Source organism: Cottoperca gobio, chromosome 24 (assembly GCF_900634415.1).
Source record: "Cottoperca gobio chromosome 24, fCotGob3.1, whole genome shotgun sequence".
NCBI lineage: Eukaryota > Metazoa > Chordata > Actinopteri > Perciformes > Bovichtidae > Cottoperca > Cottoperca gobio.
In genome coordinates, this window is record NC_041378.1 from 784,496 (window position 1) to 925,666 (window position 141,171).

Sequence of the window (141,171 nt, forward strand, 5' to 3'; positions counted from 1 at the left end):
TTAGCTTTTACTCGCATGCTTTTCCTTTTTAGTTTAATGAGCATTGTTGGAGGGAGCCTGAGATCCAAGACTTTCATAGCCAACGACTGCTTCTCTGTAATTATTCGCATATGATAATAAAGAACTTGAATAACTCTGAGATTTAGTGGAGTAGATGTATAAAGTAGCATACAATGGAAATCCTCAAAAGTGTATCTAAGTACAGCACTTGAGTAAATGTACTTGGTTACTTCCCACTAATGTTATCATCCATAATAAATAGGTATATATCAGTCAAATATAATGGAGGGTGTAGTTCTACTTGCAGACTGTGGGGGCAGCAGAGCGCGCAGCATGAACTCTGCCTTTAATCCCCGTGAAGAAGAAGAAGCTGAAAGCGGAAGTAGTTTTGTCGTGTCCTTGTGAGAGAGACTGAAGCCCGGACTGTAAAGATGAACAGACAAATATTTGTGAGTGTATTCTCTATTTGAAATATGCGTTGTATAAATATTGTTTTCTAATTAGGCAGTTATATGATCTGTAAGTTAGTGAAGAAAAGCTAAACGCAGCTTCAGACTGTTAGCTAGGGGTCAAAGTCAAGTAACGATAAGATGCCTCCGGAAGAGTTAGCATTAGCTTATCTTCCGTTGTAGTTTAACGAGCATTTCCTCGCATTCAGTTGGTTTTATTTACATTTAAGTGTGATATAACATTATTTTTGTTGAAAGCGGCTTCAGTGTTTGCACTCCGTCACCTACTGTGTGTGGTGACTTTGCCGGCTTGTGGCTGTTCCCAGGCGCTCCAGCAGGTGGCGCGGCGGACCATCTCCAGCTCCGCCCGCCGGCAGGTGGAGAACAAAGTCCCGCAGAAACAGAAGCACTTTCAGGTAAACTCACAATATCCTGCTTTAATCCACTATTACTGTGTAACTTCCTCCTGTTCTATGACCTCAGAGCGGACACACGTGTACATTCACTCTGTGCTAACTGGTGCTACTTCCCCCTCCACATCATTACTGTACTTTTTACTGCACTACATTTATTTTATGTTATACATTAAACTACCTGTTATTTAATGCAAGTACAGCTTAAAAGATACTATTTTGATGGTTTGTCATTTTTGTTCCAGCTTCACAAATATGACTATTTGCTGCTTTTCCTTTTTTAATTATTGTAATATTAATTTGTACAACAGTAATGTTGTAATTAATGCATCAATAATAATAATCTATTGGTATTCTATATAATAGTATAACATTTACAGGGGACTATTTAACCCTGATTATACTTCCATACTTTTGCTGTAATTAAATAAAACAATTAGAAGATGCAATATGTTATTGTTTTACACATCAGTGTCAGAAGAGATCCTCATTAATATAGTGACACAGATTTAAGACGTATTACTGGGTTTTTATCATTATTTATTTCTATAAACCTGGTTTCCAGCAGAGGGTGACATCTTCAGATGTATTTTGTGATCTCACAGTTGCTGCTGTTTGTCCAGGATGTAACTAATGTTAATTTGCACTGAGGCGGGCGGAGCTGGCAAAACATGTTAATGCTCATTCACAGAATAAGAAGAGACAAACGGCAGACGCCTGTGAAATCACAAAAATATATCTAAAGACTCAAAGTGCTGCTGGATAACATGTAAAAGGCTTTTGTAGAGGGAAGGCAGAGCAACAATATCACAACGTTATTGAGCCGGAGTCATGCGTGGGATTTTATATGTGGCTTTCACCAAATCATTTTTCAACATCAAACTTCAGAAACTGTTCGCTGCTTCCACAAAAGCCTCATGGATGAAAGAGTTATGGGAAATGTCTCCGCCTGTAGCCCCTAAAAATCCAAATAAAGGACTTCATAGTTGTCTTGAAAGTTCAAAGGAATAAATAAATAAGACGTGAGTTTTTCCTTTGACGAGGAATTCACGATTTATTGCTCACTTATTTTCTTTAGTTCTCGAGACAGGAAGTGGTGTGACGCTGCCGGGACAAAGTATAACTGCAGACTGTACTTGACTGTATGTTACACGTGTTGCATGTTTTCATTTCTTCAGCCGTGGTTCTTCTCATGAAGCCCTGAAATCATTGTAGCTCCAAAGATAAGTGTCCGGTGTGTGAGAACAACCTGAGTGGAGTACTAATGATGCATGTTGGACTGGATGAGCTGCAGTTCTTATTACGCTTTTTACACAGTTCTTAGTTCTTATTGCTTTGCAGTAGTTTCTGCTGCTGCTTTCACAGGCGAAGGTCGGCGCTGCTTGTTTACAATAAAGATCTGTACAGATGATTTAACCAGCTACCAAAGTGTCCTGTAGACTAAACAAAGTAGCTTCATGTCTGGTTTGTTCCCGGCGCTCCCGCTGACCGCAGGAAGAAGCTTTTTAAACCTGCAGTGATTGAATGCAGCATGATGAGCTGTTGACTTTATATCTGTAACTGTGACTAAACTCTAAAGGTCAGTCCGGTTGTGTGATGAAGTGCTTTAGCAGTTAGAATGAGTTTATGATAAATAAGACTTGACACTCACGGGTCACAAATATGTGCAAATTCTTTCTTTCTTGTCAATAACATTTAAATTCTGGGATTTACTTTCCCACGGTTTTAAACATGATGTCATTAAATATCCTGTTGACCACAGTTTCTTTAAAAGCTTTACTTCCGTTTGTGAGCTCTGATACAAAACAACATTCATACTGCAGAGAAATATCTTAAATAAATCCTGCACATGTAAACGTGATGTGATGAACCCTTTCTAAAAGAAGTGTAGGATTCAGTGTCAAGTTAACTTATTAAACATGTAACTGGTGTTTCTCCCCTGCAGGAGGATAACGGGATGCCCATCCATTTAAAAGGAGGCGGCAGCGACACCTTGTTGTACAGACTAACGATGGGTCTCACCGTCATGGGTGAGGAAACTAAACTTTCTCTGCTTAAAAACCTCCAGCGTCTCTTCCTGCACTTAGATCTGGACACCGCAGGTAGAAGGTGACCGTGCTGAGCTTAACGACTCATAACTTTAGATGCATCCTGTATGTGACTCCTCGTGTTGGACGAGTTGCTCAGGAGGCGACACGACAAACTCTGCAGTTAACAGTGCAGGACGTGTTTAGATGAGCACTGCTGGGGGGAGTTTCATTATGCAGCTGAGAATCTGACGCAGAAGATCCAACACTGCAATGTTTGTGTGTGTGTGCAGTTCTTTTAAAGTACGATGGATGCACCTCATCGAGGATCTTAAAGTCTCAGGGAGAGAAGTTAGTGTCTGATCAGACTTTATATTCATGTGTGACCTCCTGATCACGCAACAACAACAAGATGCCTCGTTATGCGTCAGTACAGCGATCTATAAACTTATTCAGATCCCCCAAAGTCCCACAATGTTTGATATATTGTTAATGAAACGCATGTTTTTATCTGACGCTGGGTGCTATTTAAATGTATATTTAAAGATGCAGACCTTCTAACCGACTGTCTTCCCTGCAGGAGCTGCGTACGCTGTGTTTGAGCTGGTGAAGGTCGCGCTCCCTCAGAAGAAATAGTAACGTTACAGCCATTTACCTCCTTAACAGAACGATCGGCAGCGCTGATAATCCTCCGTCTGTGTTTCCTGTTTCATGTTCATGGGATCAATATTTATTTCTGGCGCTCTGATGACCTGAGGATCAATAAAAAATGCCTCTCATGACTAAAACGTGCGGTCGCTTCTTTCTTCATCACTTTGTTTACACGCCAGGTTTTACATGTAGGTCGTAGCGTAAACACTGTTGCATGGAAAAAAACTTTATTGATTTTAATACATTTTTGAAGCGAAACTTGACAAATGTCCTGTTTTCATTAGAGCTCAAAAACTGTGCAGCGAATAGAAATATTACAGAATATGAACAACAGCGCTGATGTAATATGAATTTGTTTGTTGGTGACTATAAAGTTTGTTCTCACAGCTCTGAGAATTACTTTTAAACTTCGGTCATCATCAGAAGACTGGGTGGTGATGGCCTAGAGGTCTCGTGGTACACCTTCCAAACAAAACGCTAGAATGTCGGGAGTTCAACACCAGGCTGCCACCATTGTACCCCTGAGCAAGGCACTTAACCCTGAGTTGCTCCAGGGAGACTGTCCCTGTACTTAGTTCACTGTAAGTCGCTCTGGATAAGAGCGTCTGCTAAATGACCTGTAATGTAAAGACTCCCAACAGTTTTCACTGGAACTACTTTCCACTGAAGAAATAGTCCCTATGAAAACTGCTGGGGCAGATAAGCCACGAAGGAGGAAGATCATCCAGAGTTCACAAACTACACACATGTAGGTGTTACTTTGTCCAACTGTGTGTAGATGCATAACATTTAAGAAAACTTGTAATACAGAAAAATAATAGTTTTAATGTAAGTTAATGACCTGGGGACGCTTCATGGTGTCTCCCCTTAAAGCTAAAACAATTAACTTAAAACTAACAGTATCCACAATATTTATTAAATGTTGTATCGTGTACATTTTTCATAACTTTTGTACAGAAAAAAGGAAACCGCACACGTCCCAAAGCATCACTTCCTGTATAAATGTTCAGTTTCCGTCACTAGAGGGCGACGTTCACAAAGAAATGAGCTCTCAGTGAAATCATATTCAGTGTTGAGGATTTAAACCTGTCCATAAATCATCACGTTTATGAACCTTGTGCACAAACTCAACATAAAGCCTTCAGAATATAAACGTTGATTCAACAGATACCTGAAGTTCATGTGTGGTTCTGAGTGTTGGGCGGATTCTTCTCTGTTGTCTGTTTTAATTTACCTCAGTGCAGAAGCCCCCGGCTCTTCTGTCAGTCACACTCGTCACACATCATTTAACAATTCAACAGGCTCCGGCTGAGCCGCTGCTTCGACTTCACTTAAACTAAGACGCTTCTGATTGGACGCTGCTGAAAACCAGGAAGAGACGTCCAGATGCCAAACGAAGACGAGACCTTTAACAGTTCTGAGGGTCCTCGGCCCCCACCGATCACAACGTCTCAACTCACTTTTGAGAATTACACAATTTAACATTATGACAAAAAGCAATATTTTGGCGGCACTTTAATAAAGTTGATCACTAATGTTTGGAGCACTTTTGGATTCAACAACTAACAAATTCTGAGGTTTAAGTTTCAGACTCGTCACAGACTTCAGGGCTGTCAGCAGGTTTGAGATTATAACAATTAAAACGTGCTGAACTTATTACACAAGTTTTGCGATTCTGCCAAATACATGTTGGGTGTGCCGTAGTAATTTGGGAACACAATTACAAATATTCTGTTTGATTTATACCAGATTTTGGGGGAGGCTTCACCCAAATCTGCCATTTTGATGTGTTTTAAATTTGGTTTATGACAACGCTATAAGACGTCACAGCAATTTTCCCCCTTTAATTATGGGGTTTCTTTTAGGAAGTTTTTCCTTGTGCGGTGCGAGGGTCTAAAGATAGAGGGTCTAAGGACAGAGGGTCTGAGGACAGAGGATATAAGGACAGAGTCTAAGGACAGAGGGTCTAAGGACAGAGGGTATAAGGACAGAGGGTATAAGGACAGAGTCTAAGGACAGAGGGTCTAAGGACAGAGGGTCTGAGGACAGAGGATATAAGATCAGAGTCTAAGGACAGAGGGTCTAAAGACAGAGGGTCTGAGGACAGAGAGTCTAAGGACAGAGGGTATAAGGACAGAGTCTAAGGACAGAGAGTCTAAGGACAGAGGGTATAAGGACAGAGGGTCTAAAGACAGAGGGTCTGAGGACAGAGAGTCTAAGGACAGAGGGTATAAGGACAGAGTCTAAGGACAGAGAGTCTAAGGACAGAGGGTCTAAGGACAGAGGGTATAAGGACAGAGGGTCTAAGGACAGAGGGTCTAAGGACAGAGAGTCTAAGGACAGAGGGTATAAGGACAGAGGGTATAAGAACAGAGGGTCTAAAGACAGAGGGTCTAAGGACAGAGGGTGTAAGGACAAAGTCTGAGGACAGAGGGTCTAAGGACAGAGGGTCTAAGGACAGAGGGTGTAAGGACAAAGTCTGAGGACAGAGGGTCTGAGGACAGAGGGTCTAAGGACAGAGGGTGTAAGGACAAAGTCTGAGGACAGAGGGTCTGAGGACAGAGGGTCTAAAGACAGAGGGTCTAAGGACAGAGGGTCTAAGGACAGAGGGTGTAAGGACAAAGTCTGAGGACAGAGGGTCTAAGGACAGAGAGGTCTAAGGACAGAGGGTCTGAGGACAGAGAGTCTAAGGACAGAGGGTATAAGGACAGAGTCTAAGGACAGAGAGTCTAAGGACAGAGGGTCTAAGGACAGAGGGTATAAGGACAGAGGGTCTAAGGACAGAGTCTAAGGACAGAGGGTCTGAGGACAGAGGGTCTAAAGACAGAGGGTCTAAGGACAGAGGGTGTAAGGACAAAGTCTGAGGACAGAGGGTCTAAGGACAGAGGGTCTAAGGACAGAGGGTGTAAGGGCAAAGTCTGAGGACAGAGGGTCTGAGGACAGAGGGTCTAAAGACAGAGGGTCTAAGGACAGAGGGTCTAAGGACAGAGGGTGTAAGGGCAAAGTCTGAGGACAGAGGGTCTGAGGACAGAGGGTCTAAAGACAGAGGGTCTAAGGACAGAGGGTCTAAGGACAGAGGGTGTAAGGACAAAGTCTGAGGACAGAGGGTCTAAAGACAGAGGGTCTAAGGACAGAGAGTGTAAGGACAAAGTCTGAGGACAGAGGGTCTAAGGACAGAGAGTCTAAGGACAGAGGGTATAAGGACAGAGAGTCTAAAGACAGAGGGTCTGAGGACAGAGAGTCTAAGGACAGAGGGTATAAGGACAGAGTCTAAGGACAGAGAGTCTAAGGACAGAGGGTCTAAGGACAGAGGGTATAAGGACAGAGAGTCTAAGGACAGAGGGTATAAGGACAGAGTCTGAGGACAGAGGGTATAAGGACAGAGGGTCTGAGGACAGAGGGTCTGAGGACAGAGAGTCTAAGGACAGAGGGTGTAAGGACAGAGGGTGTAAGGACAGAGGGTCTAACGATACAGGGTCTAAGGACAGAGTCTGAGGACAGAGGGTCTAAGGACAGAGGGTCTAAGGACAGAGTCTGAGGACAGAGGGTCTAAGGACAGAGGGTCTAAGGACAGAGGGTCTGAGGACAGAGGGTCTAAGGACAGAGAGTCTAAGGACAGAGGGTCTGAGGACAGAAAGTCTAAGGACAGAGGGTATAAGGACAGAGAGTCTGAGGACAGAGGGTCTAAGGACAGAGAGTGTAAGGACAGAGGGTGTAAGGACAGAGTCTAAGGACAGAGGGTCTAAGGACAGAGGGTCTAAGGACAGAGGGTCTGAGGACAGAGGGTCTAAGGACAGAGAGTCTAAGGACAGAGGGTCTGAGGACAGAGAGTCTAAGGACAGAGGGTATAAGGACAGAGAGTCTGAGGACAGAGGGTCTAAGGACAGAGGGTGTAAGGACAGAGGGTGTAAGGACAGAGTCTGAGGACAGAGGGTGTAAGGACAGAGGGTGTAAGGACAGAGTCTAAGGACAGAGGGTCTAAGGACAGAGTCTAAGGACAGAGGGTCTAAGGACAGAGGGTGTAAGGACAGAGTCTAAGGACAGAGGGTGTAAGGACAGAGTCTAAGGACAGAGTCTAAGGACAGAGGGTCAAGAACAGAGTCTAAGGACAGAGGGTCTAAGGACAGAGGGTGTAAGGACAGAGGGTCTAAGGACAGAGGGTGTAAGGACAGAGTCTAAGGACAGAGGGTCTAAGGACAGAGGGTCTAAGGACAGAGGGTGTAAGGACAGAGGGTCTAAGGACAGAGGGTCTAAGGACAGAGGGTCTAAGGACAGAGGGTGTAAGGACAGAGTCTAAGGACAGAGTCTAAGGACAGAGGGTCTAAGGACAGAGTCTAAGGACAGAGGGTCTAAGGACAGAGGGTGTAAGGACAGAGGGTCTAAGGACAGAGGGTGTAAGGACAGAGTCTAAGGACAGAGGGTCTAAGGACAGAGGGTCTAAGGACAGAGGGTGTAAGGGACAGAGGGTCTAAGGACAGAGGGTGTAAGGACAGAGTCTAAGGACAGAGTCTAAGGACAGAGGGTGTAAGGACAGAGGGTCTAAGGGACAGAGGGTGTAAGGACAGAGTCTAAGGACAGAGTCTAAGGACAGAGGGTCTAAGGACAGAGGGTCTAAGGACAGAGGGTGTAAGGACAGAGTCTAAGGACAGAGTCTAAGGACAGAGGGTGTAAGGACAGAGTCTAAGGACAGAGGGTCTAAGGACAGAGTCTAAGGACAGAGGGTCTAAGGACAGAGGGTGTAAGGACAGAGTCTAAGGACAGAGGGTGTAAGGACAGAGTCTAAGGACAGAGTCTAAGGACAGAGGGTGTAAGGACAGAGTCTAAGGACAGAGGGTCTAAGGACAGAGTCTAAGGACAGAGGGTCTAAGGACAGAGGGTGTAAGGACAGAGTCTAAGGACAGAGGGTGTAAGGACAGAGTCTAAGGACAGAGTCTAAGGACAGAGGGTCTAAGGACAGAGTCTAAGGACAGAGGGTCTAAGGACAGAGGGTGTAAGGACAGAGGGTCTAAGGACAGAGGGTGTAAGGACAGAGTCTAAGGACAGAGGGTCTAAGGACAGAGGGTCTAAGGACAGAGGGTGTAAGGACAGAGGGTCTAAGGACAGAGGGTCTAAGGACAGAGGGTCTAAGGACAGAGGGTGTAAGGACAGAGGGTCTAAGGACAGAGGGTCTAAGGACAGAGGGTCTAAGGACAGAGGGTGTAAGGACAGAGTCTAAGGACAGAGTCTAAGGACAGAGGGTCTAAGGACAGAGTCTAAGGACAGAGGGTCTAAGGACAGAGGGTGTAAGGACAGAGGGTCTAAGGACAGAGGGTGTAAGGACAGAGTCTAAGGACAGAGGGTCTAAGGACAGAGGGTCTAAGGACAGAGGGTGTAAGGACAGAGGGTCTAAGGACAGAGGGTCTAAGGACAGAGGGTCTGAGGACAGAGGGTCTAAGGACAGAGGGTGTTGTAACCTGTACATTCTGTAAACACTGAGACAAATGAATAATTTGTGATGTTGGGCTGTATAAATACATTTGATGGATTTTCTTGTAGGAATTTTAATCGTCATGAATGAGAAGTTTGTGTTCCTCATGTGATCCCACTGAAGACCCCAGAAGCTTCTGTTCCGTCCCTGTAAACCCAGATGATTCATGGGGAAAGACTGACTTGGGGGTTTAGTTGACTGTAATGTTTTCCTTTGATTCACCAAATGAAAAAGGGGGTAAAAGCCTCAGTCAGTCAGTTCCCCCTCTTCCCAGAAAGTGGGATCTGCGGTGCTGTCTCCTTGTGGCCAAGACGCACAGAAGCCCTCCATCAGCGGAAAGGAATGCAGAGAACTATGTAAAAGTTTCCGAGTGTGTGTGTGTGTGTGTTCGTCCCTGCGTGTGTGTCTCCAAGCACTTTTAGAGGTTACACATCATTTTTTTTGGCCCGGCTGGATGTCGTAAGAGCTCGCGGCGGGGCAGGCAGAGCTGGGAGCAGCCCCCCTGTTAAGTACCAGATTGTGTGGAGAGTCTTCCCATTTGGAAAGAGCCTCGCCGACGCGTCTGGGAACCAAAACCCGCTGAGCTCTCTGACTTCAACAACGGATCACTTCTCTCTCCCGTCTCTCAGGTTGAGGGTCTACAACAGAGACTTACAGCTTTTACATTTTTCCTTTCTTGACACCAAAGATTCGACAGTCTTCTCTATAGGTCAGTCCTGCACGACTTCTTACTCTTTTTCAGGTCAATTATAATTCTAGGTGATTTTATTGACGCGTAGATTTAATTATTTCCTGCAATTTTAATGTGTTATGTCCAGACTTTACTATCTCTAATATTCCAATTTCAGTGGGAATATTTCGAGGAGCGCGTGGACTGTTTCTTGGCAGCGCGCTGCGTAATTGCGCACGGCGCTAGGATTTGATGCTCAATTATTCTGAACTGTGGAAAGACTCTCTGTTAAAGTGTGAATATCTCATCAGCAGAGATGTTAGATCCCAAATTGGATGCTTTGCACTATAAGATGCTTTTAGGAAACTCACGCCTTTATTCTAACGGGGTTTCCATGACATTAAATCGGCTTTATTGGTTGTTTAAAGCTGTTAAATTCTGGATGTTTGGACTTTATTCATTCATACATATAAAGTCTGTCATGTTATATATCTTGGTTGTCTGGCGGCAGTTTTTAGGAGCCCAAGGATCATGGAAATACGAGTTTGATCACTTCCTGCCCTGAACGCTGCATTTTCTAGTGGATTTTAGGCAACTGATGAATATTAAATGCTAATAGATTAACATGAGGCGGGCGATGGAGGTCTAACCTTCACATTCAGGTTGTTTAAAGGTTTTGTGAACTCCTGAGGCTACGTGGGGCCGATGTTAAAAGCTCTTCTTCCTCTCGCAGCTTCATTCATGTGTTGCTGAGCCAAAGGAGCTGAAGATGAAGAGCAGGCTGTTTGTGGTGGCGGCTGCCCTCCTGGCACTGCTGCTCTCCTCCTCTCACGCCCAGGATCAAGGTAAAGCCGCTCGTCCTCGTCCTCCTCCTCCTCCTCCTCCTCTATGTGATCCAACTCTTCTCACTTCTGCCTTTTCTCTGCAGCTGCATATTTAGTCTGAATTAAAGAAATCACACAGAGAAAGTAAATGTGTGTGTTTGTGGATTGATTTGTTTGAACTGATTTGCCTTTTCAGCCTCAGTTTAACCTTTGATTGATGTTTTTTCCCCCCCGACTCCAATAATTTCCATCAGGAATTTGCAAGATTTCCTCTTGAAGAGAAAAAAACAGTCTCAGCTTCAAATATCTGGTTTGAATTTATGGAGCGGAGCTTTTTATTTGTCAAAACCAGTAGCAGTTTGGAAGTGGTGTTCAGCCACGAGTGTAACTTGCTTAGAGCAGCGATGTATCTAAGGCTAATAGAATATAACTATATGTTGTTAGAAAAGCTTAAATATTATTATTTTCTACGTTAAAGCAGCCTGATGCTTCTGTAATGCCATCATATGACATGTAATAGAAAGACAGTAAAGTATCTTACTCAAGAGAGAAACAGCAGAACACTGTGTGTGCCGCCCCGGCTCCTGTGCGGCTCCAGAGCTGGACCTGTGGGTTAGATGGGGCTTCTTTCCATCCTCACACAGATGTAGTTCGATCTGTTTTACACCAGGAGGCGCCGTTGCTTAAAACCTACTATCTATAACAGAAGTCTCCATTTCTCCAGTTTCAAAAAAATAAAAAGTGGAGGAAAAACCCAGACGGCACGAGGCCAAGTTTCCTCCCTGCGTCCGGATGGAACCGAAGGACGAAATATGAGTTTCACATTATTTTCCAGAGGTTTTAGAGGTTAGGAGACGAGAAGCTCTGCTCCTCTACGCTTCTGCAGTAAAGACTCCTCAAATCACCAGAAGAATATTTCTTTCCTTTGTGACCTCCCGTGACCCTGCTGCCCCTCTAGAAGTCATAGCATCGTAATGGGGGTCATATATCTTGTACGCATGGAACACTTTGACGTGTTGGGGCCGGAGTTAAAGCTCAAACACCTCGAAGAGAAAAAAGTCTCCCCACAGGAAGTCCTCTGCTCTAAGAACTGTCACATTTCAGGTGAAACATTTCAAAATAAAAGCAGTCTCGAGCAGAGCCGCAAAGAGAAGCGTGTGTGTCCGTGTGGCGTAAGAGCTGGAGGGTTGTGGGTAGTTTTTGTCCATTTGGAAGCAGAAGCAGCAGCCGCGGGCCTTGAATTGAGACTCACCAGGTTGGTGGTTCCTCCATTTGTTAATGTCCTGCACCCCCCCCCCCCCCCCCCCCCACCCCGGTCAAGCCTCGACCGGGTCAGCTGACCCTGAGTCTTGGCTTTACGACAATATTTTATAATGATATTCTTCACTCTCACACTAACTGGTTGGCGGTCTAGAAAAAAAGCTTATTTACTGTGAATCTTGAACTTTAGCTAGATTATATATTGTTTACTCGTTAGATTAACGTTCCTCCTGCAGAAAGATTAAGAATTCCACTCAGTGTTTGTTACATGAAGTGAGCGTTTGGGAACTAAGTGTTTAATAAGTGAGTATCAATACTTCTAAATACTAAACCTTGTTCTGAGTATTGACATCAGTCGGGGTCACGTTGTAGATATTTTATTATGAAAATAAATAGAACTGTTATTTTTCCGATGTTTAAATCGTGTATTATTGATGCATTATTATTAATTCTATTAATTTTAAGCGCTTATCAAGATTAAAATTCAAGTGAAGGTCGAAGAATAACATCGATTATAGCGAGATAGATTTTCAGTTTCGTGACCTCGTTCTCAACCCCAACCTGAAGAAAATCATTTTAAAATATTTAAAATAATAACCTGTGGTCGCTCGTGTACATGGAAACCTTTTGTCCGTTACCCTTAAGTTGTTGTAAACAACTTTTCATGTACACGTGATGCATGATGTCTCCATGTCCCTGATCACAAGTCCAACTTTAATCTGTGTCACTTGTTTGTTGGTTAACGTCACAAACACCAGCGGTTCTTAAATCATCATAGTCCAGATCCTCAAAGGATTCTTAACTGTATAAACAAAAACAAAGTATATTCAGTTATTAAATCCTTTTAAAAGGTCTGAAGTAGTTTAAGAACCTCTGGTGCAGATTGTTTTGGGAAACAGAAAAAGACGTACACATGTCTTCACTGACATCGTGTATTCTTTTATGAGGTTTGCAATGGAGACAATAAGTATTCAATCAGATCTTTACCCATTGTACAATCAATACTGGAGCGTTTCGTCACATCTGTGTGTTTTTGTTGTCAATTCAACATCTTGAGTTGGATTGAGGTCATGGACAGTCTGCTGTCAGCCGGTCCATGTTGTAGTTTGTACTTTACTTTTCACTAAGTGGCTGGTGATCGGAATTAAAAAATAATTTTCTTTTGGATACAAACCACCAGAAACGTGTTGGTGTATGGAAGCAAAGAAAGGCCAAGATGATTTTTAGATTTTAATCAATTCAAAAACCTTTATTTCTTTTCCCGATCAAAATGTAAACAGAAAATTAAATCCTCCAGTATTTTTAAAAACATTATTAAGTTACACAGAGTGAACTAGTCACTCTTGGATCTTAAAAATGTAAGTAAAAAAATCAAGTTGTTATTTAGATGTGACTGACAGATTGTAACCTGATTGGCCAAAGGTCTAATTGATGCCATTAAGGCTTGATTGCTTCTTCTTCGTAGCCTGGATGAAGTTGGATTTTTCCATTAATTTTCTGACAAAAATCCAATATGAGCAACTTCTTATTATTCTTTTTTATATGAAAATGACCAGTTCAATCTGAGCATCTTGAAACCATCCAATGTTTTGAGATTGGACTGTTCCGTTTTCTTTGTGATGCCTAAAAAAGTTATTTGCTTCCGTAGACCCGGTCACAGCCATAAATCACCAAAGTTTGAATCTTCCCGTCCTGTTTGTGTTTCCTTCTTTAATGTTCTAAACTGTAGGAAGGTAATGTTGTGTTGTTGTGTTTGTTGTCTCAGTGTGCTTGAGTTGTTGACTGTGGCTGCTGGCCACACGAGCTCAAACGGAGGTCATTTTACTCTCCAAAATGGCTTCCTCTCACATCTGTAGTTTAGTTTGTCTTGTGTTGTTTGCTCCAACAGTGAACTTGTCAAACTTCACCCTGGAAGTGTTGACTGTTGGGAAAAGCCTTTTTATACTTCACATTATTATACAGCCACCTCCTAAAGCTGCAGGATTAACTGTATTTACTTTTTCTCTTCACAGTCTACCCTCCGTCAGATTTGAGGTTTAAGATTTTAAATGAGAACACTGTTCAAATGATCTGGAGCAAAACACAATCGAGGATAGAGGGCTACAGAATACAAGTGACTTCAGACACAGGTGGGTGCTCATTAAACCTGCGAGTTATGTCCTGCCGAGCCCATAACATTACAAGTGTCATAAACCTTCTTAGACATCAGTCTGCCCGGCAAGACTCGACACTCCCTGCAATTATCTGAAGATTTCTGCACACACATGTTTGGCTCCAGGAATTCTAATGATTAAAAAACAAAGTTGGAAAAAGAAAAACATTATCACTGCCATGGAAAATTGTCAGTTTTAGTTTAGCTCAGGAGTGAAGATGTCACGTCAGTCAGAGTTCATTAAACAACTGAGATGGTTTTTGGAAAAATAACAAGAAACAGCATTCCATATCAGCTAGCTCTACACTTAACTCAGCATGCGTATGAGGGACTCTTCAGGGTTTTCCTCTGGTTCAAATAAAGAAAAATCTAAATTCTGCAGTAGGCTATACAATAATACTTAAGACAATTAGTGTACTTCCAACTTTGTTGCACCAGTTTGGGAAAGGCCTTCTCTGTTAACATGACAATGCTAACTTGCACAAACACAGTAGGTGGCTGCACAAGCTTTTTATTAGTTCAAACGCAGGCTAGTTGTCACTAGGTATAAGTGTTTATTAAATGGAGATTTACATCACTAGTAGGCCTACCACCCAGAATAGTTCTTATATAGAAATTATTTGCTATTGAATATATAGCCTACATCCAGTAACTACTAGGTGTAACTGTTATGTGCTGTTAGCCAACTAAACTAGCTAATTGACAGAACTAACGTTAGCTTGTATATTTACATTCAATAATGTATCTCTTAGGCCTATGCATGGTTTGCTAACTTAACTAGCTAACTTATAAAACTAATGTTAGCTTACACATTTACTTTCAATACATTTCAGATGTAACTGTTACGTATTGTTAGCTAACTGAACTAGCTAACTGACTAAACTAATGTTAGCTTACACATTCAATACAGTTCAGATGTAACTGTTACGTATTGTTAGCTAACTTAACTAGCTAACTGACTAAACTAATGTTAGCTTACACATTCAATACAGTTCAGATGTAACTGTTACGTATTGTTAGCTAACTAAACTAGCTAACTGACAAAACTAATGTTAGCTTACACGTTCAATACAGTTCAGATGTAACTGTTACGTATTGTTAGCTAACTTAACTAGCTAACTGACTAAACTAATGTTAGCTTACACATTCAATACAGTTCAGATGTAACTGTTACGTATTGTTAGCTAACTTAACTAGCTAACTGACAAAACTAATGTTAGCTTACACATTCAATACAGTTCAGATGTAACTGTTACGTATTGTTAGCTAACTAAACTAGCTAACTGACAAAACTAATGTTAGCTTACACGTTCAATACAGTTCAGATGTAACTGTTACGTATTGTTAGCTAACTTAACTAGCTAACTGACTAAACTAATGTTAGCTTACACATTCAATACAGTTCAGATGTAACTGTTACGTATTGTTAGCTAACTTAACTAGCTAACTGACTAAACTAATGTTAGCTTACATGTTCAATAAAGTTCAGATGTAACTGTTACGTATTGTTAGCTAACTTAACTAGCTAACTGACAAAACTAATGTTAGCTTACACGTTCAATACAGTTCAGATGTAACTGTTACGTATTGTTAGCTAACTTAACTAGCTAACTGACAAAACTAATGTTAGCTTACATTCAATAACTGCCAGGTAGCCTATAATGTGTAGGCCCTATGTACTGTTAGCTAACTGACACAACTAGCATTAGTAGGCTAATGTAGGACCCATTTAGAAATTAGAGAGTAAAAAAAAACATGACACTTGATCAAAATTGTATTTAAAATAGTTTAAGTTACTGTTAAACAAGAAGTATTTTCGAATTGTCATACAAGTGAAGGCTTAGGGTGTTATTTAATGTAACTCATATTTTAAGATAAGGAATTGGGTATTTAAAGGTTAAAAGTATGTGTTTTGATTCATAGTAATGCGGAAAGTTTTCATTAAATTGAATCTTACTGTTGTTGTGTGTTTACACGGCTCTTCCAGTCCTGAGTTTAATAGTCGGAATCAGGTTTTTATGAAGCCCTGTTTTGACTCTTGGAGAAATGAAGTAATGCAATAGTTTCCTAATGGCTTCCCTCTGACTTTGTGCATTCTTGTAGGAGAACCAACAAAAGAATTTACTCTGCCTGCATCTGTGACCAAGACCTCCATCTCAGACCTGAGTCCAGATGTGGATTATGTCGTAACGATATCAACGTACGCTGGATCAGTGGAGAGCCTGCCCATCTCCGGACAGATTACACGTGAGTCACCGTGTCCCTGAGTGTGTGTTTGTGTCTGTAAAGTAGCACCAGACTTCCAACCAAATGCTTGAGAAGTTTGTCTGCAGCTGGCCAGTTTTGGCAAGTCACCCAACTGGCTAGTAAAACACCTAGACACCCCATATACTGAGTGGACAAATGAACAGGAACCACTGACGGTGTATTATAAACCAGAGTGTGCTCTACAGAAGCCTCTCATCTTGTTTTTAGATGTGTGTTTCTGACTTAAGAACAGATGAAAAAGGAAAGCCTTCCTAAGTTCCTTAAAGATCCTTTCCACTGAAAATATGTTTCTGTAATGTTCATTCCCCCAAGGGTCAGGAGATATGAAAAATGGGTTTCCATATGCATCTATTATTCTGCATAATTAGTTTAGCATTATTTCACTTTTACAGTATAGTACAGCTCTGGAGAAGAATGATGGAGACACCTAAAAAGCCAAAGAAGTTAAATATAGCCAATCGAATTCAGTCAAATAAAAGAAATTGTCATCAAACTTCTTTTACCAAAAAGTATGGCATGTAAAGCTTCAGAATAGCTACCAAGTGGACTGTGTGGTGAGATAGTTCTCACAACAGCTGGATAACTTTAAGATGACATTTTAAAGACAACATAAGATTAGTTGATAGTTAGATAATAAGTTCAGAGCTTTGTTGTGGGATAAGTCTTTGCATTAATGACTTTCATCATAAATTAGAAAGACAATAAGACAATTGGAAACAGACATGAGGAAGAAGACATTCATAGGGTGTCTTCATATAAAAAGATTAATGAAATACAGAAGGGATTGAGAGCACCATTTAGTTCCATGATTCCCAACCTGTAGGCTAGGAGCCCCCAAGGAGTCTCAAGATAAATACTAATGTTTGTTTCACTTTTTTGCTTTAATCTTCTATAAATCCTTTCTTTGATTGATCTATTTACAATTCATGTCGACATCAAGGTCTATGATGAAGGGTCATAAGTAGATATAGCTTCATATGAAAGGATCACACTGATTTAACTGTTCAAATAAAATAAGCCAGTTAAAAGACCTAATAGTCCAATAAAAGTCTGGCTTGACATATTGATCAGTGAATCAGATCTCCAGTGGTGAGTGAGATATTCACTCATGTCATGGCAGCAGTTTGGTGGGGACGCCTGTTTTGGCAAACTGAGAAACCTTCCGAGCTCGGGAGATTCCCTGGAAATCTGTCAGAAACGATGACGTCAACTTGTTAGTTTCGCCGTTTGTGAGCTCTTCATGCACGTTCGTTGTATCTCGGAGGAGGAAATGTTGCACAAGAAACCCTCAGATGAGAGAAAGAAATCTCATGTGCGGAAAGAAAAGACGAGTTTTGGTCCAGTTTGAGTGGTCTGCCATTTGTTGAAGAAAACAGTGACAGTTAATGACAGAAAACAGTTCACAACATGACATTAAAAGGAAGATTTTGGTTTTATTTTCAGTTGAATCAAGTGGCGGCACAAGAGGAACTTCCAGGAAACCAGACCCTTCAGATTCAGTCAGTAAGTCCTTTTGTTCTTTTACACTTTACACTCACTGCTAAGATAATGAGTCACAAACGTTCAACTCACCGCCCAACTTTTCCACTTTTGGTTCTCAAACTTTCTTCCTCACTGCTGGTCGGCGTCCATCAGCGTGAGCTCAGCAGCGATGGGTGGCTCCTTCCACACAACACCCCATTGTATAGCAAGAATCAAAATTAGGCCCCCATAAATCTCTGAAGTATTCGGTCATCGGTTTGGTCCCCTGCCGGCCAATTATGCCAATGTGAAGGAAGCTGCACATGCTCAGTGCGGGGGTCGTAGGTGGGGCGGGAGCTGCTGTAGGGAGCTGGGGGAGCGAGCTGAGAGGAGCCCAGCCCTGAAGTGCTGAGAGAAGTGGAAACCATTACAGATGCTGATTTACAAGAGTGCTGCTGCTGCTGCTGCTGCTGCTGCTGCACAAGATGACGAGCTTTTGCTGATTTTTCCTTCTTTTCATGAGAGGAAAGTCACAAGGAAACTCCCAGAAAGTAAAGTGAAGCAGAGAGTCCTGTAGTTCTACATACAACAGTACAATTTGAGCCAACAACCAGAAAATAATGAATAATGAGAAAAACAGTCAAACAGTCATCTTGAGCCATACCGAGCTTTTATGAATAGAAATCCCCATTAAATGGGATCAAAGTTATATCAATACTGAACTGGTACAGTAGACTGTATAAAACATGCAGCAGAGCAGACAGCTACAGTCGCAGCTAGTGACGGCACGCACCTGTCACTCAAAAGGGCCACGCCTTGAAATATGCATAACTTTAAGCCTTAACTTAATTTAAATAGGTGACTAATTTACATTTCCGGCCCACGTGCAGTCGTCATGAATAGAGGAATTAGCTATAGTGACCAAAAGCGTTTTTTGTACCACACTGCAAACGTGTCTATTCGGCTGCATAGCTTTAACATGGGGGTCTATGGTGATCGACTCGCTTTTGGAGCCTCAAGTGGTCATCCCAGGAACTGCAGCTCTTGCCACTGGACGTTGGCTCAATTTTTCCAAAACCCAATTTCTTTTCTGGGACATCGCTAAATGTTTTTATGTGACTTAAAGTTAGTTCTGCATTGCTTAATTTTTACATTTTCTTCTTCTTCTCTCGCTATTTATTGCCCTCTTCTCCGCTCCTTCTCCTTCCCCCAGAATGCTCTTTAAGTGCCATCGCTGACGTGGTGTTCTTGGTGGACGGCTCCTGGAGCGTGGGCAGGCCGAACTTTAAATACATCCGCAACTTTATCTCAGCGGCGGCTGGCGCCTTCCAGATCGCCGAGGACAAAACCCGGGTGGGCGTGATCCAGTACAGCAGCGACCCCCGAACAGAGTTCAACCTCAAACAACACTTGACCCGACCGGCGCTGCTCCGGGCCATCGGCTCGCTGCCATACAAAGGAGGAGACACCATGACAGGTAAATGTCCTTTAATGTTAGATTTTTACACTATTTTCTATTTTCACCTCAATTTAGTTTTAGCTATTTGTCTGTGGTTTTGAATTACTATTACTTTTATTATGAATACTTTTTTTTTTTTTACACTTCTATTTTACATTTTATTCAGTTTAAGAAAAATATTCTTTATATTCAAGATTCAGTACTTTTTATTCTTGTGTGTACAACAAACATATTTTATTTGATTTAATTTTTATTAGATGTGTGCTGGTCTCATAATGAAAAATGAAATGAAATGATCTGATATAATAATTCCAAAGTGTTTATTTATTTGTACTTATTACTCAGGTAAGAAGGGGGCTTGTCCCACACCAAAAGAACTTAAAGCATCTCTGTATCTATTAAACCTTTCACTTTATTAGCATTTAAATCAACACAGAAATAAACATTTACATGTAAAACACATTCCAAAAATCTGACGTTGGCCCTTAAAAGGAATCAAACTCTGTAAGGAGGTTTGTTGATTATAAAAGTACTGTAAAAAAATACCAAGAAGTTTAAAGTTGGTCCCGAGTATCTTAGTTCCCCTTCTTAATTTAAAATGTTCTCCTGATTTACATATTTTTACATGCAAGTTGTTTTGCATGTTAGATAAAGACAAAGTGATGGTTTCAGGCTACACACACGTTTTTCTGAATTAAAGAGTTGATATCTTTCATTATTCAGCGTTTGCATCAAATGAAGATCTGTGGAAGTTTCTAAATCTTAAAAAATGAAGAAGTTGGGTCGAGTTGTGAGAATCTTCTCTTAAAATAAAGAAGTGTTACATTTGCATTATGTCAGCAGACACTTTCTGTTAGAGCATCATTTAAAACCTAATTCCTGTCTGTCTCGTTGCTCCAGGCGATGCCCTCGAATACCTCCTGAAAAACTCTTTCACCGAGGAGGCCGGTGCCAGGAAGGGTTTTCCCAAAGTCCTGGTGATCATCACAGACGGCAAATCTGAGGATCCAGTGGAGAGCTATGCCAGGCAGCTGAAGAGCAGGGGGGTGGAGATCTTTGTCCTCGGTACGTAGCCAGAACAAGTTTATTACATTCCACATCTTACATTTTCCACTCGCTTTTAATGCTTTTAACCGTCGTTCGTAACAAAGGCAGCTTTCGATGACGTAATAACAGAAGAAATTCCTACATCATTAACATTACAAGCGAGTGATAGCAAGTTTTATGTATGTTTACTCTGGAGCTTCACTCTCAGACTTTCCACAAACTTGGGATGGAGGAACAGAAGTGTGCTGTCGCCATGGTGTTAAAGAGGGCTGCTGGTTAACTAATAAAAACAGATCTTCTACGCTCTCTGACAGCAGGCCACTGATAATTCATTCATTAGTGAGTGAGACATCAAATATACTCTCAGTGTTTGCAGGAGAAGCTGGTAACATGCAGGAGCAACAGTGTAAATCTTCACTTCTCCTAAATATATATAATAAATAAATACACTTGTACAGCTTGTTCACCATGTATCTGGAGGTTCTTTATTTTAAAAGGTTGAAGGTAGTGGTGCTTTCTCAAATAACATCGCTTCTTTCATACTGTCAGATATATGAGGAAGGAAAGAGGGGAAACAGGACAGAAGGAAACGAAAGAAAGAAAGAAAGGACAATATCAGCCATATTTTACGTTTACATCTGCATCTTCAAAGTAACCAGTAGAAAAATATAGAAAATGAAGAATATTTCCGTCTGCAATGTTACAAACTGTCCAACAATGCCAATAATCAAGTAAAGAACTGAAGTTCAGTATTTGAGTAAAAGTACCGTGTGATTTCCCCTTGTGTCCATCACAAAGTTCACTTTGATATTTCAGTGAGTCGAACTTTGAACAAACTATATGAGAAGTGTGTGAGAATATAGTATTGTAAAAACCCTACCAGTTTCATATTTACTGCCCATGCTGTCAGACTTTCCAGCAGAGGCTTTCGATTGGTTGTGAATCCAGCTGGAGAACTTTTAATATGTTTCACTTCTCGTCTTTATAGATCGTTTCATACAGTATGAACAGACCTGTTCACCCTCCGACACAGTGACTTCACAACCACTAGTTTGGAAATGACTGAATGTCCCTAAATCCAGCAGGAAGTGACAATCACAACGGAACAATTTAATAAATCATCATCATTTTCTTTGTCCCTTTCAGGCATCGAACAGGCAGATGAAGAGGAGATGAAGCTAATGGCCTCCACTCCTCACAGAAGTCACATCTATAATGTCGCCAACTTTAACTTGATCAAGAATGTGCAGAAGGAGCTCATCACTCAGGTGTGCGCTGGTGTTGACGATCAACTCAACTCAATCATCAGTGGAGAAGAAGGTGAGATATTTCTTTTTTCTTTTCTTTTTAAAGCAAACTCAATTAGGGCCCAAAGTACGAAGCCCTAAATATACTCCTGCTGTGCACCATCACCATCGAGACAAATTTGTGTAAATTTATTTCACAATGACATTCAGATAATTCAGATTCTCTGATTTTTGCAGCCGTTGAGCCGGCGTCCAACCTCCAAGTCCTGGAGGTGGCCTCAAAGTCCGTGCGGTTGACCTGGGATGCCTCTATTGGAGAGATTTCCGGATACAAGGTGCAGATGATCCCTATGATGACCGGCAGCAAGCGGCAGGAGTTGTTGGTGGGCCCGACCCAGACCTCGGTGGTGGTCAGAGACATTTCTCCGGAGACAGAGTACCAGATCCATCTGTTCGCCATGAACGGCCTGATGCCCAGCGAGCCCATCACGCTCATGCAGAAGACGCAGCCAATTAAAGTATCACTGGGTGAGTTCAAAATAGAGATGGTGCAATTTCCCATCTAGTCGATTTGGGCTTTTTAGTACCTGTCTTACACAATTGAGGTTCCTCCCTTACTACGGACATGAAGAGTTTCACAGCTTCAACTTGTAAATACCATTCACACCAAGTCTTAAAAGGCAAAGTTATTTTCAAAAGCTCCTCTAACTTGCAAGGCAGTTTGTTAGTTAGATAGTTACTAAGCAAACAAACATGGACGCCTGCCATATATAAGCCAAAGTCGGTCGTTCAAGGAACTTAAAGCAATTTTAATGGATGCAGTGCTGAATTGGCAAATAACAATATTCCCAGGAATCAGAGGACGTCTTATTGACTTCAGCTTTTGGTTTTCCAAGAAACAAGACGATGAAAAGTAAAGAATACAATATAAGTGAACAGCCTTAGATATATTTTAATGTGCTCTAAATGAAGCTGGTCAATTACAACTTTGTATTGTGGTTTTTGTTTTTCCGATCTAGAGTGTTCTCTTGGCGTGGATGTTCAAGCCGATGTCGTCCTCCTGGTTGACGGTTCCTACAGCATCGGTCTGGCTAACTTTGCTAAAGTAAGAGCTTTCCTGGAAGTGCTGGTGACCAGCTTTGACATCGGGCGAGATAAAGTCCAGATCAGCTTGGTCCAGTACAGCAGGGACCCCCACACTGAGTTCCACCTGAACACTCACCATGACCAGAGCGCCGTGGTCAAGGCTGTGAGGACTTTCCCGTACCGCGGCGGCTCCACTAACACCGGCAGGGCCATGACCTACGTGAGAGAGAAGATCTTCCAGGTCAACAAAGGGGCGCGCCCCAACGTTCCTCGTGTCAACATCCTCATCACTGACGGGAAGTCATCCGACGCCTTCCAGGAGCCGGCCACCAAGCTGAGGAATGCCGATGTGGAGATCTTTGCGGTGGGCGTTAAGGACGCTGTACGATCTGAGCTGGAGGCCATCGCCAATGACCCTGCAGACACCCATGTGTACACCGTAGAGGACTTTGATGCCTTCCAGAGAATTTCCAAAGAACTCACACAGTCCATCTGCCTGAGGATCGAGCAAGAGCTTCGCAAAATCCACCAAAGACGTAAGTTTGTTTCCTGTTTGTTTTCATCCTCTATGCTGACGATAGCGCACTTTACTCAACTTCTTTTGGGCAATCTGGTCTTCTTTTAGGGAATCTGTTTTATTTTTTTCAAATATTTTTCTTCTTACTGATTCCTTATGTGTTGCATCATGTTTTGGTTTGATTCTTGTCATATTGTTTGAGTCAGAGAAGAAACCAAATCATGTTAAAAGCGAAAAAAACGGCCTTTATTTTCAGCAGAATTAGGCTGAAATAGGTTCAAAAAGGGTATTTTGTTGGCACAAATGGAGTGTTGACTCTTTTCTACTGATTTTAACTCAGGTTGGATCCTATCTTTAGCTGTAGAGGTGGAACATATGAATGATTTATATCAGTATAATAATAACTTGTTCAGTTTTGTACAAAGGTTCTTTGTCTGTCTTTTGTCACACTGAGCGAGGCGGTTGTGACTCAGTCAGACTGTGTAATCGATTGTTTGTAAGAAGATTGGGAGTTGTTTCACCTGTGTTTATATATTGTTCAGTAGTGGGGATAGTTTCGTAAGATTGCATGCTTATACTTAGTATGCTGGCATTGTCTATTCAACCATGGAGCACCAAGCTGTCACTATATTCTCTTATTGTTAAAGCGATTACAGATTGTTTCTAAAAGTTTGCTAACTTAAGAATTAAAAAAGCAATGGGAAGAACTTTTCTTAAACAGAAATATGTGAAGTTATTTCTGTAGCTCTTTGAAATCCTCTTTATGTTTCTACAGTTTCTTCAGCATAATGTCATCAAACACTCAATGATGAATGCTTTTCATCAGTCTCTCCAAACAAAGTACATGTTTAATGAGAACTACCAGTCAGCTATTATGATTTAGAACATTTGCAGTGATCAAACCAACATTTAACAATTAGTTACTGCAGCAGTCAGATGCAACTCTGTGGAGCAGAATACGTCCATATGCACACAATTACTTTCAAGTCACTTTTCCAACAGTGTCTTTTTTCAACCGAGCCCTCCTCTTCGCCTCAATGTGTTAAACACATGTCCACCTTTTGATCTTCCAAGGGCAGAGAGAGTTCCTGTATGTGGAAATATCAGAACTGGGTCAAATAGTGTTTGCAGAGATTTCTTTGCATTAGTTTAAAGCTGGTTGGAGCACTAGATGACTGTCAGGTGTGTTGTCCGTCACGTAAACAAAACTTGACTATGAAATGCATCCATTGCGTTGAAATCATTAACCCACCCCCGAACATCTGCTAGTCAAGTTTAGACAAGCGAGAAGAGTTACTCGCAAATGCGGTTTCACCCACTTATGGGACAAATATTTATCACACTCTTATTTTGCCAACAGGAGCTTCCAGGTCTGCCAGCACAGAATGTGACTCACACCAGATTTGATTGCCTATTATATAATTTGTATATAATAATGACTTTATGTCAACAAAGTGTTCAGGAGCCTGAGCAGCGCAGTCACAGCCTCCATCCCACAGTGGGAGTTTCACAGCAGACGCCCTCCTCGTGGTGTTTGAGTGATGGAGCTGTCGGATGGGTTGTACATTATTGTACATCTTTATTAAATGTAGGTCAGCCCTCACAACTTACCTTTAATGCTCTGTGGATATCATCCTGGGACCACTGACAACAGCATTTTTGGAAATGTGAACAGCTACTACTTTACTTTTTCCATTAGCGGGTGAAGCTGATTGATGATCTGGTCTGATGTGGACCATAACATCTGTAACAACAGGACTCCCTAGAGAGCACTGGTGACACCCAAAGAGTTCAAATCAACATAGCAAAACGTTCTAGTAGCTGTGAATTTAGTTGAATGTATAGATAATATATAAGTATCCGTAATGTCTGGCTTTATACCCTTTATGGATTCAAAGATATGATTGTGTTGGTTGGTTATTTAAGATGTTGAATATTTGTCCTTTACTGATTGGTTTTGTCCAGTTGATTCCTGCTGAACCTCTAAAGTCTACTGAGCCAACTAATGGAGTGACAATAAATATATATATATATACACAAAAGTTAATGACAGTCTACATTTCCATCTGTATCTGCGTATCAGTCATGTTCTGTAAATACAAAATGGTTCTCTCAAGCCTTCAGAGATCCCACATGGCAGTGTTTCTGTTTCTGTTGATTAAAATCCTTTTTAAAGTGTGTTACCTTCCACCGTCTCCAGGACTGACCCAGCCGAGGGGCCTGTCCTTCTCAGAGGTCGGCTCCAGAAGCTTCCGGGCCGCCTGGGAGATCGACGCCACCAACGTGGAGTCCTACCTGGTTCGGTTCAAGCCAGAATATGGCGACAACGGGCAATATGTGTCCATGTCTGTGCCCGGGGACACGCTCGCCACAATCCTCCCCCACCTCACCCCACTCACCCGCTATGAAGTCAACATTCATGCTCAGTATGACAAAGGAGACAGCTTGCCTGTGACCGGCTATGAGACCACTTTAGAAGGTACGTAGACTCGAGACATCTTCTTTGAATCTGGGGAATCGGAGCCGCTTACTAACTCGTTCACATTCTGCAGAACGAGGCTCCGTGCAGAACCTCAGAGTATCTGAAGAGACCGCAGACAGCTTCAGGGTGTCATGGCAGCCGGCTCCAGGAGACGTCACTCGCTACAAATTGACCTACGAACCTGCAGGAGACGAGAGCTCGAGGCTGGAGACGACCACCGTCGGCACCGAGATGACGATTGCGCTGCAGGAGCTTCAGCCTAAAACCACATACCGCGTCATCGTCACGCCGGACTACTCCTCGGGCTCCGGAGTGCCGATGGAGACTGACGGCACCACTAAAGAAGGTGACTGCAGCTTTAAGACGCTGATTGTTGACACTAGTTGACTCATTATGCATAAAATATTGCACAACTTTTTCTTAACTTCATAACTCAACACGTCATTCAAACATTACTGTCAGTGCAAGTTACTGTTTCTAGTGATGGAAGTTTCTCCATCGAGCGTGGATGAAAGGCTCCTTATAAGTCTAGATCAGTGCACACAGCAACAGCTTCACATGGTGCAGAATATTCTAAACATAAACAATATCAGCAGGAACAATAAACAGGGCTCAGAGTCAGTGTTGGGCAATACCAGCAATGTGACCGTTGGCACCATTACATCACCTGTTTGCATCAACCAGAGCATGATGCATGATGGGAAATGCAGTGCCAACACTAAATATATAAATGCTAAATGAAACAATATGTGATATAACCATCAACATTTAGTACTTTTTTGGCATCAACAAGGTTCTTGTATGACTGGAACTTACAAAAAACCTTTTCAAAATGTCTATAATTGTTTTTTAAATAACATATAGCCTAATTTATCTTTACATTACAGGTCATTTAGCAGACGCTCTTATCCAGAGCGACTTACATTGAACTCAGGGTTAAGTACCTTGCTCAGGGGTACACTGGTGGCAACCTGGTGTTGAACTCCCGACCTTCTAGTGTTTTGTTCGGAAGGCGTACCACTAGGCCATCACCACCACATCTTAAACTTACATTACATGGTTTGACTACACAAGCTCCAATAGGTCCAGTCTTTGTTCCATAATAGATTTCGGGCCAGAAGTCTGAAATGTGAGCAGCTGTTAAGTAATGGTTGAGTCACTGGTTCTGATCCACAGCAGGTGCCTGCAGATGTCTTATAATCATTCTGTTTGTGCTACGGGACACTTAAAACTATTTATTTTTTAAAGCGAACTGCACCTTTAAAGTGATGAAAACATTCTGTGTGTCTCTCTATCTGCGTCATTTAAAGGCCTCAGTGGAAATAAGTTTGGACTTTATTCTGACATCCTGAGTGACTCTATTTGTCCACAGTGGGTTTTTTTAAAAGTCGTCATCTGCCATTTGGCGTTTGCCTTCATTCCATCGCTGCCTGGGAGTCCACACATATCTGACCCCGGTGGAACTCCTCACTGTGTTAGTACAACCTGCCACCCATCGAGCGCTCGTCAGATCTGCCCGGCCTTACAGGGGAAGGAATGAAAAACAGACAGAAGCACAGAAAGCTGGGAAGTCGAAGCGAGCCAAGATGTTGCTTGTGGTGATAAACAAACGGAGAAGGAAAGTGGAGGAGGTTCTTCTCAACAACCCTCCAGACTCTGGACAGTGACGCTGATCTTTGGTAGATTCCTGAAGGGAGATTATCTCATGAAGAAGCTTGTTAGCGTCAGCGCCGTCAGGGAGGTTAGCACGTATCTTCCGAAGGCACTTGAGATTACAGAGCTCGAGCCAAAACACTGGAAACAAACAGAATGTATTCCCGTCTGCCGTGGAAACAGCGGCTTCACCTCCTGGTGCTTCAGCAGCTGCTTGTCGTCTCAGTTGAATTTGTATTTCTGACGGTTTATTAAAAGAGGCAGGATTACTCCCAGTTTGCACCTCTTTGACATGAAACAGCCAGCTGGCTCTCAGATGGATAATATATTGTTCCCATTACAATGTTTGTTCTGCTATGACTTTATCTCAAAACTATGAATTAATGCCTCGAGGTTTTGATCTTTTCCACCAAGTCTTGTGTTGGCACACAAGCACAGAGCTCACAGCAGCAACTGGGAATTCATTTTCTCCTTTTCCCATTTTTTTCCAGTTCATTTCACTTAAAATCAAAGACATTTTTATCTCTAAGTAAGCAGATGTAACTAATAAACACCAGGGCACATGAGTCACCGCTTTATTTGAACAATTATTTAAGTGCTGCGTACACTCATTCACATCCTGGTAGCTGCCCAGCACAAACTGGTTTTCTACTGGGAGTTCAGTGTTCGGTCAAATACATTTCAGACGTTGGCTGCGCTCGAATACTCAAACAAATACGTCCCATCTTTCCCTTTATTTATTTATAACACTGTAAGGCCACATGCCTGCTTGTCCAACGCTTGCTCAGTGGAACATGAACAGTATTATTAATTTGCTCATCAACATCTGACATACGATGAATTCTTTCCTTATTGAAATCATCACTTTTAATTCACACAGAGAACTCAGGTTCATTCCTCAATACTAAGACCAACAAGGTTCAATGACCTGCAAGCAGCTTTGTATCGTGTACAGCTATCAATATAATGACATCATCTTACATTTTCTGCTTTTTGTTGACATTTTCCAGATTAAACAATTAATAAAAAACTAAAGGATTTCCAGATTAATATATTTTTTTAAATAATAAATCATGTTTGTTTAAATTTTTTAGAAATACTTATTGGCAGCCATAATAGTTCTAAAATAATAATAATAGTAATGATAATAATAATAATAATAATAATAGTAATAATAATAATAATAATAATAATAATAATAATAATAATAATATTAGTAATAATAATAATAATAATAATAATAATAGCTGTGTAGAGTCTCCAGGCTTCCACATAAATAATTGTATCTTACTTAATATTTTGGATGTTTTCTTCTTCTGCAATCATTAAATAGTTGTTATCTGAACATGAACAATGCTGTTGGCAACTTGTAATGTCAGAATTACATTTCTCAAGAAAGATAAATGGTTCTTCATTCCCTGACCGTGCTCCCCTCCTCCGCTCCTCAGCCAGGGGTTCTCCCCGCGACCTGAGGGTGTTCAACGAGACCGCGTCCTCCATGAAGGTCTCGTGGGAGCCGGCACCGGGGAGCGTGCTGCAGTACCGCGTGGCGTACCAACCCTCCGCCGGTGGGCCCAGGAAGGAAGTGTCGGTGAAGGGCGACAACAGGGCCGCCCTCCTGAAGAACCTGCAGCCGGGCACCCGGTACAACATCTCTGTCAGCGCACGATACCCCTCCGGTCCGGGGGACGCCCTGGAGGGCCAAGGCGCCACGCTAGAAGGTAAACAGTCTGTTAAATAATCGTGACCTGATGAACTCTCTTGCTCTGCTCAGGTCCCCCAACTCCTGAGGGAAGTATCTGTGTCTTTATCTGCTAGATGCTCCTCGCTCTTCACCAGCTCTGTCTGCCTTTAGTGAGCTCATCGCAGCTCGTCTGGTGCTGCTGGAAACTCTTGAGACTGGACCGTAAATGTGCTGCAAAACCAAAACTAGGAGCTAAAAGAGGCTTTAAAGCTCTTTAAAAACTTCCAAAATTGGTCGCTAATCCTTCTTCAGCAACAATTTCACTTCGCACGGAGTCAGTATTTATATCAAACATTGATTAATTCAAGTTTAAAGATTAAAATTCTCTTTAGTTTAGGAAAATAATAATAATTTCTTTCTAAATTAAGGTCCAGCTCCTCGTAAAGTGCGAGTGTGAGTCCAAGAAAGCACAGTAACTCTTGTCAACACATGTGGAGACATCTTAATATGTGTCAAGATAAAGTCTGCTCATTGAAAGGCTGTTCTGGCACGCAGCTGTGACCCGCTGATCTTCCCAGATTAAGGGATTATTACATCGTTATTATGACCGTGTGGCTCAACAACCACAGCTAATGTTTGAGCTTTACTGTAATTGCTATGAATAAGTCCGGGAAGAAGCAAATCAACCAAATGGGCTCGTAAAAAACAAACATGGCAGACGTTGACACAGGTCTGTGTTTGAACGTGGACTTTCTTTATGCTCCGCAGTTAGAGGTGATCCTGCTTTCAACAAGGAGGAAGGGGGGGAGGAGAAGGAGACGGATGAGAGGAGGGCCGAGGAGAAGAGAAGGAGAAGGAGGGGAGAGGAGGAGAAGAGAAGAGAGGAGAGGAGGGGGGGGAGGAGAAGGAGGAGAAGGAGAGGAGGAGAAGGAGGAGGAGGAGAGGAGGAGAGGAGAAGGAGGAGAGAAGAGGAGGGGTAGAAGGCGGCGAAGAGGAGCAATGAGGCGAAGGCGGAGGGAATGAGGATGCGAGGCGGTCTGTATGGCTTATTCTCCTTCTTTTTTTGTCTACTTCGGCTGATTTTCTGGGCCTCTTACTCCGTTTAGGCTGGCTTAGTTTCTTCTTCTGTGCTATGAGAAGTCGAAGCTTATTCTTCGTATTCTTCTCCTTCTTCTCCTTCTTCTCCTTCTCCTCTTCTCCTTCTTCTTCTTCTTCTTGTTTTTCTTCTCCTTCTTGTTCTCCTCCTTCTTCTTCTTCTTCTTCTCCTCCTCCTCCTCCTCCTCCTTCTTCACCCTCAGATGTTTGTTTTCTTCTGGTGTCATGCTGTGATAGAAACAACTCTCCTCATGGTCCCCCGGCTGTATTCACACATGTGCTCCATCGGTCATGACACAGACTTTACCCGGTTCACTAAAGTCTGTGTCACTTGTGTATGTCACGTGTGTATGTCACGTGTATGTCACGTGTGTATGTCACGTGTGTATGTCACGTGTATGTCATATGTGCATGTCATGTGTGTATGTCACGTGTGTATGTCACGTGTGTATGTCACGTGTGTATGTCACGTGTATGTCACGTGTATGTCACGTGTGTATGTCACGTGTGTATGTCACGTGTATGTCATATGTGCATGTCATGTGTGTATGTCATGTGTGTATGTCACGTGTATGTCACGTGTGTATGTCACGTGTATGTCACATGTGTATGTCACGTGTATGTCACGTGTATGTCATGTGTGCATGTCACGTGTGTATGTCACATGTGCATGTCACATGTGTATGTCACATGTGTATGTCACGTGTGTATGTCACATGTATGTCACGTGTGTATGTCACGTGTGTATGTCACGTGTGTATGTCACATGTATGTCATGTGTGTATGTCACGTGTGTATGTCACGTATATGTCACGTGTGTATGTCACGTGTGTATGTCACATGTATGTCACGTGTGTATGTCACGTGTGTATGTCATGTGTGTATGTCACGTGTGTATGCACGATTATTTTTAAAAACATTTGTAAAAGAAGCATGTGAACTTGGAGGTATTGCATCAGGGAACTGGTTGTGAAGGAGTTCTTCAGTGTTGAGTTGTTGTCTGAAAGCCACAGACAGAGTACGAGTGGACACAGCAGCCACACAGAGGTAAAGATGAGAAACAGCAAGACCGCACAGGAATGTAACGCAGCGGAGAGCAGGGAGGTGAGGAGGAGCAGGACGACTGACTCATCCCTGTCTCTGTTTATGTCTCGTCTCCATGTGTCTCAGTGTCTCACCTGTCTTTCCCGTCTCACCTCCTATTTGTTCTATTCTTTAGTTTCTCTCTTTGCCTTTCCATCTCTTTCTTTGTCTGTTCATGTTACTCTCTTACTCTTTCTTTCTTCCCACCTTGTAAAGGCTTGCCTGGAATTTCATATTGTTGTCCACAGAGTGTTTCGTCCTGCACAGCCTCCCCGGTCGTCATGCAATCAATACAGCTCTTCTGCTTCGGGTTGTCCCGTACTGGCACAGCGTAGTGCGTTTTGTTCCGCCGTGTTGCATTCACAGTCTTGTTCTGCAGTGCGTTGCTAAGGCCCCCAGACATCCGCGGAGCTGGCAGCAGCTTCCTTTATTTCCCTCACATGCCGTGTTAAACCTGCTCAGATCTACAGAGCTAAACCTGCTCAGATCTACAGAGCTAAACCTGCTCAGATCTACAGAGCTAAACCTGCTCAGATCTACAGAGCTAAACCTGCTCAGATCTACAGAGCTAAACCTGCTCAGATCTACAGAGCTAAACCTGCTCAGATCTACAGAGCTAAACCTGCTCAGATCTACAGAGCTAAACCTGCTCAGATCTACAGAGCTAAACCTGCTCAGATCTACAGAGCTAAACCTGCTCAGATCTACAGAGCTAAACCTGCTCAGATCTACAGAGCTAAACCTGCTCAGATCTACAGAGCTAAACCTGCTCAGATCTACAGAGCTAAACCTGCTCAGATCTACAGAGCTAAACCTGCTCAGATCTACAGAGCTAAACCTGCTCAGATCTACAGAGCTAAACCTGCTCAGATCTACAGAGCTAAACCTGCTCAGATCTACAGAGCTAAACCTGCTCAGATCTACAGAGCTAAACCTGCTCAGATCTACAGAGCTAAACCTGCTCAGATCTACAGAGCTAAACCTGCTCAGATCTACAGAGCTAAACCTGCTCAGATCTACAGAGCTAAACCTGCTCAGATCTACAGAGCTAAACCTGCTCAGATCTACAGAGCTAAACCTGCTCAGATCTACAGAGCTAAACCTGCTCAGATCTACAGAGCTAAACCTGCTCAGATCTACAGAGCTAAACCTGCTCAGATCTACAGAGCTAAACCTGCTCAGATCTACAGAGCTAAACCTGCTCAGATCTACAGAGCTAAACCTGCTCAGATCTACAGAGCTAAACCTGCTCAGATCTACAGAGCTAAACCTGCTCAGATCTACAGAGCTAAACCTGCTCAGATCTACAGAGCTAAACCTGCTCAGATCTACAGAGCTAAACCTGCTCAGATCTACAGAGCTAAACCTGCTCAGATCTACAGAGCTAAACCTGCTCAGATCTACAGAGCTAAACCTGCTCAGATCAGCAGTGGAGAACTGTACAGATACTGTATCCGTATTAAAAACCAGTGAGCTCACTCTTTCTTATTGTACAGTAGGAGTGTACATTAAGCTTGGCTGGGCCTCGTCTGTGCACGAGAGATTTCTCTCTACGACCAAATGGAAAACTCTTCTTCGTGCCAAACTGCAGCAGGTTCCAATGCTTTCTGTGTGACACATCAAAGGTGATTCAGCTCGTTGCCCCAACTACTGTTTAAATGCTCCACAGCAGATCCCAGGATGAACCCTCACGTGTTGGTGTAAACCTGTCCACAGCTGATGTACTGCTGTGTAAAGGCTCTGCAGGCTCTGCAGGCTGCGCTTCTCCTTCACTGGATACAGAAACGTGACATTAAGCAGGACTTGGTTGTAGTACCAGGATGAAGTGACGCTGCTGATGGAACCTTTTAGTTTGTGTAGAGAAAAAGGGTTTTTAGTCTGTTCAGAAAAACACAGAAACAAGCTGCCGGTTACTTATTGAGTCATTCAAACCCGACTACAGAGACAAACCTTTACTTACAGTTCATTTTGTTTCCACAAGGACCTGAAGCTAATAAACTCTGATATGTACGAGATTTGTAAAGATGAGGTGTCTTCGTGACGCTTTTTTGTTTCCTGTTTTTCATGTTGATGAGATTTATGTCGCTCGTTATACTTTTACGACCGTTTAAACTGAAACCTCTAAAGTTCATGGCTGTCGACCTTAAAACCAGGCGTGTTGTTCTGCATCAGAAAAGCTTTGAAGCTTGTGTAAACTTCTTTTACTCTAAATGTCGTAGGTCTTAGACCCCGAGCTTGTTCCGACTTGTCAAACTGACAGTTCTCACCCGTTAGCTGCGCAGGCTTCAGGGAGGGCGGGCGCGGCTTCACACGCTTCAGCTCTTAGGTTAGAGTCAGGATGAAGGAGCGAGAACATCTTCAGGTGGGACATGTGAGCAGACACAACATCCTTTCACTTCTACGGATTAATGAAAGTTTAAGAACCACTGATGTAGAGAATCAATATGTTAAAGCTTCTGTGCAGACATTTATTTATTTTAGGGTTAAAAAAGTTCAAATAAAGAAAACATTAATATACTTTATCTTAAGAATATAAAACTTTGTTTATAATATGTTATAAATACTGCACAGTGATTTATGATATTACGAGAGAGGACTTTTCAAAATAGAGTTTTATCTTTGTGGCAATAACGAGGGCAACTTTCTGACCTTTGCATTTCTGTGTTGCCTCGACGGCGAGCCGATGCAGGTTCTCTGAGTGTTCAGCGAGCAGGACGAGGTTCTTGCACCAACATTCCCACAGTGATTGTTCTCGCCCCAGATCTGTGCGAGCCGTACAAAAAGGTCACTCTTTGAAACATCTGATGGAACATGTCGAGTGGCCAACAGACAGCAGGGAGTCCCAGACGGGTTGAGTAAATATTTAAGAAAGCTTAGGAGCTGCACTTCAGTCCCGTTGTACAGCTGTTTCTCAGAGGTGGAGCTTAATAATGCAACATCTGTACTCGTTGTGTCCTCGTGCTGCTGCACATGTACTCGCCGGAGATCAAAGTTTATCTTAACTGAACTTTTTAAGCCGTTCGCTGCTGTCGAGGTTTTGTTTGTTCTGCTGTGTTCGCTCATCAGAGACGCTTTATTCTTCTTAAGGTTGAGTTTCTCTCGTACTGTTTGTGTTTTGAATACATCAGTCAGATAACGTCTGACTCTAGATTATGTTATATATACTTTTGTACCCAAAGAATATAAAGTAATAAATAACTTTATTGCCATAACGGAGAAACACAATCAAACGTTTGGACTTGAATCTTCATGAAATGTGTTGACGTTGACTCTTCTGGAGCTTTCGACTTTATCACACACTCTTCCTCGGCGCGTGCAAATCTCCATTCAAGGTTCACCTGTCTTCACCTCTCAAACCTTCAGCAGTTACGAGCCGGTGATAACTTCACTAAACATTTGTTCCTCCCTCATAAGAGAGGTGGAGCATGTTGAAGATCCCAGACAGATATATTAGGAGACATGCAGAGCAGTGGAAATGTCTTCAGAAGAGCATTAAGTTTCCTGCGGTTCTGTTCACATTGGTCTCGTCACTGACTCTGGAAAAATGTGTCTGAGTGCTTTAGAGGCTTCGTCTGCAGAGCGCCAGTTATTCCAGACTCCATGTGACGTCTGTCTGTGGCTTCCTGCTCTGAGAGAAGCGCTGCTGCTGTCCCCTTCTCTAAACTGAGGACGATTATAACTTGATATTCACTCCCTCGTCCTCCTCCTCCTTCTTGTCCTCCTCCTCGTCCTCTCCCTCCTCCTTCTTGTCCTCCTCGTCCTCATCCTCTTCTCTTCCTTATCCTCGTCCTTCTTGTCCTCCTCTTCCTCGTCCTCCTCCTCATTCCACCTCCTCTTCCTCATCCTCGTTCCACCTCCTCGTTCCACCTCCTCGTTCCACCTCCTCCTCCTTGTCCTCCTCCTTGTTCTCCTTGTCCTCCTCGTCCTCGTCCTTCTTGTCCTCCTCGTCCTCGTCCTTCTTGTCCTCCTCTTCCTCGTCCTCCTCCTCGTTCCACCTCCTCCTCCTTCTTGTCCTTGTCCTCCTCCTCGTTCTTCTTTTCCTTGTCCCCCTCCTCGTCCTCTTCCTCGTCCTCCTCTTTCTTATCCTTGTCCTCCTTGTCCCCCTCCTCTTCCTCGTCCCCCTCGTCCTCCTCCATCATTCACAAATATTTCCATGTGTGTTTAGGAAAGTGACCACATGAGGATTAGATTTGTCAAATGAATCTTTAAGGTTTCTGTCTTGTGTTTGCTGCAGCGCTCAGAGTGTTGAGGTCATGAAATGTAACATTTACATTGAGATTATTCACTTTATCACAGTTTGGATTTCATTTCCATACTTTTGGCAATCGTTTCTCTTTGTAATAATAACTTTTCACTCAACGAGATCTTTGAATGCTACGACGTGGCTGAAGTCTGCCAAGAAACACGAGGAGAAGAAGAAGAGACTAAAATCTAAAGAGAAGTTAGACAAACTCAATTAGAAGAGAAAACGTAGAAGAACGTCATTTCAAGTTGAAGCCGGATGTTATAAAGTGAAAACATCCTTTAAGTCAGTGAACTAATAAAACGTTCAAAAGTAAAACTGTCTGCGAAACCCTGAATATCAACGTTTGCAGCTAGAAGCTGTGAAGAAACACTTTGAGTTCATGCGGTTCTTTCCTCTCCCGTGGCTCCTGTCTCGCTCTGCACTCACTAATGACGCTGAAATGTCTCAGATATATAAAAAGAATCGCTTGTTTCTCTAGTTGCCCTTTATAGCTGTGGTGCGTCGTTCAAACACAGCCAAATGGTTCCTTTGTTTAAAAAGGGAAGATGGATGTGCAAAGAAAACTGACAAATACTTGAAAGAACAAAAGAGCAAAGCAGTCAGACTTTGTAGAATTAGCTCACAGTTGAGTTTTAAAACGTCTGTTTTGTGTTTGCGAGCGACTGTACGGAGCTTGATGGCTCTGTTGTTCACAAAATCAGGGAGCGTATCTTTAAGAAAAGTTCATTTAAGGTCCAAAGTCTGAAAATACAGAGAAAAAAGACACAAAGTCTGAACTAACTGCATCATCACACTGCAGACACCTGTAACGATCCACACGCCTCTGCTTGTTGTTTTCAGAGATGGGTTCTCCTAAAAACCTCGTCACCAGCGATGTGACCGAATCCAGCTTCGCGGCGTCCTGGACGCCAGGCGCCTGGCAACGTGAAGATGTACCGCGTTCGATGGAAGTCACTGTTCTCGCAGGAGGCCGGAGATAAGACGGTGCCAGGAGACGTGACCGACACCGTGCTGGAAGCGCTGAGGCCGGAGACGCTCTACCAGGTGTCTGTGGTCGCCGCCTACGATCGGAAAGACAGCAACCCGCTCACCGGACAGGAAACCACTGACGGTGAGAACACAGACGGGAATTCACAAAGAATAGATCAAACACACCCTTTAGCAGCTGAGTGTAATTATCCAAGTGGCAAAGTATAAATGTTGCCTTTGGTACACGATCGGCCGAAAAAGAAGAACTTCAGCTGCAGGTCGTGACCGAACTTCAGGCGAGGAGTTTAAAGGTGACAGAGAGAGAGTGTTTGGGGTTTAATGTCCCAGTCTGTCCTGGTGGAGTTTTCAAACACACATCTTCAGACTGGGCGTAACTCCTCTGATCTATGTGCTTCATTTACAACCAACTCTGAAGATCATAATGTCACGTTAGCGCTGATCTTTGCTCATTTTGCAACAAGGCCCTTTGCAAAGAAAGGGGCCAATTTTCCCCCAAATGTAAGCATGCAGTATATAACCTCATATAAATACAAGTGGCACAGGAGCACCGGGATGCTCTTTGTTCAGTGAATTACACTTTTTGTTTTGTTTGCAGGTTTAGCGGCTGCAAAAGCCGAGCGATCCTTTTGTGAATTGGTTCCTGAATGTTCTCTGGAGACAAAAAATAAGTTTCCTAATTAGTAATAAATTAGACTTCATAGCACTTTTTAAAAACCTGGGTTACAAAGTGCTTCTCACTTACAAATAAAAGAAAATAAGCATACAAAACAACCTAAATAAATATATAAATTAAAGTCAAACAAGATTTATATGCAGGAAAGAGCAAACGGAGGTCAAAATGCTGCTCGAAGCTGCAGAGATTAGTTCCCTTTAAAGCCCCCGGAGGGTCATCGAGGTGTCATAAAGGTCATGAACCCAATTCTTTAACCCTCAGAGGGAAGTTCAGGAAGTCCTTGCGAAGTACTACAAGAATATGAGCCAAAGTACAATCAATCTTTCCTTTTGTCACAGAACAAAATGGATTTCAGAACTTGCATAATCAAATTTTTTGGCATTCTCCAAAATGTTTTCTGCTTTCTGGTCTCATTAAGATATTCATTTTAGATTATTTTCAAACTGTAATTGTGAGTGAAACATTAACGTGGTGACAGCTTTGCTGTGTTACGCTGATATAACGCAACTCATGGCTGAGGGGAATATTGGTTCAATGTGTGTCCTGAGAATGACGCACCGTGAATGGATACTGACAACGCACGCCCTAACAAATGTAACACATTCCTCCTTCTATATGCACACATGTGAATGATATGGTCCAAATCTGCACAAACAGGATCCCAAAACAAAGCAACACGTAGTAGGATGTATTGTTCCTCCATGCATCCGTCCAGCAGAACTACTTCATCCGTCCAGCTTCACACGTTTGTTGGATGGCATGTTTCTTTCCGCCAATAAAAATCATGCAGTCTGCAAAACTTTCCTCGGGATCATTAAATATACATATTATTCCCTTGCAATGTTTTCTTTGTAAATCACTTGCAGAATCATCGGAATAATATTATATGGCTTTTGGTTGTTTCGCAGGGAAAAGGAAAATGTGGTTAGCATTTCCTCTCCAGCTGATCACTTCTGGGTGAACGCCTAATTCAGAACCAATTAGTTTTGGCACGAAGCCGTTTTACTTGACATTTATTCCTGCAGTTATACATTTATAACGATGAGTGTAAGAATATAAAGGGAAACCGCACTGGAGAGGGAACAATGATTGTTTTCACCAGAAGAAAAGGTGTGTACGATTGTGCACATGCAGAACGATCTGTTAAAGGAGGTTTGATGTTAGATTGAGGAGATAACTTTTATATCGTCTTTTATACATTTAAGTCAAAATATGTTTGAAAACGTTTGACAATATTTTCCACTTACGTCCAAAAATATCTGAAAAGGTATGTCAAAGGAAACATATTAAATGCATGTTTTAGGCACTTTGGTATTTGAATCCGATTTTCTAAATAATAACATTAGTCTTTCTTAAAGAAGGACCGTGCATAAGAACATTAAGATGATTTATGCCAGATTTAGCTTTGAACTCATTTCCATGTGCAGCCACATAACAATCAACGGACACGGAAAACATCACATTATTATTATATAACTCGAACAAATGTCTTTTTGTTTTCAGCCTCTGCTGCTGGTAAAAAGTTGACCGTGTCGGACGAGACCGAGCGAACCATGAGAGTCACGTGGACGCCGGCGCCGGGCAAGGTGGCCCACTACAGGCTGAAGTACGTTCCCATTGGTGGAGGGAAAGAAGTGGCGCTCAGGATCCCTGGCACGACCACGTCCACCGTCATGAAGCGCCTGCAGCCCACGACCACTTACAACATCACCGTTCACCCCATCTACAAGCGCGGGGAAGGAAAAGCAAGGCAAGGAGTAGGAACGACACGTACGTTGGTCCATAATTCAACCCTCTGACAGACAGCGCATTGTAGAACACGTGTCCATCTGAACCAAGACGTTTAAACCTGAGTTCACTCTTCAAACATTCGCATTAATGGAATTAAATTAAACTAATCTGCAGCTGAGGTGATTTCAGCTTTTTATGGCTCCCATCAGAGTCGTGTCTCCTGACTGCAGGCTAACATTTAGCTATAACATTAAATGTGTTTGGCTTTTGGGCTACATGAACGTGTTTCTGTGGTCTCTGCGTCCAGCAGTTTAGCTGAGCGAGGTTAATCTCACTGCTCGACTTTATGACTCTCAGCTGGCATCACGGATGTTCTCTTAGTAAATGTCACTTATTGCGAAACTAATGGAGAAAACTGGCTTGTTTGACAATTCTTTCCGCTTGTTTCTAGAGAAACGTTAACACAAGTCATGCTGCCTTGGAAACAAACAGGGTTCTGTCGTCCAAGTTGCAGATTTCTTTCACCTTTTATTCCACCATAAGAGTTTATGACGTCACGTTTAAACGACTTGTTAAGATGAATATCTTCACACTACAGGTGCTGCGAAGAAGCAGCGTCTTTTCACCAGGACACTAAAATCACAGTTAATGCTGAATCACACGCTACCAATACTAACACACGGCATGACACTGGGCTTTCTTAACGGATGACACCGGGTTCAAGGTATTGTATTATGGACTAATGAGAAACTGGCTTGAGTGTGGTGTGGCTGACCTTCTAAACCTTTTGCCAATACTTGCAGTCGTGTTGAGTTTTTAGTCGGCACAAGTTTGTCCTGAAGTTCTGGCCGGGTTCTTCTATTTCAGTGTCGCCCTTCAAGGCTCCCAGGAACCTCCAGACCTCAGAACCCACCAAGACCAGTTTCAGAGTCTCCTGGGATCCAGCGCCCGGAGAGGTTCGGGGCTACAAAGTGACCTTTCACCCCGACGGGAATGATATTGACCTGGGGGAGCTCCTGGTTGGACCCTACGATAACACAGTCGTTCTAGAGGAACTCAGGTAAGCTCTCCTCACTATTATATTTTTAAATACTCTGAAGAATGTCAGGGTTCTCTGGGTGGTGATGGTCTAGTGGTACGCCTTCCAAACAAAACACTAGAAGGTCGGGAGTTCACCATCGTACCCCTGAGCAAGGCACTTAACCCTGAGCTGCTCCAGGGAGACTGTCCCTGTACTTAGTTCAATGTAAGTCGCTCTGGATAAGAGCGTCTGCTGAATGGCCTGTAATGTAATGTAATGTTCTCACGGATCCTTAAAAAGGCATTGCTCTCATTAATCTCAGATAACAAGGCTTTAATTAGTATTAAAAAGTCTTGAATCCAAACACTGAGACATGAGAAGTATGGATTTTATGAATCGTGTTCTTCTGATGTTTGTGATGTTTGATGATGATTGTCGCTCTCATTAACATCATGCACTGGTTGCTCTGGTTAGTGGATAAATCAGCCTTAGATGTCTTACAGTTGCATTAAAAATGTCTTAAAACATGTATTCTGCCTTAAGATGTAGGAACACTGTTCGATGCCGATACCAAGCAACTCCCTAGTACAGCCCGAGCAACCACCCGACAACACCCTCGTAAAAAACTTGTACAAACAGATTTCATTAAGACATTTACATTTTCTTCTTAGTTTTCACCAAAGATGAGTTACTCGCACGATTACGGCCGCTGGAGGTTTTATTGGAGCATTTCGCAACTTGCGAATATCCACCTTTAAACGCTAATGTTAGTGCTAACTGTGTTGGTTGTAAAGTACAACCGATAATATGTATTTTCCGATCTTACGATGTAGTGCTGTGGCTTTGCTCTTGGTTCTGTCTCTGTACAGTACTGATGTTGAGTCTCTAAAATAACGATACTTTGGACCAATTTCCGCAGCTGTTGTACATTAAACAAACATGTTTCACATGTTGTCCTCGTGCAGATTCCTGTCTGCTGTGAGTCATTTTGTAGGAACTTTTTTCAAACTGTAGACGTCTAATTCTGGAATGAAGGTCAAGGAAAATCATTACCTGCAGATTCATTAATGTTTGTTTTTGCTTTTATAAGTTAAGGATATTTGAAAGACACACCCTAACCCACACATCATGTTTGGACTGTGAAAGACTGATGTAAGTTTATGTTGTTTCCTTTCTCCCCTCAGGGAAGGAACTAAGTACTCTGTTGCCGTGTTTGGGATGTTTGATGAAGGGGAGAGTAACCCTCTGGCAGGAGTGGAGAACACGACCCTCATGGACGCTCCTGAGCCACCTACTGTCAATCCCTCTGGTAAAAGCTGATGACTCCACCACACTACAACTCGCACACCATTTGCAGCCCTAAAGAGCAGGCCTGCAGACCAGACGCTCTCTGATTCAAGTCGTTTCAGAACAGGAGTGGCCCGACTTCGAAGTGCCGCCCAAATTAGTGCCAGAACGTTGAATTATTCGTTGTCGAGGGGAATTAATATCACTGTCTCTTTGGAATCGAGGGCCGAATTTCGACGCAGATGATTGTGATTAGTGCAAATTATTTAGAGCTGCTTGGCCCGCGTTTACTCACCTACCTCATATCTCATTTAGAGTGTGGTCTGCAGCAAAATGCCATTCAACAGACGCGTGTCGACACTAACGTTTATAAATTGCCCAATTGGACTCGTTCCCTGACCAACTCACATTTTAGGTATTCGATGTTGTCGCTACAAACATATATCTTCGTTTACTACCCGATGACTGACTATTTAACTCAGTATCTGCAGCCCCAATCTTTCCAAAAGTATATATTTCCCATATTTTTGTTGTTGTGTCTGCTCGCAATTACAGATTTTCTTTTATGATCCAGAGCGTTAGCCGCCTGGATGTATGCATTTTGGAAAATGTTATGCTTCTCATAAGACCCAGAGGAGCTGCTGACCCGGCGCAGAATTTCCTGCTGTAATGGGGAGCAGACACGGTGACCTACTGCCCAACTCGCAGGCAACAGGCCAGGATGTTCCACTCAGAGATCCTCGTATATTAAAAGTGCAGCTCTCACATGGCAGGCTGCTTAGTGGAGGCTTTAATCCAGACTCTCTGACAGGTCCATATGGTCTGGCCAGCCGCATGACGTGTCCTTCACGCGCTGCAAAAACTTTATTTTTTACAGGTCATTAAATCCTTTGTTCCTTTTCAAATTCCTGAAACAAAGTGTGAAAACGCTGACAGTGAAGTGAAGTTCTACTTGTTTTCAGCAACAGTTTGTTGAAGCACTTGATACAATACAACACAGTAGTGTTTCCTGAGATCTTTAGCATAACATTTCAGCTCCCAACTCAAAGTCTACTTACGAGCTTTTTCCAGCATTCAACCGAATCCTGTGGTTTTCATCAACACGTGGATTTTGTTAAGTTGTTTCGGAGACATCTGTTGACATGTGAGCTCAGGAGCTCGTTTTGATTTCAAGGACAACTGGTCCGAGGCTAAAAATGGCCGCTCATCATGTTCACCGTGATGGGGATTCTTTTATCAAGCTATTATTTTCAAGGACAAGATGGAACTCGAGTGCTGAACCTCTAACACTTCTCCAAGATTGAAGGTCATTAGGTTGAAACAGAGAGATTATCAACACAATAGATGGCTCTAATAATGTCATATACACTATATACACTTACAGGGATAGTCTGGATGTTATTCTCCACAGTCAGTGTGTCACCTGCAGTAGATGCAGTTTCTAGAAACAGACAGGAAGCAGGAAGCTAAACAATGTTCTGCTGTGGACGTGTTTTACACACATAAACAATCAATATCAGTTTAAGATGTATATGCTATATTTAGAATATTTTCACTGCTTTACCTTGTTGTCCTTGCTGAAGCTGTTATCTTTGCTCTCTTCAAAGCCACCAGACTCCATTGACAAAAACAGTAATTTTACCTCTCAGAACACATGAGTTGCTGCTCTAACGCTGCCTCGATCGGTTAGTTAGTTTGTGTTATTGTGTGACTTTGGTGAATTCGAGCTCACCCTTTAAAACACCAAAGTCACACAATAACACAAAGAAACTGACAGATTGAGGCAGCGTTAGAGCAGCATCTCTCGTGTTCTGAGAGGTAAAACTACTAGTTTTGTCAATGGAGTCTGGTGGTTTGGAAGAGAGCGTAGATAACAGCTTCAGTTCCTGTCTGACAGAAAGGTAAAGCGGTGGAAATATTCTAAATATAGCGAACACTCAAACTGGATGACTTTCTTTAGGTGTGTAAAACACGTCTACAGCAGAACATTGTTTAGCTTCCTGCTTCCTGTCTGTTTATACAAACTGCATCTACTGACTGTGGAGAAGAACCTCACAAAACATCCATACTATCCCTGTAAGAGGGTCTCCTCCAAAATGATATAAAACACATTTTGAAAAACAAAAAGCTAACCTCATGCAGAAACTGTCTACATGAGACTGTCAGTAAACACATCAGACTTTTGATTTTAGAGTCTCTGGCCTCAACGCAAAAACAACCAAAGTCAGAATTTCTGCAGTTTATTTACATCCCACAGTCAGACTGAGCTGGATATTTATTTGCTGAGACTCTTGCTCGGAGACACTGGATCCAGCAGTCGTCTGCAGCACATTAGATGTCTCTTACAGCTGCCTCTGTTTATGACATCTGTTTTTATTAATGAATGTCGGAGGGACACATGAGCATATTGTTTACCGACGGTGGTATAACTCAAAGACACTGCGGCCAAGCATCCGCCTCGGTTCCCCTCAGCGTCAAGCATCTGTTTCTGCGGCCTGCTGAAAAACAACTCAAATGCATGATCTCCTAACCTGTTTTCAATTGCACACACAGGGGCCCGGCTTTTAAGCACTCGGCATCTGCCGGGTGTGTCACTGAAAAAAAAAGCAGCGGCCATTTTTCACCCCTTCAGGTGCCTGGAGCAGGAATGTGCAGTAACTTTTGGAAACAGGAGGCCTCGTATATCACAGTTTCAGAGAGGATAACTCCTGCTGTTGGAGGGACAAGCCTCAGTGTCAGCCAGGAAAGACCACAGGGCTGATTCTGCGCTGGATATAAAAATACAAACATCTCGCTGCACTGGAAGAAGGAGAGAGAGAAGGCCCAGAAGAGAGAGCCGTTAATCAGAGAGGACAGCTGTTTTACAATGTGTTACGAGTGTGAACTATTTGTGTTACATAATGCTGTGTAAAACATCCTGCTGTGTAAACATCTTCCACTTGTGTGATGCACTTCTTCTCCTTCCTCTCACTCTTTCACACTTTCCCACACACATCCATGTCTAACGCTTCATGTAAATCTGAGCGGACACTCGCGGTGGGTGTCTGTGGTGTGCACCAAGGGTCTCGCTCACTGTCCCCCCCCCCCACTGTCTCTCTGCAGAGACTAAGTGTAAGACCGCAGCAAAGGCCGACCTCGTGCTGCTGATCGACGGCTCCTGGAGCATCGGTCGCATCAACTTCAGAACCATCCGCAACTTCATCGCTCGCATGGTCAGCGTGTTCGACATCCGCCCTGAGAGAGTCCAGATTGGTAATGTTTTCACTGTTACTATTCATACTACAACTAGTACTATCACTGCTTTAATTACTACCTGCACTACTACTTCCAATACGCCCCATTATTATAATTAGCAATTCAGATGAATGTCCTACTGTAGGGATGACGTTTTCTTTTTACTTTGATTCGAGGGAACCCTCAGTGCTGCAGTTTGTTGTTGGTGAACCTGTTTAACTGACTAACAGACTTGTTGTCCTGTTTCCTGCAGGTCTGGCACAGTACAGTGGAGACCCAAAGACCGAGTGGCACCTGAACTCCCACGCGACCAAGGCCTCGCTGCTGAAAGCCATCGACAACCTGCCGTACAAAGGAGGCAACACCATGACAGGTAATTCAATCCACTCTGGGTTCAAACTCATGTCGGCCCCAATTCAGGATCCAAATGTATTTACTCTCCTTAGGTAAAGAAAACTGAAGCTGTTATTGATTATTCTTGTGAGAGTTTAAAGTTACTTACTGTGATTGACAGATTGTGTTGGTAATAGTACAACAAATGGAAATCATGTTGGATTTGTTATACAGATTTGAAACAGAATTGTCTGAATGTTTTTTTTTATATTGTCAAACTCCTTCCTGTCACACAGGCATGGCTCTGAACTACATCCTTCAGAACAACTTCAAAGCCAACGTGGGGATGCGTCCCGATGCTCGCAAAATTGGTATCCTGGTCACTGACGGAAAGTCTCAGGACGAAATCGTCTTCAACTCGCAGAACCTGAGAGACAGTGGCATCGAGCTCTACGCAGTCGGTGCGTGATTATTGTTCAATTTCATGACTAACAGAAATGAGGCAAATATTAACATAGTTTTTCACATGGAAATAGATAGTTTTCCATGATTCAGCATTTTATTACAAAATATTTTATACTTTAGATTTCCTACCTTTAGGCGATTTAGGGGAATTTCAATGAATTCATGAAAATCCAATCAGTTAAGTTTCAAGTTTGGAAATAAAGTAAACAGTCTTAAGTCTGAGGATGAGCTTTATATTTGTATGTAAAGGAATTTGTAGTACATGGGATTAGTTTGCAAAACATTTGAGTACTTTCTGTCATGATTTATTTTGTGTAATCGTTCTTTTGTTCTCTCAGGTGTGAAAAACGCCGACGAGGGCGAGTTGAGGACCATCGCCTCCGACCCCGACGACATTCACATGTACAACGTCAACGACTTCAAGTTCCTGGTTGACATCGTTGACGACCTCACCATCAACCTGTGTAACAGCATCAAGGGCCCAGGTGGGAACAGAGGCACATCATCGGCATAGTGTTGGATAGTATTCTGACAGCAGGATATCTTGGCTGGTTCATTTAGTCGATTGTTCATATCAAAGTGTGCTTTTATTCATCAAAGTTCAATGTTTGTGAAACAGAAATTACCTTTGAGAAATATCAAGCATTTAGTTTGAAAGTTGAGATTTTGGCTTATTTTTAACTTTTAACAGCACAATTAATAGAAAGAAGGCAATGCTGGATTCTGTACACTTACGACAGCGACACAATTGCAAAGTGAAGCCATGTGGTTCCTTGAATTTCTGACTTTTTTCTTGTAAATTTGTGATTTATTTTCTTTAATTTTTGACATTTTTGGGGAGTTTCTTTTCTCAAAATATTCCCCCCCTCCAACGTCTCCGTCATTTAAAAATATATAGATATTTTTTACCTACATTGGCCCTCATACGGCGTCATAGCATACCTGATTTATGTGACAAGTTGTTTTTTCAATTTAATCTTTGACAACATGTTTGCCTTTATCAGGAGGCGCACAGTAAACTGTTGCAGATGCTGTTCAAACCAATTTAAAAAGTACCTGCACACTGCTATCTTGTTTCTAGTTCTTCTTTAATTAATCAACCACGTGTCTCCTTACCATGAAGTAAAATGCACCAAACTTGGCACAATGTCTCACTTGATGGTGGAACTATGAGATATAGAATCCTTTAATGTAAGGTTGAATCCTTTCATATTTTACTCTCTTACTTTGGTTTTTAAATTTGTAATGACTACATTACTCAAATGGAGTAATGTAGCTGGACTCTTCTTCTTTGAAAACCGCTGAGTCAGATTTACACCTTTCAGTGGTTACCTGTGCTGGAGGTCAGGTGGAAACTTTGTAGCTTCAGAAAATTATACTTTTTCCAGACTTTACAAAACCACAGTGTTAAAGACTGACAACCATAAATTTAGATTTTTTTTACAACAGGCTTTCATTTGGTTTTGCAGGTGTTCCAGGGCGTGAAAGTTGCTCTGCTTATAAAGCATGACATTTACCTTTAGTCCTAGTAAAGACATGAATGTACTTCTGGGCAGCTGCTCTTACGACTCTAATGTTGACTAATAGAAAGTACACATCGTGCAGTCATTGTAATGAAAACAAAGTGTTTTATTAAATCAATTCTACTTTTTTAAAACAGAAAAACAGTCGATCAGATCGGCTTGACAACCTCGATTATCTCAGACGATCCAAAGATGTTGCAGCACAGATCCAAGCATCTGATGGAAACTTTCACATTGGACGTACTTGTTGTCTGTAAAACAGTTTTAAGTGGAAACAGTAACATTGATTTACAGCCGGAGAAAGTCAGAAGAGCTGAAATACAGAGAAGTTCAGAGGCTTCCCTGTCGAACGTGATGCGCTGCAGATTTGTGGCAGCAGAGTTCACGGTGTGAAATACTTTTACATGTCCGATCATATTCCGGCTTCTTGTTCATTCCTTCTCAGGAGGTGAACTGGAGGCGCCCACCAACCTCATGACCTCGGAGGTGACCCACAGCTCCTTCCGGGCCACCTGGACGGCCTCCGACGGCCCTGTCGACAACTATCGTGTCACCTATATGAAGGTGGCTGGAGGACCCACCCAGCAGGTGAGAGAAGGCTTCTGCTGTCAGTGCTTTTAACCTTTCATCGAATGGAAATAAAACACACGCTGCTACAGAGTTTCTCCCTCTTCACATGTAAAGATCTGACATCATTGTTGTCCGTAGTCGGTTTGTTCCTGTATAAATGGTCAAAAGAACCCTTCACATAATTGATCTGTTTCATAGACTTCATTAGAGGAGTCTGCTCAGTGTGCTTCCTGGCTCGGAAACTTTATGTCTACCATGTGTTGGTCCTGAATATCAAATAGCATATTTGCTTATTAATTCCTTCTGGCTCCCATTAGACCTGGCTTAAACTCTAACAGATAACTCTTTTGTTTTGTTTATATCCCTGAACCGTACGTCAGGTGAGATTTGATACTTCCTGTGGATTTAGATAACGACAGGTTGTCAGTCTTAACTCTCCTCCTGATGTTTGATGTTCTGTCCTATGTGACAAAGTGTTTCCCCCCAGGGTCTGAAACCTGGATCCCAGTTGCTTTGGTGAACCTGCATTTAGTTTACACTTAACCTCCCGTCAGTCTCGTCTTTGAAAACGAAGCACTGGGTCTTTTCCATCCTTTGTGCTTTTATTGGCTCATGTCAGATGTCAGATGGAGCCTGTGTGATTAAAATCGCTCTCGTCTCAAATCCAGCAGTTTCCACTGGATCCGCTTAGTTTAACGCTTCAGACCTCACACTGTCCAGGACGCCTCGCCGCACAGCTTCTCCTCTCTGTTTACATCGGACCTATAGCGCACGTATGAGATGTACGCTGTTTACATCCTGGGATTTTCCGCCCAGCGCAACAAGAGAGGGAATTCCTAAATTACAAGCAACCAGTAACAAGGAATCAAATCAAATCAAATTTATTTATACAGCCCAATATCACAAATTATACATTTGTCTCAGTGTGCTTTAGAGACTGTACAGGTTACGACACCCTCTGTCCTTAGATCCTTTGTCCTTAGACCCTCTGTCCGTAGACCCTCTGTCCTTACACCCTCTGTCCTTAGATCCTTTGTCCTTAGACCCTCTGTCCGTAGACCCTCTGTCCTTACACCCTCTGTCCTTAGACCCGCTGTCCTTAGTCCCTCTGTCCTTACACCCTCTGTCCTTAGACCCGCTGTCCTTAGTCCCTCTGTCCTTACACCCTCTGTCCTTAGACCCTTTGTCCTTAGACCCTTTGTCCTTAGACCCTCTGTCCTTAGACCCTCTGTCCTTACACCCTCTGTCCTTAGACCCGCTGTCCTTAGTCCCTCTGTCCTTACACCCTCTGTCCTTAGACCCTCTGTCCTTAGATCCTCTGTCCTTACACCCTCTGTCCTTAGACCCACTGTCCTTAGATCCTCTGTCCTTAGACCCTCTGTCCTTACACCCTCTGTCCTTAGACCCTCTGTCTTTAGACTCTCTGTCCTTAGACCCTCTATCCTTTGACCCGCTGTCCTTAGTCCCTCTATCCTTAGTCCCGCTGTCCTTAGACCCTCTGTCCTTACACCCTCTGTCCTTAGACCCTCTGTCTTTAGACTCTCTGTCCTTAGACCCTCTGTCCTTAGACCCTCTGTCCTTAGACCCGCTGTCCTTAGTCCCTCTATCCTTAGTCCCGCTGTCCTTAGTCCCTCTGTCCTTAGACTCTCTGTCCTTAACACCCTCTGTCCTTAGACCCTCTGTCCTTACACCCTCTGTCCTTAGACCCTCTGTCCTTAGACCCTCTGTTCTTAGACCCACTGTCCTTACACTCTCTGTCCTTAGAGTCTGTTATTAGACCCGCTGTCCTAGACCCTCTGTCCTTAGACCCTGTGTCCTTACATCCTCTGTCCTTAGACTCTGTTATTAGACCCTCTGTCCTTAGACCCTCTGTCCTTAGACCCTCTGTCCTTAGACCCTCGCATCGCACAAGGAAAAACTTCCTAAAAGAGACCCCATAATTAAAGGTGGAAAAATGGAAGTCAGCATATTACTGTGTAGCTGGAGTATTTATACATGAGGGAGAAATAGAAATGTTTACAATAAATATACCGGATGAGCTCAAGCGGGTGGAGTTGTTGTCATTGTAAGCGTTTCAGAGATTTAGCAGTTTTCCAGCCTGAACTCTTAATAATGAGTATTTGTTTTTTATGTTCAGAAAAGGGAGGATGAACTCCCCCAGGAGAACAGTGTTCGTGTCCCGTGTGACACTAAAGACTTACTTTAACTGACGTAACGTACTTTACATACGTAGTTACAAACTTACTTATTTAAACACAAATCTTTTACTAAAACTCACCAAGTTTCAATTCACAATTTTAACAGAAAATACGTTTGCCTTGAAACGTAATAGAGAAAGTCACAATATATGTATCTGTTATGTATTTATCACAATACAACACATCTGCAGTTTGTTTTAATATACTTTAAAGACCCTAAACCCTAAAACCCTAAACCCTAAAAAGAAAAGTTTTAAATATATTTCAACCCAACAGAAATCAATTTGTTCTGAGAATCTTCTAGAAGTGAGTGTCAAAGATCAACACAGGTATTTTAGGAAGCAGGAAGTGAGTGTCACAGGTCGCTCCACTAGAATCAACGACTTGCTTTTAGAAAATATTTTGAAGTAACGTTATTTGAATTGGAAGCAGGTTGAATTTAATCAATTACAGACATAAATAAAACATTTTCCCACCAGCTCAGGAAGCTGCAGCCTCTTTGGTTTTGATTTTGCGGCTGAAGATTACAGGAATGTGACGCTGTTCGGCAGCCAGGTTGGGACTTTCCCATCGGCACATGAATGCAGCACGATAGTTTCGGTTTAACAGACTGTAATCATCTGATGGTGACGATACGAGACTTGGACCACCAAGCACCAATGTTGACAAAGAGAGACCCGACCAGCAATGTCCATCAAATATTAAACTTTTTCAGAAAATGACATAATAATTAACTGACAAATTGCTTCAGCACAAGTCACATTTCATTCCCAGTTTCCAGCTCAATCCTCTGAAGGCTCAGCTTTGAACTTTTCTTCACAGTATTTGTGTTTCCTGATTAGAACATTGGATTCCCAACCTGCTGCACTTTGATCTTTTCCTTCTACAATCAGACTGCAGAGACTCTTTCCATGACTTCCATAGATTCTTTTTTAAAGAACAAAAACTTGGCGGCTTCAGCTACTAACCTCCCAAAACTTCCCAATAATTCTTTCAATAAGAGCAGATACAGAATATACTAAACAATAGATTATTTCATGAAGATAATATATGTTTTGGAAGCTTTAGAACTCCTAAAATTAATAAAGAAATACAATATTTAAAGTTTTCTTTGTAATTGCTCTTAAGCTCTTGCTGATATGAATCATATCTGAGTAACTTAAAGATGTCATTCCACCCAAAAATACAAAACGGTGTCCACAGTCTGAGGCTGGGTGACATTAGATATTGATGTCGATCAGAAAAAGCCAAGTTTGGGAACCAAAACGAAAGATATTTTTGATAAAACATTTCAAATGTCGGCGCCTCTAGATGGATTTAACACTTTGAAATGTCATTGAGTGGATGGAGCGTCGCACTGAAAGGAAAGAGAGGGTTTACGGGTTAGTAAGCGGTTAATGGGCGACGGTATCGAAAGCAAACATCTCTAGCAAGAACTCGCAATTGCATTGAGTCGTAAAATGTTTGTCACAGTAGGAATTTACTGTCCACGCTGTAATAACCATCATTTTATCACTTCAGTTGGTAGGATCGGAGAACACTGTCGTGCTGCGAGGCCTGACCGCTCTCACCGAGTACTTCGTCAATGTTTACTCCGTGCTCGACGAGGTGAACAGCGAGCCTCTGAAGGGCACCGAGACCACCTGTAAGTGTTTCCTCTTTGTTCCCTCAACACTAAATGTTTACGGTCACTTTGTCTTCCTCTTTGCCTTGTGAGAGAAGTGCTCAGCTTCCATGTTGGACTTTCACGAGACACTGGTCGTCCTTTGGGGCGACAGATGTGATCAAAGAGGAGCTTTTAAAGTTGCATGTTTATACAACGTATTTATTTAGCATCTGATCTGAGGCGGAGAACTACCCAACACAAACACAACGTCCCATGATGCAATGGTGTGAGCTGATGCTAAGCTGTGGTGGGAATTACTTTGAGCCACAAAGACAAACAGTTAAAAACGTGATTTATCAGAGCTGCCGGCTCGTCGTACATCTTAAATAAACTGATGTAATTTAACAATGTGTTAAGTGCACGGATCTAAGAGCTTTTATTTGCTCATTTGTCCTTTAATGTTTGCTTTATTTATTCTTAAAGGTGCAACTGATTTTTACAAGGAGCCTTTTCCCACTGTCATAAAACAATAAGTGATCTTTCTGTTGTCGTCCACTTGGATGGCACCAACAGCCCTGAGATCACTGAGGCTTCATTTACTGTCCTTCTTTAAACTAACACTCACTTAGCTCATAATGTCCTGCTGAGAGCAGGCTGACGCAAACATCAAGGCTGCACGCTGCAGGTTTGGTGGGAGTGTCCGCCAATAGTCAGGAGATAAGACTTGTGCACTTGTAGAAAGCCTAACAAACAAACATTTTCTGCATTAGAGATAGTTCAGGAGCCAGGTCGGGATCGTCCCTTTCACTCTGTGTCTTTCCTGCCTCTTTCACACTCCACACATTTACATGCAAACAAGAAACCAGATTATTGGGAGAAATCAGATTTTTCTTTTAGTCTGACCTTCTTCATCCACCAAAGCTGTTTTATAATTCATGGTTCCCACGGGTCCCTAAAATCCTTGAAAGTTTATGTCGACATAAACAGACATGGGTCATTGGTAGTGCTTGGATTTATATATTTTGTGCTAGAATATAAATTGTAAGTTATTTTACTTAATAGGCTACGCTGTCTGTGCATCTTCACGCAGCACCTGCCTCCAGGAAGTGTGACAGTAATCAACCTTGATCCGTGTCTAAACCTACTGTATGTTGTGTCCTTGAATTTAAGGGGATTGGGCCTGGAAAGTCATTGAACTTGATGTTTAAGAAGTTGTGGGAACCCTGTTAATTGTATGACTAACATACAGTATATAGATTTGTATTTTCTATAAAAGGGAGACACGGTTACTCTTTTACAAAATAACAAACTAAAAAGCCCAGAAAAAAGATTCTTAAAAACCAGAAACCCTTACTGGATATGTGATACCAAATGTTCTGCACATCAAAAGCACTAAACGTTATGATCTCTTTGGGACATTCTGGATTTTCTGAAATATGACCTTGATATTTCTCGCCTGTTTGTCTCATTATCCTTTTTCTGTGCCAAAACCAAAATATTAAATGTTAAAAAGATGATTTCTGACCCGCCCGGTCCGTCATTTGGTCCAAAGAAACTCCAAATGTCGTCTTAGTCGACTTCAGATACTTCAATTTACATTAAAGCATTGAAGTTGTATCATTAAAACATCAAACATAGACAGAAAGATGAACGTTCCCTGTGTTACATTGAGCCAATCCTCACTCTGACTTTGTGTTTATCCTCTCAGTGCCGCTGTCAGCAGCGACGAACATGATTGTGTACGATGAGACCTCGAGCACCATGAAGGTGAGCTGGGACGAAGCAGATGGAGCCACAGGCTACATGCTGCTGTACAAGACCATGAACGCCACTGAGCCTCAGCTGGAGATGGAGGTAAAGTAACACAACCGTTTAATTCAACTTGTGAGGATCCTGACTGACCTCTGACTAACCTCTGCCTGTAAATGACGGGAAACTGAGTGTTCATGGGAAATATCAGCAGGACACAGTGGAAGGGATAGAAAAGGTGTAAAAAAGAATAAACCAAATCTTGTCATCTGTTTTCATTGAAATAGAATAGTTTACCTGGAGGACCAGCGTCCCCATAATGTGACTGAGTGAACTGATTGTCCCCAAGATGTGAGCAAAACATGAACAATGAAACACCACGGATTCAACATGGAGCCACATGAACTCACACGCGTCTTAATTTGTGTGCTCAGCGTTTCCACATTGATTTTATAAGAGCGGGCTTCTGCTGCCGCCTGACTGCTTCCAGATGGCGATACGATGAGCGCTTTGCAGAACGGGAAGTGGACTTTTAGCAGCAGCAGCGGCTCAGGCCAGGCCTACAAAGAGCAGAGCGGTCAGACGCGCCGGGTAATGGGAAGGATTAGCTCATGAGGCCTGAAGTCATCGGGATGATATAAACGGAACAGATGCTAAACGAGTGGAACCGGTGGTGTTAACCTACATGTGCAATTATACAGCAGAGGGATGATTTAATGTGCAGGGAGGTGGTCTTCACTGGAACATGTGCAGCTGAAGTGTGAATCAGGACCTCAAAATGCATTATTTATCAACATGAGTCATTTGACAGGAAATACTGATGTGTGTTTCTGGCACAGCATGTTACACTTAGAGGATCATACTAGGAGGTTTGCCAATTTAATGTAAGACTGGAAAGTAGGGGGGGAAATCGAGAACTATGTTATACTTTATGTGAAGTATGCACTACGTGGCCAACAGTATGCGGACACTCAAACAAGCCAAACCCATAAGTATTAATCTGCTGCTTTGCTGGCTTTCCACCACATGTTGGAGACGGGCTGCAGGGGTTGGCTAACATTCAGACACGAGAGCATCAGTGAGGTCCAACACTGATGTTGGTGATCAGGTCCGCATCACACTCGGATTATCAGTTCATCCAAAAAGTGCCGGATGGAGTCCAGGTCAGTGCCGTGCAGACCGGTCCCACCAAACCTGAAAATAAGTTATTTTTGGGGATGTCTTGAAATTAGGAAAGGTACAAACGCAAACTAGTCGTGTTTCCATGAATGCATTTTTATGTACATTTTGAAGTATCACGTTAGAAAAGCTGTACGGAAACAGAACATTACGATAAAACGTACTTTGCAAAAAGAAAGTTTGTAGAAAACCTTTGTAGAAAAATGGTTAATGTGCTAAATGGATTATGGGAACTCCTTTACAAAATAAGTTCTGACGTAGTGAACATTTGACTCACATGACTGATGCTGTTTCCACTTTGGGGGTCAGCTTTGACTGTAACACGCATTCATTTGTCCTCGTCCATAGCCAGCATGAAACACGGCCAATGCTAGCTCACATGAAAGAACAATTAAAACTTATTCCTGAAGCTCGACTTTTCTCTCGTAGATGTGTGAGATGACCCGGCGACTTGTTTTACATCCAGCTCACCTCAACTTCTTCTACTCTGTTTATGGGCGGATTACAGCCATGCGTAAAGGATAGCCAACTTGTGACCGAACTACGCTTTGAGGTGTCGAGTTTATTCGTCGATGGAAACTGGAAACTAATTCATAATTCCAAAAGTACACACATTTGTGTGTCTCAAAGGATATTGTTGGTCATTTGTAATAAATTGGACAAAAAAGTGCAGAAACACATTATTATATCAGCAGGGTTAGTGCAGTCTCGTTCCACGGTGTGTGTGTGTGTGTGTGTGTGTGTGTGTGTGTGTGTGTGTGTGTGTGTGTGTGTGTGTGTGTTTCAGAGGTCAGCAGGGATGAGGTCAGATGTTAAAAACACTTTCTTACAAGTCCTGTCTCTTCTGCTGTCCAACCTCCACCTGCATCCTCTCCTCCCCCCCATCTCCCCCATCTCCCCCTGCGTTCTTGTTTCCCGCTCTCTCCCCCTGCAGGTACGTGTTGGAGACGATGTAACTAACGTCCAGCTGGTGCAGCTGATACCCAACACGCAATACTCCATCAGTCTTTATGCCCTGCATGGAGAGGCTGCCAGCGACTCTCTGGAGGGGAGAGGAGTCACCTGTAAGTGCTGCTTACGTGATTCTATTCTGTTGAGTTTTACCTCCATAGAAATGTAAGAGAAGAGCTCCACTGGAGACAGGAATAATCTGGTGGATCTAAATCTCAACTGGCTCAGTTTGAAATAAGAGTGAAACGTGAAGATTTCATGTGGAAAAAAGAATATAAATGCCCCGATGAAGTCCAAAAAACATTCCTGAAGCATAATCCTTTCTCCTCTATCCAGCTGAGTTACGAATTAAAAGAAAAACAACAGAAATGTCTTCCTCAGATATTGTTCCACCACAAACCTCCAGAGTGCTTCTTGTCATAGATTCTCCAAGTCTCAGAAGTGGAGTCTGGTTCCAGACCTCTGAATGCCACCCACAACATTTGGGATTGTTTCAGCAATTCAATTCAAAAGCTGTTTCCCCGGAGGGTGAAAGAGTCGACTAAACACGGCTCTGTAGGCAGGATTAAGAAACGTTATGCAAGGCTATTCCCTACATGTAAGACCACTTACAGAAATAACAACTCTTAAATCAACATGTTGGGATGTCGCTCACGATTGATTGGTTATGGGAAAACAAAACATCCCAAAAAAGAAAAGGAATGAAAAGAAAAGACTTTTATCGAACTCAAGATACACAGACGTGGCTTTACTTTCTTAAATATACTGATCAAACTACTTAAACTCCTCAAGTATCGCTCATATATTTGTATTTATCTCAAATAATTACTTCTTTCTGCCTCATGAAATTGTTAATCTTTATTTTATTCGTCATGCTATGTTCACTGCATTATATTTACAAGATACCAGAACTTACATCCTTTTCAAATGTAACTTTTTTTTATTAGAAAAGGTAAAAAGTTTAACGGAATTCAGAGTTTATTTTCATGTCAGCACTTATTTTATAAGATCTGGATCACGTCGCCCTCATCCTGGAGTTTTGGATTGAGAGCTTATAGATAGAAAACAGATGCACTGAAAAACAGAATATCCAAAGCACTTAAAAAACGAGCTGCTGTCTGTTTTTCAGCTCTTCTGCAAGTTTGATCAGTCAGCAGCTTCTAATGTCTTCACAAACATTTTCAGACAGTGATGCTTTTTAAATGTCCGTTCCCTGTCCTCCCTCAGTGCCCGTGCCTCCTGCAGGCGTCTTGAGAATCTCAGATGTGACTCACAGCGCCATGAGGCTTATGTGGGACGCTGCTCCTGGAGCCGTCCGCAAGTACATGGTCACCTACAAACCAGATGAGGGAGACCTGAAGGAGGTAAACTGAGATGTTGTCTGTTTCGACTTAAACCCAGTTCAGGAAGTCTCAGAAACGCACTTAAAATGCACCGAATCCACAGACAAGTGGTTAAGAACAAACAGATAGAATACTACATGTAAATAACATTTAACATATCAGTGATTAAGTAGTGGTGGGAATCGATTCCCCAGAAGATCCAATTCTAAAGAAAAAAGTTCATTCCTGAGGACCTTTCTCAACATGTCTGAGAAAGGTCCTCAGGACAGAAACGTTCTGATTTAAAGCATCAGAGTGGAACAACCTGTAACATTTCACAGGCTCCATATAACCACCATTTGCTTTAAAAGACACGTTTTCTAGGGTTATGTAAGAAGATTCGGTAGACTTAGTTTGTTTTGGTAACCGTCTACAGGGACGTACAGCTTTGACCTTTTCTCTTGGCAGGTATCAGTCGTGCTCTTTAACCGCACAATGGCTGTAAGACTTGTTTAAAAATGTCCGTATTGTTTGTAAGCTCAATGAAAGGTGTCTTTAAACAATCAAACCTCGCCGGGCGCTTCGTAAGGGCGAAGTTTGAGTCGGCAGTGAAAGTGACCGAGTCAAGAGTTCCAGCCGGCCTCTCGGCGCAGCAGCAGCTCCTCTTTGTTGGCTGATCTTTACGAGAAAAGCAGTCTGCTGGCAGAGTAGCGCTGGCTCAGGCCGCCTTCCCAGCCTAACTGGATCATCCCAGCACCACTCCGTCCTCATAATTTCTCACTTGGATGTCAGTGGAGGACAAACAGTCTTCGATGAATCTGCAGCCGAAGGTGCCGTCGGTGGAACACCTGCGAGACGTTTCCAGGAAGCTCTGATGGATGACATGCAGCAGCTCCACTCCTCTTAAGGATTACTGCCCAAGACTTCTGGTCTCTATAGAAGAAGTCCACACATTGGATTAATGCCTGCTGAGGTTTTTTTCTCGACTGCTGCTTACTTTACTAAGCTCTCCCCTGAAATGGAAAACTCGACTGAGGACATGTGACTTAGAGTTTGACACACCAAAGCTTTGCACGTTATTAGCGACACACACTTATGTTATGTTAGGATCCTGCCAGTTGAACTTTTTCTTTGCTTTTCTGTTTGAAAAATCAGGAATTATAGCTTCTGTAACTCAAAATTCCTACCACTTGTTTCGCCAAGCAACATCTAGCTAATAAGAAAAACAGTACAACATGTATTCTTGGCAAAACAACTTCAACACATGTCATTTAGTTTCTCTTCCAATCACATCAGCAGACTCGTCATCCAGGAAGGAGTGTGTTTTAAGTCGAGGTAAGACTTAGTTAAAAATATGACGTTTGTCACCGCCAGGTTGAAGTCAATGGGGACATTATCAACCTGGACCTCGTCAGTCTCATCTCCCAGACTGAGTACGACGTGGCCGTCACCCCGATGTACGACGAGGGACCCGGAAACCCGATGCTCGGAACCGCCATCACAGGTCGGATTCCACTTTTCATTCTTGTCCTTGTTCATCCAGCTACTCAGCTACACTTTTATACTTACAGCAACCTCCTCTTACACATTTACACGCTGAGCAACTCCAAAGGAAAATGTCCAAATCTTGATTCGAGTTTTGATTTTGCATAAAGTAGAAAAACATCCCAGTAAGTAAGCAAGTCTGAGTCTATTAGTGAACGTAAACACAGATTATGACCGATTCTTTCGCCCCAAGTAAATATTGGACCCATTTTTCACGAGCCACATAACTTCAGAACATTCTGACACTAAAATGGTATTTTTCAGACGGACCAATCTGGAGAATATTAACTTTGTTCGAGACCAATTTGTCAGATTTTTCTGTCTCAGCAACACACTCACGAGAGCCTTAACATTAGAACTGTGTCAAATCTTAAGCTAACATCATCTGACGTTCGCAAACGCCCAAGCTAACTAATAATCGGAATGCTAGCTGTGTAAATATCTAATGTTTGTGAAATAAGATATAAATACATTAGATTACGGCCATTTAGGACACAGGAAGTCTCAGGAAGTAATGCGCTTTCTTTACTTGCGGAACATCTTTGATCAAACTTAGGCTGACAAACTAATGAACTGTTGAAGAACTGTGGACTCCCACTGACAAAAGAGACTCTGTAGCTCCTATTTATAACCTCGCCTGGTTCCAGATCTCTGAATGACCATATTACCATATCACATTTGTTTAGTGATTCTAATATATTTGGTGTTGTGTTTATTGGCAGCTTTCTCCCGGGTTGCACAAACAATCAACCAGTTTTTGTAGGCAGGATTAGAAAATGGCCTCATTTGACTACATAGCAACAGAAACAGCATGGAAGAGATCAGACCGAGCTTCTGAAAATCAAATCATTTCTTAGATTCAGCAAGTTCATTGTTCTGAAGACGTATTTGTGCCCAGTGTCAGATAAAGATGCACTAATATTATGAGTATTATATTAATAGTAGAGTTAGACCTTAGTGATGCTGCGGAGGATTGTTTTAGACTGATCCAAACATTTACAGTAACGGCAGAGCGTTGTAAAATAGAAAAAGATGTACAAACATGTTTTTATCTAACCAAATATTCTGCTCCAAACCATATTTGTTGGTGTTTATCCTTTAAAATCAACACAAAGGGAGGTGAGTTATATTCATTAAAGAAAGTTGATTTATTGAAAAGAACAATAACTTTTTTTCAAGTTGAGGATGCCATTAAGTAAAGGCCTAAAGAACACACAGTCCGGCTGAAGGAACGACGTTAAACTAAATGTAGTCTGATTCAGAAGATACTCTGACCTTCATCCTAAACCTTTAAGAAGTGAGGGCCAAATAACATGACCTCACTGTCAAGGTCTAAAACCTGGTCCTCCCTAACATAGCAGATCAAGACCACACACACACACACACACACACACACACACACACACACACACACACACACACACACACACACACAGACACTAACACGTGCACACAAACTGAAAAACCGATCCAAACACAAAACACTTTGCATATAATTGGAACACACACATGTTGGCCCACATGTGCAGACAGCTACACACTTGTAGCTGCAGTAAACAGCGTCCTCGTGTCTCAGAATCACCAACACGTCTTTCCTCCCTCTCGTCTCCGTGAACAGATGTTGTTCCTGCTCCCAAGGACCTGCAGTTCTCTGAGGTGACCCAGACCTCGTTCAGAGCTACCTGGCAGCACGGGGCCCCGGACGTGGCCCTCTACCGCATCGGCTGGACCAAGAAGGGGGAGCAGGACGTCCAGTTTGTAAGTTAGGGAGACAGAATATGCTGTTTTTCAGCTTCTGAAGTCAAATGTTGTGTTTTGTTATACATTACTCACAGGTAAGGTACAGCTTAATGTCTTTTAGGTTGATTTTCTATTCAGTTATCGGGTTCAACATCTTAATGATTTCGTGTCATCACAACATCACAGTACATCTGTTAAAATAGACGCTTGAATATCCCTTCTAAAAGGTTTGAACTATTCAAATCTATTTTGTCGCGCTATGCTGCACAATGCGAAGTGATGCAGATCATTCTGGGGAAGAAACTGAGGTGGACGAAGAGACATCTGGCATCTTGACCTGAATCCAGAGAGAATCTGGATTCATTTAGTCCACTTTGTCTCTTTGTTATCAAAAGTGCATCTTCAGCAGCTGGATAAAAACTCCAGTTCTTTCTCTTGAAATATGCAAATGAGCTCTGCTTCTCCAGCCCCGTCTGTCTGCAGAGAAACTAAACATCTGGTTTGAGTCGTCTCAACCGATGCTGAAGTGAACCGCCTCACAGTATTTCATTCCTGCAGCAGTTCAGTTCTGAGTTCATGTTAAAAGCGTTGAAACTCACCTGCAGGTGCCGCTCCGCCTTCCCGCCACAGTCCAGCCTCTAACGTGCTGGGTTGAATATTTTGGGATTATGAAAGCGGGTATGGTTTTGTGTAAGTGAAACAGCCACACTGTGGAACTGTCATTTAACGTTTGTCTTAGGACTGAAGTAAGAAACGAGAACGATCCGCTGTGGTTTCACAGATCCCTCAAACTGACACGACTGCCAAAACTAAGTTCCTGTGTTTTGCCAAGATTTAAGTAAAACAATCCAGTTTAGCTGAAGCAACAATAATGCTCTCTTTGTTTTCTGCTTCTTATATTTTGGCATACACTTCAGCACAAACATGTGTGAATGAAATCCATACCGGGTTGTTTATTACAGTCTATTAACATTTTAAATGATTTGATTTCTTTACTGGCAGACGCTGCAAAATGTTTCTGGTCTCAGAGGTCGGGTTTAAATGAAATGCGCTGCAGGATTTTCTTAAACTTTATTGTCTTTGTTTATCAGTCAAGGATCTCAATCAATCTTTTTAAAAACAAAATCACTTTTTATTTCTGTTGGAAGAGGCAGGTAGTGGCTCTCAAACAGAAAAGTAAATACAAGGAAAGCAAAGTGGCAGTGAAGGCAGAAAACCAGCTGTTTGTTTCATAGTTTCACCCACGATGTTTGACTGACTGGTGATGTCGTGGATATTTATCGCTCACAACATTGTGGTATGAAACAGAGAGGAATCAATAAAACACAGATATAGTTTAACAATTATTATTTTGTTGTACAACAAACAATAATGAGAACACTACCTGCTTCCAAGCACAACCGCGTAGTGTCCCAACTCATGAAGAGACTCTAGCCCTTATATGTGAGTTCTTAATGAACACACACACCTTGTCTCCCAAGCATACATTGAAGCACATAATGATCATGACACCAACATAATCTAAAACAGAAGGTCACTTCCTCATGATCACTAAAGGGTTCCCTTAACTTCATTAGAGCGTGGAGTCCATGTCAGTCATGTCAAATTATGCACATATGGCATGGGTCATACGCAGGGCTACATAGGTCATACATTGCAAACTTAATAAATAAGACATTGTTCATTAGATTATCTTAACAGTGACTTCTGTAAATTATTAGTTTAATGAGCACAAAGCACAAGAAATGGAGGTTGAAGGGAAAACAAGCATCATGCAGATTTGGACTTCATAGATAGAAGCATGTCAATTCTAACGGACTTTAAGGAACCACTTTGATTATCTCGTTCTCTAGTAATGATTCTTGCTTGTTGTTCTGAACAGAAAGCCATTTGGGCTGCAAAGGCTTGTAATAACACAACACACTGCTAACATACTTCTGTGTCTGTGCCCAGGCCATCCTGAACAGCAATGAGATCTCCCACGTCCTGCAGAACCTGGACCCCGACACCGACTACTCCGTCACCGTCACAGCCATCTACCCCGACGAGTCGGAGAGCGAGGACCTGATGGGAAGCGAGCGCACATGTAAGCACACAGGCCGTCCTGCCAGCTCCCAAAAAACCACCATTACACACAGATTTAAGTGACGTTCAAATAATAACGTTGTTGTTTTCTTGACGTCTCTTTCCAGTGTTAGACGCTCCACTTGGTATGTGATATGAGAAGGTTCATTGTGATTTTGTGTGGATTGGTAACGTGGAGCCTGTTGACTGAAGCACACGTCTTCTTTCTTAACTGCATGTCTGCGCTCACTGTGAGTTCACGCCACAAGCGACTCAGTCGATGGATGTTGGTTGACTCTCTTTGGTCACAGCTTCCTTTTTTTATCTTTTCATCATTATGTTGCTTCACTAAAGCTAAGCACCTTCACTGTAGGCTTAGCTGGAAACATACCTGACCATGAAGACAGAAAACATCTGTATCTGGAACCTCAAACATCAGCAGCATCTAATTATAGTTATGTTAAAACAAACTCCAGCAGTTATCGAGGCTGATGCATGGAGCTGAACAAACTATTTCACGATGTATATCTTTATTTTGGGTACAAACATTTCCAAATCTTACCTCAACATTGGACATAAAGATTCTCTTGTTCAACTGTTTTTAAAAATCTAAATGATCATTGTCTTCCTGTTGTAGTAGATTGTGGTGTGAACGTAGATTCAGAGCTTTAAATGCAAAAAGTGTGAAAGCCGACCTGTAACATGTCCTCCTCCACAGACCTCATCCATGTGAATGTTTCCATTCCACCATCGATCATTTAGTTTATTTCTCCATCTTTCACCTTTTTGTCATCATAACATTTCTGTTGTCACAGTTTCACTTCACAACGTCCCGTCATCCTCCATCAGTGCCGTCACTAATGTTGGTGCATGTTGTTGCATTGTTGTGTTTCTGCTGTCGGGTTTGGGGCTCAGTGGACTTTTTATTCAGATAAACCAGCAACTCTTACACTTTAATTGACCTTTAATAACTTCATATAGTATTCTGAATAAAGAGATTCAAATGTATTTGGTACAATACCAACATTTGTCATAGTGAATAATATAAGAATTTCTTTATTCCTCTCTTGTTATAAACCCTCAATTTAATTTGATATATTCTCAAAATGTGATATTCATCCCCATAAAAAGTATGTTATAGTCCCCAAATGTGTTATAGTAGTGCCAGCACCAACATTTCCCCAAATGTCTTGTTAGAATCTTTGGGTAACAAATGATCCCAAACGCTGAAGGCGCTGATTTTCGAATTTGCCGGCACAAACGGGCACTACTGTAAGTGAAATGAGGACAAGCAGCTCAACAGTTGTTGATGTTAACGCACTGTTGAGAACATTTGAATGAGAAGTTACTGATCTCCAGCTCTGCTCCGGTTTTGCTGCTTCCATCCTAAAATTGACCCTTCCAGCTTTTTGTGGGAGCATCACCATCACTGCCATCATCATTCTCAACATCATCACCATCATAACCATCATCATCATCATCATCATCATCATCATCATCACCTCTAACTCAACACTGGATGCTCTGATTTGTCTGTTTATCTCACTGGATGTGTCTGTGTGCTCCCAGTGCCTGCTCAGCCTCCTCAGAACTTGAGGGTTTTCAACGCCACCACCTCCACACTGACGTTGAAGTGGGACGCCGCCCCCGGTGCCGTACAGAACTACAAGATCATTTACAAGCCTGTCGCTGGAGGGGAGCCTCTCTCAGTAAGTAAACTGCTTCTTTTACAGTATTTAAAATGACACCAGGCAAAATTTGGGATAAAATACAGTGATGTCATCAGCATACATAACCGCCCCTCGTTTGCACAAATTAAAATGTGGAAGTAATTATTTAGTTGGCAATTTATTGGTAATATTGCAGAAGCATAAAGCAAATTAAGGCCAGGTGTATTCAGCACTTTCAAACACAAAGGCAATTAAAGGAGCTTTGCATAACGCAAAGAAATGCATTTAAAACTATTTAAAAGACCACTACAATTAACTTATTTTGGTGAAGTTTCATTGCAGTTACAGTGTAGTAAGGAACAAGTAGAAATAGATAAGTTACAGTTTAATAATAGGTCAACTAATTAGGTAAATAAACTAATAATGTAGGTATTGGGAAATACAATTGTAACAAGGCAGGATTTTGATTTAAAATCTTTATAACTTTTTTTTTGTTGTATTTTAGCCATAAAAATCGAATGTAAATGTAGCAGAATTCACATAAAATACTGTCCTAAAAACACACACACACACACACACACACACACACACACACACACACACACACACACACACACACTAGAGACGAAAGCTGGAACTGCTCCACTGGTGTTGAACAATGGGTTGTCTGCAGAGATTTCTAAAATGTTTATCTAAGATTTCACACCCAGATTGGCTTTAGTCCAAGGGCTATTTTGTTGAAATTTAAGGTTTACCAGAAAACAAATCCCTCTCTCCCGGCACCACATGGCTGTGAACACACACTGGGTATCTTCTGTTTGTGCAGGATTAAAGGAACAATATGACTGAATTCCTCTTTAGGGTGGATTTTCCTGATATAATCCTACAAACTGAGGTTTTGTTCGACTCTTTTTGGGGTGCGGTGGTGCCGGCTGTGCGGCTTTTTGACCACTGGCAACATTTCCAACAATTTGAGTCGCTCGATGACATGATGATGGATATGTCAATGTGATGGGGAGCTTTAAATCTGTTAGAAGAGTTTGCAATACGAGTCCCAGTGAACATATAGAGACAAATCAATTATGAACTGTTTGATATGATGGGAAGTCTTCTCTCCCTCTGGAGACAGACGTTCAGGATGTCCAAGACGGAAAAAAGACATAAAACTCTGCAGGGAAAGAAGCTAAAAGGATTAAAAGTCAACGCTGTGTCATCCTCGTACATTTCTATAGAATATTATTTATAGATGACTGCAAAGAAGTTAAATAAATCAGTCAAAATAAAAAGATGTAGGTACCATAGGTGGAAGAAGAACACGAGTTCAGTTCAAAGTCTTACAATTTAACTTTCATTCATATAAAGTACCAGAAGGAATCTTAAAGTAATATAAAGTAAAACATTTGAGAAGTTTTTATAAAGTGTGAAATCTTCATCTTTATTCAATCAATCTCCATGCTTTTATATCTTCTTGGAAAAATTACTTTTTTTGCCGACCAAAACTCCCAATATTTCACTTTGACATCAGATGTTCAGAGATGTTCATTTTCTCTACGAAACATAAAACTGGAGTGTGTTTGCTTTTGCAAACTAAAAAGAAATTCCAACGTGTTCTGGATATTATAAAACACACCTGGTCAGTTGACCCAATAATTGAGAAGATACATATGTATATATGTATTATATGTGGAGAGAACTCCTAAAAAACAACTTTTACAAAAGAGGATCTAAAATGTATTCCAGACGGATAGATTTTTACCCAACAAACAGAAAAATTTAAATCTGCAAAAGTATCGCCAACTGCGCTGAAATAAATATTTATTCTAGAAGTAGAAAATTGATAATATTTAAGTATTTAAGAAATGCACTGGTTACGTAATGTTAAAGCCAAAACACGTTTAAATAAAAATATAATCTGTAGATTGATGGACTGCGATCTGAAATCCTCCTCAAACATCTCGACTGTGACTCACGATGATGATCATTACCATCATTACCATCAAGTCACAGTCGAGATGTTTGACAGCCGAACATTCAATAAATCAGGGAACAGATTTTGCCAAAAACATTGCGCTTACGGTATAAGTTGGATTTTGTTTTAAAATCTGTCTTGAGATGCACAACGGTGTCCTGAAGGAGTTCAGCTAAACGCCTCCAGCGCTCTGCAAGACACATTTCTCTGAGCTGCTCCGTCATATTTTGACGTTTGGTTTATGACGGTGCGACCGTGCAGATAGACGGGTCCAGGCTCGCATTCCTGCGCGATGACTCGACTGTGATCACTGGTGGAAATAACTTGAAAGGAAACTGTATGAAAAGAATTTCAGAGAGTTACACATTTTTATTGTGTCTCTGAGTTGTTATGACAGTGTTCCCCCAAACAAAGTGTAAGGGGGGGGGATCATGATGTCAGCGGTACAAATCTGTCTAATGGATGTCTGATCCCCGCTTCACGTCAGAAGACGGAGAGCATCTGGAGTCGTGTTGTCGTCTGCAGGCTCATGGAGTCAGACGGGATGTTTGTTTTTGCAGGATGAGCTCAGTGTTTCCTCACTGCTCTCAAATCTGTTGGAAAATACTAAATGTCCACTTTGGGAATAGTGCAAATATAATGGACAACTATTGTTTTGTCAGGAGAAGATCTGCGCTGATGATGTATGCTATATAATTAAATATCGTGAACAGTCGAGAAGAATGGTAGCTGGAGACCAGGTGGTCTTGCTGTAACGCACAGTGGAATAAATCAAACTGCACACCCACATAGAGGAAAGTATCAGGAAGTAGACGGGCACTGGGAGAGAGCAGACCTCCGCCGCTGCTTTGTTGTCCAGAAACTATTAAAACCTCATCAGTGATCATCACTGCTGCACTGACATGTTCCTTCATTACCACAAACACACACACTGTAGATTATTTAGACTCAACCACACACACACCGTCCAGTCCTGCCGCCACAAATACTCACTAGAGCACCAAATGTGGATTCATCCGCCGCTGAAAATAGTCCCCAACAAAAGCACTATTTACGACTGTTTATTTGATCAAAGCTGCTGTTTTAGGAAGTTATTGAGTCATTATTAAAACAGAAGTTACACTTTGCAGAATTTATGTTCCAACAAATTCAAAAGTTGTGCAAGGAAAAAAAGATCACGACACCTCATGATTAAATGATCCTCCCGTAAAATCCTAGATAAATAAATTTCTTGTTAGTTTTCAAATTTTTCCACCTTTTATGCTGAACATGAATAACTGAGAAATGCAGATGTTAGAGTCTCACTGACATGTTTCATGTCAACAGACGCAGGTCGGAGGGAAGAAGACCAGCGTCATCCTGCAGAAGCTGGAGCCCGACACTCAGTACTCCGTCACCGTGGCCGCCGTGTATCCCACCGGCGTCAGCAGAGACATCTCTGGCGAAGGACAAACCAGTAAGAGTCCCAGGAGCTCCAGAACACACACAGAATGTAGTTGTCACTGTGCTGCAGCTGTAGTCAGGGACGTTAGAAGTTTAGCATTAAATGTTTCTAAAAACCTTTGATTTCCCACTTTTGGGGATTTTCATTTTTGCTTTCTCTTCAATTGCTGAAACAAGATGTCGCCGTCCAATCAAAACCACGTATCTCCAAATGTCTCTCCTCTCTGTATCTGTGCTGCCTCAGAGCCTCTGGGTGGAGTGAGGAACCTGCAGGTGTTGAACCCCACCATGACCACCCTGAACGTTCGCTGGGAGCCCGCTGATGGCCGAGTGAAGGAGTACAAAGTCATCTATGTTCCCGCCGCCGGAGGAGCTGAGAGCATGGTAGGACGACTTACTGTCGCTGAGCGGTGCTGGAGCTGAACTCACCCGTGTGTCTGAATCTTTAAAGTCCACAAGACACATGACTGTGCTTCATCATGAATGTTATGAAGAAAGCACAAGACACTTGTTTTGTCTTCTTTTGTCATCACGTGATGAAGCGTCTCTTCACCCCGCACTAATGTTTCAGACTGAAAGTTGATGTAGCAGCTGAGTTATTATGTCTCACAGCTTTACTCTGTGACCACTAACTTTCTGTATTTCTAGCTGCACGCTTGTTTCTCTGTCTTCATTTGTATAATTTGTTGTTGAACTCAGGAAACAGTGTCTGCCGGCACGACCAACACCATCCTGCGCAGCCTGCAGCCCGACACCCTGTACACCGTCTCTCTGGTGCCGGTCTACGCTGGCAGAGAGGGAAAGACGATGTCCGAGAACGGAAAGACAAGTACGACTAATCTATTAATCTATTACATTAATATTACTATTATATATCTATTACATCCTCCCTCTCACTCAAGATTACAGATATCATCTCAGATATTGATACATCAGGTTTTACAACATAATGAGAAAGCTGTCGTTGTTCAGGGCCACTGGGAGGAGTGAAGAACCTGCGGGTGACGGACCCCTCCATGACCTCTCTCACCGTGAACTGGGACCCGGCTGACGGAGCCGTGCGCCTGTACAAAGTCTTCTTTGTGCCGGCTGCCGGGGGCCGAGAGGAGATGGTGAGACTGTTTCTACATCTGTCTCACCTCAGAGGCTGCCAGTTCTGAGGCTAAACCTCTAAATGACTTCTTCTTCTTAATCTCTGTAAACAGGAGCAAGTTCCTGCGAGCACCACCAACATCATCCTCAGAAACCTGATGCCCGACACGCCATACACAGTGTCAGTGTTACCGGTGTACCCGGCCCGCGAGGGGAAGCGTCAGGCAGAGAACGGAAAGACACGTAAGTGACTCTTTATGTCCACAGTACAATGTACACTGATCGGCAGATTGACATTTCCAAATTCTTTTAAATTTGCCAATTTCGCACTTTTTCTTTAACTATGATTGACAGTGTGCGCAAACATTAGCTTGAGTTCAATTGTATGTTCATATTAAAACATTGACTATTAAATAAAATACATTTTCTCCAAAGCTGTGTTCAGATAATCTAATGAACAATGTCTTATTTATTAAGTTTGCAATGTATGACCTATGTAGCCTGAGTATGACCCATGCCATATGTGCATAATTTGACATGACTGACATGGACTCCACGCTCTAATGAAGTTAAGGGAACCCTTTAGTGATCATGAGGAAGTGACCTTCTGTTTTAGATTATGTTGGTGTCATGATCATATGTGCCTAAATGTATGCTTGGGAGACAAGGTGTGTGTGTTCATTAAGAACTCAAATATAAGGGCTAGAGTCTCTTCATGAGTTGGGACACTACGCGGTTGTGCTTGGAAGCAGGTAGTGTTCTCATTATTGTTTGTTGTGCAACAAAATAATAATTGTTAAACTATATCTGTGCTTTATTGATTCCTCTCTGTTTCATACCACAATGTTGTGAGCGATAAATATCCACGACAGCTGCACTAAGTTACAGAACTTTGTTGGTAAGGTTGTTTCTCAAAGGCTTAGTTTGGATTTACAGAATTCTTCTTCACGTACGATGTTTGTGTAAAACATCTCGCAGCATTCGGGGAATTTGACCTGCAAAACATCGGATACGAGACAGTTTGCAATAATTTAACGACATTCATTCTCCCGCTCTCAGTGCCGTTGGGCGGCGTGGGCAACATGAAGGTGACCAACCCGACCATCACCACTCTCACTGTGACCTGGAATCCTGCTGATGGCAACGTGCAGGGATACAAAGTGATCTACGTTCCTGTGAATGGAGGACAGGAGATCGTGGTAAGAGGAAATAATTCTCAAATAAAACCTGATTACCAAGTAACAGCCAGGTCTGACTGGGATTATACAAACAATATACAATATATATGAATACTGCAAAGCATCGGATGTTACAAATAAAGATAATAAAAAATAATTTGAGTTTAGTCAAGTTAATTTGAGTTTAGTTGAGTTAATCTGAGTTTAGTCAAGTTAATCTGAGTTTAGTCAAATTAATCTGAGTTTAGTCAAATTAATTTGAGTTTAGTCGAGTTAATTTGAGTTTAGTCAAATTAATCTGAGTTTAGTCGAGTTAATCTGAGTTTAGTCGAGTTAATCTGAGTTTAATTGAGTTAATCTGAGTTTAGTCGAGTTAATCTGAGTTTAATTGAGTTAATCTGAGTTTAGTCGAGTTAATCTGAGTTTAGTCGAGTTCATTTGAGTTTAGTCGAGTTAATCTGAGTTTAGTCGTGTTAATCTGAGTATAGTCAAATTAATTTGAGTTTAGTCTAATTAATCTGAGTTTAGTCGAGTTAATTTGAGTTTAGTCAAATTAATTTGAGTTTAGTCTAATTAATTTGAGTTTAGTCTAATTAATCTGAGTTTAGTCAAATTAATCTGAGTTTAGTTGAGTTAATTTGAGTTTAGTCAAATTAATTTGAGTTTAGTTGAGTTAATTTGAGTTTAGTTGAGTTAATTTCAGTTTAGTCAAATTAATCTGAGTTTAGTTGAGTTAATTTCAGTTTAGTCTAATTAATCTGAGTTTTGTCTAATTAATCTGAGTTTAGTCGAATTAATCTGAGTTTAGTCGAATTAATCTGAGTTTAGTCGAGTTAATCTGAGTTTAGTCGAGTTCATTTGAGTTTAGTCTAATTAATCTGAGTTTAGTCGAGTTAATCTGAGTTAGTCGAGTTAATCTGAGTTTAATTGAGTTAATCTGAGTTTAGTCGAGTTAATCTGAGTTTAATTGAGTTAATCTGAGTTTAGTCGAGTTAATCTGAGTTTAGTCGAGTTCATTTGAGTTTAGTCGAGTTAATCTGAGTTTAGTCGTGTTAATCTGAGTATAGTCAAATTAATTTGAGTTTAGTCTAATTAATCTGAGTTTAGTCGAGTTAATTTGAGTTTAGTCAAATTAATTTGAGTTTAGTCTAATTAATCTGAGTTTAGTCAAATTAATCTGAGTTTAGTTGAGTTAATTTGAGTTTAGTCAAATTAATTTGAGTTTAGTTGAGTTAATTTGAGTTTAGTTGAGTTAATTTCAGTTTAGTCAAATTAATCTGAGTTTAGTTGAGTTAATTTGAGTTTAGTCAAATTAATTTGAGTTTAGTCAAATTAATTTGAGTTTAGTCAAATTAATCTGAGTTTAGTTGAGTTAATTTCAGTTTAGTCTAATTAATCTGAGTTTTGTCTAATTAATCTGAGTTTAGTCGAATTAATCTGAGTTTAGTCGAATTAATCTGAGTTTAGTCGAGTTAATCTGAGTTTAGTCGAGTTCATTTGAGTTTAGTCTAATTAATCTGAGTTTAGTCGAGTTAATCTGAGTTTAATTGAGTTAATCTGAGTTTAGTCGAGTTAATCTGAGTTTAATTGAGTTAATCTGAGTTTAGTCGAGTTAATCTCAGTCAAATTGAGTTGAGTTGAGATAAATGTCATTAAATTGATTTCATTTAGGTTTCATAAAGTTAGGTTGAATTAAAACGGAATAATATAAGTAAACATGTTTGATCCCTGTGGGGACAAAATTAAGATAATCTAGTAAATATAGTATAGTATAGATTTAATGTCATATCTGAGCTGGAAAAAGTTCAAGTTCAACACACAGTGTTGTGTTGTTGATACAACTCTTTTCATCAGGACATTTATTGCTTCTGACGGTTCAGAGTCTGACGAGGATGTAAACTGTGACTCAAGTGTTTTCTTAAAATCAGATTCAGGGGAAACATTTAAAAGCAGTAAAAAAACAAAATGCTGTCAGACTTTGTTCTTAAGTCTTAAAGAGAAACATAGCGATCAAAGCGCTCAACAGGGATTTAGTGATGTCATGCTTTTGGCAGGATAATCCCATCTATGCCACACAATGGCACCAAAATACTAGAGAGCCTCCGTCATCGACGCGTGGCCTGCTGGAGATGTGCGGTTGATATTTCTGTGTAGATCCTGATGACCAGACGCTGCTGCAGACTGTAAAGAGATTCTGGAATTACTGAAATGATTCAAGTTAGTTTGATTCATGACTATGTTTATTAAATCTCACAGTTTTTATACTGAAATTGGAAAAAATGTAACATATAAAACAAATTATTATTAATGTTTGTAACAGAAACAGTTCAGTCACATGCTTATTACCCGTCCTTTAAATGTTTAAATGTTTTATTCAACTTATACAACTAAAATCAAAACAATAATAAATCATTACTTGTGAAATAGTGACAAACCAAAGTAAGAATTTAATTAATTAATTAATAATTAAAATTAATTTCATTATCTTTTCAAAACTATTTTTATGCTGAACTTTTCTGAAAGATTTACTGTCATGTAAGTAATTAAAACTTAAATTAAATATCTTTTACATAAGTGTGGTGGGTCAAATATTTGGGAAGCTTTAAAGGTTCAGTGTGTAATCCAGAGCCAATCCTAAACTGGTCCATACGATCTCTAATGTTCATATTTTAGTTGTAGTAGTTTGGTGTATTCATTGTATTCTAATGTATTCTTCATATTGTGTGTTGCATTTCCTCCTGTGTGATGCCTGTCAGTCAGTCAGCAGGGCAACAATACGCACAAACCAACCAAACTGCAGAAACTCCGCTCAGAAAACTCCTTTCACTTTGAATGTGTCCAATAAACAAACTGTAAAACAGGAACATGTCTGTAACATCTGCAGTCAGCAGCGTCTTCTTCTCTCTGTACCGAGCAGCTGCACGGACTCACTATCACCTCTAGAGGAACACGTAGTATTGCAGCCTGGACGCAGCGCAGCTAGCTGTTAGCATGCTAACGTCAGGAGATATCTCTGACACACACGTGTTTAACGTCGACACTGTGACCTCTTCACTCTCTGATGGTGTTAGTTCATCGTTTAAATGTTTTAAGTTTAAATTCTGGCTCATTTTACACATTAAACCTTTAAAAATACATTTAAATGGAAACGTAACCAATTTTCAAACTGGAAAATCTTATGATTATCTAAATACTGTTTTTGAATATTGTCACAAAATATTTGGCACTTCAGCACAATAACAGCAGTAAACAGTGAAATTAAGTTTTTATGAAGTCCTCGAGGGGAAGTTTGTCTTTTGCACCTGCTGTGGGTCAGAGGTCGGGCTCTTGAGTGGTGCAGCGGCCCTGCAGGGTGTTGACTTCACCACATGTGTGTCTTTGCAGGAGCAAGTGTCAGAGAGCACCACCAAAACCGTCCTGGACAAGCTTCTGCCGGACACAAGCTACACCGTCACTGTGGTCCCCGTCTACGCGGAGGGAGACGGACCCAGCCTGACTGACGCTGGGAAGACGAGTGAGTATCTGGGGTCATGTGCTGTTGGCTGTTTGGTATTTAAGGTTTCATTAGAGTTATAGTGCTTCCATGAACCTTGAAAAAGCACCGGAGCCCCCAAGAAATCATTAAACCGATGTTTTCCTCTCCGAGTCTGACGAGCAGCAGCTGCTTCAGGACGGTGACGGCTCCTGGAAGGTCAATGGACACAAAGAAAGAGAAGAAGAAGGAAACAAACTGAATCTATACTGCGGGAACAAACTCAAATATTCTCTGAGATTATAAAGTATAAAAACACACGTCGGTGAGGAGCTGCAACAGGATGAGATATTGTCGGTCCTGGTGCACAACAGCTATCACCGCAGTCAGAACTGTTTTCTTCTGAAGTCACGGCATCGTCTCTCCAAAGGCCGGATGCTTCTGAAGATGTGGTGACGCTAAGATCATCACCTAAAGTATCATTTGATTGGATCCACTGCAGGCGTTTAACAGGGCTGTGGTGAGATGAGGTTGATTTGAACCTTGCAAAGTAAATGTGTGACTTTAAACTCAGAATATTATTTAGTCAACTTGTGAGTTTGTCTCAGAATATTGCTCCACTCCTCTGGGTTTGTACCTACATTGGTCTTAATGCAGCATCATATGATCAGTGGTGTCCATTGTTACTGGACATCAGGGTGAAGTGTGAAAATGTGTTTCACTAATAATTAATAAGTATTCAGCATCATCGATCTCAACACCAGCATAAAAAAGCCAGAAAACATCTTCTGACACATCTGGACAAACGGCCCCCGGACACCAGTCACCTCCGACGAGGTGTTGAGTTGCGAAGCGTTGAATCTGACTTCCTGTTTGCTGTCTCTGCTCAGAGCCGCTGGGATTTGCGAGGAACCTGCAGGTGACCGATCCCACCACCAGCACACTGAACGTCCACTGGGAGCCGGCGGAGGGAAACGTACGCGAGTACATCGTGATCTGGGTGCCCGCTGCCGGAGGAGACCAGGAAGTGGTAAGACTGCATCTTCATCATCGTTAACGTTTTAACGTGTAGCGTTGAGACACTTTCATTTGTTTTATTTGCACATATACACATATATATAAAAGACAACATTGTGCCGGAGACATCAATAGTAATACTGATGAAAACAAAGATTATATCATTCAAAATAAAAGTTCAAAAACTTAGCAGTAACATAAAATTAAAGTTTAAGACGACCACCGACCTTAAAGCTTCTTTACAGAAACTGTATTTGTACGCCAAATTTAAAATGAGAGCTTCTGGTCACTAAGATTATGTCCCAACAATTCAAGAACTTTCTTTTCTTGTCCTGGAAAAAGATTAATCTGAAGCTGAAAATGACAGAATTATGTTTTTGCTATGAAGCAGTGACATTAGCATAGCGTTAGCATATAATTAGCATTTCATTAGCATCTCATTAGCATCTCATTAGCATCTTACTACCCTCTCAAAACCCTCAACATGATGTCACTTCCAGAAATGTCGTGAAATTAGATGATTTATTTGGAAACGACTAAGTTATCTCATTTTATTGGCAGATTTTAAGGTTTATTATTAGATTAAATGGAGTTTAATGAAGTTTTGCAGCAGAAGCTTGAAGGAGTCGCTGCTGGTCCCTGGACAGTTTTTGGAAGAGACGCTTCACAAAGACAGTTGAAGCTGCACCCAAGAAGAAACTGGACCTCTTTTATTTTCTCCAACTGTGAGAGTTCCCCCAGTTCACAGTTGTTTCTTCTCTCCTCCACCAGGACCAGGTGTCCGGAACCTCCAGATCCACCGTCCTGAAGAACCTGGAGCCGAACACGGAGTACACCGTCACCGTCGTGCCCGTGTACCACGAGATGGAGGGCGTGTCCATGTCCGAAAATGGGAAGACGAGTGAGTTCAGACGAGTCTGTTGATTTGTAGCAGGAAGTGAGCTGGAGAATAAGACACAAGAAAGAAATCTTAAACTCCCGGCGACCTGATGAAGACACACAAACGTGACTTATAGGATGTTTTTAGACTAAAACATAAAACGGTTCTTGCAGGTCAAACTAATCAAACTGCTCCTCCTTCTTAGATCCTCTGGGTGGAGTGAAGAACCTGCAGGTGATTGACCCGACCATCAGCACTCTGACGGCTCGCTGGGACGCCGCCGTGGGAAACGTCCGCAGCTACAAAGTCTTTTACGCTGCCGAAGCAGGAGGAGAAGAACAAATGGTACAAACGCTTTGGTTTGACTTGTTTTTACACTTCCAGACCTCCATACACACATTCCCACCACCAACACATGATGTTGTTAACGTGCTGATGGAGGTTTTAACATTTGCCTGAACAGGAGGAGGTGTCAGGAGGCTCCACCACCACCACCCTGAGGAACCTGGAGTCCGACACCGTATACAACGTGGCTGTTGTTCCCATCTACCCGGACGTGGAGGGAATACGTCAGGCCGAGAAGGGAAAGACAAGTGAGTGATTGACGTGTGGCTGCAGCGCACTTTAGGTTCAAAGCTTCCAATGTGTGTGCGTGCGGCTCTGCGTGCAGTTTAATGAGCGCAGAAGACATGTTGAATGCAATGTTTCGGTAAGTTATTATATATTAAACTGGAATGTGAATGTTGGTGAAGCTTTGAACTACAGTTGCTTCTTCTTCTTCAATGTTCTGCACGGCAACAGTCGTATATAATTGGCAAAAAACTAAAACTTGTGTATAAACTCGATTAGAGCCAGACCCGTCCCGAACCCGGAGGGTCGGGTCGGGACCAGACACGGAATCAAAGCTCCAGAACTCTCAGAGTATTTTTAACTTGGCTCATGTTGTTCCAGACTTATGACATCTCACTTCTCTGGCAGCCATTTACTTCCACTTATTCCATAAAACAGGACTTTGAAGGATCTGACAGCGAATGTGAGTGGGCCTTTAAAGACTGTATGAAGTGTCATCTTTACCTCGTTAAAGTGATTTAACATTTCAAATCTGTAAACCGGCGGCATCAGTTGAGCTTTTCTCTCTGGTCCTCTTGTGTTGAAGTGAGTCAGGGAAACGTGGATGTTCACTCTCATGCATCACGTCTGTAAAACTGTGCAAACCTTCATCAAACAAACATCTTCCAACAGTTTGAACGTGTAAATCTTTCCCTGCTGGTGCATCTGCAGAACTCGGCTTTTATTGCAACAACACAGAACTATATCTAACTCACATTTGTCTTTTCATGCCATTGATGTTAACATGATGAAAGAACAGAGAACAGAGAATTAATGAGAAACAGCGGAGGTATTAATCTGTTACACAGTCGTCGTATCTCCATAAATATCTGTTTCCAGACAGGAGAGCACATCGTCAGACATGTTCTACGTTCTATACCTTTTATATACGAGTAAAACGTGGACACAGAGAGACAGACATGAAGAATAAATATGTCTTCTCTGTGTAGCTCCTCTGCGTTCTGAAGTTTAATAACCGAACACTTTATCTTGAGCTCTTTAAATCGAGGAGGCCCCTCCATGTAAAGCTTTCCCATAAAGCTGCAGAGCAGCAGGCTGACCTGAGCTGAACCAGGGGACTCTGATCTGTCACTGACACTGATCCCCACTGACAGCAGTAGCTACTGACATCACTAACGGTCTCTGCAGGAAACAGCATCACCGCAGTGACACAGCTTAGAGAACATCTACAGACAGGAAGTCCAGTTCTGTAAAGTAAACTCTGCATTTAATGTGCTGAAACGAGAGGACGAGGATACACACCCTGTTTATTTAGAACATTAAGACTGCGACACATCTGGACCCATCTGGATCCATCTGGATCCATCTGGATCCGCCCCTCGGCTGCAGCCTGCAGGATTAAACAAACGCTCAGGATTATTTGCAGCAGCTCCTTTTTCCTTGGAGAACTTTGTTTAAGCTTAAAGACTTTTTAATGGGGATGTTCAGACACTCCTCTGTGATTGACAACCTCCCACAACCCCGAGACATCTGGACGGTCCTGATGAGGTGAACCCCGCCCGTCCGGGGCGACCAGCGGGATAAAGCTAACAGCGATATGTGCAGCAGACTGTAAAGTGTCTCACTCTCTCCTTCAGAGCCTCTCGGGGGAGTGAAGAACCTGCAGGTGACCGATCCCACCACCATCTCTCTCCGGGTTCGCTGGGAGCCGGCCGAGGGCGACGTCAGGCAGTACCACATCATCTACGTCCCCACCGGCGGAGGAGCCGAGAGCATGGTCGGGTTCAAGTGCTTCTATTAAATAAGAAATACATCAAATGGTTTCTACAGAGAAACAGGGAGTTATGTTATTTCTTTACTTGTCTCAGATATTAATTTCCATCTGGACTTAATGAACATTTAGTAACTTTCTCCGGAGCTTTCGATTGAAGCTCAAGCTCCTCAGCAGATGAAATGTTTCTTCGCCTGCATGGACGGAGATCTGCTTCCTCTCTGACTTCTAAACTGTTTCCTCACCTGTGTTTAAGAACAAGTTCTGCTTCACCATGAACACAGCAGAGGAAAGAGTTTAGACTTTTGTTTAAAGTTAAAGTGCTCGACGTTTCCGAGACGTCGATCGAAAGGTCCAGAACTAAACGGACACTGAGGTGAAAAGTGAGCGACGAAAATTAGTCAACCTGAACTGTATTAAATGAAACGACATTAAACTGCAGAGTATTCTCAGCGTGTCACTGGAGCCCTGATCTCAACACTGACATTAAAACACTTTGAGTTAGGACTTTTTACAAACACGTCAGGCTTCATTTTGTGCCGTAAATACTTCCCAAGACATCTGATGGAGAGTTTCAGCCATAGAAACCTGAAGTCGTGACCTTGAATAAGCATCATGCAGCTTCCATGAAGAGCTGGAACCAGATCATCATATACACAAGAGTCAGACGTGTCTCCAACACATTCAAACCTTCACAGATTTCTTACTTTGTCATTTTCAGACTCAGGTTTCTGGGATGTCGACCAACACGGTGCTGAGAGACCTGAAGCCTGACACCGAGTACAGAGTGACGCTGGTGCCAGTTTACTCCGACGTGGAGGGGAAACGCTCGTCAGAGAACGGAAAGACGAGTGAGTTGAAGCTTCGCCAAAACTCCTCCTTATTACCCTGAAGCGCACAGTGCATGCAATGCTCTTATGTGTGCAGGAAAGACGTACCTCTTCTTTGCCTGAAGGTTGCTTTAATGTGATAAATAAAGCGGTGATGTGGTGTAGTGACCGCAGCAGGGACGTCTATATAGTCAAAGTCTGCTGCTGTGACACTGTTGAAGAGAGACGTTTGTTAGCTGCTGGTGTGACTGACGGTGACGTGTCTCTGCTGACAGAATCTCTGGGCGGTGTGAAGAACATGCAGGTCACTGATCCCACCACCAGCTCCCTCAAGGTGCGCTGGGAGCCGGCGGAGGGCAACGTCCGACAGTATCGCATCTTCTACGTTCCTGCAGCCGGAGGAGCCGAGGACATGGTGAGACATCAGACTCACTTCCACAGAGAGCACACGCAGCAGAGTGTCTGGGACTTTATGTTCAGGTGGTAAAGATCGTTTCTGAGGTCCGTCCAGAAGAATCAAACATGCTCCACTTCTACTCCGTCTACGGACTTTATTCTGATTACAAAGTTCCTTCAAAGTCTTAAAGTTTGGAAATACTTCATTTGAATGGTTATGTCTTCAAGGTTAGGAATGTGCTCCAATATAGTCCTTGAACAAGTGTAAAACAAGTTTGATTGCTGTCGGTACAAAAGGAACTCTGAGCACTTTATCTTTGGAATTTCATTTATAATAATAATTTTGATTTGGAAATGTTTGTTTTAAGTGCCTTGAAAGTGCTTGAATTTTCACTTTGCACAGATGTTCTCTTGTTTCTGTGAGTTATGAATGAAAACAGAGTTTTTATTCTCACCTCCAGTAAACCTGTGATCGTGTCTGCTGAGCCGCATATTAACTGTGTGTGTGTGTGTGTCTGTGTGTGTGTGTGTGTGTGTGTGTGTGTGTGTGTGTGTGTGTGTGAGCAGGAGCAGGTGTCAGGTGGCACCACCAGCACCTTCCTGAGGAACCTGCTGTCAGACACTCGCTACACGGTGACTGTGGTCCCAGTTTACCCCGAGGGAGACGGGCTGCGGCAGTCTGACGATGGAAAGACACGTAAGTCCTCGACTCCCCTTGGCGAGCAGGACAACGTTCACCCTGCAGCAGCTCTGCTTCACATCGTGGCTGAAGCGTGATTAGGAATGGAAGACTCCCTCGAAATCCAAAACGTTCTGGACGCCTTTTTTAAATAAGAAAATGAGAGTTTTTATTCCTGCTGTAAAGATGTCAGGACTTCACATTAAGAATTCCTTCGTGCTCATAAAACATTACACAAGCATCATAAAACTCCTGGGGGTGAAACTGGGCGGACTGGACACATTGAGACGGACATGAAGGAACATTAAAGAGCTCTTAAAGCAACAGGCGCTCTGATTAAACAAACACCTGCTTTTACAAATACAAGTTCTTGAAAGTATAAAACAATAATTCACACCGAACGTTCTGAAGTTTTCTCTCGTAAAAAGCAAAACACTTTAAAGCGGGACATAAATAACACAGCTAATTCCACTTCCTGTCTGTCAGTCACAGCTTCCTGTCATCTTCGTGACTTCATTTCTTCTGTGGCAGTGAAATACAAACGTTAGAAACGTGTCCTGTGATTTGAACTTGATTTACACTGTGGACGGAAAACATCTGCTTTGTAAATGTCCAGGATGTTATATGATGCACACTTTGTTCAAGAAAGTGTCTTTTGAATGTACATCTGAGCCAATACAGGATGTGACTCATACTATAAATGTAGTGGAGGTACAGTGCCAGCTTTATCAGTTTCAACACGATTGTTTACGTTCATTTTCACTCATATTGGTTTTCTGAGTTTTCTGCTGAGCTTCTCTTTTAACCACCTCCCTCCTGCGGTGAGCTGGAGGTCAAAGGTCACCGTTTTACTGAGCAGCTGCCCGTGGCTGAAGAGAAACAGAGCAGTTAATACTTTACTGAAATAAATGTTTAAAGTTTCTGCACTAATGCGTCCACAGTAAATGTTGAGTGCTTTCCTGAACTCGCTGTTGTTCTGCGAAGTGTGAGGGCAGAAACATCTTTATAGACAAAGCGTCTCTCCCAGGTGAGCCTTCAGTGGAAAAACTACTGTAATGTGCAGAAGGAGCCAGCACTCCTAAATCACAAAAAGCCTTGAAAACCTCAGGATGAGTCGATGGAAACCAAAAGAAATCTGAAGAGATTCAAAGTGATTGATAGCAGAAAGTGAAGCGGAGATAATGTGGAACTTTTAAGCTTCTGTTGGTAACTGAAGAGTCTGGACGGAGAAGCGTTCTGTGTTTTGGAGAACCGTCGAGTCGTCTGGGTGGTTTGAAGGCTCGTTGTGTGTGTTGGTCTGATTCCATGCCCAGTCAGCAGAAATGCATTCTGGGTTTTTTTTTCTAATTGGGAAGCTGCGAGTTGATGTGCTGTGATTCCACAGATGGCTCCAGCAGGCAACCATCAGCCCGAATATTTCTCTTCTTGTCAGAATCATTCGGCGGCTTTATTGACGAGTCACATGGAATGTAACATGATGCTCTTTGTTTGTCCGTTGTGAGGACATTTGTGGACAATTAGATTTGTTGGGAGTTTTGATTGCGACATAATTCGGGCTCAGAGCTGCAGTTTTCCTTTACTGTCATACTGAGATGTGAGAAAACCACAGTGGCCGATGGAGGATAACTTTAAAGACATGAAAACAGTTTTTGATCTATTGAAGCTTCCAACTCACAAATTTATTACTCAAGTTGGTCTCGTGTGGGAGTCTGTTTCCCATTAGAATAGTTACCTGCGTGGTTTGGGTTAGTTATGCATAGTTCAAATCAAATCTAATTTATTTATATAGCCCAGTATCATTACACGACTTTCGCCAGATATCTATCAGGCTGAATATCGGGAGAGAGCATGTGGAACCTGGAGAGGGACTTACTGTTTGTGTTGCAGTTTCAACACGGACCACAGTTGTTGTTGCACCAGATGGAAACTTTGAATAGTAGAGATGAACATAAACAAGCACGACAACAAGGTTCCACGGATTGCTTGATAAAGAACCCTGCCATGCACATGGTGTTACACATTTCAAGTATTTTCTTGATAAGTCGTAGTTTGGAGAGTTTAAAGTCGTACAGTGGGATCCTGGCTTCAGCCATCGCAGATATATCTGCTTGAGGTTAAGTTTGTCGACTCCACGCTTTACTCACAAAAGCTTTTCGCCTGCTTTGCCTTAATCAGGTGTCGGATTCTAATCAGGTGTCGGATTCTGTTTCTGGTTCCTCATCAATGATTGGTGTTTAAAGCGAGTGTCGCTGTGCTCACACACCAAAGATGCGTTATTTGAAAGCGGTGCTGCTTTGGGTTTGAAGGTCCATCACTGCTCGTGCACATCATCAGTTATTTGTTGTACATGTATGCAGAATGCAGAGAGGACACTTCAGTAGAAATTGTTCAGCGTCTGTTGGCAGACAGTCCATCAATGAATATGAGCCTCTGTGGGATGTTAATGATCTTTTATTAGCAGTAACTCCAGTCTGACTGTTTCCGTCTCAGGACAAATTTGTCACATTTTGTCTGGATGACAAAAAGTGTTTTAGTCCAAAATTTGGAGGAAAGAAATGGTGCAAACTGCTATAAAACGATTAATAACACAACATTAGATGGAGATTACATAATCCCTCTGGAGGATAGAAGGCAATTTTGTACTTGGATAATAGAAGTAAAACATTTTGACAGACTGTCCTCAGTATTTTAAAGGTATTAAATGACGAGCGGTTATACAACATTAGGGAACTGGTTTTCTCTCATTGAGGAGGAGGCTCCGTTTAAATCTACCTTCTGCATCTAGTTCTGTTTTATTGGGTAAATCTCCAAATACCAGGGGATATGCACATCTGGTTTGGTTTAAAAGGGAAGTTAAAGGCTTTTGCATAAACCCAAAACTGTGCTACTTCTCTCTACCCGTTCTCTACATAGACACTATAAAATGACTTCTGCTGCACTCAGCAGTCGAGTTCAACCTCAAGTCTGCCGCTGATGCTGAGCGTCTTCCTGCAAACACAAGTTATTCTTCCATTAAACGACTTGTTCTTGATGAAAGCCAGAAGAATTGGAAATCAGTTTTATATCTAAGCTTTAACCGAACACAGACAGTCACAGATGTATTCTCTTAATGAACTCCAGAGTTCACAGGGGTTTCAACCTTTCGTAAACAGTTTGAAGAATTTGATTTTAAATTGGTTCTGCTGCTTTTTAAAAATGCAAAACCTAAACAGACAGTCTAATCCTTGGCTTGACATTCTCTCCATTTCTGTTTAGCACTTTACTTACTAACAGTGACATTCTCAGGAATGTATTCGCTTGTGTTTGTAAATCGGCCTCAGCTTTTTCTGGGTCCTAAAATGGGACTCAGTTGGAACAAACCTTCGTTTTGATGCTCGGTTGCTAAGTGAAGAAAGTCAACACTTCCCCCCCTTCCTCACTTTACTTTCTCTTAACCTTTGTGACCCCGCAGTCCCACGCACGCCACCCAAGAACATCCAGGTGTACAACCCCACCCCCAACAGCCTGAACGTGCGCTGGGAGCCTGCCTCAGGCCAGGTTCAGCAGTACCGGGTGGCGTATTCCTCGCTGAGCGGAACCAGACAAACCGAGTCGGTGAGTAACTCTGCAGGCTGTTAAATCACAAACTGTCATTTGCTTCAGAATTTGCCTCAAAGGCAAGAAGATGTGGTTCCTCGAGACGACTGTCTCAGCATCACAGCTACAAATGTAAAGACAAGAAATAACAGATTAGATTTTTTTCATTGCAAAAGCTGCAGGTCAACTCGTGTTGCTTGTGATTGAAATGCTTGAGATAAGTTAAATGATGTTGGAGAAAAGAGAAGTTATCTCATTCAGCAGAACATAATGAAAATGTCCCAGAGCCCAAGGTGACATCTTCAGACGGCTTATTGTATTTGATTAATATTCCAAAACCAAAAGATATTTACAGTGAGAGAACATCTTCCAAATGAGATGGATTTTAGAAACTGATGAAGCCTCATCACGTGCAGGTGTGAGTACTCTGGGTTTTTGGCAAAAGGTACATGAAAAACACGAAGTTTAGGACCTGGACTTGACTCGGAGCTTTTGACTCAGGCCTTGACTTGGGACTTGTTGGACATGACCCGAGACTTAATTTAAGACTAGTAAATCTTGATTTGGGATTGTTTGGGCTTAACTTGGTTCTTGACTTTGACTTGGTTCTTGACTTGGTTCTTGACTTGAGGCTTCATGGTCTTGATTTTGTTCTTCACTTGGAACTTGGTGGTTTTGACTTGGCTCTTGACTTTGTAACTCTTGACTTGGGACTTGACTTTTCACACTGTCCAGCTATAAACAGTGTTTGCATTACACAGTGTCACTGAACTCATCACATAAGGTTGCATCTGCTTCGGTTGTCTTAAAGTTTAAATAAAGTTTTATCCTTCTCTTCTCATCCGATTCGGTCTATTTCATGGAAACAACAGTTTGTCCATTTTGGCCGTTCCGATTATTATGTTTCACTAAGTGTTGGCGTTGATGTTGCACAGATGTTCGAGCAGCAGTTATTATGCTGCTGCTCTTAAATATGGAAATCATGACTTTTCAGCTTTTTTTAATTTCTCCATCATCATTAATTTCATGCACCAGTGAAAATATCTGGATCGCAGGGAGACAAACGAGGACTGGATTTGATGTGACCTGGAGTTTGGAAATAGTGCACGCCGTACACATGTGTGACATCAGGAAGCTTCTATGGTCAACCTTGTTGTGTCCGTAAAGCTGTAATCTAATCTGGCTGTTCTGAAGATTAGGATCTGCTTTGATGATGCTGTGAAGCTCATATCACTAAACACGTCATCCTCCCCCACAGGCACCACACTTGAGAGGTTTATTGTTCCTTGTCGTCACCACTTCCTCCATCTATTTTCACTTCTGTTGTATTTTATTCTAATTAACTTTGATGCTGTTTGGGTCTGAGAGCAAGTTGCTTGGCGAAGACACAGAGAAGACACGACGATGATCTCAGAAATACAAAGGTTCAGCAACTGATGACTAATGCAGTTTAATTGAGCTCAAACTGGCCTCATTTTACATTACAGATGTAGAAGCTGGATATTAATCATGAGAGAAACCGATCTTCTCTACACTGTATAATATTTCTAAGAGACGTTGCTGCTTGGTATCGTTGGTTGAGTTAAACCTAACTCAACCACGTGTGATAGTTGACCATGTAATAAAACAAACATGGGCATTAATGCGCTGCTCCAACAGAATCCAATCTCCCGCTTTCAGGCTTTATTCCAGATGTTGGCTGCACAGATTTGCTCCCTTTCAAACACAGGAACATTAGGGAGGTCCAACACTGGTGATCAGCTCTGTCGGAGTTCTAGTTCATCCCAAGATGTTGGAGGTCAAGTTATTCCTCACCAAACTGGGAAAAGCATTTCTTTATAGAGCTGGTTTTGTGCTCAGGACACCGGAGACACATTAGACCTACAATTAGAACTGAACATTTGGAAAAAGTACCTACATGTTGGTGTACTATGCAACACTATAATGTACATTATTCTGGGTTATTGTTTTAATTAATTTGACTCAAATATCAATCTAACCAAACTGGGTGCAGATTCTTCTTTATCAGGGGGTAGAACAGTAAGGCCTCTGTCGTTATAATGCACAAAGTAAATGTAGAAAACAAACTAGCTAGAAGCAACGTTTCCATTGCCAGAGCCACATTCCTCAATCTCTCCCCATTTCCAAATGACACAAGGAACGGGGGTGTAAAATGCAAATGAATCCGTGTCAGATGGAAGGAGCCACGTTAGTACAACCAGAGGGATTGTGACCACCGAAAAGAGGTCAGCTAGGCTAATTAGCTAACCTTAGCATTGTTAGATCACATGTTCAGGTTCCAGTAAAACACACAAGGCTTTTAATACAAATCATCTTTTCACGAATGTTATGCTGCCAAATGAGATTGTATCAGTCAAGTACACAATGTGCCCAATGTTCGATTGGTTTACTTAAGTTGTGAGACCACTGTTGCTATGCATCCACCAAATGACATGAACATCTGGCCGTAGTTTTACTGTAATCCTGCTGACAGACAGACATAACGTAACTATCATGTATAATGAATAAGGAAAAGGTACACAACAAAAGTCATCAGTGAAAATACTTATTGTCTTGATGAGCTCTAGCTGAACTTGAAGCTTTTAGACAGAATGTACTTACGTAGTGGTGAATACCATCTCAGTCTCTTTAACACAGTGAACACAATACCTCTTAAAACCCATTAATTACCCAGAAGAACTGGGACTCTTTGGCTCAACGAGTGAGCTACGTCTCAGCCCTCGAGATCAGCTCTGCCTTCAGGAAGTGACCAAACGACTGCACCTCCAGTCTAACGCAATTCATTATGTTTTAAAAGGACAGCGGCCAATCCATCGGCCTCATGTGTAGATTGGCCCGGAGGGATTGTATCCCAGGCATATGTGCTTCCAGTTGTCGGATCTCAACCACATCATCACAGAGGAACCCGGTTCCACGGTCCGAGGGGCCAGAAGCTTTGGGTCCAAAACCCTTTGAGATATTTGCTTTAACCAAAACAAAAGCTCTCCATGAGGGTGGACTGGAGTTCAACGGGCAGATATATTTCCCATGATGTAACTCTGATTTCATGGTCCACTAACAGGGATAAATGGCGTGATAATCCCAGTGACAAGTGACGGTCTGCAGTCATCCTTGTTGTTAGAAAACACGGCGAGCTACGTGTCTGAACCTGATCTGAGCCGCTGACAGACCCCCGCGCTCTCTAGCCGCCTCCCAGCAGAAAGTGTTTATCCGTCAGTCCACTCACTGAATGAAGGATTTGTTTGGCATTTAACCTCCCAGGCCTTTGTTAGTGTTTGGCAGCAGAATGCTTGTGAGATGAGCAGTGAGGTCATTATGTACATTACCTCTGCCAGATCTTTATGTAATGCATGAAGAGGCTCCTCGATGTGTCACCATGATGATGTCTTTATATTATTTTGACGCGTGGGTTTCTTCTCCACAAAGGTCCTGGTTTCTGGAAATCTTAACAACGCCTTCCTGGACAACCTGATCCCTGATACTCCGTATTCTGTCAATGTGTCGGCTCTGTACGCCGACGGAGAGGGATCACCTATCAAGGGCAACGGCAAAACACGTAAGTCCAATCTCACACGCTGACACTGTGTACAACAAAGTGACCGATTCATGCTGCTTCTTGTTTACATCGACATGGAGTCATATGCAGATGTGTCAGAGTCTAAACTTCTAGAAGTGTTCAGATAATCACACAGCTTCTCTAAACACATCTCATCATGAGGGGCATTAATCAAGGTGCTGCTTCAAAACTATCATTTACATTTGGTGGTTTGTCATCTAACAAACAACTGCAACAAAGAACAAGCAGGACCACAAAGCCTGCTTTCCAAAATCCCCCACTACTCACTATGAAGTCCAATATATAGTTAGTTATTATACTCTGTATATCTATATCTATCTATCTCATCTTGTTGTATTTAAAGGGAGAGCCACTGGTTCCCCTTGAAATTGTCTTGCTAACATTATGCACCATTATTTTTGGTAAAAAGAATGACCCTTTTGCACTGGTGGTCCAGCTAATGTGTTTAGATTTTCTTTAAAGAGACCTTTTCTTGAACTTTGAACTTTGCATATCTCAGATTCATAATATCCGATGTGTTTGTGCTGCAGTGCCGCGTGGCGGTCCCAGGAACATGCGCGTGTATGACGCCACCACCAGCACCCTCACCCTCGGCTGGGACCACGCAGAGGGTCCCGTGAGGCAGTACAGGATCGCTTACGCTCCCATGACCGGAGACCCCATCACAGAGTTCGTAAGTACACTTCAGAAATTCTCCAATCACAAGGGTCTGTGACGTAACTGTGAGGCGTGTGAACCCTTTCTGAACAAGTGTTCGTGGTGGTTCAAGGATGCTCATGACATGAACCTGTACACAGCAGCTCAGCACAGTAAGTCTCCTCTGGTCCATTCTGTCAGCAATTTGTTGTTTCAGTTTGAAGGTTTCCAATGCATCTATTAGTGAAGTGACCTCGTATGCGTTCTGACAACCTTTTCTTTACAAGGTATTAGTCCGGCTCAGGCTGCATTGGACTGTCAAGAAAAGCTGGTTTTAACCTTTTAAACCAATCCAAAGCAAACTTTAAAGGCTCGGTTGAGGTTAGCGGGTGAAGGCTAGATTCACTCTTGTTTTGGAACAAGCTTTGTCCACTCAGCTCTGTATCTGCCATCTTTATAACTTCCTCTTGGATGCGTGCTTACTGTCTGGCACCTGGTCGCTATTTTTTGGTTTGACGCCCAGAAACGTCCCAAACACAATAAAATGTAAAGAAAAGAGAAGGTGGTGTAGGATCTCTGCAGACACACAGACACACGGTTATAGTCGGTCACACGTTTGTGTTTTTGTTCGAGGTTCTACATTGTGTTTTAGGGAAATCCTACACTGTGCATTTAAAGACAGACATTTAACAATAATGAGAAATTAATTTGAGGTAATGGTGTTTTTTATTTTGGATAAATGCTTTGGATAAACTCTTGATGCTCTCCCCTTCGCCATGATGTTCCACGCAAACTATGCAGTGAAGTCACACGTCAGGACTCTTTGGCTGGTTTGGGTTATAAATCAGCGATTAGTGAGACTAATTACAGGCTCTGTTAAACAAACAGCACAGTTTGGGCCGTAATAACGCTAATAGTCCTAAATAACGAGATAGACCGGCGGGGGAGGGCGGAGACGGCCCAACTAAACTCCCACGCCACTTGTTAGAAAAGCACTTGCTCTGTCTGAGTCAGCTAACTGCAGCGGAGGAACGGCCATGAAAAGATTCCTGCAGACTGGACCTGACAGCAGAACGTCTAACCATTCATACGCACGCAGTTATTACAGTTTAGCATCTGTGGCTAATGGAGGTTTGTGTTTGTGCACAGCTTCCATACGCCAACTGAGCTGCAGCGTTCTGCTTCAGGACACAACATGATTCCTTCCTGTTTGTCAGACATTACTCTGAGAGAAGAAATGGAAACCACATTTAAGAGCTGGAACATAAAACAGTGTTAGAATTCAACATTTCATAACGGCAACAGATTAGATTGTTCAGAGGCACTAATGCGTCTCAGCTTCATACAGCGTGTCTCCCTGACGGGATACAGACTCATCATCACTAAGAAGTCTTACATGCACATAAGAGATTCTAACTAAATGTTTAACAGATGCTAAATATAAGGAGTCTCAGACAATTAGTCCTGAGGACAGGTGCGTCCTGAGGACAGGTGCGTCCTGAGGACAGGTGCGTCCTGAGGACAGGTGCGTCCTGAGGACAGGTGCGTCCTGAGGACAGGTGCGTCCATCACTTTATTCATGGCACTTCAAAACAGCCTGTTTTTTGTTGGTTTGGTTAAAATCTTAAATCTTTATTGATCTTAAAATAACGTTTTTCCAAATACTACAAGTATTGCTGGAGTTTTTAAACGTTCAGAACCCTCTCTCTTCTTCTGGAAGCTTTAAATTGAAATGAAACGATATAAAAAAACATACATGAAATTGCAAAATAGATGTGGCCTCAATGAGTAGCTCACCTTTTACCTGCAGGAGAGCGAGGCCCAGCAGAGGGTCACAGCCTCCCTGTCGACTCGTGTGTGTGTGTGTGTGTGTGTGTGTGTGTGTGTGTGTGTGTGTGGCTCTGACTCTGGGATGTTTCTCTCCTCAGGCGGTGGTGCCAGGGAACAGAAACAACGCCATGCTGCAGAACCTGCTCCCCGACACCCCGTACAACATCACCGTGGAGGCCATCTACGCGGAGGGTCCCGGGGGGTCTCTCAATGGAAACGGACGCACAGGTGAGGCAGCTGCACAGTAGTAACAGCTTAGATCTTATTTAGAGACGACTCTCAGACTTGCAGCAGGAGAATGAAGCTGTTTTCTTTATACATCTGTAACATGTGAACAACAAGCAAAGAAATGTGAGACGGTTGCCCTTCAGTCTGCTTCACAACTTTCCTACAAGAAGTAAAGTAGTAAGAAGTATCGGCCTCTTGCAGCGGTCACACAGTCTGCGAGGATCGAACCTGCGAGCTCTGTGGCACGCCTGCTGCTGATACAGCAGTTACATGAAACAGCTCCAGCGAGGCTGCAGAGAGTTACAGTTAGACCTGCATTAGTCAGCAGCACTAACACATGTCAGCGTGAGGGGCTCGGACCTGTGGGGGCTCACAGGAGCCCCTTCATGGTGAGCTGCAGCATTAGTTATACAAACAGCAGAAACTTAAAGAAAGTGTGGCGACCGTCAGAGCTCAGCACGTGGATCACAGATAATGAGTGTAACTAACAGATGCAGGAGTATTTATCTGCTACTGAAGAGGAAGAAATGTCACTTATATTAACAAAATGTTCAGTTTTCGAGACGTTTTTACAAAGTTTTTCTTTCTTTCTGCAGAAACTCTGCAGGATAACTTCAAATTTTTGCGTAATTATTGATATCATAACTTTAAACTTTAAAATAATGCTTATTTTAAAAGCTGTTTCCACAAACTGAGACGATAAGTTTTTATAATAACAACAAACGTTATTTATAAAGCACCTTAACGTTACATTGAACAGATAAAAAGAGTGGATTCTAACTGCTGTTTGTTGTTGTTGTTGCGTCTTCTCCCCGTCACAGTCGGCATGTTGAGCCCCAGGAACCTGCGGGTGTCAGACGAGTGGTACACCAGGTTCAGGGTGGCCTGGGACCCGGTGCCCGCTCCGGTCCAGGGATACAGAATCATCTACGCTCCTGCAGGTGAGAACACCATCAACACGGCACACTACCAGATAATGAGACTAACGCTGAAACATGTCTCTACGAGGAAAGTGATTTAAACGGATCATTGTTTTCTTCTCTGTCAGTGTTTCAGTGTAAGATGAAAGTGACAGTAACACTTAGGAAGGCGTGCGTTGGTAAAGGGTTAGATGTTGTGTATCTCTCGGCTGCTTGTGTTCTGTGGATTGGATGAAGGTGAATTGAGGATTTCAGGAAGTGATTTCTAAAACGTTTGTCAGTTTGACAGTGAAGCACATGTTGGTTGTGTTGATTTGAATAGTTTTCCAGAGCTCTGCTGCTTCTTCTTTAAGTAAAATTAGTAAAATAAAGCATATCATTATGATTCTCCACAGCTGTCATCGCTGCATGTTCAGTGTTCTCACATCAAGAAGAAACACAGAAGAGTCCACATGTCACACGCAGCTTTAATTAAATATGTGCTCATAAAATCAGAAGCTTAATTCCCTTTCCAGCTGAATCCCACTGTCTTCATTATGATGTCATCCACAGCCCTTTATACTGAGCAGTGTTACTCAGGATGAAAGCCAGTAAGTGGACCTTGAGTTGGGACAGTGTCTCTGGTATTGTGAGAACTTATCTCCTGCTGAGTCCACATCTGCAGAGTGTTTCCCACGTCACTCTGCAAACACTCTGTGATGCTCAGACTGTGAGAAGACTCTGATGACAACAACAGTCATTATATGATTCCGTCCTGCACACTGTTATCTCTTTTTGTTTTCCAGGCACACAGAGGCCCATAGATTTCTTTGTGGGCGACGTGACCTCGTACACGCTGCACAACCTGCTGCCTGGAACCACCTACGATCTGAAGGTTCTGGCTCAGTACGTCAGCGGCATGAGCGAGCCGCTGCCCGGCGAGGGAACGACACGTGAGTGCACAGATTCTCTTCTGCGCCCGGTGGAAGGTCTCGTTATGCTGCTCACACTCTGAGATCCAGACACAGTCCAATATATACAAGAGCAACTCTTCTGACTCTACAGGGATAAAGTTGATCCAGAATAAATATTCAGACTGTCTGAGAGTCTTACTGCGTAATATGATATTATATTTTGAATCAATAATAATAATAATTGATCATTTTCTTATGAATTCTTGTCACTTGACTTGATCTTCCAGAAACAATGTGCCAGTGACTCTGGATTCAGCGTCTGTGTTGGAGTGCAGATATGTTTCTGTACCATCAAGGACTTTTAAAAGATCTATGAATGCACGAGTCCCGATTAAAACCCTTCAGTGTTCCTGAAGCTTTCTCTTCGACACATGTGTTTGTTTTAAATGTGACTTCTGTGCTCTGCAGTTTACCTGAACGTGACCAACATTGAGACCTACAACGTGGACCACGACAAGTTCTGCATCAAATGGGCTCCTCACAGGGCGGCCACGTCCTACCGCATCAAACTCCTCCCGGTGGACCGTAAGTCTCCTGCAGCTACACTGAAGCACTCTGAAGGTTGTGCATCAGAGGGAACTGTGCGTTACATTTCACATGTGTTACACGATAAACAGCCGGTTGAGAAGCTGCGATGAACACTTCCTGTCACAACTTGATAATAAAATAAATGCTTTTAATGTGAAGCTTACAGGAGGAAACGTTTGCTTTGCATTATCAGAAACTATCAGAATCGTAATACTGCAAATATCTAAATATCATAATACTGCTAATATCTAAATATCGTAATACTGCTAATATCTAAATATCGTAATACTGCAAATATCTAAATATCATAATACTGCTAATATCTAAATATCGTAATAGTTTCATCATCCTCCGAGATTCCTTTAAGAAGATTCTTTCTTTTAGTCAACAGTCCTTTAATTCCACTTGGAATAGATTTCTCATCACTATTCGGCTGCGTGTGCGCCTGATGCAGTCACGCTCGGACCCTGTTCGGAGGCGAGGTGATGCGATACTGTGCAGATGTTTCAGGGCGTTCTTCCAGATGTGCTCACCTCTGCGGACACGGATGCTCTGTTGATTTCCGGCGACCCTTCCCAGCGTTCACCAGACTCTCGCCTACACTGTTTATCTCTTGCTCCCCCTCCTTGTGATTGTTACTCGATGCAGGATGCGCGTTCTGGCGCCGATTGAAAGCGTCCGACCACCGATTTGTAATCGTCTGTGAAGATTACATCCTTTTCAATTACTGCAGCGGTCTTTGAATCCCATCTGGTTCATATTCGCACTTTGACGCTAAAGAGAAGGACTGATGTCCATATTTCAATGTCTATACGTGAGTCATTACCCGTGTGAGCGGCTGCCAGAGCAAACGTTGGGTCTGCTCGCGTCAGACAGGCGACAGCTTCGACCACATCCATCAGAAATCCTCCGTCTGCAGCAAATCACTCCGTTTGTTCTCAAGTGGAAATGCAAACTGCGTTCCAAGACGGTGGTGAGACGTGGAGAAACATCTCGTCCATATCTCCACAGCCATGGAAACACTGGTTACAACATGTGGCTGCCAGCGTCTTCTGACATCCAGCTGAAATACTTCAGGGATTATATTTTGTCAACATCCCGCTGCGCGTGTCTCCTGTCTTGATAAACGAGGGCCACTGTTCTGGAGTGTGTTTTCTCAGAACAGTTTGTATGAAGTGTCTTCCATCAGAACTTGTTTATCTCAGCGCTCACTCAGAGGGTTACGTCACCAGAGCTGCTGGATTCTGTCATTTCACAGAGAATTATGAAATCCTTCGAACTTCAGGCCCAAAGCAGTGAAGAGCAGCGAGCGTCTTCACGCAGCTGTGTGCAGTAAACAGCTTTGTTTGTGCTGCTGAGGACACGCAGTGTAAATAAGAAACCTTCAGGACATCGCTGGTGGAAACATTCCCTGGAAGCTCAGTTTTGAGGTTTCTTCATCACTGTTGCAGAGTTTCAGAAGCATTGTGTAATCTTTCATTTTTCGTTGTTAGCAACAGAAACAGAAAATACAGCAACAGAAATACAAATTAAAAGACTTAAAAGTCCTGTTTCCCTGCATGATGCTGGCTGATGATGATGAACAATGGAGTAACAAGATCATTTTCATGTAACTTTCACTTTATTCCTGCAGCATGTCTTTAACAAAAGTATAACAGCGAATCAGATGAGACGAATCGAAGCATTTCTGATAAGTTGTGCTGAATGAACACTAAGTTGTGTTTTCATTTCATCGTTGTGAGTCTTTATAAATCCTCTCCAGACGTTCTGTGTCTGGTGTGTCGACATCTATAAACATACAAAAACCTTTAAATTCAACAGAAGTCGTCTCAGTGACAAAAAGAAAAACACGTTTTTAAGGAAACTTAAAAGTTCTGAAGATTTGAAACCAAGCTGTCGGAGATTTTATTATTAACTCTGAAGATAAACGTGTGAAACCAACAATATCAATAAATCCAGATGTGAAACCCACCGCGAGTGATTTACAAACTCTGCAGCTGCTCCGTCTCTCGAGTTTGTTTAAATAAAATTCCAAATCTACAGTTGTATCAGAACATAATGTTACTGCAGGAATTTAACACAAAAAGTAGAAACATCACTTGTTTGTTTGTCTGTTTGTCTGTTTGTTTGTCTGTTTGTCTGTTTGTCTGTTGTTTGTCTGTTTGTCTGTTTGTTTGTCTGTTTGTCTGTTTGTTTGTCTGTTTGTTTGTCTGTTTGTTTGTCTGTTTGTCTGTTTGTCTGTTTGTTTGTTTGTCTGTTTGTTTGTCTGTTTGTCTGTTTGTCTGTTTGTTTGTTTGTCTGTTTGTTTGTCTGTTTGTTTGTTTGTTTGTTTGTCTGTTTGTCTGTTTGTTTGTTTGTTTGTTTGTCTGTTTGTTTGTCTGTTTGTTTGTCTGTTTGTCTGTTTGTTTGTTTGTCTGTTTGTCTGTTTGTTTGTTTGTCTGTTTGTTTGTTTGTCTATTTGTCTGTTTGTTTGTTTGTTTGTCTGTTTGTTTGTCTGTTTGTTTGTCTGTTTGTTTGTTTGTTTGTCTGTTTGTTTGTTTGTCTATTTGTCTGTTTGTTTGTTTGTCTGTTTGTCTGTTTGTTTGTTTGTCTGTTTGTCTGTTTGTTTGTCTGTTTGTTTGTCTGTTTGTCTGTTTGTTTGTTTGTCTGTTTGTCTGTTTGTTTGTTTGTTTGTCTGTTTGTTTGTCTGTTTGTTTGTCTGTTTGTTTGTTTGTTTGTTTGTCTGTTTGCTTGTTTGTCTCAGATCACTTATGTTTTCACGACACTTGTTGAACATGATGTGTAACATTTATTTAAAATAAACAGGATTTTCTGTGAGAATAATCCCGTTCTGACGTTTGCAATGTTGAAACTCTCTGCTGGATTAAAGAGTGTCCTTCCTCCTGCAGCCTCCAGTAACGGACAGCATGAGATCACCATCCCCGCCGGGCTGCCTCAGTACTGCTTCGACGGACTTTCTCCGGACGCTCTGTACACGGCCACACTCTTTGTTCAGACCCCAAATCTGGAGGGTCCAGGAGTCAGCGCCAAGGAGAGGACATGTAAGCATCTCCTGCACCAGCTGATCAACACGTCAATGAGTCAACAATGAGTTTGTTGTGAGATATGAAGCGTTACAGACACTGACGCCATTTTTACTGTTGTTTCTCACAGTGGTGAAGCCAACGCCTGCTCCAACACTCCCACCGACCCCGACCCCCCCACCCACCATCCCCCCAGCGTGGGCAGGTAACAACCTTCATTTATCTATTCATTATATATATGTATGTGTGTGTGTGTGTGTGTGTGTGTGTGTGTGTGTGTGTGTGTGTGTGTGTGTGTGTGTGTGTGTGTGTGTGTGTGAGTGTATATATATATGTATATACATGTGTGTCTTCATAGTGAAAGTATTCCAAAATATCACCTCATTGTTTGTTAAAAAGAACTTAGAGAAGTTGTCCTCTGTAGTCCTGACATGGATAAAAAAACATTCTCCTCTTTATTGTACTGAAATATTAACATTAGCACTTGGACCTCCGGCCCTTTATATTGGTGAAAGATGATCAGTGTATTGGCCCGGTGAACAGGTTCTTCTCTGCACCCTTCCACCATGTTTCATAATCCTGTTGACAGACAAACAAACATCTCCTCCTTGGCAGAGATAAATAAAGAAATGCAGAAGTCACATGATTTTTCACGGCAAAACTTTCAGTTGGACTGTTGTTTATGTATATTTCACAATACTTGCTGATAAATCTGAAGTTGAATCCTTGTTGCTGTTGCTGTTGGAGTTCCTGACTTCAGAACGCTGCAGTTCAGAACCAGCAGAACCTAACGATCCCAAAAGTCCCCAAAGAAAGTCTTAGAAGAAGTCCTGGATCTTCCCCAGGTGTGACTGGATCCAGTGTTTTCATTCAAGCTCAGCTCTGATTAGAAACTCTTCAGCGTTCTGGTTCCAGCGCCAACTCCTTCTGGATCCTACCAGCGCCAGCGGGGAATTAATAGCCGCCACGTGTGCTGCTGGCCCTGCAGGGCGCATGAAGGGGAACACGCCCGTTAAAGGGAAGATGGACGTGTCCGTGTAAAACCAGCTGTGTGTGCCGGTGGACTCACCGATTGTTGTCTTGCCTCAGTCTGCAGAGGTGCCAAAGCAGATGTGGTGTTCGTCATCGACGGCTCCTGGAGCATCGGCGAGGAGAGCTTCACCAAAGTCGTGCACTTTGTCTACGGCATGATCGCTGCCTTCGATGTCGTCGGACCCTCAGGGATGCAGGTTTGTGTTGATGTGCTGCTGATATCAATACCATAGTTTTCATTTGCACATCATTTCCCTGACTAGTTGTTGCAGGAAATCAAACTTAACTTTGCATATTTTCATAAATAATAACCAGATTTTATTTTTCTTGCGTCAAGCTGATGAGGTTTATATCTGAGTGTATGTGACATGATGTCCTGCTGATGTCTGTCATGTGACTTTCCAAACAGGTGTCCTTTGTGCAGTACAGCGACGACGCAAAGACTGAGTTCAGGCTGAACGCTTATCAAGACAAAGGCATCGCCATGTCTGCGCTTCATCACATCCGCTACAAAGGAGGAAACACCAAGACAGGTTGGATCACGTCCCACGAGCCACACACACACACACACACACACACACACACACACACACACACACACACACACACACTCAGTCCGTCAGTTCTGACACACTTTTTCTCTGTTGAGCAGGGGTGGCGCTGAAGCACACCTACGAGAAGGCCTTCTCTATTGAGAATGGGATGAGGAGAAACGTCCCCAAGGTGGTCGTAGCGATCACTGACGGGCGCTCTCAGGACGAGGTGAAGAAGAGCGCTGCCAAGCTGCAGCACGCAGGTAACGGGCTCACGAGGCCACGCGTTACCTTTCACAGAATACCACAGTGTGTGAGCTGCAGGCAAGAGAAGCCCCAATCTGAGTCTTTATTCTCACAGCATAAATCAGTCTGATCTTTTTCATTCTTTCATGTCTGCTTCTAAATCACAGTTCTGAGTTCTTACAACGTAAGTCTGAACAATCATCTCTGAAGTCATGCAACTTTCTAGACATTTGTCACTTTAGTGGCGAACATTTGGCTTCTCTCCCATTAGATTACAAGTCTGTTAAACAAACACTCTGGTTTTATAAGAAAGAAAAGAAGCAGAATAAATACGAGACGCTGTGATGGAGGTCTGTGATCGTTATCAGCTGCTCTCTGAATGGCTGTCTTCCACTGGACTTATAAATGAAACTATAAACGCTGACGTGGCGTCCATGTGGACTGTGGGTCAGTTCAGGACCACAAACAAACTGGATCCGAGCGCTGAGTCGATCTGCGAGCTGAATCTTGTTTCTGCTTCTTTATGCGTCGTTAACAGACGAAAGAGAAACAGCTGGTAGTGATCTGAATAATAATCTATGAAACGATTTCTTTCACTGCAGCCGGAGCTGAAGTCATCGCACTAAACTCCCGTGTTGCATGCGAACGTGCCAACAGATCTATTAATGAGATTCTCATTTCTGCGTGCTGCCTTCAGGTTACAGTGTGTTTTCCATCGGTGTGGCCGACGTGGACTTCGTGGAACTGCAGGAGATCGGCAGCAAACCCAGCGACAGACACGTGTTCGTCGTGGACGACTTCGACGCTTTTGACACCATCAAAGAAAACCTGATCACCTTCATTTGCGAGACGGCGACTTCATGTGAGTTTGAACATTTACTGCAACAAAATACAAAACAAATGATTTACTTTTGGTCAGATTTCATCAAAGTCCTTTTGTTCCACAGCGTGTCCACTGATTTACCTGAATGGATTCACTTCGCCTGGTAAGTTGGAACATGGAGGCTTCTCTGCACTGAACTCCTGAAGTCATCAGGACTCAAAGGTTTGTTGTGTTCCAGGCTTCAGGATGCTCGAGGCGTTCAACCTGACGGAGAAGACGTACGGTTACGTTCAGGGCGTCTCCATGGAGCCGGGCTCCTTCAACAGCTACACGGCGTACAGACTCCACAAGAACGCCTTCCTGACTCAGCCCACCACGTGAGTCTCACCGCTCTGGGGAAGCTTGCTTTTAGAAAGAAACACTTTATGAGAAACTACATTTTGTGTTTGACGATAAGAAGAGTGGCGAGCTGCTCCAGAGCTTTAAGCTAACGAGCTAACGCAGATAACTAGTGTGCTTTGTTCCAGTTCTGCCTCTTGAGTTATAGCTCAACTCATGAAAACATGTTTGAATGCTTGAAAGATTTATTCTTTATTCTTTGAGAGTTGCTTTTTATTGTCCACCATTTGTGTGTCGTTAGCATGAAACTGAAATGCAAAAGAAACCTCACAAAATGTGTCAAAACTACAAACTCTGCTCAGACAAAGACTACAAGACAGACAAGACTCTGTTCCCGACAAACTGGGTCAGTAGGATTTACGACGCTCTGTGAGGTCACGCAGGACCGACGGAGCTACAGGTCACGACACGGCGCCGCCGCCTCCCTTTGAAAACATACTTTCAGTCTCTGAAGCCTCCGTCAGGCCACTGAGTGCAAAGTAGACTGTGAACACTGGCCTCCGCCCAACACAGGCGTCCCACATCCAAAACATCTCACACAAGTAGTGGAAACAGCTTGAGCTCTGACTGAGCACCAAGATTAACTTTGCAAAAGGTGCAGTGACATCAGAGGGACTCGTGAAGCATCACAAGTGAGTGTAACTGTAGTGTGAAGAGGACACAGAGGTTCCCAAGTTGTGGGTGGAGATACTCACACCTATATTCTAATGAGCCAAATATAAACGGCTGGTTGACAGTACTAAAGTAAAGTACCTGTAGCACTTTAGTACGAGCGACAGGTAAACTCTGACGAGTCGTCTCTTTTCGTCTCCTGAACAGGGAGATCCACCCTGACGGGCTCCCCCCCGCCTACACCATCATCCTGATGTTCCGCCTCCTGCCCGACTCGCCCACCGAGGCCTTCGACATCTGGCAGGTGTCGAGCGGAGACCACAAGCCAGAGACCGGAGTCACGATCGACCGTAAGTATCGTCCTCTCATCTGTGTCCAGTGGTAGCTTCATATTTAACTCGCACATCTGAATCAGTATCTTTCTTTCTCTCAGTCCTCCACCTTTTCTCTCCCCCTTTCTCCCTCCATCTCTCCAATTTCACTTTGACCCCCGCCCACCTAGCATAGCCCCTTAGCCCCACGCTCATAAACACAACATAAGATGCTGTTGAGTTGTATTATGGGAAGTGTAGTGCAAAGTGCAGTTTGAGATTTGAAGGTGTTCAGGAACTTATTTCCACACAACGTTTCCCTCTCAGCTCAACATCTTTATGTTTCAGACATTCGAGCCACAGACAACAGCTCGTGGCTAAAGGAAGTTTCTTTGAGTGTTGACGTCAGTGTGTAACATCTGTTTCTCTCTCAGCCTCCAGCCAGACTGTATCCTTCTACAACAAAGACACGCGCGGGGAGATCCAGAGGGTCACATTCGACACCGAGCAAGTGAAGAGGATCTTCCACGGAAGCTTCCACAAGGTAGAAACCAGCACGAGCTGCGTGTTGTTTATCTGGATGACCTGAGACACAGATCTGCTGACACAGACGTGGTTCATGGTGCAGATGAAGACACTTCCACAGCAGTCTGTGGGTTTCTATCTTCTTTAAGTGGAGCTGAAGCTGAAATGTGTCTTTAATCCTTGAAATGAATGTTTTAGTTCTCGGCATGACCGTGGCGCCGCACATCAATCTTATCGCTCCGCTTTGTACTCGCTGGACGTCCCGAGGTCATACAGATATTGTGGATGCCTGAGATTCCAAATATGTTGCATATTACAGTCGGAGCTCCTCACGTGCAGCTTCAGACGTGTTCCTGCAGAGCGGTGTGCCTCAGACCAACAGATGGTCCTCTGCAGGTTGGGAAACGCAAAGTGAAGCTCAATTTATTCTTTATTGATTACATCCAGTTCAAACTCTCTGCTGGACTGATGGAGGAGGCCGCCTCCTGCTCGAGATGAGATGATCGGTACACGGGCTCGTGCTGAATGTGTTTAGTTTAAATATAAGCGATGACATGGATCAGAGTGTTAAGAGTTAAGATGCTCACTTTCCACTTTGTGTCTCATGTAGTCTTCATTCACCTGAGATATGATTACGTTAAGCTACAGAAATGCCAGAAGCTTCATGAACAGTTTTAAGACACTTTCTACATCTCGGTGTTTTTAGAGGATTTTAGTCCTGAACGTCTGGATCTTAAGTTCTCACAGAAACAAGCTGACAAACGTTAGCGGCAGCCGAACAGCGTGCAGGAGAAACTCTGATGTTTAACCTTTGAATCAGAGTAGAGAGGAACTCCCATGATGCACCAACACACCAAACTCCCATGATGCACCGCCGCTGCACCAACACACCAAAATATTGGGTCACTGTTATTGCTGTTAAACAATTACATCAGAGGAGGGCCTGCAGGGAGGCGTTCTTCTCCTCCACCCGCCTCTCAGCAGGAGCTCGGTCCTCTGGTAGCAAACCACAAGGGAGATCTTGCTGCGCCGTGGTTTCATCTCCCAGCATGCAGACTGAAGCAGGAAGAGATGCAGATGTTACCTGTTGCACTGTGATGGCAGCTGATGCGCTGGGTCATGTTTAGCCATTATTCACTTTTACTTCTACAATTTCTGAAACCAAAAAACATGACATTGATTGACGCGGTAGAGGTTGCTGTGTCAGTCGCAGTGTGAACTCAGCGTCAGGATCTTCACATGATGCAGAACTGATCCCTGAAGGTGAAATTCTTCCTTGGCTGCCTCCTCCCTTGCTCCACACGGAGGTCAGAGGTGTCCGTAAAACCTGGTTGCTGTCTGGAGCTCGAGGACACGTGCACGTCAAGAAGGCTGAACCTTTGATTACTGTCTCACTGTCCTGCGGCGACAATAAAAATAACTGGACTGAAGAATTGTTTTTGTAAACTTGAAGATTTAAAAGCCTTTCAGCAAGTTCAAATGTCGACGTCGGCCGCGCTCCCTGTTGGCACGTTGCAGAGAGAACCTGATGTTTGAGTCTGACGACGTCAGGAGCCGCCACATCACCACGCCTGACTCTGCTACCAACCAGCTAACTGACCACTGGATGTGCTGAGCAGCAGAGATCTGTGGATCCCTGGAGAGTCTATGTGGCTCAACTAACCAAAAGATCCTGGACGATCTGCGACAACTGCAGAGAAATAGATTAACGGTCCTGCCAGCTACCTTTCAATACAGAGTCAGAGAGCAAGAACGCAGATGGGAAGCAAAGATGCAATGACTGATGGGATATCTGGAGACGTTGGATCGAGACGAAGAAGCTACGGAAGCCCGGAGAGGAGAGTTCTGGTGATCCAATCTCTAAGTCTAAACTAAATTATAATAAAAAGAAACTTCTGGCAGCATTCAGGAGTTCTTCCAGGTGAGTTTTATAATGCATGAGGAAATTAAAACTCAGCTCGAGAAGACATTTTTACAGGTTCATTTAAAACACTGCTCTTTCAGTCCAGAGATCTGAAAGCGTGAGCTTTTGGTTAGAAGCCCGCATCTCTAACCTGCAGGCTGCTGAGGACAGGAGGCCGGAGCTGCAGGCCGACTTGTACGTGTACGACCTCAGCACTGACGGCCACTTTCATCTGCACCTATATAAACATCCTTCTCTTACTGGAACTCAAACGGTGCTTCCACACATTAGCGTGAATGTCTAAATGTGAAATCCAGACTGACGAGCCAGTAAAACACTTTCATTAGAAGCACGGCTCTAGAAGAAGACACGTCCGGTGTTCTAGTGGTACGCCTTCCAAACAAAACTCTAGAAGGTCTGGAGTTCAAAACCAGGCTGCCACCATTGTACCCCTGAGCAAGGTACTTAACCCTGAGTTGCTCCAGGGAGACTGTCCCTGGAGTTAGTTCAATGTAAGTCGCTCTGGATAAGAGCGTCTGCTCAATGACCTGTAATGTAATGTAACAAGTGTTGAGAGCGCCACACTGACGCGTTGGTGCTGAGCATCAGATAAGATGCTTCTTTCTTGGATGCCTCCGTGTTTCCATGAGCAGCGTCTGCTCTGCTCTGTTAAACAAGCTTCTGCATTTCCGTGGATGCTGACTGACCACGAGCAGCGAGCCGCGGCTGCCAGCGGGGCCGGCCCGCGGCTTTGTAGAGCAACGTTTTCCCTCCTTGCAGCTGGACTTGTTGTAAAGACTTACCACAAAATGACATCATGAGGAGATGTGGCGAGGGAGATCTGAGTCAGGAGAAATGCATCGTGGTATTGTGTGTGTGCTTAACAGAGATGAATTAAGAGTGAAGAGTCGAGCTGGATGCCTCGCTTCCTTCATGAAGGGATTCTGGGGGATTCGTCTTCCAAAGGTTGTGAAGCTTTTCCAGCTGAAACGCAGCTTTTTGAGAATCTTTGTGATTTCAGAGCCGATGAAGGTTTACTGAGAAGAGTTTACATGAAGCTGCCGCTGTGTTTTGAACGATAGTGACCTTATTAAGGAGATTAGGTGTTGACATCCCTTCCTGCTATGCTGAGAAGTAACTTCTTTAAAAGGCCACACTGATGAAAGAGGACGAATACAACAACATGGAAAATGAACCAACAAGGTGATTTATTTGATTGTAAATTCCCAGATTGCTCAACGCAAAAAGAATCAATATGACTTTCTTTACAATCCAGAACATTCTGTTGAGAATGATTGGCAGCTGGTTTATCACATTCCAGCAGAAGTGAACAGACACAGCGGAGATGATGGAGATCCTCCCTCAGCTCACGCTCTGCTCAACATTATAACGTGCAGCCCATCAGGATAAAAACCAGAGACTTGGTCGTAGAACAAAGAATGTGCCAATGAAACCTTTTTTTTTTTTGTTCCTCTTCCTCCTCTTCCTTTCCCCCTTTCTCTCTGAAGCTCCATATCCTGGTTTCACCCACTGGCGTCAAACTCAACATCGACTGCCAAGAAGTGGTTGAAAAGGAGATCAAGGAAGCCGGAAACACGTCCAGCGATGGCTACCAGGTTCTGGGCAAGATGTCCAAGTCCATCGGCTCCAAAGGAGAATCAGCAACTGTAAGTGAAATCTGATCGTTCACACAAAACTGGGAATTTAGGAGGATTTTAAACGTGTCATTTTAGTATTTGAATGATGTGTCAATGCTACTGAGGAGCAGGAAGTCTGGCAGCCTGAGAGAACTACAAACCCCCCGAACAACAACAACAAGAGTTGGATCAGACTTCAGGTTCAGTTTATCAGAAACACAGATAATAAAAAACCCAAACATGTCTTATAGACTTAAATATTATACTGTATCGTATCTCGTGTTTTTGGCTCATGATAAACGTTTTACTGATTCTCTGAAGTCACTTACTGCAGACGGCAGAGTCGTGCTAACATTAGCTAATATGATCCACTGGTTGGACCCGAATCCCACGTTTGCATAAAATGTAAAGTATCCTTGAACACATGATTGTCTTATAGCATTCTTGAACTTCTTCCAGCTAACTGTCCATTATGTTTACCTGCACACTAACATAAAGCAAACAGCGTATTCCGATAGATATTCCCATTTAGGCCTCCTAATGCAGCGTTTTCCGACACGTGTACAACATATTCAGAATATACCGACACGCGGCTGAAATATAAGTTATTTAAAGGGCAAAGCCGTAGGACGTACATCAGAACACTGGACATTAACATGAAGACGTCTTCACGGCTGCAGCATGAGACGCTTCCTGTCTTCCTCGGGGCTGAGAGGACTCGTCTTTCTATTTGTCTTCTGGGAGCTGTTGAGGGCGTATCAGAGACACATGTACCACAACACCATTTCCATGTTTCCTCTCCCCCCCCCCCCCCTCATCTCCACAGTTCCAGCTCCAGATGTTCGATATTGTGTGCAGCTTGGGCTGGACCAGCAGGGACAGATGTTGTGACCTCCCGTCTATGGTAAGAGAAACTCAGACACCTTTTACCTGCTCAACGTGTTCGTCTGTTAACCTGCAGCTGACATCAGTGTGTCTTCTTTAAATCTATACGGATTACAAAGTAGAGAAATGGGAGGTGAAGCCAAGTCATTGTTTTGAGAGTCACAAGTCTTTGCACTCAAGTCTCAAGTCTTAAACTTTGAGTTTCGAGTCCTAAACAAGTCGTAATTTTGCTCGTTTTAAATTCTGCAATTCAGGTTTTTAAGGCTGGAGTCCAAGTGAAGTCACGAGTCATTGGTGTTAAAGTCCAAGTCCAGGTGCAAATATGTTTTTTATCAGAGTGTGAAGTGACGAAGGTGAGGACTGGAGTCTCTTGGCCTGTAAACTAAATCTTTTCTTCCCTGATATCATTTGTAATTCAGCCCAGAACAAAGGAAACTGAATGATTAGCAAAATAAACCAAAGAGTTTGTGGCCTTCAGACTAAACATATGCTTTCATCGTTAGCTCATTCTGATATGATGAGACGGATCTCATTGTATTTCTGTGCAGCTCTAAATCCCCTTAAATCCCCCCAAAACTCACATCTGCTGGTGTGTACGTGCATTTCTCCCTGTTTGTGTTTGTTTTCACATCTGCGCAGCATCTTGTGTGTGTTAGCTGATCGTCTTATAGAAAACTCTCTGGCCACCTGGTTTTTCCTCAGAACATCTTTTGGAAGAGCACCGAGGCTTTGGGACAATGCAAACACTTTAATTATACATTTAGTTGCAGTTAAAAAGCAGATGAGTTTTTACTGTAGCAGCTGCGGGTCCAAATCGTGTCCTGGGTTTCTCACAGTCGTGTCTGAGACTCAGCGGCAGATCAAAAGCTCAGAGCAACATAATCAGAATCAGAAGAAACTGGAATCAAAGCAAAATAAACAGCGTGTGTACGACGCAGGAGTGTGAGCCAGCTGATACATGAAAGTACACCATAATACAAAGCACAATGTGAACTTCAGGATGCAGATTGTTGTTTTCTTGCTTTTGGCCATCCTCATCCTCATCATCATCATCATCATCATCATCATTCCAGTCGGTTACGGTAACTTTATGATGACTTTGATGCCAAGATCTGCAAGATACCAAGTGCATAAGCAATCAGATATGTTCAGTTGAACCCAGATACTTCACACACACACTGTGTGCATGATATTTAAGTAATTACATATAACCACCTGGATAAAAGCTCTATTGGAATTAGGAGCTCTTATTGTGAAATAAGCAGGAAGCGTTCTTGTTAGTGGCGCATGTAGGGTGGAGTGAACTCAGTAAAGCAGCAGGATTAACGTCAACGCTTCAGTTCTTGTTGAGTAACATTAAATGAAGTCGATTGAAGCAATGCATTCCTGCAGCCGGCAGTGCCTACATGTACCAGGATGCATTGTGCGTGACGCCCGGCAGATAAATACGTCTGAATATCCAAGTCAGACAAAACACTGAACTGTATCCTCGTCATTTTCTAGTTTCCAACTCAAGCGAAGAGAAGAAGGACGTTCAGTGTTTGAGCGGTTTCTAGATTCCCTTCACAGAGAAACAGCAGCTGATGCAGTTTGAAGTTCTTTCTTACCTCCAACTGTCCCCTCAGTTATTCTTCATCATTGTTTATTTATTTATTTTTTATATAACCTTTATTTAACCAGGATATGGCCTCATTAAGATTAAAAATCTCTTTTTCAAGAGTGTCCTGGCCGAGAGAGGCAGCAGCACAGTTACAGACATTAAACAATCACAATCACAACATTAATTAAAAGATTTACAGTTTAATTCAGTGACACTGCAGCTTGAGTAGAAAGGAAATAAAAAAGCGGAATAGACTTTGGTGATAATCTGCAGGAACATAACGACATGCACGAAGCACAAACATGAACTCTATGAGTTAAATCTTTGTTCTTCAGCAGCAGCGAGGTTTTTAAACGCAGTCTGGACTCTGGACTTTCTCAACGTGAAGTTTTCTGTCAAATAAGAGCTTTGTTTGAGCTTTGTCTGCAAAGCTGGACGTCCAAAAGATTCTTTTTAAAAGGAACTCTGGTGGATCATAGAGACTGCTGCTTGTTCTGAAATATACAGACAGGAAGTAAATATCCAAAACAAGTTCAGTGTTTAAAATCCAGAAAACCCAAACTTTAATATTAGTAAATTAATATTTCTTTCTAAATGTGTCATGCAGTATAGAAGCTGTTAAACACTGAGATAAGGGATCAGGGGAGTTCTCTTGGGTCGTTGTGTCAGATTATACAATATAAATGTTGAGGCTGTGCACCAGACTCCATTGACAAAAAGGTCATTTTACCTCACAATGGGGGTTGCTGGTCTAACGCTGCCTCGATTACACAAACAAATCACTGGTTTTATCAATGGAGCCTGGTGGCTTTGAAGAGAGCATAAATAACCTGTGTGACAAAAAGGTGAAGCGGTGAAAATATTCTAAATACAGCGGACACTTGAACATTTATAGATTTCTTTACGTGTGTAAAACACGTCCACTGCAGAACATTGTTTCCTGTTTCCTGTCTGTTTCTACAAACTGCATCTACTGCAGGTGAGAAGAAGCTCATACAACCTCACAACATCCGAACTGTCCCTTTAAATAGTTAATCAATTGTTAGAATGGTTTCCCTCACAACGTGTTGTCCTGCTGTGTTACTTGGTTTGTAGATGACGGAGGTTGCAGCAGCAGAGACCGCACTGTGTGGTTGATGAGCAACACTACAGGTGCTGCAGATTGTCTTGTATGAAACTCATAATCAGGCCAATAATGAAGGTTTATTGATGTTAAAGCATTAGGTTTCATCGACCTTTTGTAGTTCCTCCTTTGAAAGATATTATTATCCGTCTCTTCCTGCCTGGGCGTCCTTAAAAGTCCTCGTCTCCTGGAGGCTTGTTAGATTCCCAAACTGCTTCATTGCTCCTGTACTCGCTTCTCCTGGAACTTCCCCCAGGCTGTCCCGGTGCCCACCCCTCACAGCCGTGGCTTCTGCTTCTTGTACAAGAGTTCAACCTGCAGACATGTTGTCAGACTGTTTACCTGACAGTGACGAGCTCTGGGAAATACTTGTAGTTCTGTGTTAACACGAGTGCATCGTGTAGCTGCTCACTCACAGTTTACGTGTTTAAACTTCATGAATCATCTGCTGCTGGTGAAGTGACACGGAGCTGTTCGACTCTGAAGGTTCATTCTGTCTGTATGTTTCTGTTTCCTTCTCTTCAGAGAGATGACCTGAAGTGTCCTTCTCTTCCCAACTCCTGCACCTGCACTTCAGCGGGCACCGGGCTGCCGGGGCCTCAGGGACCAATGGTGAGAACTCCTTCATCTCTCTCTTCTTCATTCATCGTTTGGTCTTTAAATAGTTAGAAATATGGAAAAAGTTTCTCAAAGTCTTTAAATGTCTTGTTGTGTCCAAACACGAAGATATTCACTTTAATATGATATAAAACAGAGAAAAGCAGGAAGTCTCCATATTTAAAAGGCTGAAAACGGCATTTTTTGCCATTTTTGCATGAAATATTACTTTAACAATTCATCGATTATCAAAATGTAGGCGATTATTTTTCCGTCGACGGATTAATTGATTAGTAGTTGCAGCTCTAATTAGCAGTTAATAAAGTAGTGCAGTAGTAAAAGAACCAGATATCATCTTTTTATTATTCCACACATTGTTCTTCCTTGTAAAAACCTGGTGCCTACATTACCCACAATGCAACTCGACCACGTCTGTGGGAGATTCTGGTGTGTTATGCTAGTAGTGGGATTTTTAAAATGAGAACACTGCGCCCTAAAGCACGTTAGCCCTGAAGCACGTTAACTCTGAAGCACGTTTACCCTGAAGCACGTTAACCCTGAAGCACGTTAACCCTGAAGCACGTTAACTCTGAAGCACGTTAACCCTGAAGCACGTTAACTCTGAAGCACGTTAACTCTGAAGCACGTTAACCCTGAAGCACGTTAACCCTGAAGCACGTTAACTCTGAAGCACGTTAACTCTGAAGCACGTTAACTCTGAAGCACGTTAACTCTGAAGCACGTTAACCCTGAAGCACGTTAACCCTGAAGCACGTTAACTCTGAAGCACGTTAACCCTGAAGCACGTTAACTCTGAAGCACGTTAACTCTGAAGCATGTTAACCCTGAAGCACGTTAACTCTGAAGCACGTTAACCCTGAAGCACGTTAACTCTACTACCTGAAGCACGTTTACCCTGAAGCACGTTAACCCTGAAGCACGTTAACCCTGAAGCACGTTAACTCTGAAGCACGTTAACCCTGAAGCACGTTAACCCTGAAGCACATTAGCCCTGAAGCACATTAGCCCTGAAGCACGTTTACCCTGAAGCATGTTAACCCTGAAGCACGTTAACCCTGAAGCACGTTAACCCTGAAGCACGTTAACCCTGAAGCACATTAACTCTCTGAAGCACGTTTACCCTGAAGCATGTTAACCCTGAAGCACGTTAACCCTGAAGCACGTTAACTCTCTGAAGCACGTTAACCCTGAAGCACATTAGCCCTGAAGCACATTAGCCCTGAAGCACGTTTACCCTGAAGCATGTTAACCCTGAAGCACGTTAACCCTGAAGCACGTTAACTCTCTGAAGCACGTTAACCCTGAAGCACGTTAACCCTGAAGCACGTTAACCCTGAAGCACGTTAACTCTCTGAAGCACGTTAACCCTGAAGCACATTAGCCCTGAAGCACATTAGCCCTGAAGCACGTTTACCCTGAAGCATGTTAACCCTGAAGCACATTAGCCCTGAAGCACATTAGCCCTGAAGCACGTTTACCCTGAAGCATGTTAACCCTGAAGCACGTTAACCCTGAAGCACGTTAACTCTCTGAAGCACGTTAACCCTGAAGCACATTAGCCCTGAAGCACATTAGCCCTGAAGCACGTTTACCCTGAAGCATGTTAACCCTGAAGCACGTTAACCCTGAAGCACGTTAACTCTCTGAAGCACGTTAACCCTGAAGCACGTTAACCCTGAAGCACGTTAACTCTCTGAAGCACGTTAACCCTGAAGCACGTTAACCCTGAAGCACGTTAACCCTGAAGCACGTTAACTCTCTGAAGCACGTTAACCCTGAAGCACGTTAACCCTGAAGCACGTTAACCCTGAAGCACGTTAACTCTCTGAAGCACGTTAACCCTGAAGCACGTTAACCCTGAAGCACGTTAACCCTGAAGCACGTTAACTCTCTGAAGCACGTTAACCCTGAAGCACGTTTACCCTGAAGCATGTTAACCCTGAAGCACATTAGCCCTGAAGCACATTAGCCCTGAAGCACGTTTACCCTGAAGCACGTTAACTCTGAAGCACGTTAACTCTGAAGCACGTTAACTCTGAAGCACGTTAACCCTGAAGCACGTTAACCCCGGGACACTTCTTTGCAATGCCTCATAAAAATGTTTTAAGAGGGGGGAGAAGGTCGAGTGAGGTGCAGCATGACGGAGACCGACCGGTGTGATAAACCTGCTGATGTGCAGATATTCACACACAACTATCTTAGTCTTCTCTACACAAATATAAACATCACATAAACAAACTAATATCACTTTCTTAAAAATACATATCCTTGTTACCGGTGTTGGGGTTCAACTAGTTACATGTTACAACATTACGTAATTAAACTACAAAATAATATATTAAAAATATATTTAAAAATATATATATTTAAAAATATATATATATATTTAAAAATAGCTATATAACACTATATATATACTTATATATATATATAGTGTATAAACAGTATATATATATATATATATATATATATATATATATATATAGTGTATATACAAACCATATATATATATTTAAAAATAATAATACATATATATATAAAACAAATATATATATATATATATATATAATATACTGTTTATACACTATATATATATATATATATATACACATATATTTAAAAATATATTATATATATATTTTTTTTTATATTTATATAAATATATATATATATATATATATATATATAAATATATATAAATATATATATATTATATAAATATATATATTATATAAATTATATAATATATATATATATAATATATATATATTATATATATATATATATAGTGTATATATGTAGAATTGTGTTAAACTGTTCCACTCTTACTTCACTACTTAAAATCTCCACGAATAACTTTTAAAGAATAACTTTTATGACTGAATATAAGATGATAGAAGATGTTAAATCAGATTCTTACTGGAAGTGATGGGTTTTCTTGTTTTATTTCATAAATTAAATATAATGAAACTAAAGCCACACAGTCCTGATGAAGCAGATTCATCTTTGAGTTTTAAACTTTCAATAAATACAGAAAGATGTGTTTGTGACTTGATCACTGATCAGGACTTCTTTAATATCACTCTGAGGGAAGAACACACAATTATTCCACTTTCTGTGTTAATGTGACGTTAATGTGAAGGAATCTTGCTAAATGATAAAAGAAAAAATAGATTACTAATTATATTTCATATTTTACAATGTCAGAAAGAAAATCCTACTTCATATGTCTTAGACTTTCTTAGACTTTTTAAAGAACAAAGACATTTTAATACTATGTAATACCTTATTAATCTTTTGTAAGACAGTTTGTTGTGTGTAAGAGTCCTGATTTACAGTCATATTGAGGCCCTTTAACTTTGACAGTTTGTTGTGTGTAAGAGTCCTGATTTACAGTCATATTGAGGCCCTTTAACTTTGACAGTTTGAAGCTTTGTCTCGTGTTTGTTGTGTTAACGTGACAAACGCTCGTCCTCTTCAGGGTGCCCCCGGCAACAAAGGTCCCCGAGGTGAAAGAGGAGAGGCCGGTCCTTCTGTGAGTACTTCTTCTGTCATCTTTAAAAGTGCTGCTTTACCTCTCGTAATCACCACTGAAGAAGAAATCCATGTCAGTTTGTTCTGAGCTGCATCAGCTCTCAGCCCTGGATGAAAACAGCAGATTGTTTGAAGCAGGAAGGCTTTGAAGAGCGAACACATCTGATTCCACTTATTCAACCAGTGTTTTCCCCACTGATATGAAGGGGAGGTCCGGCAGCATTCCTCGTCTCCTGTTGGTCTTTTCCACACATTGTAAAAGTCTTATACTTGAAGTGGGACGAGAGTCTCGGCAACAAACTCCTCCCGTGTTTCTTATCTGACCTTCTCGCTTTGTTTCACAGGGGCAGATCGGCCCGCATGGAGATAACGGACCACCTGGACCCATGGGTCTGCCCGGTCCTCAAGGACCCAGCGGCCTGTCCATCCCAGGAGAGGCTGTGAGTGCACACACACACCTGACACACACACACACGCCCGGCGATGCCTTCCAGCAGCTCAACATAAATCCAACTAAATGGAGATTATTTAGCGATTTATTATGAAGGGAATTTCCAAACTGGGGAGGATCTGCAGCACAGACTCACATTCCTTCATGAGGAAGAAGTGATACCAGAGAGACCTGGATGTTTCTACATCACCTCCATCTCACCTCTGAGATGAGGTGCAACATGTTCACACAGCACTGCACCACATTTATGTAACAGATCAAGTCACTTTGCATATTGAGATTGTAGATAATCTGAATCTGTGGGACTTGTTTGTGAGGAAACTGGTGCCGATATTACAGAAGAGATTTGAAATGATAATAAATAAAAAGACTTTTGCAATCAAACAAAAGTTTTACAACTTAAAATATTACATAAAGTCTAGTAAAATAGTGAAGATGCATATATGATGTCAAAGTTATAAGCATCCAACACAAACAAATGTTGATAAGAGTTATTAAACCTGACGGTTCCCTTTCATCAAGTCACATTTTATTATTCTTTCAATCACTAAAACCTTCTGCTGCCACGTAGTGTGGCCTTTATCGTCTTAGCATTCTCCATTCACAAACATGAAACGGTTAGCATAGCTTAAGTTTAGCTACAAATGACCAAATCCATCCCATAAACTCTACCTGGTTAGAAAACCTGAATAACTAACAGGTAACATGCGATCACAACATCTGCTGACTGGTGTTAATAAAACATTTAGTTATCTCTCTCTGCACTGTGAGATCCAACGTAACACTAATAACTTTACACCCAGAGCTCCCGGCTGTTGTTCCAACTACAGGTTGTACTTCCGTAATGATGCAACCAGCCCAGTGCATTGTGGTTATTGTAGGTTTTCTACCCTTTGAGCAAAATGAAATACAACAACCATGTTCCTCTGGTATTTGAATCTATTTGTTTTATAGAAATACGATCGGTCCAGCGTTGAAACACTTCTTTAAAGCTAGCTTCCAAGTATCTATGTTGCTTCTTGATGGGACGTTTAAGAAGCAGGAGTCGAGTGTAACTGTACATGTCCTCCTGCAGGTGTACAGGTTGACCACATACTAAAGAAACACAATGTAAGATCTCTTAACTCCGCCTCTTCCTGTTAGCATCAGCACGCTACGAGTGCTAGCAGAAATTAGCAAGTCCTCCCTCGCAGAAGTGATTTTAAAAATGGATTTGACGCTCATCGCTTCCCTTAAACCTGCGTCCTGACACGTTTGTTGACAAGTCTGAATTTGAACACGATCCAGATCACATGTTATCACCAGGTGTGAATTGGGCATTAAAGCTGGAGATGTAATGAAATCAGCGAGAGGACTTCCACATGTGGTCGGGCTGATGAAGTCCATGTGTTCTGCAGGCATTTACATGTGCTTTTCCTTAAGCCAATAACAAAAATAAACATTATTTATATGGCCTTTCCAAACAATGTTACAAAGGAACAACACAATTAAGAATCCGCACCACAAATTACATGAAATCAAAAACATGGAAATTGAAACATAAAACCTACTTTATTAAAAGGCATAAAACAGAAAACTTCCAGATGCACATCACATATAATATCAGGTGGAAAGAAGAGAAAAGAAATGGACATAATGTGACAAGATGAAGCGTACACTTGTAGTTGAGTACGAAGGCTCTGAACCCTAATGCAGCAACACGTCTTCTTATGTCATGTGACTGTATCTGTTTCTGTTTCCCGCCTTCAGGGCCGTCCTGGACCAAAGGGAGACCACGGAGACTCGGGCTTACCTGGACAGAAAGTAAGTGCAGCTCTGGCTGAATGAAGGCTTTTAAACAGGAAACGAGGATTGAGATTGACTACTAGTGCGGAGTCTGGCCGGACTCTCCAGCTGGGGAGAGAGAACGGCTCGCTGCAGCAGGTTTCTGAATATTACTTTTAAATTTAACTTCTGCAGCGAATGAGCCAAGAAGAAGTCAGCCTGATTAACAGCGCTGGTTGAGTGTTGGCCTGCGGTCAGACGCTACATCCTCCTTAATGCAAGTTGTTTTATCTGGGATTATATACGAGGAGCTGAGGTCCAACCTGGCTTTTCCAGGAATTGGAAGAAAAAAATGACACCTGTGTTTATGAAGCACATGTTGGCCTGAGAGGGAAGAAGATCGTGGGTGAAGCTCTGACCTCAGAGCAGGAAGAGACTTTGTGTTAATAATAATAATAATAATAATAATAATAATAATAATAATAATAATAATAATAATAATTTTATTTTAAGATAAAGTAAGAAAACTGATCATTTCTAAAGACAGGCGGCCCGCGCAGTTTAAGTTCAGGTCACATTAAAGATTAGACTGCAGATGAGCTATGAAATGTTGTCCCACTGCAGGTTAACAGATTAGATTCAGATTCAGGGGGGAAGAAGAAATCAATTGGTTGGGTTTAATATTTCTTTAAAAGCCATCTTTATTGTTTTTGTTTTGTGTTATTGAATCCACGGTGTGACTAAGACTCCACGGTGTGACCGAGACTCCACGGTGTGACTGAGTCACCACGGTGTGACTGAGACTCCACGGTGTGACCGAGACTCCACGGTGTGACTGAGTCACCACGGTGTGACTGAGACTCCACGGTGTGACCGAGACTCCACGGTGTGACCGAGTCACCACGGTGTGACTGAGACACCACGGTGTGACTGAGACTCCACGGTGTGACTGAGTCACCACGGTGAGACTGAGACTTCACGGTGTGACTGAGACTCCACGGTGTGACTGAGACTGAGACTCCACGGTGTGACTGAGACTCCACGGTGTGACCGAGACTCCACGGTGTGACTGAGACTCCACGGTGAGACTGAGACTTCACGGTGTGACTGAGACTCCACGGTGTGACTGAGACTGAGACTCCATGGTGTGACTGAGACTCCACGGTGTGACCGAGACTCCACGGTGTGACCGAGACTCCACGGTGTGACCGAGAGTCCACGGTGTGACCGAGACTCCACGGTGTGACCGAGAGTCCACGGTGTGACCGAGACTCCACGGTGTGACCGAGTCACCACGGTGTGACTGAGACTCCATGGTGTGACTGAGACTGTGTTGATGGAGCAGGCAGGCTGCAGGTGAGCACTCTGGAGCAGATGCTATAGCAACATGCATTTAATGACTTGCAGACCACGCAGGTCCTGGTTTATAATGGCCAATAAAACAGATCTGGAATATATTATGTTCCCTGTAAATCTGATGCTGCGGCATCAAAGACCAGAGACGATTGGTAATAAAAGTAGTGAGCAGTTTCAGAGCAAATGAGCGTAAAAAAAGAAGACGTGTGTTCGACACGCAGAAATCAAACTGGTTTGAATGTTCAGTCGGAGCAGTGGGAACCCGTTTAATGTGAAGTTCTGATCAGTTTCCTTGTGTGTTTGCAGGGTTCACCGGGTCCTGTCGGTTCCGCCGGCCCCATCGGACCAGCTGGAATCAGGGTGAGTACACACAGGCTGGTTTTAATGGCAGCCGTGTCTCCGAATCCTTCAGACATGAACTGTATCGCTTCAGGTCGTCAGTCTTGATCTTGTGTTTCCAGGGCCCCCCAGGAAAGGATGGATCGACGGGACCCCGAGGCCCCACAGGGCCCATGGTAAGAGTTTCAATGCTTCTACACATGTACTCAGTGAGGCACGCTAACCCAGCTCATCTCCACCAACATTTAACAAGCGGATTGTTGATTTAACTTTCTCTCAAATCGTGTGTCTGAAGAATCCTTTAACATTTACACAGATGAACCATTTTCTTGGTTAAAGTGATGAAGATGCTTTTGCTCGTCTTCTAACTCAGTGGTTCTGTTTCCTTGCAGGGACCTCCAGGATCTCCTGGAGCACAAGGTGGTGGAGGAAAACCAGGGAACCCCGGAGACTCCGGGACTCCTGTAAGTGTCCTGGCTGTCGGCTTTGAATCCAGCCGGAGATTAAACGATGTCCTGTCGACTAAACCGTTTTAACTTTCTGTTTTTAGGGCGCTGTCGGTTCAAAGGGAGACAAGGGGGAGAGAGTGAGTACATCGGGATTTATTTTTGAACATTTAAAAACCTTAAGTTTGAATCCAAAGTGAGATAAAGAAAACCTTGACTGGACTCAATCAGTCGTTCTTAAAAAATACTTTTTAATATTTAGAAACAAGATTTGGAAGATTGCCTTAATCTAATTTAAGAAGATAAGGTTTTGGAACTCGTGAAGCTAAATGTCTTGTTAGGACAGAATGTCATGTCAAGACATAACCGAGGACATGTGAAGATGTAAGAACGCCAAACAACGATCAAATCTTAAGAAAGGATTTCTATTTAATCCAAATGTTTGACAAAAGGTCAGAGCTTCTGAGCTGTTTCATGCAAGTACTTTAAGGATGTGGCATGTAGTTCACAGCACACAAGAAGCTCCACAGATAAAACAAAGTGAAGATGGATCAATGCAGAAATCGAAATCTACCGAAAGTGATCAAAGTGAAGGAATCAAACATCAGGAATAATAGATTCATACATCTCAACTAAGTTTGCAAAGGGTGGAGAATGTTAATATAAATCTTATCTAATGTTATTTTATGTCCTGTTTAAGTGAGTTCAGCAGTTTATAACTTGTTAACACCTGCTCGCTTTATGTGCATGCTTATTGAGGAGTTTTAATTATTACATTTCCCTTCATTCTTTATTGTAAAACATTTATTTGATCAATTAAATGTTCAGTTCAAACCCTAAATCTGCACATTTCACAGAACTCTAGTAAATAATGGATTATTTATGATACGGTATAACATCAGTTTCCATCTGCAAATAACCTCAGATGTACATTTTATTCCCGTTTTGTCTTCACGTCTGTCTTTGTGTCCACAGGGCGACTTCGCTCCTCAGAACATGATGCGATCTATTGCCCGACAAGTGTGCGAGACGCTGGTGAACGGTACGTTTGGAAAGTTGCGTCTCTGTGACGCAGCCTCTCGGGTTCGTTAACACTTTTCTCTTCTGGTGTTGCAGCACAAATGACTCGAGTCAACACGCTACTGAACCAGATCCCTAACGGCATGTACCGCAGCAACAACCCGGGTCCCGCAGGGCCCGCAGGACCCACCGGCAGGCAGGGACCCCGCGGAGAGCCCGGCGCCGCGGGAAGGAGCGGATTACATGGAAATCCAGGTTCACCGGGACAGCAGGGAGAGAGAGGTACGACACTGTGGATCTGAAAGAGACGGATCAACGCTTAAAGAAATGTTTTGCGTCACATTAAAGTGAATCTTGTGTCCGATCCGTTTCCTGCAGGCGCTGGAGGAGAGAAAGGTGAACGAGGACTGTCAGGAGTCGGACAGAAGGGACTGAGAGGACCTGCTGGTACGTCTCCATCGACATGCTGCTCAACGCACAACCTTTGATTAAAAACAAACAACATTAGAGCTGAAAGATGTTTTATGGCTTCATCACAGACAGCTGATGGTTCAGTGTCATCGATAGCCTGATGGCCTGATGGTCTAGTGGTACGCCTTCCAAACAAAACACTAGAAGGCAATGCCACCATTGTACCCCTGAGCAAGGTACTTAACCCTGAGCTGCTCCAGGGAGACTGTCCCTGTACTGAGTTCAATGTAAGTCGCTCTGGATAAGAGCGTCTGCTAGATGACCTGTACTGTAATGATAGAAGACAGAGACAAGCAGTAACAACGTTTGTGCCTCAGAAATGTTCAGTCGTAACAAAATACTAAAAGTTATGAGACAACAACCTGCAAAACCTCGACAATAAGAACAAACCCAAAGATTTATAAAGATATCAAACAGAGAAAATAAGAAAATCCTCACATCTGAGAAGATAACTGAAACAATTAATTGATTTATGATAAAGTTAGATAATATTCTGGATCATCAACCTGGGAACTGTTTAATTATGTTTATGACTTTATCAGACTCACGGGGACAGATTCTTAAACTGGTGCAGTATTGAGAGAGAGCGCTGCAAAGTAAAAGTGTAACTCAGCGTGCTCTAAAAGATGTTCCCTATCAGCTGATTCACACGATGTGGAAGCGACACAAGACCTCAGGATGAACTTAGTTAACATCACAAGCAGTGAAAGGTAAAGACACGGCTGTTATTACATTGCAGCGCTCGCACTCAAAACTGGACCAATTTTATAAAAATGTCCCCATTTCACAAACAACGTGGGAGAAAAAGGTTCTTAAAGATTAAATGTATGAATTTACGCATCAACATTTGACACAAACCTCTCGGACAGACTTGTAGGACGTCACTTCCCTACGAACCTCAGCAGCTCGTGCTGCACACAGAGCGATGATGTCAGCTGTAACCCTGCAGCTCAACCCACAATCCAGACCGAGGCAAACGAGGTCAAGTTGTGGAAACTGTGCGAGCAGGGAGGGAAAGGTCCTGGAGAAGGAGGAAGTGGACAGCAGTGAGTCATTCATTCACAACATATGCGGAGGACGGCGAGGAGGAGGAGGAGGAGGAGGGGAGACTTTCCAAGCCGGCTTTGTCCGTGTCTAGACATAACGCAGAGAGGGAAAAAGGATCAGCAGATTCCTTTTCCCTCTAACAGTTCAGTTTTACGTTCCAAATGTTTGCCCGAGACCGTCAGCAGATGTTGCAACAGCTTTTAAAAAGACATATTCCAGCTGACGTCGTAGCAGAAGATCTGATTTGGTTTAGAGATGATGAAGCTCCCCCTGGAGGTTTCACTGTGGGCAGCGCTACAAGAATATAACAAGCGTTCTAAACTGTTTTCTATTGTTCAAATGATCATAAAAACACAAACACATGGAGGAGATTCAGAGAGTCGTCGGTGTGAACGTGTGCTTCACTTTGCTGCATGTCTTGTGTACTTCAGCTCACGTTACAAGCTGCTACAACTAACTGTTCTTTATTTATTACAAATAAATCAGAAGGTCTTAAAGGAACGACAGCAAGAGTCAAATATCCAAATATCTTCACTTAATTATTACAAAAGAAAAACAGCAAATCCTCCCGACTGAGGATCTAAAGACGCTTTCAGCAGCTCATCCCCTTTAGTAAAGAATGTGCAGCCTGTCTGCACAATGTCTGTTCAACCATTTTAAATGAAACAACTTAATATTTAAGGCTGAACCTAAATAGATTTGATGAAATGCTTCTGAATCACAAACCTACTTAGGAGTAAATCACACTTGTGTTGCAGCGTCTGCAGAGTAAAGACATGAAACCCAACACGTTGAAGTCTGCTGTGTTACGTTCCCCTGAGAAGCTCAGACCTTCTGTGTTTTGCCACCAGGTCCACAAGGAGAAAGCAGGACTGGCCCCCCCGGCCCCTCGGGCTCCGCTGGACCTCGCGGTCCCCCCGGACGTCCGGGGTACGCAGGAGTGCGCGGGCCCCCCGGCCCCCCTGGATACTGTGACTCCTCTCAGTGTGTCGGTATTCCTTACAACGGGCAGGGATACGGTACGTAGCGACGCGAGCACGAGGCGCTTCACTTATTATAACAACATCTTTGTAAACGTTGCTAATTATTAATCAGCTGGTGGATTTTCCAATTTGGGATAAAACTTTAGAGAAACGTTCCAACATGTTAAGAGACTCACTGAACTTCTGCCTCCCTGAGGCAACATGGATACAGGAAGTGATTAGCCTAGCTTAGCACAAAGACAGGCAGCAGAAGGAAACTGCTAGCTTAGCTCCACCAACAGAGAAAACGTGACTGTGTTTAGGATTTCATTATTATTAAACCTAACATATTAACATGTTTATCTTATTTATTTATTAATACCTCAATTTACTCGTTTATTTATTCACCGGTTCAATAACCAACATACGACATGTAGGCTAGCAGTTTCCCCCCGTTTCCAATCTTTGTGCTAAGCTACGCTAAACATGGAACGACACAATAACAAGAGACCGATGAGTTTGTGCGATTAAAGGACCTCAGACACGTTAGGATAACATAAAGTCCAATAACATTTCTATATTAATATAAATATTGAGGCTCTGTTTTTGTTTTAATGATACTTTGGACCTTTGGCGCCGACAATATTGGTGTCCGCCAGTGGAAAGTAACTTAAGTACAAGCAATCTAGTAATCTAATATTTCCATTTAATGCTACTTTATAGTTCTATTTATTTCACAGCAGATTATTATTATTATTATTATTATTATTATTATTATTATTATTATTATTATTATTATTATTATTATATAAAGTCATTAAAATAAGCTCCACCTTCACCAGCTGCAACATTAAAGTGATGAACACATTAATGCATCAATAATTATAATCCTATAATATAATATGTATATAGGATTCTGCATCACAAGTACTTTTACTTTTGGTACTTTAAGTATATTTAGATGCTAAACAGAGTATTTATACTTTATATTGATGTACTCTCTGTGGTGTTGGTTTGTGTCACAGTGTCGGGCCTTTAAACACACGAGGGTCTCAAATGTTGGAACGCTTCCTCTGGAGGGTTAATGCACGTGTGATATTTACTAATCAGTGAAGAAGTTGTTGATTCTCTGTCTCCTCTGCTTCGACCCGACTGACCCCTTCGTCCTCTTTGGCCTGTTTCAGGTTCACCGTAGTAGACTTTCTGTGCTGCTTTCACTGACTGAAACAAAAGTCCTGTAACTGAAACACTTCTCACACGCTCTAAAGCCGGCGAAGGACATTAACAAACAACACAACAACAAAGAGGGAAACTAACCACGACTCACAGCCAGTAGAGCGGCGGCGGCGGCGGCGGCTCCTGTTTAGTTTGCATCTTGACGCCAAAGACCAAACAAAGACACGTTGTGTTCGGTGGAGGAGCATGCACCCAACAACAACAAACACATACTAACAGCGGTGGATTAGTAACAGAGTGCAGCATCGCCGGCAACAACAGCAAACGGCTCTGTTACGACGTGTAAATAAACTAATGTGTGCTTGTAAATGATGTTTCAGTCCAGTGCTCTACATTCACGTTAACATCTTCACATTCAACGCTTCTTTCTGCAACTCAACAACCTGCTTCACTGAATGCCGACAAAAACGCCTCATTTTTAAAAATGATTTATTATTTTCCTGCCTTCGTGTTTGTAGCTGTTTTAACCCCCCCACCACCACACACACACACACACACACACACACACACACACACACAATGCACTTCTTATTGAGCTTTATTTCTGAATATGTTTCTGTATAACTTCTCTTTATAACCTTCAGCCTGTTGCACCAACACCTTCTGTGTTTTATTAACTTAGTTTCATCAAAATCATATTAAAATCTTAATATCGGAGTTGATCCTGTGAGAGATGAGAGTAACTAGTAACAGGAGGTAACTGATGATCTCGCCTGTGTATCAAAGATCCTTTATACGTGAAGATGCACCACAAATGTTATTAAATCTAATCAGCTTCCAAACTTTGCATATATTTAAAGACATAAATAACTAAAACTCTAATTATCTTTTACAACCAGACTACAAAGAAAAGAGAATCTACATCCATCTGAAGTGAAAGTGACTTATTAACGTCCTGATTCAGAACTATTCGGTTGATGAACTTTAATACTTTTCATTAAGTGAAGCTACATAACGTGAAGTAACGACAGCAGCGTGCGGAGACGACCTTCTGATTAATGCACTTTGATCTGCACGGTGACGTTTGACAATCAGAATGAAAAGCATTGCTCCCTGAATGTTTTCTAAAGAGGAGAAGTGTTCAGAGAGTTCAACAACATATTCTAGTTCAACATTAAACAGCTTCTGCAAACTAAACCCTGAACGAATCATGAGATCATAAGATGTTACACACAGAACACAGTTAAACACATTACTGACTTTAATTATTAAGGATTAGAACACAAAGCTTATATTCCTCAAACATAAAGATATAAATATGTTGTAAACAAGGATAAAGATGTGCGAGCCGACACACAGGATGTATTGTGCAAACTGAACTAAAGCTGCAACTAAAAACTATTTTCAATATCTGCATTAAAAACAACTTAAAGCAGTAATTGGTCAGAGTTGGTGCAGCAGCAGCAACAGCAGCTCAGCTGTAGCAGCAGCTCAGCAGCAGCAGCAACAGCAGCAGCAGCAACAGCAGCAGCAACAGCTCAGCAGCAGCAACAGCAGCAGCACAGCTCAGCAGCAGCTCAGCAGCAGCAGCAGCTCAGCAGCAGCAGCTCAGCTGCAGCAGCTCAGCTGCAGCAGCAGCAGCAGCTCAGCAGCAGCAGCAGCTCAGCTGCAGCAGCTCAGCTGCAGCAGCAGCAGCAGCTCAGCAGCAGCAGCTCAGCTGCAGCAGCTCAGCTGCAGCAGCAGCAGCAGCTCAGCAGCAGCAGCAGCAGCAGCAGCTCAGCAGCAGCAGCAGCAGCAGCAGCTCGGCAGCAGCAGCAGCTCAGCAGCTCGGCAGCAGCAGCAGCTCAGCAGCTCAGCAGCAGCAGCTCAGCAGCAGCAGCAGCAGCAGCTCAGTAGCAGCAGCAGTAGCTCAGCAGCAGCAGCAGCAGTAGCTCAGCAGCAGCAGCAGCTCAGCAGCAGCAGCAGGTTGATGTAGAAATGTTTTCAGATGCTCATCAGACCTCCGTCAGTGATGAATCCAAATTAACGTTATCTTTGTGTATTCGTGTCTCACACGTCCTGCTTCTTCCTGTTAGCAGACATTCGCAAATTAGCGAGCGAAACATTAGAATAAATTGTCCCTCAGCAGCTGCCCCCCCCCTGTAGGTTACTAACATCTGTGTCAGCGCTTCACAGCAGTCACACACACAAACAACATTCAAGGTTTCTTTTTGTGCATGTTGAGACAAACTGATGCTCAATTGGCCCAAACGCTCTCTCCGAGCAGGCCAGTACCCTCCTGAACCTGAACCCCACCCCCGGGTGGTGCCGGCCCCCGAGGAGGACGAGCCGTCTCTAAACCAGCGTCGGAAGAGATCGCTATCGAGACAGACATCCAGCAGGCAAACATCATAAGACGAGTTCTCTTTGTTTCTCTTGTTTGGATTCATGCACATTCACACACACGCAAAACAAACGGGGTTTGACATCTCGACTAATGGAAAACACCTTTAAATGTGTGAATATTGATTTGTGTGGCAGGGGGGGGGGCTCATTGTAACAGAAAGTGTGTGTTCGGTCGGGACGTCACAGTTAATCTAATTCACTCTTATGGCAGTTAATCTAGACTTAATATTTATCAGTTTTCCTTTAATCCGTCACAGCTCATTTTAACGTTTAAAGGTGGAATTGCATGTCTGTGGTGTATATTTAGTTCATGTTTGTTACATTTCGTTGTGTTTTAACCAGAATAAAGTTGTTCTTGTCATTTTCTCAGTATCGCAGTGGAAGCCTGAATGTTGCTGCTTCATGTCTGAACTGCAGATTGTGAATTCCACAGCCTTATTTTCTTATTTATTTCTGAGAACAGAAGAGGCATTTTTCAATAAAACTACTGAAAATTTACAAGAGTGTGTTGTTGGTTATTTGGGGCTGTTTCCTCAGGGGGGGGGGGGGAGTTGGAACACGGCCATAAAAACATCAAAATATAGTTTGTCATGAAAAGTGACAGTTTAATATTTCATATATATATAAATCAGAATAGTGTGTTGACATACAAGGCAAAGTAATAATTAAAGTCATTACAAAATCATCAGTCATAAAAAGGTTTAAAAAAATCATAGTAAAATATATCATTCAAAATAAAATAATCGTAGTATGGAATGTTATAATATGCCAAAAGCATATTAAAAAGTATGCCATAAAAAAAAGGTCATAATAATAATGTTATTAAAAATTATGCCAAAAGTCCTGTCATGATAGATTCTAGTATGTTGTAAAAAGGTAAAGAAAAATTATAAAAGTAATCGTAAAATATATCATTCCAAAATAAAGTAATCAAAGTATAGAATATTATAGTTTGTCAAAAAAAGATGAAAAATTATGCCATAAAAAAAGCTTTTAATAAAGTCATAAAGTCTTTTTTTAAAGTCATAAATAAGTAAAACTATAGTTTGCCATAAGAAGGTTTTGTTTTAAAGTCATAAAGAAGTCATAGTATAGTGTGTCCTAAAATAGTAATTGTTGAAGGCATAAGGAATAATAAATAAAAACGTTAAGCGCCACAGGGGGGGGGGGCAGACTTCAGTGGACCTCAGCTCTTAAATTAGTGATAAAAGAAGGTTCAACAGGAGGATCATCGTGAAGCACAAAGAGGGAAAGACTTCCATCCTGCACTGGAAACTTGGAGAGACAGAAACTCTGAAAGTGTTTTAAAATGTTCTCCGCCTCGTCGAAAACTCTCTTTTTATTTTAACGACCCTGAACTCCAGAAAGGATACCCAGCCGCCTCTGACATCATGCGTTTATTAAATATTAATGCTTTACAGCTTCCACACTTTAACGTTCTTGTCTGTCCAACGTGTAGAAACATGGTGTAATCGTTGCTTTAATAATGAGCTGCAATAATCCATTCATAACTCCATCAACACAGAATTATGCTGCAATTTATTTAGTCCCAAATAAGTTTGTGGTTCCGTCTTATTTCATCAAATCTGCTGAGGTTCATCCTTCAACAATTTCAGCAAAATTGCCAAAATTCAGCAGGTTCAGTCTCTTAAATATGAGGATCTGTATCATTTAGTTTGTGGACTGTTGGTCGGATAAAACAAGGAATTTAAAGATATAATTTGGAAGCTGTGAAGCCTCGTTCCTCCCTCGAGCTTCACGCTTATCAGCAGCTTTGAACTTCCTCCCTCAATCCTGCAACAGAAAACATGCGGAAGCCATCTTTGATGGTGGCAAAATGAAAAGCATATCTGAACCAGATGAAATGTTTTGGGACGTTTTGCTGATGAAGGTCATTTGGAAGAAACTGCAAACTGCACGTACGTTCCTCCCATCCTGCCGAGTGCACATCTGATTAAAGACGAGGATCAAAGGAAAGGACTCTTCACACGGAGGACATCTTCATTCGCCTCCTGGTCTTCATCAGTATATGATCAGTGCAGGTCAAAGGTTACTGTAGCCTCTAACACCAGTAGTGTCCACATTTCCCATGAACCCTGTTGTTTCAGGCTGCATTGAGGAGCTTTGCTTCTTTGCTTGAAGGGTTTCCGATGACCCTCTGTACTTAGACCCTCTGTCCTTAGACCCTCTGTCCTCAGACCCTCTGTCCTTAGACCCTCTGTCCTCAGACCCTCTGTCCTTAGACCCTCTGTCCTTAGACTCTTTGTCCTTAGACCCTCTGTCCTTAGACCCTCTGTCCTCAGACCCTCTGTCCTTAGACCCTCTGTCCTTAGATCCTCTGTACTTAGACCCTCTGTACTTAGACCCTCTGTCCTTAGACCCTCTGTACTTTGACCCTCTGTCCTTAGACCCTCTGTCCTTAGACCCTCTGTCCTTAGATCCTTTGTCCTTAGACTCTCTGTCCTTAGACCCTCTGTCCTTAGATCCTCTGTCCTTAGACCCTCTGTCCTTAGATCCTCTGTCCTTAGACCCTCTGTCCTTAGACCCTCTGCCCTTACACTCTCTGTCCTTACACTCTCTGTCCTTAGACCCTCTGTCCTTAGACCCTCTGTCCTTAGATCCTTTGTCCTTAGACTCTTTGTCCTTAGACCCTCTGTCCTTAGATCCTTTGTCCTTAGACTCTTTGTCCTTAGACCCTCTGTCCTTAGACCCTCTGTCCTTAGACCCTCTGTCCTTAGATCCTCTGTCCTTAGACCCTCTGTCCTCAGACCCTCTGTCCTTAGACCCTCTGTCCTTAGATCCTTTGTCCTTAGACTCTCTGTCCTTAGACCCTCTGTCCTTAGACCCTCTGTCCTTAGACCCTCTGTTCTTACACTCTCTGTCCTTACACTCTCTGTCCTTAGATCCTCTGTCCTTAGACCCTCTGTCCTTAGATCCTCTGTCCTTAGACCCTCTGTCCTTAGATCCTTTGTCCTTAGATCCTTTGTCCTTAGACCCTCTGTCCTTAGATCCTTTGTCCTTACACTCTCTGTCCTTAGACCCTCTGTCCTTACACCCTCTGTCCTTAGACCCTCTGTCTTTAGACCCTCTGTCCTTAGACCCTCTGTCCTTATACCCTCTGTCCTTAGACTCTCTGTCCTTAGATCCTTTGTCCTTAGACCCTCTGTCCTTAGATCCTTTGTCCTTAGACCCTCTGTCCTTAGATCCTTTGTTCTTAGACACTCTGTCCTTAGATCCTTTGTCCTTACACTCTCTGTCCTTAGATCCTTTGTCCTTACACTCTCTGTCCTTAGACCCTCTGTCCTTACACCCTCTGTCCTTAGACCCTCTGTCCTTAGACCCTTTGTCCTTACACTCTCTGTCCTTAGACCCTCTGTCCTTACACCCTCTGTCCTTAGACCCTCTGTCCTTAGACCCTTTGTCCTTAGACTCTCTGTCCTTACACCCTCTGTCCTTAGACCCTCTGTCCTTAGACCCTCTGTTCTTAGACCCTCTGTCCTTAGACCCTCTCATATTTCAATATTTATAATGGGTCCAACATATGAAAGTGAAAGCTGTTGGAGAATTATCACCAACTCTACGGATAATCTTTAAGATTTATAATTATTTTATAAATCATAATTATATCAGTCGAGACATCTTTATCGGATTGGCATCAGTGTCAGGCTTTAATGAAGACACTCAGAGTTTAACTTAATTACAGTTCATTTCAACATACGATCCTCCAACACTCCAGGCAGCGTTTGTGTTTCTTCTTCTTCATTATTATTATTGTTTTGGAACGTGTTCGAGGTATGTTCACTTTAAACTAGGGCTGTCAAGCGATGAAAGAAATGAATCTAATTAATTACAAGCTTTATGATTAATTAATCGAAATGAATCTCATATATCAATATTTGCTGTGAGAAGCATTTAAAAATATTCAAATGTATTTAGAAGATGAATCAATGAGTAGCATTATAAACTGTCAACATGTCTTTTATTTAATACTCTTTCTCCAATATCTTGTTTTCACATTTATCTCAGACGACACAGACCAACAGTTTGACATAAAGTGCAATTTAAAATATATAACATCTTCCATCGCACAATAAACAATATGTTTAAAAGTTGTGTCTTTGACGCCATGTGTGAAGCCTCCATTAGCCCCCGGTCCTCCACCACCTGCAGTCCAGTGCAATACGTCTCTGATGAGCTGTTAATGTGTCTCAGGTAGACCGACTCATGCTGCGTCTGAACGCCTGATCGAGAGATGACGAGACGGGTCGCTCACTTTAGCATCAGCGGCGGTGCTAGCCAGCTCCGAGCTAGCTGCTAAGTGCTTTGCGTTGAGGTGATAAATATATAGATATATATTTCATCTTGAAGTTCTCCGATGGTTCAAACATTCTTTGCTGCATGAATCTCACAGAACGGAGCATCAACAGTTACATCTGGGACTTTATTAATGTAAACCTTCCATTCTCTGGACCAAGTAACATTTTTTTGTTTCGTTATTTTTCCTGTGATGAATTAATCGAAATTAACGAGCTAATTTGACAGCCCTACTTTAAACGCTTCGAGACAAACTTCCCATAACTTCACACATCTCATGTCGTCATTCAGACGAGAGATTTAGAATAAATATTTTGTGTCGTGATGGGAAAGAGCTGTTGGAACAACACCAGCACGTTCATCACTCTGCAGAACTCTGGCTTTGAATATAATATTTTAAAATCCTCTTTATATTGCTGTGTTTCTTCTCTTGTTTTATATTTAGCACTTTGAGTTGTTTTTGAAAAGGTGCAATTAAAAAGAATAAACCTGCGACAGGTGTACCAGCATGATCCGGGTACTTCTGCAGCACCAGTTCTAGATAAACTGGAGCAAATTATGATGCCAAATCGGTTTGAATTTCTATTTTTAATAAAGTCACATAGTTCAGTGTCGAAACGAAGGAGGTCAAAGGGTAAAAATACCCCCAAAAGCTCAGAATGCCCCTAAACAAACGTGCACATCCATCAGTTGAGTGTTGACACATTAATGAACAATTACAATTCTGTAAAGTATCAGATAAAAAAACATTCAAAGAATTCTGTTCAGTTCCTGTAATAAAGCTTTTATTGTGAAAAGCTGTGTGTACAGGAAGCCTCACTTCACAAACCTCATCGTCTGAATCTGAATCAGTGTGAACATCAGAAAACAACAGCTGCAAGAACCTGCTTCACACTTAATACTTCATGTCAGCCACTTATTAAAAACCAATCTTTCATGTCCAGAACTAGACTCAGTCCGATTCTGTGTTTGATCAACTTAGTGTGAGATCAAAGTCGTTGCTTAAATTAAAAAGAAAAGTTGATTTAATGAGCATTTCGATGCGTAATCTTCCCGATAAATCCCCTTGATTCTTTCATCATTGTGATGAAGATGAAATGCTTTTCCACACATGTATCCTGTGGAATTAATTTGGGAGTGAAGGTTGCTGTAAGATGATTCATCAGCGTAATAAACCCGCCTGAGCCTCGACCCAAAGAAAATGTCTGCTGGCGTTTCTACACGTGGAGGACGGATAATGAAGTTCACACTGAAGGAGCCGAAGATGCAGCTGCATATATATATGAATGATATATTATTTATAATAATGCATCATTAACCCTTCTGTGTTCTCGGTCCTGCGAAGATGCAGAGCAGTCTTTAAAAGTGAGGAAATGTAAAACACCTTTAATAGATTAAACCAAACATTACAGAACATAATTATTCATGATTCATGATTATAAATCATCTCCAAGTCCAAAAAGAATGTTAAAGAATAAGTCTGCAGATATTCTATATGTTATTTATCTGTAACTGAAACATTTCTTGTTAGTACATCTGTGAATGTTTGAACAGAAACATCTTCACTGTAAGCAATGATTATATTATATATTATATTATATATATTAACCATCCTAACTTTTAATCTGAACTAAACTCCAAAGAAAAGGAAAATAGAGATTAAATAGTGTCTTGTTCTCCTTCAGGAGGTTCCTGAAAGTAATAGATGTAATATATTAAATTATAGCTTAAAAAATCCACGTTTCTGTTGTTATTGGAATATTAAAGGGTCCTGAAGTGATGACATCATCACACAGCGAGGACTTCATTAATCTCTGGCTGCATCACACACACACTCTTCATCTTCAAAAGGCCGGCCAACGAAGCATTTTTCAATTAAATTAATAGATAGAGACGTTTTAATTGATTTACTTTCAAGGCGTTTCTTTGGCCCGTCTGTTTGAAATGAAGTGTGTCATCAGATAACATCAGTTACTGAATATCTTATCTTATTATCCACTAAATGTCACATTTCTGACTTTCACAGTCGGACAAACAGGAAGTTTCATCCCGAGGTCACCTGGAGGAATCAAAGATCCTCTAACGAGCGCCACATGTGACGCTCCTCTCGTCTCTTTGAAGAAAACGTTTGTCCTGAAGAGAGCAGAGACTCTGGGAGTGTCTCTATACGTATACAGTCTGCAGGCGTGAAGTACACTTATTAATGTAATATACCTACATAAGAAGAGGCAGAGGTGCAGAACACTTCATGTATCTGTGCACGAGAGCCACAGAACATAAGCACATTATCACACGAGCTGCAGGGAGAACGTCAGGACCTTTTAATACCTTTAAAAAGGACGAGCTCAGAAGACCTGCAGGTCTCACATTGTGATCCGGCTCAATGTTCAGCACCGTGTAAAACAACACTGCACAGATCCAAGATGCATTCAGGGACATTAGTACAAGAATGTTGTACAATCGTAGCTCCTGCTGTATCTTTTTTATTTGAACAAAAACAACATTCATATATTAAATATTGTTTGGTAATGAGTCATAATGGAAACAGCTGGCTTCTCTTCCTGCAGTTGTGTTCATGGGATTTAGTTTACAGCTCGTGTATGATTAACACAGCAGCTGATATAAATATTAAGGAGCATTAATGGCCGAGTGTGTTCTCTATTCCCTGAGTGAAGGCTGACAGGCACATTCCTGCCTGATCACAACACCCAGACGGGACAAACTGCAGGTAGACACTCGGCTTTATTTCACCATAAAATGTGGTTAAAGTGATAACATTAACATTAATGGAGTTATTCAGTCAAATGCTTTCCACTTCCCACGAGGAGAACGTGTCAGATCGACTGCTGCTGTAATGAAGTCACCTTTGGAGAGTTCACGTGGATCATCGCATCAGGAGGAAAAGCTTCTAACAAATCATGAAACACTACAACTCCCCAACTAAACATAACGTTCAGTACAAATACACTTTTACAACCAACAGAAAGTTATTTACAGTGCAACGACAGGAGGAATAATTCATGTTATTTGACCTTCTGGGGCTGGAAATATGGATTAAATATCAATCAAACTATTAAACGATCGACATGAATTTAGGTTGAAACATTTGAGATCCCCAGAGAATGAATCCTGACGACTTGATGATTCTCTGACTCTGGAAAGATACAAACGTTAACGTTTCATGTTGCAAAGACAAACCAACCAACTGATGAATGTTTTCTCACTTAATTCAATAATTGAGACCAACAGTCCAAAGATATTCAGTTCACAAAGACATGAAACAGAGAAAAGCTGCAAATACTAAATGTTTGGAGATTTTATTTGAAAAATACGATTATTCGTGATCAAAATAGTAAATCTCTCCAATAATCAACTAAATATTACGTCTGTAATTAGAGTTGTGATCTGCCGCGTGTTAGTACGAAGCAAGCAAACTGCATGTTATGGATTCTGCAACGTCCTAAAGTGTCCGACGCACCAACGACAGTCTGTGATTTAACAATCCAGCCTCTAGAGCAGGGGTCTTCAGGCCAAGGACCCCCAAACTGGTGTAGCATGGAGCAGGGACCCCCTACTGTAGCGGTATTCAAACGAGGGGGGGTGCTGTCAGAGTTCTGTGCAAGAGGGGGGTGCTGTCGGAGTTCTGTGTGAGAGGGGGGGGTGCTGTCGGAGTTCTGTGCGAAGGGGGGGGTGCTGTCGGAGTTCTGTGTGAGAGGGGGGGGTGCTGTCGGAGTTCTGTGTGAGAGGGGGGGTGCTGTCGGATTTCCAGGTTTCCTCCAGGAAGCACTTAGCTCTGAGCAACAAGACAATAACGTACAGACAACAAGACGAAACAAATGAGCAGAGACACGTGTTGACCTGAGAGCCACTTCCCTTCTGATGAAGAAGAAAACACCAAAGATCGTTAGTGAATCACCCCTCCAAAATAAAATAAATAAACTGAGGAAGCTCTCCCTCTCTGGCAGCTGGTTCCTGGAAACAAAGTGTGACCAGCACGAGTCTGATCTGACGCCTACAGCTCGTCTTTGGAAACATGATCGGATGATTTTAACATAAACTTCAATGATGAAATCCCAAAAATATTTTACTGCTGAAATCTAAATATCATGAACGGAGCAGCTGCCTGAAAAGTGTTTATTATACAATCCTCACATGTTATCGCCTTTTATCGCAGCATTATTGTCGACGCCCCCCCACCCCACTCTGAATGAAGTTCTAACTCTCGTTACCTCTGCCCCCCCGATCACCGGCCCTCTGGACCCCATCCCGTCTCACCTTCTCCAGTCTGTCGCTCCTGACCTTCTTTCTTTTCTCCCCCATCTCATCAACACTTCTTTGCTTTCCAAACACTCTTAAAGAAGCACGTCAGACCTTTGGTTCCTCAGGGCTCCGTCCTGGGTCCCCTCCTCTTTTCTCTGTACACTAATTCACTCTCATGGCTTCTCCTTCCGCAGCTACGCAGACGACACTCAACTGATTCTGTCTTTTCCCTGAAACCAGGTGGAGACACAGATCTCTGCTGGTCTGGCTGACATCTCTCAGTGGACGTCAGACAAAAGCATCAGCTAAATGTAATGTAATAATTATGGCTGCAACATCATCCTGCTGTTGGTGTCCTGCTGCAGTTTTAAATTTGTTCAAACACTAACAACAAAAGTATCTTTATGTTTTCCTATCGAGAGTTAATGTGCACTTTGTAGCAAAGGTTTATTTCAACCACGACGAAGATGTTTTCCTAATATTTACCGGACTTAAAGTAGATTTAGTTTCCTTAACTTAACCGGGACGAGGGAAAGCTGAAATAATGGAGGACATAATGAGCGTAATGTCCCAGCGTGTATCTTGTCCTTTGAGTTCTTCTTTGGGGTCATAAGTACAGGAAGTGAAAGGCAGAGTGTTGTTCGTCTTGCTGGTTCCCAGATTCACAGACTATAAAACCTTGGTGTTGTACAAGTCATGTGTTGGTGCTGTGAGAAGTGGGTCAGTGGTGGGAGGCCAGTGTGGGTCAAACTTCATGTTTATTCATATTTACTGATGTGGTTCAGGTCTGAAATGTCGAGTGTGTGTGTGTGTGTGTCGTGCGGAGGAGGCGTTGCATCTCTCAGCAGATGTTTTTGGTTTCAGTCTTGTTATCTCACCCTGCAGCCACAGAACAGGCTGCGATCCAGTTTCATCCATTTTGGAGCAATTTGGGGATTTTGGTAAACAGGGAGAAACATTTATTACCTTCAGTAAAGTCAGTTCCCGGCCAAAGCAACAGACTGAGGTCGGCAGCAGCTCGGTGCGTAGGGAGCCGGAGATACCTGGAGAGGTGACCTGAGCGCTGTGTAGTAGCTGCTCATAACACTCGGACAGGTTCAATGCAGAATCTAAAGTCTGCTGTGCTCATTTGTGACGATTAAAAGTTGATTTGATTCGAATCCTCCATTTCCATACCGTTTGTTTGATTGTGTGTATTTAATAATATGGATACCACACGTGGATTTAAAAGCTTCTGGATGTGATTCGATAAGTGAGGTTCGTCCTCATGTTCTGTACTGCTGGTGCTGTGAATCAGCTCTGTTTTCACTTACGTCGCTGCCTGATCACCACCTCGCTCCTCTTGTGTGTCATTACACCCTTTCAGAGGAGCTATTTAGGTGATTTATGAGGCTCTTCTCGACAATTTGTGGGCTATTAGTGATGACTCACTCTCACTGGTGTCAAACACGACTCCATCCAGTGATCGGAGAGATATTACCTCAAACAGCGAGGATGTGCTGGCTCGTATCAGCCGGGAGCTTTTCTTCTGCTGTGTGAAGTCCGACAGGATCTAAAGTTTCAATGCTGGAATACAGAAAGACATTTATTGTGTGATACTCTGAGCTCCGGGGCCTTTCAGCGTTTAGTTGCCATGAAGTGAGAGAACAATAGTGTGGCTTCCTCTCCTGAACTCACTGAACTCAGCAGCCGACCTCACAGGAGGCTGAGCCCCTGCAGACGGAGCTGACCGAGTCCAGAGCAGCAGTCTGCTGGGGGGGGGGGGGGGGGGGGACACCTGGTAGCCCCCTGATACCACAGCTGCACCATGGACATGATAGTTATCAGCTGGAATAAGTACATATATGACAGGCTAGATGATGTCATTTATGCACAAAGGTTCAGAGTTTGAATGAATCTTTATTGAGAACACTGCACAGAAACAGACCTACAGTATTAATGAGTTGTTTATGGGCCCAAGAGTCGGACTCTCCTCGACACGTGAGGTTCTGGCTCGGAGCTGAAGACGCCTTGTCTTTGAAGCCGTTCAGCCTGAATGTTTAAAAACATATCGATATTTGGTGCCCGTGTATCGATATCGTATCGAGGAAGTAGTACAGTATATTGTCGTAGATATATATTTGGCCCACCTTTATTTATATAGCACTTTTCTACTATACTAACAACTCAAAGCTCTTTGCAACACACACCAACATTGACCCCTTCACACAGTGATGAGGCTGAGCAGCAGAACTTCAGGACTTGTTCAGAACAGGTTCTGAAATGTTAAAGCAGCTACAACAAGCACATAAAGGCTGAAATACACGAGCACACACTATTTAAAGCCAGGACACAGAAACATAATGTATTCTGCAATCAGGGATTTAAAACAGCCATCAGCAAACGTGTAAATATATTCTTTATCACACAATGACTTTAGTGAAGCTGTCACAGTCTGGTTGTTCTTTGGTTTCCTGTTTTATTTTGAAATGTTCACTCCCCCTTGTGCTCATGTCTAGCTGTACTTCCTGTCTGTGTGTTTTCCCCCCCTTCCTGATTGTTAATGTGTTCCTCCTGTGTCTATTTACCCTGGCCTTGTGTCTTTGTCTTTCTCCCCCAGCTGTGTCTTGTTCCCTCATTTGGTGTCTGTGTATATATCCCTGTCTGCCCCAGTGTGCCTTGTCGGATCGTCTTTCCTGTTAGTTTCCCGCCGTGCTTCCCGCCGTGCTTCCCGCCGTGCTTCCCGCCGTGCTTCCCGCCGTGCTTCGCGCCGTGCTTCCCGCCATGCTTCTCGTCGTGCCTCCCTCTGGTTCGGTTTGTGTTTCTTCAGTTTTATTTGTTACTTTGTATTTTCTGATTATTCAGCTTTGTTTATTAAAGGCTCGCTTTTTGTTAAAACATCGTCTGTTTTGCTGCATTGGGTCCTCTCCTGTACCATACCTGGACATAACCGTGACAGAAGCAGCAAAACTGTGTACTTCACAATCACACAGTTCAACAGCTTTATAAGTGTTGCACAACATAATGTGCAACACTTTGAGCTAAACACAAGAGACAAACAGATGCTGATCCCACGTAGAAAGACACGCACGGTTAGAGGAGTGGGTCACCTCAGGGCGAGCAGCAGATATCAGTAATATCATCAGCACGTCATACAAAGACAATCCTCAGGCTGGATGTCCGGACAATCAGGTGCATCAGTGAAGAACACGACAACATTAATATCCAGAGACAAGCTGGAAAATGATGACTTCTGCCAAATCAAATATTTGTCATTTCTTTGCAGAACATTTTGTGATCAACAATCGCTCTGAAAACATCTTTTTTATTCTGCGTGCGCTCAAAACTCAAGTCTTTCAAAGGACTCTCAGGTGTGAATGTGCTGACGGAGGGAACTGTGAGTTATAATAACTGTTATTCCACTGAGAAGAGGAGCGCTGCGTCAACATGGAACTGAGATGATAATCTGGTTGAGTGATGCGCAGCTGGACTTTATAATATGAGCTGACGTGAAGGAAATTATCTTCACATCTTTATGTATATTGTAGTTTTTTGAAAGATTGAAAAGCTCTGCAGGAGAAACTAAAGTGTAATTAATTCATTAATTTAGCAGAATTATGTAAAAAGATGCTGGAATATAGATGTGAAGCTGTTAATGAAACACGTGAAAGTGAATGTTTCTTTAAGTGAAGTTCAGTACGTCATAGCTTCACAGCTTTGAATTGGCTCCACATCCTCACAGGCTCTTTGTTTCACACTTCCTGTTCCTGCTGGACACACATGGAGTCTGATCAGTTCAGCATGTTCACACCGTTGTAACAAATTGAGCGCTGCTGTTATTTACGCAGCACATAAACATGTGGGCAGCGTGTTGGACTGAAACACGTGTGAATACCTGGTGGGATAAAAACACTCACATATACAAAGACGCATAACAAGTCAGACAAAGACACGCATCAACAAACCGCACACGTTTGTATTTCAGTGCTTGTAAATATGTTCCATCAACTTAAAATGTTTCATTTAGTTAATTCCTACATTTCCCAGAAGGCCTGTGGTGCCTTCAAGTGGTGCATGTGTTTAGTGTTTGTCACAAGAGCTCATTTTAACTACACACTAATGTGTTGTACATGACTTTATAACAGAAACGGTCACAAGTTGTAGCCTGGGTGGAATATTTAAAAAGAAAAGTAAAATAAATAAATAATAATAGAAAATAAATAATAATAATAATAATACATAATAAATAAATAAATAAATAATAAAAAATGAATACATAATTAATTTATTAATAATAATAATAATACATTAATTAATTAATAATAAATCCTGACCTGCATTTGTGACTTTTATTGGGAAAAACGTGCAACGAAAAGAAAAAACAAGGACTTCAGCCAAGTGTACGTGCAGGTGTTAAACACGGAGAGCTGCAGCTCACGTCCAACTCTGATTCAAGAAGTCCTTTATTTGCTTTAAGCAGCAGCGAGACGCAGGCGGGTGGAGTTCACCACGACGCACGATGTGAGAGGGGGGGAGGGGTGACAAATGCAGGAAAGTGGCTTAAATTGACCCTGAACTGCTTCGACACGTGAAGTGAAGTGTGGCTCCACCGCAGGACAGCAGCAGTTACAAAGAGGCTGATGGGACGCTATAACATTATATTCTCAAGAAACTGTTTAAAAAGCTTTGTAGCTTTGTTAAACTACAAGCAACATACTGCAACATGTAGTTAAACTACAAGCAACATACTGCAACATGTAGTTAAACTACAAGCAACATACTGCAACATGTAGTTAAACTACAAGCAACATACTGCAACATGTAAGTTAAACTACAAGCAACATACTGAACATTAACTAAGCAACATACTGCAACATGTAGTTAAACTACAAGCAACATACTGCAACATGTAGTTAAACTACAAGCAACATACTGCAACATGTAGTTAAACTACAAGCAACATACTGCAACATGTAGTTAAACTACAAGCAACATACTGCAACATGTAGTTAAACTACAAGCAACCTACTGCAACATGCTAGTTAAACCTACAAGCAACCTACTGCAACAGTAGTTAAACATACAAGCAACCTACTGCAAACATGCAGTAAAACTACAAAGCAACCCTACTGCAACATAGCAGGTTACAAACTACAGCAACCTACTGCAACATGTAGTTAAACTACAAGCACCTACTGCAACATACAGTTAAACTACAAGCAACCTACTTGCAACATGTAGTTAAACTACAAGAGCACCTACTGCAACATGTAGTAAACTACAAGCAACCTACCTGCAACATACAGTTAACTACAAGGCAACCTACTACTGCAACATGTAGTTAAACTACAAAGCAACCTACTGCAACATGTCAGTTAAACTACAAGCAACCTATGCAACATGTAGTTAAACCTACAAGCACACTACTGCAACATGTACCGTTAAACTACAAGCAAAGTCCTTACTGCAACATAGCCTAGTTAAACTACAAGCACTACTGCAAACATGTACCGTTAAAACTACAAGCAACCCTACTCTGCAACATACCATTAACTACAAGCAACATCTACCTGCAACATAGTAGTTAAACTACAAGCAACATACTGCAACATGTACCGTTAAACTACAAGCACATACTGCAACATTCAGTTAACCTCAAGCAACCTACTGCAACCTGTAGTAAACTACAAGCAACCTACATGCAACATGCTAGTTAAACTACAAGCAACCTACTGCAACATGTAGTTAAACTACAAGCAACATACTGCAACATGTAGTTAAAAAACTACAAGCAACCTACTGCAACCATGTAGTTTAAACTACAAGGCAAACCTACTTGCAACATGTCGTTAAACTACAAGCAAACCTACTGGCAACATGTAGTTAAACTACAAGCAACCTACTGCAACCTACTGCAACATGCAGTTAAACTACAAGCAACCTACTGCAACATTAGTTAAACTACAAGCAACCTACTGCAACATGTAGTTAAACTACAAGCAACCTACTGCAACATGTAGTTAAAACTACAAGCAACGCTACTGCACATGCAGTTAAACTACAAGCAACCTACTGCAACATTACCGTTAAACTACAAGCAACCTACTGCAACATGTATTTAAACTACAAGCAACCTACTTGCAACATGTGTTAAACTACAAGAACCTAATTGCAACATGTAGTTAAACTACAGCAACATACTGCAACATGTAGTTAAACTACAAGCAACCTCTGCAACATGAGTTAAACTACAAGCAACCTACTGCAACATGTAGTTAAACTACAAGCAACACTACTGCAACATGTAGTTTAAACTACCAAGCAACCTACTTGCAACATGTAGTTAAACTACAAGCAACCTACTGCAACATGTAGTTAAACTACAAGCAACACCTACTGCAACATGTAGTTAACTACAAGCAACCTATTGCAACATGTAGTTAAACTACAAGCACCTACTGCAACATGTAGTTAAACTACAAGCAAACCTACTGGCACATGTAGTTAAACTACAATCAACAACCTACTGCAACATGTAGTTAAACTACAAGCAACCTACTGCAACATGCAGTTAAACTACAAGCAACCTACTGCACATGCAGTTAAAACTACACAGCAACCTACTGCAACATGTAGTTAAACTACAAGCAACACTACTGCAACATGTAGTTAAACTACAAGCAACCTACTTGCACATGCAGTTAAACTACAAGCAACCTACTGCAACATGTAGTTAAACTACAAGCAACCTACTGCAACATGCAGTTACACTACAAGCAACATACTGCAACATTTAGTTAAACTACAAGCAACCTACTGCAACATGCAGTTACACTACAAGCAACATACTGCAACATGTAGTTAAACTACAATCAACCTACTGCAACATGCAGTTAAACTACAAGCAACCTACTGCAACATGCAGTTACACTACAAGCAACATACTGCAACATTTAGTTAAACTACAAGCAACCTACTGCAACATGCAGTTACACTACAAGCAACATACTGCAACATGCAGTTAAACTACAAGCAACCTACTGCAACATACAGTTAAACTACAAGCAACCTACTGCAACATGTAGTTAAACTACAATCAACCTACTGCAACATGCAGTTAAACTACAAGCAACATACTGCAACATGCAGTTAAACTACAAGCAACATACTGCAACATGTAGTTAAACTACAAGCAACCTACTGCAACATGCAGTTACACTACAAGCAACATACTGCAACATTTAGTTAAACTACAAGCAACCTACTGCAACATGCAGTTACACTACAAGCAACATACTGCAACATGCAGTTAAACTACAAGCAACCTACTGCAACATACAGTTAAACTACAAGCAACATACTGCAACATGTAGTTAAACTACAATCAACCTACTGCAACATGCAGTTACACTACAAGCAACCTACTGCAACATGTAGTTAAACTACAAGCAACCTACTGCAATATACAGTTAAACTACAAGCAACCTACTGCAACATGTAGTTAAACTACAAGCAAACTTGAATAACTACATAAAGAAACAGAATCTGAAAATCACACTTTGTATTTAATGTATTATTTGGAGCTGACTGTACGTCTGTAAATACATAATGTTAACGTACGTTGAGTCTCCTGCGCTGAGCAGCTCCTCCGTGTGAACACGTGAGCGTTCATGGAAAGATCTCGTGTCGACTCGGCACTCGTCCTCTGGAAAATATATAAAACATCTCACGACAGATTAAAGTTTGTTTCTAACGCTCATTGTTTCACTGTCAGCAGCGCTACTCATGAAACAGCAGAGAGAGCGTCTCTCAGGATTCAGTGAGAGTTTATGTATCTGACTGCACTTCTGCAGATGATTCCTGAATATAAAGTCAAGAAAGTTTTCCACTCATGCTCCTTTTATAGTGTAATAACATGTGAATCACCTAAAGTTAAAAAGTCTATTTACAGCACTGAGGGAAAATCTATTGACTTTTTATCTAACACACGCAGCGTCTTTACTGGATGTTTGTGTCTCTGCAGCACTGGAACATACGTTTAACTTTAATCTACTGTGTGTGTGTGTGTGTGTGTGTGTGTGTGTGTGTGTGTGTGTGTGTGTGTGTGTGTGTGTGTGTGTGTGTGTGAACGTCTTCTCATTAGAACCCAAATGAGACAAACCATCCCAAAGGTACATATAAGTAATTATAGCATGAACTAACTGTTTATTATAAACTGCTCATCATATAAAGACTTTATGTTCCAACGTGTTTTTAATTTGCTGTGAAATAAAACAAATAAATGGATTTAGTTCTCTGAAACAAAGAGGAAGCAGCTGCTGAAAGAATGTCATCCATCAAGGACACTCGTCAATATATCATCATAAAACATAAATAATATGTTCTCATTTCTCAAACGCTGTTGAATGTTTAATGGAGCTGCAACACTTAGAACTCTAACAATCATGAAGTGCACCAGCGGAGAAATAATGCACATTAAATACAGTTATAATTCCACTAATTATTGACATTTACATGCATTATGTGTGCATTCATGTATATAAGTATAAGTATATTTATATACTGTAGCTATACATGCCGATTTATGTCTAGGTTTATATAAGATATATATAAATGTTGTATGTACATGCACAGTATACCATGAATATCATTTCCATTTATTTTAATATCTGTGTATGTTTGCATGTTTCTTCCCTCAAGATAAATTATTAAAAAGTTGTTCACAAATGACTAAATAAATAAAATAATTGCCAACTATTATAATAAAAAGCTGTTTTCAGCCTCTCATATGGAGATTTCTTGCTTTTCTGTGTATGTATATATATATATATATATATATATATATATATATATATATATATATATATATATATATATATATATATATATATATATATAATCATATTAAAGGGAATATCTTTGTGTAAATAATCCAAAGATAAATGTGTTTGTGTACAAAGCTTTGTGCTGGTCAACAACAAATAGAATGCAGATAAAAGTGGGAGTGAAATGTGCAGACGAGAAGAAGCATGAAGCGTAAACACTTATTAGTTTCTCTGCTGAAGTTGTCACAGGAGGTTAACTGCTTATATAACAACGTATTAAAGCTTCGTCACACCATCAGCTTCACGCAGGACGTCATCAGCACAGGAAATAAGAACTCTGCTCAACACTTCCAATCGAAGATCCTTTCCCCGGAGGCCGAGCTGAGAAGAGTTTTATGTTGATGCTTGACGGTCAGTGAGGACACGTAGTGTTTATAAAGGACGAGGAGACGAACCTCTGAACAGAAAGGCTTCTTAAAATGTGACTTTATAATAAAGTGTCTCACGACTCTGTGAAACACTGAATGTTTAATAACACACGTGTGCTTTAAAACACAAACTGTTTGATTTGAATGATGTGAATTATTATTTTGCACAAACGTCCACGTGGATTGGCTGTTGGGGGTCAAAGGTCAAAGGTCAAAGTCACTGTGACCTTGCAAAACACGTTTTTGGTAATAACTCAATAATTCATACGTTTCACACGAATCAAATAAAATTATGACATTTTGGACAAACGTGATGAAAACTGTAATGTGACCAGTTGGCAGAGAGAAACAACTGCGAGGCACTCATTATTTTTATATAAATATATACATATATGTATATATATATATACAATATATACATATATAAAAAAGAAAAAATATATATTTATAAATATGTATAAAAATATGTATATATATAAATATATTTATAGATATTTATATATATATAGATATTTTTTAAATATATATAGAGTATATACATATACTCTATATATATTAAAAAAATATATTTATAAATATATATAAATGTATATAAATATATATATATAAATATATATATAAATATATATATATATATATATATATATATATTAAAAAATATATATATTTATAAATATAAATGTATATAAATATATATAAAAATATGTTTACTGTAATGTCCTGTAATGTAATGTAATGACCTGTAATGTAATGTAATGTAATGACCTGTAATGTAATGTAATGTAATGTCCTGTAATGTAATGTAATGTAATGTAATGTCCTGTAATGTAATGTAAATGACCTGTAATGTAATGTAATGTAATGTAATGTAATGTCCTGTAATGTAATGTAAATGACCTGTAATGTAATGTAATGTAATGTAATGACCTGTAATGTAATGTAATGACCTGTAATGTAATGTCCTGTAATGTAATGTCCTGTAATGTAATGTAAATGACCTGTAATGTAATGTAATGTAATGTAATGACCTGTAATGTAATGTAATGACCTGTAATGTAATGTCCTGTAATGTAATGTCCTGTAATGTAATGTAAAATACACACTGAAGTCTTGGTTCCTCCTAAAGATAAACATGTTTAAACTCTGCTCACACAGATATATTGTCTCTGTAGCTTGTATATGTTTTCTGTTTTCTGGCTTCTGTCATGTTCAAACTGCAGAATTGAACTTGAGCATTTGCAGTTTCATCGGTTTACATCAGATATCCAGCGATCAGTCCCAGAAACCTCTCCGTTCAGAGGATTCCACCAAAGTTCAACCAGCAGTTTCAGCTTGAGTTTCAGGAATCCCTTTTTTAATCCCGAGCAAGGAAAGGGAAAATAAAAATGTTGCTGCTGGGAAATTGTGTTAGGAAAGTTCATGATGTCCCATCACAAGGGGAACATCATGAAGCACGTTATACAACAGAACAATGAGCACCAGTTCACTCCAGAATGTAATCCTCACCGTTCCACACAGCGGTTACTCACATGAAGACGCTTGGTCACCACGTGAGTCGTCCTCTCACTGAGAACCAGTTTGTGAGGAATTCACTGCAAGAACTTGATAAAATAAACAAGTTGTCATCGTAACTTCTTCTCACAAACAACAAAGCACAGATTCTGAAACCTGTCGTCGCTGGATGAGTAAACCTGCGCCTGGGGATTCCACCCTCACTGATCCAGCCCACGTGTGCCACAGGTGCTGCACACACACACACACACACACACACACTCCCGAGATGAACGGGATCACATGTCGCTCGTGTGCCAAGTGTTTTCACAACTCAAGTGAGGAACACTTGTATTTGGAATTAAAGATTACATAAGAGAGATCCGACGGCGGTGAAATGATGTGCTAATGTGAGCTAAATGAATAACAACATGTGTGTGAAGGAGGATAAAAGGAAGATGAAAAATGCTTCGGTCATTGTTTCTCAACTTCATGTGTCCATTAGTCTCCGTGCTGCCAGTCTGTCAACATAAAGAAACAGCTTCCAGATGTCACATGACAATGTGATTAACCTCTGACCTCTGACCTCTGCTCGACCTGGGACTCGTTCTGCAGAGATGTTGATGGACAGCTGGATCTGAAACTCTGCGTGTTGGATCTTCAGTACAGAAGATGTATGAGAAAACACCTGGAAGAAGTCAAAGCTACAAAGTCTGACGACAGTGAAACGTGAGGAAAACTACGACTCCCAAGATGCATTTCAGCGACAAGAAGAAAACCTGTTTTTTTACACACTTTCCAGGTGTGTGTCATAGTTTAAACACGCTCCCTCGACTGATGAAGTAAAGCTGCAGATGTAAAGAGTTCTGTTTTAATGGAGTAATAAAGCTGCATTATGGGATATCTTATACTACATACAATAAAAAAACATTTGTCTGGTTATTGATTCATCATGCAGTAAAAATAACTTTAAGTTACTTTGTTCTGCTGCCAAG

At 42.1% G+C, this 141,171-nt stretch overlaps 2 protein-coding genes across 2 annotated transcripts; both read left to right on the forward strand.

The window, feature by feature from the left end:
• Positions 1–308: 308 nt before the first annotated feature.
• cox7a2b (cytochrome c oxidase subunit 7A2b) lies at positions 309–3,677 on the forward strand. Its single transcript, XM_029426003.1, has 4 exons — positions 309–449; positions 776–865; positions 2,808–2,892; positions 3,470–3,677. Exons 1-4 carry the CDS (start codon positions 432–434, stop codon positions 3,523–3,525), a joined length of 249 nt encoding a protein of 82 aa, XP_029281863.1. The 5' UTR covers positions 309–431; the 3' UTR covers positions 3,526–3,677.
• Positions 3,678–9,499: 5,822 nt separating this feature from the next.
• On the forward strand, positions 9,500–121,382 carry col12a1b (collagen, type XII, alpha 1b). Its single transcript, XM_029425245.1, is given in 78 exon segments — positions 9,500–9,716; positions 10,411–10,522; positions 13,774–13,890; positions 16,017–16,160; positions 17,625–17,684; positions 18,856–19,119; positions 20,002–20,166; positions 21,295–21,468; positions 21,633–21,923; positions 22,415–23,017; positions 25,199–25,477; positions 25,551–25,826; positions 28,582–28,854; positions 36,082–36,149; positions 36,151–36,352; positions 38,408–38,674; positions 39,503–39,695; positions 40,841–40,965; positions 44,046–44,195; positions 44,431–44,550; positions 44,807–44,971; positions 45,314–45,460; positions 46,944–47,086; positions 50,788–50,911; positions 52,581–52,726; positions 54,735–54,864; positions 55,979–56,115; positions 57,448–57,577; positions 59,237–59,376; positions 61,312–61,444; positions 62,992–63,131; positions 66,388–66,517; positions 66,749–66,888; positions 67,204–67,333; positions 67,477–67,616; positions 67,710–67,839; positions 68,656–68,795; positions 72,159–72,288; positions 73,137–73,276; positions 74,035–74,164; positions 74,349–74,488; positions 74,607–74,736; positions 76,351–76,490; positions 77,206–77,335; positions 77,590–77,729; positions 78,278–78,407; positions 81,841–81,983; positions 85,413–85,542; positions 86,094–86,236; positions 88,128–88,257; positions 89,079–89,198; positions 89,963–90,109; positions 90,539–90,655; positions 93,547–93,699; positions 93,812–93,886; positions 94,771–94,910; positions 95,123–95,246; positions 95,366–95,509; positions 96,190–96,354; positions 96,440–96,478; positions 96,554–96,692; positions 97,534–97,676; positions 98,072–98,181; positions 101,574–101,732; positions 102,529–102,606; positions 105,836–105,922; positions 109,410–109,463; positions 109,807–109,902; positions 111,663–111,716; positions 113,340–113,393; positions 113,495–113,548; positions 113,765–113,836; positions 113,923–113,958; positions 114,794–114,860; positions 114,935–115,120; positions 115,217–115,285; positions 117,208–117,375; positions 120,761–121,382. Coding segments are annotated over 77 exon segments (10,926 nt in total). The 5' UTR covers positions 9,500–9,716; positions 10,411–10,446; the 3' UTR covers positions 120,889–121,382.
• Positions 121,383–141,171: the final 19,789 nt, after the last annotated feature.

What these genes read in the sequence shown, in the direction of transcription:
- cox7a2b (XM_029426003.1), top strand. An exon ending in AGAAACAGAAGCACTTTCAG is followed by an intron (nt 866 to 2,807) that starts GTAAACTCACAA and finishes TCTCCCCTGCAG; the next exon opens with GAGGATAACGGGATGCCCAT. An exon ending in GATGGGTCTCACCGTCATGG is followed by an intron (nt 2,893 to 3,469) that starts GTGAGGAAACTA and finishes TCTTCCCTGCAG; the next exon opens with GAGCTGCGTACGCTGTGTTT.